The following is a 144,179-nucleotide window of genomic DNA, read 5'->3' on the forward strand; positions in this document are numbered from 1 at the left end:
CACCGCGCCCGGCCGGGGCTGCCTCTTAACGCGAGAAATTCCATAATTTCTACGGAAATGCAAACGTTTCTGGGCTGTGCTGGGTTGACCTTTTCCTTTGCACGAGTAATGATTCTTAAAAACGTCCGTTCCTTGGCCAGGCGCGGTGGCCCATGCCTATAATCCCAGCACTTTGGGAGGCCGAGGCAGGCGGATCACGAGGTCAAGAAATCGAGACCATCCTGGCCAACACGGTGAAACCCCCTCCCTACTAACAATTCAAAAATTAGCTGGGCGTGGTGGCGCGTGCCTGTAGTCCCAGCTACTCAGGAGGCTGAGGCAGGAGAATCACTTGAACCCAGGAGGTGGAGGTTGCAGTGAGCCTAGATCGCGCCACTGCACTCCAGCCTGGGGACAGAGCGAGACTCCATCTCAAAACAAAACAAAACAAAAATCCATTCCTCTATTGAGACAAAAAAAAAAAAAAAAATCACAAGATTCACGTGAAACGGAAAAGCCTCTGCCTTTCAGAACCTTGGCAAAGTCGAACCCCCTCCCCTTTCTGGTTGGGTTGGGCTGGAGAAGCCAGCCCCTGGCACCTGCGCCGCCCCTACCTTCCCACCCCGCGATGGGGGTAGTTGTGCCTCTGAGCCTGAGCACCTCTTCAGCTGTTTTACTCCCTCCCCTCCCTTGAGTTTCCCATCTCTGCCCCCGCCCAACCCCCCGATTTTTAATCTTGGGGTTTGGAAGGAGGGAGGGGGCAAAAACGGGAGCCAGATGTGTACGAGTCCTCCGCTCCCGCCTCCTCCCTCCTCTCGGGCTTCCTAAAACCCGGAGCCCTAATCAAGGAGGATTCGGAGCCAGACGGTCGCGGCGCAAGCAAACAACTCGGCTCCGCGGCTCCCCCGGGAGTGGAAGCCAGGAGGGAGGGGGAGAGGAAGCGGGGTGTGCTCAGTAGGCGGGACAAAGTTTTTTTTTTTCTTCTCCCTTTTTTTTTCGGTCGCAAGTAGGAAGCTTTTTGCACTCCACCACCTCTGGCCGCTGGGAAGACGTCATCGCTTCCGCCCTACTTCCTCCTCCTGTTGGCGGCGGTGAGAATCCAATATGGAGTAAATCGGTGGAGTCGAGAGATGGGGCTCGGACGGGGCGCCCTGCACCGCCTCCCAGGCGCACCTCCCCCGGCCGCCGACCGCTCCCCGGAACCGTGATTGGCCCGGCCCCCCGGGGGCGACCCCGGACTGAGCCCCCCCACCCGCGGCCGGCGCTCTTCTCCTCGCAGCAGTCCCCGCCGCTCCGAGGCGCGCTTGTTTTTCTCCTGCTCTCCCCCACCGCCGTCCCCTTCCCAAATCTCGCCCCCTCTGCCCGCTCCCGAGCCCCCGGAGCCTCCGCCCGCCTCTCCCCACGGCGCTGCGGCGTTCACTCCCCGCGCAGCCTGCCTTTGCACCCCTTCCCCCAAACCTTACCCCGCGCCCTGCTTCCCCTTCTGCTGCGGCGCCCCCTTCATCTCTAGCCGCCCCCCCTCCCCAAATCAGGCGATCTCCGGAGATGTGAAGAAGGGGGGCGAGCGGACAGGAAGATGAAGGGAGCAAAGCTGCCCGCCGCGGGACAGGCGTCTAGGTGAACAAGAAAATGACCGAAGAAACACACCCGGACGAGTAAGTTTGGTCGTGGGGTGGGACGAGGGTGCCCCGCGGGGGCAGCGTGGGGGCCGGGGCTGAGGATGCGGGCGGGGACGCTTATTGGGTGAACTTGGCGTGGGGTGCAGCGACTCGCTGACCTGTCGGGGTTGGGACGCAAGGCTTCCCTGCTTGTTGAAGTGAGGAGGGGGCAAAAACTGCTGCGGGCTGGCGGGCGCACGCCTAGGGTCGGCGGGCTGGTGGCAGCTCCGGGGGCCAAGGGCGTGCGGGTGACCTCCGGGCGGTCTCCGCTCCCTCTCCGAGGACTTACAGCTCCCCCGCCCCCGAAATCCTCGGCGGCTGGAGCGGAAGACCTGACACCCCCACTCCGACTTCCCGGGGCCGGTGGGTTTTTGCACAGTGACTTTGTGACTCCCGCCGCCCCGCGAGCCCTGCAGTCAGCTCCGGAGCCCACTGGGGCCTAGGCTCCGCCATTTCGTTTTCTTGAATCGCTCTCATTTGCATACCACATTTTCATTCATAAAAAACACGGCGGAGCGAGAGGAGGACGGGCGCGGGCTGCGCGGGGGTCTGGTGCGCCAGGGTCCCCGCGCGGGCCGGCGTGCTGGAGCCGCCCGAGGGGCCCCGCGGCGCGTGAGTGCCTGTGCACGCGCTTGTGGCCGGCACACGAGTCCTGCGGGGTCGGGCTGCTCGGGGCTGACCGAGGCGTGTGCGGCGGGGGCGTGCGGGGCATCGCGCTGGGGGCGCATGTGTGTGTGTATATGTGAGTGTCCTCGCGGGTGCGCGTGCACGGGCTTGTGCCTGGCCCGCGGGCCCAAGGGGAACAATGCTCGGGGCGCTCCGCCGGAGGGATCCTGGGCCGCCCCGCGCGGGACCCGTGACTGTCGCCAGCCCGGGGCGGAGGTGCAGCTGCCTCCTGCCTCGCGGTCCAGGGGTCCAGTTTGGCGTTTCCCCTCCCTGGTCTGAGGCGTTTTCAGTCTAGGGTGCGACGGGGGCGGGGCCGCGGGGCCCGACGCCTCAGGTCTTCTGCCTGGGGTTTGAGCGGTCACCGCGCGGCGGCCGCCGCTGCTGCTCAGTGGCTGTGCCCGCCACCAGCCACTTTTTTTTTTTTTTGTGAATAAGACGCGCTCCTTTATTGTCACATGATATCCCTCCCCTCCTCCCCTGCACATTCATAAATCCGGAGCCTGTATCGGTTCCTTTCATTCAGTGCTGCCATTAGCCAAGGTAGCGGCGCCGCGGGCTTGGGCGCAAAGAGCCGGTTGGCAGCCGCGGGGACGCGCCCTGGAGGGAGGCCCCGCGCGCGTCTTTGCAGGGGAGTGCGGGCTGCGGGAGGCGTGCTCCAGAGGCCCCAGGTCTTTTGCCCCCCGCAGGCATTGAGCCTCAAGAGTACTGGGAGGGGAAGTGACTCAGGGCTGGGCAACTGGGAGGCTTGTCTCTTGCAGCAGGTGACAGTGCTGTGCCCTACTCTAGGAAATCTACTCACTTTATTAAATATACCCCCTTTATCCTTTGGCGTTTGCTGTTGCCAGTCCGGGCTAGAGTGGGGCTGGTGTTTGGGAAAGGGAATTTCAATTTCCTTCCTGTGAGTCCCCAGGGTACTTTGACTGCAGTAACCCCTGATCTTCCAGACAGCCGTCACAGGAGAGGATCCCTGCTGGTGTGCCTGTCGCAGACGTCCCACCGCATCTGCTGGTGTTTCTATTTCAGACGTTTTGCTTTGTCTTCGTATATAGCATCTTAAAATGGTAAAATGAAAAAAAGTTGCGCTTTTAGGGCTGAAATACAGAGAAGGAATATGCTGCTGGGCCTTGCTGCCTTTTGAACGTGGCCAATAAATCAGTATTTTTATGGGCCCTCGATTGTACCTGCACACAGAGTAGTAGTAGCAGTGAGGCTGGTTGCTGTGCTGTGGCCTTGCAGATTCTTGGAAAGGTTTGACCACTCTACCTTGGCTCCACCCCTTGAGAATACAGGCCTGACCTGGCCCTTTTTGTGGCAGCTTGTCCGCCTTGCATCTTTCTCCATCTGCTATCCAAAGCAGAAGGATTTCGAGTGGGATCACCAGCGAGGAAAGAATAGCTCCATTTTAGGCTCTCAGAGCAAGTTCAGCATGAAGCCGCAGCCTCCACTGCTGTCACAAGTCCAGTTGAGAGGATAGATATTTGAGGAGTTCTAGTTTCACTTAGAGACTGAGAAAGCCTTGGCACCTCAGCCACTGAAGAAATGGGTTTATAGGGGTTATTTTTAATGTGATGACCTTGGCACAAAACTTAAAATGCCTGAGAAGAAAGCGACTTCGTGGGCTTTAAACTGCCATGGTAGCCACTGTCCATTATTTTGTTCAACGTACCTGTGTAATGACGCATCTGAAAAATTCCTTTTAAATGTTAGTGACAGTAAGATTTCTCTCTCTGAATTACAGAGCTTGCTGTGATTGCTTTTTTGTTATTTTGTTGTTTGCTGCCACTGTCTTTAAGTCTAGAGCTAAAATTATTGTTTGATTAAGGTAGCCATATTTGCTTAGATTTTTGCTAGATTCCTACTTTGGGTGAATTTGATCTATTTTTTTCTTGTAGTGATTTTATGTTTGAGGTCTCTCAGATACCTTTGGAACCAGGCAGGGGTTGCTACTTAAGAGAACTGGTGGCATCAAACTGGAGACCTAGGAAAGATATATTTGTACTTTAGGTAAAATAGACTTGATAGTCTACATGTAGTAAACGTTTTGTTGAATGGTCCAGATAATATCTGTTTCATTTAGCATCAGAATGCAGTAAATCAGAATCTTGCAAATAGTAAAACTGTGCTTAATTTAAAAAAATAATGTTTTGTTTTCTAATGTTGTTTTCCATGTCAATTTAAAATTCTTCTAATATATGGTAATTCAGGAAAGTTTCTTTGCTCTTGTTGATAATGGTCCCAAAAGATATCTTCCATATAGAAAATACACTGACCATTCTCTCTTTCGTCCCCCCGCCATAGAAATGCATGTTAAAATTTACAATTATACAGACTTTTAAGAATATAATTTAAGAAGTGAAGAGCATCAGCAAACTATTGTAAGTCGTCCTCTGTGCATAGGGTTGGAAAATTTTTTAAAATCCATACCTATTTTGTCACTATCTTTAAAGCATTTGATCATTGAATGGCTTGGAAATTTGCAGACAAGATAAACCTTACTGAACCAAGCTCTAACCCTGGAGACATCGAGCTGCCATTCAGCTTTCTCTTTTGTTCCTTTCATGAACTCTTCTCTGTAACCCACTTCTTGCTGGGAATGGATTTGCAGCTTCCCTTTCAGTCATAGTTTTCCTAACCGTCGAAAGGTTTCCCATTAATAAAACAGGCGTAAGTATTTTTGCTGAACCATTTCAAAGACATTGCAGACATTGGGACTCTTATACCTAAATATTTGAGCTTACTTCTCAGGAGATAAAAATACTGTTCTGTGAAACCACAATACTATTATCACATTTTACAAAATTAATAATTCCCTGATGTCTTTAACACTCTGTCTGAATTGTCTGCAAAAATGTCTTTTATAACTGGTTATTCAGCCAGAGACCAATCGAAGACCCCGAGTTAAATGCATTTGTAACATGTATTTAAGGCTTAAGGCTTAGCCATTTGCTTACTTTATGATCTAAGGCAGTTTGCTTTCGTATGTCATGTCAGTTTTATATGGAGTGGACAAAATGGGAATAGATACTACCTATTTTGTGGAGCTGCTGTGAGAATTAAATGAGATAGCCTATGTAAAGCTTATAGTACAGGACTAGGCATAAAACAGGTGCCCTGTGTGGCTCTTTGCAGGGCACTGAGATAGATTTCTTTCAGGCTCAGCTTCGTTTTCAGATAACCCTGTGAAGAAGGTATTACCCCCATTTAACTGATGAGAAAGCCGATGTCAAGTTAGTTGCCCGAGACAGCAAACATTTTTTTAAAGCACTTTATTCATTTAGTCTTCTTAAAAATCCTGCGAGGTAGATGGTATTATTATCCCTATTAAATGGGAGAAGTGAGGCACAGAGAGGTGAAGTCCTTTCCTCAAGGTCATCCTATGAGTAACTGAAGGAGCTGGGAATTGAGCACTCCAGTAGCCTGGTTCAGGAAGGGCTCTGGGCTCTTAACTAACCACTGCAAACCAGTTGGGGGGTCCAGCCTCAGTCGTTCTGACTCAGAGCTCGGAGCCTTTCTGCCAATCATGCTTGTTTATTATTCTTCTGAACTGGTGACAATCTGTCATTGCCATCATTTTTCTCACTTCACTTATCTTCCCAGAAAATGCTGTGAAGCATGAGGGGCATACTGAATTAAAATGGATTTAAATAAATTTGGGCTTGAGAATTCTGTGATACACCTTAAAGATAATGGGAGTAGTGCAAATTCAGAGTTGGTTATTATTGGAATGTTAGATCTACGTTAACTGAAATAACAGTTGTGGAAATTAAACTGATACAGTGAGTATTGATCCATTTTCTTTGTGTTTGCCTTAAAAAGGCAGGTATGTTTCTACCAGGGGGTATGGTTCTACTGTACATGAGTAGAACCCTTAAATGTTAAAAATATGGAGTTGACTGTGCAGAATTAGAATCTTGATTTATTCCTCAGAAAATCCCCACACTTCCGGAGACCCAGGCCCGGAGGATGGCTTGAGGCCAGGAAAACCAGCCTGGGCAACACAGTGAGACCCTGTCTCTACCAAAAAAATAAAAAATAAAAATTAGCCGGGTGTGGTAGCACACACCTGTAGTCCCAGCTACTCAGGAGGCTGAGGGGAGAGGATGGCTTCAGGCCAGGAGGTCGAGGCTGCAATGAGCTGTGATTGTGCCACTGCACTCTAGCCTGGGCAACAGAGTGACACCATGTCTCAAGAAAAAAAAATCTTAAAAGTAAGAAAAAACAAAAAAAACCTGGAAGGACCTTAAGGAGCTTGTAAGCTAGGACCTGTCATAGTATAAAGTTAAGTGCCTAGTGCAAGGCTGAACAGCTAGTGAGGTGATAGACCTGGAGTGGACTAAGCTCCATCAGCTGGTTGTGGTCTGGGTTTGTTTCCATGGGAATATTAGCAAATGCAACCTCCTTTCTGACTAAAGCTGGCCCCCTCTGCTTTCCTGTCCTTTTAACCAGTACAATATATAAAAAGTGGATCAGTAGCAATACCCAAAACTATTTTGCCTTAGCAATTTGCTTACTCTTGCTTTTATTCTGAAATTCTCTTCTTTCTTCCTTCACTTCTCCAGTAGGTGACATTCTGCTCATGCCCCCAGCCATCTCTGAGCCATTGCATTTGGGTGGTCCTTTTTGACTTTCCCACCATAACCCCCTCCTCCCAGTCAAAATCAAGTCAAAGTCAAAATCCAAGGCAAAATCAATGTCTGTGTGTATTATATTTTTCCCCTACACTATATGGCAATTATTATTTCAAGTTAGGCTTATACCCAGCTAGATTCTGCATCCGAATATGAGCTTTTTGGATTCAAGGTTACTTCTCAAATGCCTAGTTTTCTAGTTGTTGGCCCAACACCATTGGGCACACTGTGGTTGCTTAATGTCTATTGAATAAAATAATGGATTTAATTATTTTAAAGTACTGTTTCATCTCTACTGACTAATGCAGTAATTACAATTGTTGTATTTGGTTAACTTAGGGTATATATATAAGCCTCCTGAGAAACTCAACCATGTTCACATTGAGCCTCTGGTATTTTGTGGAAATTCCATGCAGAACTGTCTGGTGGTAGTGATCTGTCATTTGTAACTCAAAACTGATTTTGATTCCATTCATTGTTGCGAGAACTGACAAGTAAAAAATCTTGACCACAATAAGACAGGGCCTGTTTCTATGCCTCTGCAGGAGAATCTCTGCAGAAATCACAGTATTAACAATTTGCAATAGCTGCAGGGTTCTGTTGGAGTCTTAACACTTGAGGGTGGATACAGCTGTGCCGATGAACTCTAATATTGGCATCATTCCTGTATTGCCAGCTGAACACAAATACAGTCTAACAGCAAAATTTTCAGAAATTGAACAAGTGATAATAGAGGCAGACCAGAAAGTTTTGGTGTATGTGATTATTTGTTTGGGCTTGTTTTTACTAAGGTAAATTAGGCTGAGTTTTTTAAAAAGACCCCGTCATCTCAATAAACTTGATAACTTATTCTTAGAAATATTTAAAAATTACTATTTAAGTCTAGAACATTGATGGTGCTTTTAAGGCATTTTCTAGGGCTTTTAGTGACTTTGAAGTAGAAGAAATATTTTGTATGGATGTTCCAGTGCCCCCGTGGAACAAAATATATTTTTTATATGCTTGCCCTGGATAGACATGAAGGATTGTTACATCTTGACATATGTCCCATGTCATGGAAGGAAAGTTAGGCCAGGATCATGGGAGTTTGCTAAATTAAGTAACAATTGTTTCATAACTACCCATTTCCCTTTCTCAGGTAACGTTTATCAACATTATGTTCACATGTGGCATATTGCACACATATTATCAAATTGTGCTTATGTTCTTCCTGCTACTCTCAAAGGGTAGTTGAATATTTATTTAAAAACAAACTTTCTGTGTTTACTTGCACTTAGAGGGTAAAGGTAAAGAAACAGATTTTGACTTCACCCTTAGCATTTAACATTTGTGATTGAAGAGATTAGAACAAATATTGGGAGCTTCTAAAATGTATGGTTTTGGCTCCTCTGTGTCCTGAAATAATGATTTTTCAGATCTGGTTGTTTTTGTTCTTCGATATATTTCCTGTGGTCCATTTATAAATGCTTAAAACTTAATTATCAGTTAAGTTTTTAATTGACTTTCATTTGTTCATCTGGTAATGACATCTTTGTCTTTCCATTTTCATTATTTATTCCTCTTGTTTCTTTTTCTTATTGCTTTGCTTTGGCTCTGGCCTCCAGTACTGACTTTTCAGATACGCACTGTTTATTTTGTATTTGCATCCATACTAACTGAGAATGCACAGAGAAGCTTGACCCATCTGTCTTTCTAGGTGTGGGAATAGGTTTGTTTTGTTTTGGTTTTGGGTTTTTTTTTTTGAAACAGAGAGTCTTGCTCTGTTGTCCAGGCTGGAGTATTCAAAGTGATCCTTCTGCCTTGGCCTCCTGAGTAGCTGGAATTGTAGGTGTGCGCCACCACACCTGGCTAATTTTTAAATTTTTAGTAGAGGTGAGGTCTTGTTGCATTGCCCAGGATGGCCTTCAGCTCCTAGCCTTAAGCAGTCCTCCTGTCTCAACCTTCCAGAGAGCTGGGATTATAGGCATGAGCCACCTGCACCTGGCATGGGAATAGCTTTATTTTTTATTTTTATTACTTTTTTTTAGAGATGGAATCTTGCTCTGTTGCCCAGGCTGGAGTGCAGGGGTGCAATCATGGCTTACTGGAGCCTTGAACTCCTGGGCTCAAGCAGTGCTCCCATCTCAGCCTCCCAAGTAGCTGGGACCACAGGTGTACACCACCATGCCCTTTGAGAATAATTTATTAACCCTCATACCCATGGCCTGGCAGAACACTGAGCACATAGTAGGCTTTCTGTAAACAGTTATCAATTGGTTGAAGTAAATATTCATTAATTGAAAAAAATAATTGTACCGTGTATAAAAATTTGACAATTTTTCACAATTTAAAGATAATTTAACAATTATCTTTTTTGGATACCTATATCCAAAAAAGACTTTGAGTTGCTTTTTCAAAACTACTAAAGGAGAGGCTGCCATAATGGTAGTGGAAGAATCATGGGCTTTGGATTGAGACCGTACCTCTTCCCCTGCCACTAAGGGACCCTGCTAAGTATCCTAAGCCACCAGCCCTGGGTTAATGTAAATGAGGTTCATTCTGCTGTATACCTAATAGGCTGTTAAAAAGTAGAAATGGACCGGGCATGGTGGTTCATGCCTGTAATTCCATCACTTTGGGAGGCCGAGGTGGGCCGACCACCTGAGGTCGGGAGTTCGAGACCAGCCCAACCAAGATGGAGAAACCCCATCTCTACTAAATATACAAAATTAGCTGGGCATGGTGGCACATGCCTGTAATCCCAGCTACTCGGGAGGCTGGGGCAGGAGAATCGCTTGAACCTGGGAGGCAGAGGGTGTGCCGAGCAGAGATCACACCATTGCACTCCAGCCTGGTCAACAAGAGCGAAACTCCATCTCAAAAAAAAAAAGTATAAATGAGGTAGCCTAGGTAAAACATTTAGCACAGCACCTGAGAAACTGAGATTCAGTGGCATCCATCTACCCCAGGTCTGTCCCCCGTCATGTAATAAGGTGTTCTTTCTTTTCAGAATTTACAAGGCAGAGGAGATCCATGAACTTTACAAGGCAGGAAACGATATTTTCACTTTATACCTTAGAGAGCTGAAATGACTTGCTCAAGGCTCCTCAGGGAGCTTGTGGAAGGATAATTAGGATTTAGAAGTCATGTTCTAAGACTGACTGTTTCTTTTGGCTTTCTAATGGTGTCCTGGTAGTTTTTCTACTGTGATAATCAATAATGCCCAGCTGACCATTGGCCCCTTTACTCAGTAATCCCAGTTGGCTGTGCTTTTTGAGATTCTGAGTTTTATAGCTTGTCTGTTCTCTTAGGGTAAGAGTACCTACCTGTAATAGCATCCTTGGCTCCCCTGCCGTCCCTATGCCATTCCTGATATGTGGTCTAGATACCTTATTACCAACAGCATTCAAATTATCTCTAAAACAAAAGTCAGTAGGCTTGGTGGGGATGGGTGGGACTGACCATCCTCTTAGGAGTCACTTGGCTTATGACATGTTTTGTCTGCTTGAATGCCATGTTTGGCGTTTCATTTTATTTTTCCAGCCAAGGAATAAAGTGGACGATGGAGTGGGTATACAGATGTAGTGCTAGACTAAAGGTTTAATTTATCAACATCCCAGTAATTTTACTCATTTTTATAGATCTTTTAAAGCAGCATAAGTGTCACTATAGTCTTAATATAGTTATTACATTTCTCCCCTTTGCTTAAAGGTTAAGTCAAGTTTGATTTTTTCTTAGGCTCAGACTCGCAAAGCAAATCTGCCTTGCTAGAATGATGTGCCTGGGCTCAACAGCTCACCTCTGGCCTTGAAGGCCTAATAATGATTGCCTTCTCATTGGTCTGTGTGTGAGCACATTTCAGAACAGTACTCTGCTGTTTGTTAAAACAAAAAACAACAACAAAAAACCTTTGAAGACCTTACCGTCCATTCTAAGATGTCTTTTGTACTAAGGAAAATTGGGGATGCTAGATTATAGGTGTTGATTTGGAGTGTGATATACTGTGAATCTGAATAACTTGAATTTGGAATGTACTTAGGCCCCAATTGCAAATTATGTATAAATTATTGTATTGGATAAAATAAATGAGTGGAAGTACAGCCAGAGGAGAGGGAGCCACTAGCCATTGAATGCCTACCACGTGACATTCACTTACTGCAAATATAGAGCACCTAGCCTGCCATACAATACCAGAGCTGTGGCTCAGGAAGTCCCTGCCCTCGGGGCACTTACATTCTAGGATGCTAGACAGTTTCTTCTGCTTTAAGGTGTGAGGACAGCCCTCTTGATGACTGACTAACTGATTACTAACTAGAGTTGTTTTCCTTTTTCTTCCCCTCCCTGCTGGGTTCCTCCTGGAACTGCAGACTAGAAATGTGACGTGTTGGGGTTCTCATATTTGGGGTAGGGGAACTCTTCATGCACAGCATTGAAGGACCTACAGGCCCTTGCTGGAATCTTTGAACAAGCAAGCTTTTCAAGTCGTTTTTAGGTATGAGAGAAAGAATGAGTGAGGGTAAGAGAGAGAGAGTGTGTGTGTGTGTTGTACATACAAGCACGTACACATTCACACATGGATGGAATATGTCCAACCGTCAAGCGTCCACATACCACAGGTGAGGAAAAGATTCTGAGAGGGCACTATCTTGCCTGAGGTCTCACACACACACAGCAGGATTTGTTATTTTTAACCCAGGTCCTTTGACTTCAAATCTTAACATCTGTAGAACAACAATCTGTGTTACAACCTCACAGGGCCTCAGTTTTCTCGTATAAAAAATTGTGTTGTCTGAAAAGCTTGGTTTATATTACTGTTGAGCAAATGAAATTAGAACTCATTTAGAATCCTGTAAACACCTCAGAACTATGCAGTGACATTTCTTCCTTGCATTCCTGTTCAGCTCTATGCAGTAGGGAGCCAGTGCCCATCCAGGTGGCCTTTTCTGTACTGAGATACAAACAGCAACTCTACAAATACTTGTTTTGGAAAGAGTAAGCCAACTTACCCCTGATGGAAAGCTTGTGAGAGCAATATGGCTAACACAGCATGGTGTTCACCTGCATCTGTATTGTATGTAGCCTTGCTGTTTTGTGGGGAGGATCCTGTAGCAGTGCTTCTCAAACCTGAGCTTACATAGGGATTCCCTGGGGAAATCTGGTAAAATGAGGATTCTGATCCTGAGATACTGCATTCTTAACAAACTCCCCAGGAATGATGCCACTGAGGGTTCATGGGCTTATCCATGGCTGTGATGGTTTTATCTTCATTGTCCAGACCCTAATAAAAAGATGACTTCACATCTTTGGCATTTTGAATGTTTGCTGAAGAGGCTCATTTGATAAGAAGGTGGTGCTCATACACTGAGAGGTATCATCAGGTGCCTGTCCTTCCCCATTCTTGGCAGGACTTACAACTTTGAGGTACAGCTTGATTTTAGATGGAAATGTACTAGAAGAATTTTTTCTTTTCTTATGGCTGAAAGAAAGTTCTTGGTGAATGCCAGGAGGCCCATGAGATCCATCACTTAAAAAGAAATGTGATGTCCCAAACTGTATGTGTAATGTCTGACTGTCAGACAAATCAGTCATGTATGCACGGAAAGGCTGCCGCCCTGGGAAGCTTGGGCGCTCAGCCCTAGAAGAAATCACAGGAAGTAATTAAACAGAGAAGGTCAGAGAAAGAGGAAGTGGTTGTGTTGTTTCTGATGCAAAGAGCATTGTTGTTACTGGGAATCAAGATGATGATGTTTAAATCTCTTGGAATGTGACTGCTTGGGGATTTGATTGTATTGTGGTCCTTTTAGTTTATTCTTTTAGACAGCAATGTAGTTAGGAAATGAATTGCTTTTAGGTCTTATCAGGAATCCCCACGTGCCTAAGTAGAAGTCTTAAGCGGGAGTTGCTTGTAGCTTGGCAAATTGCACTTAAATGAAATGAATGTTAAGACTATTAGAGGTTAATTTTAGGTGTCTGGAGTTCTCCCTAATTCTCCTGATTAAACACTTTAACATAATAGTTTCCTTAATTGGAATAATGATGGAATATTAGCATGCATATTAAACCATTTACCCAAATTTGAATAGGGTTAAAATGCAAATTATCCATCACTTGTCAGTGCTTACTCTTTAGAGATAATTCTGGTGAGAAATCGGGAAGAGACTGGAATATGAATTGGAATAGGGCTTTCTACTTGAGGCAGCTTTGCTGGGAAAGACAAGAATAAACTAGAGGACTGAAATAAGTGAGAGGCCCCTTTGTTTTCCCCCAAAAGAGGTACTAAAAATATGAAGGCCTGTGCTGTCAATAACTCCAACACGGAGGTGGGTGCAATGGGAAATCTGAAATAAACTGTAGACCCTCTGGTTGTATCTTCATTAGGTTGTCATATTTTTCCTTTTTTTGTTGTTTTTTGTTTTTTGTTTTTGAGACAGAGTCTTACTCTATTGCCCAGGCTGGAGTGCAGTGGTGCAGTCTTGGCTCACTGCAACTGCCGCCTCCTGGCTTCAAGCCATCCTCCCACCTCTGCCTCCCAAGTAGCTGGGACTACAGGCAAGCGCCACCACGCCCAGCTAATTTTTGTATTTTTAGTAGAGAAGGGGTTTCACCATGTTGTCCAGGCTGGTCTTGAACTCCTGACCTCAAGTGATCTGCCCACCTCAGCCTCCCAAAGTGCTGGGATTACAGGTGTGAGCCACCACGCCTGGCCTGGCTGTCACATTTTTCTTTCAGAAGAAGGTGAATAAAACTTAAGGTCTCTCCCCAGCATTTAGATATGTCATCTGCAAGTGTTGAACTGATGCTACCACCCAGTGGTTCCCAAACAAGTGTCTGGGAAACTATATGCACTCCATGCATTGTTTGTGAACCAAATACGTAATGTCTCCCAAGTATATGTATTGCTGTCTTTCAGTGTATGTAGCTACATTTGTAGAATAATAAAATACAACCTTATTACAATACTACTGAATTCACAGTGGATGTTTGGCATATATTTTTCTTTGCTCACAGTTAATAAACACACACACACACACACACACACACACACACAACTATAATCCCTGTGAAGGGAAGCGCTCCCGGAATTTTTTCCCTTTGAGTCCTTGTGCTTGGGAAGTTGGGAATTATTGTTATGAACTGCATTCTGGATATAAGAATGTAAGTGTGGGCACTCTTTGGGGGTGAGGGATGAATACACAGAAGGTGCCTTGGTACTCTGGAGTGGATTTAGTGGAAGGTCTGAAGGAAAGCAAAGGACATGTTTAGTTGGAGTTGGATGGGGGGAGTTACAAGTGAGTCTAACCTACAGACTAGGTATAAAGTTGGGTCTTCTGATTAAAGGAGGAAGAGTTAGGGGAGTGAATCTTCTGTCTGCCAGCTCTGTCCCGTTTCTACTCTTGGAGTTAGCATTTGTGTGAACACCTTGTCTGTGTGGTGCACAAGTGGAAAAGGGGATACACTCAACACTGAAAGCTCTTGAATGTGGATACTAAGTCTAAAGAAGATAGGTACCTGGTTGCTAAGTGTGGTAAGTTCTGGGATGGGAGTCAGAAAACTTAGGTCTGCCACTGACCTGCTGTGTGGCCTTGAGCAAGATTGTCAGCATCCCCAGACTCAGTTTTCTCATCTCTAAAATAAAGAGATTGAATAATAAAGTAATATTTAAGGACTCTTTTCATTCTGAATATTGCAAGCAGAATTTATATTTTAAAAACACAGACTTTTATTCTTACTTATAAGCATAATAGTCTTGTTTAAAATAAGAAAAAATTGATAAGAAATTAAAGGCCAGGTACGGTGGCTCATACCTGTAATCCCAGCACTTTGGGAGGCCGAGGCGGGCAGATCACTTCAGGTCAGGAGTTTGAGACCAGCCTGGCCAATATGGTGAAATCCCATCTCTACTAAAAATACAAAAACTTAGCTGGGCGTGGTGGTGTGCACCTGTAGTCCCAGCTACTTGGGAGGCTGAGACAATGAGAATCACTTGAACCCAGGAGACGGAGGTTGCAGTGAGCCAAGGTCGTGCCAGTATGCTCCAGCCTGGGAAACAGTGAGACCCTGTCAAAAAAAGAAAAAAGAAAGAAAAAGAAAAGAAAGAAAGAAATATTTATCACTGCACCAGCCAGGGGAGAGTTCACTTCCGACAAGGTGAGTCTTGAGTCTTTGAGGACTCAGAAAAGGATGATGGTAGTATTTAGGGGAGGAGACAGGTCAGCAAGATGGAGAGGAGATATCTCATGTCCAAAGGTTTCTTCCACAGATAGGGACACTCCATGTCTGAGTTTATGCTGGGGGAGCTCAAAGAAAGCCAGTCAAGTCAGCTGAAGCTAAATTTCGGAGGATATTGAGTACCAGCCAGGCTGACAAAGTATGTATTTGGACTTTTGTTCTTTGAGTAGAACAGAGCTGGTTGAGGCTTTGAAACAAAGAGACGAAGAAGTGATATGTTGGTAGAATCAAACAGATTAGTTAGAGAGTGCAGGCTAGGCTGGAGTCAGGGAGACCACTAATAATTCTGTCTGACATCTCACTGGATTTTTCTCTCTGACTTTAGTTAAATGCAGTGAGCTTGGATATAGAAACCTATATTCTGAAGAGATGGTTGTTGGGGAAGATGGTCAAGGGGGCTGTGAAATTCCGAACAAAATTAGCCAACTTATTTTGTAAATCAGACATACAGCCTAGAATTACCCAAGTGAAGTTTTGTTTTTGTTTGGTTTCAGTACTGTTACTTCTCACAGCACTCGTCGGTGAAGTGGTTAATGCTTTGCCCTTTCTCGCTGAAGTAAAATGGTTTCCATCTGACCATAACCTTTTAGAACTAGAGAGGATCTTAGGAAAATACGAGCTCAGCTCCCTGTTTTTTACACATAATTTGCAATCTGGAGAGGCTGAGTGACTAACTCAGCGTCACAAAGCTAGTTAGTTTGGGCTACATCAGTGAGATATCATCTGGTTCCAGGCCTGTTTTGGGTACTGTGTTAAACATTCATGACAACTGCTTTGAGTTATTCAACCATCAGGAGACAGAAGAAAGATGGTGGAAATTAATTGAGATAAAGTTGGCCCAGGTAGATGTTGAACCACCAGCATTGAACAGATGGCTAGCCTTGGTCACACCCTGCATGAGGTGGAGGTAGATGAGCTTCCCAGATGCTGTTCTTGTGTAGCTCTCCTGAACATGGTAGGTAGGGGTCTTAAGCTTTGGTTTCCGCATGTCTGTGTTCCAGGTACAGGAGCACTGGGAGTGGAGGCAGGGAAGGGCCTCCAGCTCACTATCCTGGGAGAGAGAAGGTGGGTCCTTAGATGATCAGTTGAAATACATGTGAAGTTCCAAGGTTTTTGCACCTGGGCACCAGAAAAATGTTCATGAAACATTACCTATGCTTGTTCTTCCTCCCCTGCTCTAGCGCCTTCTGTTCTCCCCATGTGTTTGCTTTTGATGTTAACTGCCAAGGCAGTGTGGTCATAGACAGCAGGAAGTAATATCTGATATGCAGGTCTCCTGGGGTGGGGGGAGGTGGGTGCCAGGATGGCAAGGGTGGCGGTTTTGGCACGTTATTGTGAGAACTCTGTGAACTTAGAAGCCAACAGGTGCTGTTGTAGCAAAGAGAGAGAAGAAGGAGGAGTTGACCGTCTGGTCATACATATAACCAGCATTTTTTATGGTAGTTTTTTACTCTTCAGTTTTTCTAAGGCCACTGCACCATAGGTTAACTCCGAATAAAGTGGGGCTCGTCCTCTGTACTGAATCACACAGCTAGTAAGTATCATGGCCAAGGGCATCTACAAACCTAGGCTTGAGACAGAATGAAAATAGTCCCCAAACCAAGACACAGTATCCGGAGAGCCCAAGGTCCCACAGACGCCTAGGAGGTTCCACCCAGCTTTGCCATGGTAAGGCTTGATCCATTTCCCAATCCTACTTTGAAACTAGATTTTACCGTCAGGACTCCCGTTGGGATAACAAGATTCATACTGCTTGTGTAGGACAGGAAACTTGTTTGTTTGTTTTTTTTTTTTTGAGATGGAGTCTCCCTTTGTCGCCCAGGCTGGAGTGCGGTGGTGCGATCTCAGCTCACTGCAAGCTCTGCCTCCCAGGTTCACCCCATTCTCCTGCCTCAGCCTCCCGAGTTGCTGGGACTACAGGCGCCCACCGCTACGCCCGGCTAATTTTTTGTATTTTTCAGTAGAGACGTGGTGTCACTGTGTTAGCCAGGATAGTCTCAATTGCCTGACCTCGTGATCCGCCCGCCTCAGCCTCCCAGAGTGCTGGCATTACAGGCGTGAGCCACCGCACCCGGCCGGAAACTTGTATTTTTTTAAAAATTTCCTTCTCTTGGGCTTCCAGCGACCCCCTCCCCTCTGTTTTTCTTGTTAATCCCCATCAGCTGGGCATTCTTCTTAGCATAAAGGATCCCTTGTGAGGCTAAACAGTGAGGGTAGTTTGGTTGTAATGGCTTACCTGTAAACCCACTCTTCCACACTGTCTTGTTCAGTATGGAGCAGTACAACAGTGACCTGGAGAACTAGATGTGTGTGGTTCATTTCCCATCCCGTCCCTGGGCAGTGTGTTGGTTGGCATTCAGCCTGAAATAGACAACCCCCCCAGCTGTCTTAACAAGGACAATTTAGCAACAAAACCAGAGGCCCCAAGGAAGAGCATATCTGAGGTTGCTTGGGGATGTCACCAAGCAGAAACAACACTCTTCATCTCTCCCATCTTAACCTTTCTCATCCGTAGACCAACTGAATCTGAATGTCACCCCCATCCTCCCATCCTCCCGAGTTGGTATTTTAAAAATCCAAGAGATTCTAACATGCTTTAGCTAATCGGGATTTAGAAGGGGCAACACCCAAATCAAACCTAGAAGGTTGCAACCAACCTAGGCAGTATTGACCAGGGAGCATTTAGTCTTTTTAAAGATCCTCCTCTCTCTCTTCTGCCCATTAATTCATTCCGATTAATTTGTCATACTGGGTGGTATTTAAAAGGTGACACACATTCATATTAGTGAGCTGAGGAGAGGAATGTTGCTCCTTTTCTTTCGCCCTTTGTTCTTTCTCATTTCAAATTAGATGACCGATAACCTCTCAGGGAGGCATATACCAAATGGATATTACAAGTGAAGCGAATTGCAAGAGCCAATAAAAAATAAATTCTAATTGTTGATCCAAAGAGTCTCTTTGAATAAAAAAAATAAAAAAATAAAAATAAATCACCTCCAGCGGTCCAAAATTATAACTGGTTTTTATTTTTATTTTTAAAGGTTTGGCTGAAATTTTAGAAGGTCTATTAATGTTTTCAGAAATTTTCCTTGGTGATGTAACACAGATGTCTTTAGGATATGAATTTAGCAATTTTAATGGTTAAAGCAGTAAATATAGAGGTGTTTTATGATGTTGCCCCTTTTTGGTGAAGTGGGGGCCAGTTACTTTACAGGGAACAGGAATAATTCCTTGTATTTGAATTTTTTTTTTTTTTAACAAAACTGTTAACATAGGATTGGTATTTGCTTGAATTTAAAGGAAAGCAGAGCTATAAAATCATATGCTTTTACCTAGAAATGAAAATACATTGACTTAAAACAGATGTCTCTAACAAAGACTGATGCCAGGTTTTAAGATTGTATCTTGTCACCCACAAGTGTGGCACTGCGTGCAAATGTGGGGAAAGCCCAAAAGTTGTTTGATGTCTTAGGAGAAAATGTGAAGGGCATACATAAAAATGAGACAGAGTCTTACACAACAGCGTGAATGTACTTAATGCCACTGAATTGTATAAAAATGGTTAAAGTGGTAAGTTTTATGTTATGTATATTTTAGTGTGATTAAAACATTTTGTTTAGGCTAGTTGTGATGGCTCATGCCTGTAATCCCAACAGTTGGGGAAGCTAAGACAGGAGAACAGGAATTCAAGACCAGCCTGGGCAACATAGCAAGATTCTGTGTCTACCAAAACAAAAAAATTTTTTTAAATAGGATGGAGTCAACTAATGACTCAGAGAAACACTTCCCTCCTGAAAAATGGAATCCTGGACACAACTATCTGGCTCATACTCCCCAGAGGCTGACTCTCCTATTTACATCCTTATTTATAGATTTCTAGCTCCCAATCAATTCCTGCCTAGTCACTTCTGCAACTCTGTTCTCCCTGTCCCGCCCCAAAAGCTCCCTTCACAGAAATTTAAAGATCAACTTTGAGATTACTCCAGTAATGGCCAAAGTCTTGCATCTCCTTAAGGTTCCTGCAGTTCACCAAGCATATACATTATTTTCTATAGTACTAATGCATCTTGACAAGGGGTTGGAACCTCTGAGAACGCTGTAGAAGTCTGAATGACCTGGCAGTAGAGCAAACAGCAGAGCTGGGTCTTAGTTGTGGAGGGGGGCGGTGGGGATGATGGCCCCTTCCCAGACATTCAGGGGACCAAGGTTGAAGAAAGACTCCTCCATGACAACTGATAGGCCCTTGGGCAAGCACTTCACATCCACAGCCTCCGTGTTCTCAAAGGCAGCAGGAATATTAGCTTCAGAGGTTATACTGATCATAGGCGATGATAATGTGAAAAATGTAGTACTCAAACACGTGTAAAAACCAAGCAAGGCAGCCCTTGCTTGGAGAAGGGACAATTTCCCCTATTTGGAGAAGGGACAATTCAGCATTTAGCAGATGAAATTAAGAATCACTTAATTTAAATAAACATGTTTGAGAATGAGTATGTGCTGTCACACATGCCTGTGAAAAAACAAATTGTTCTTTGAAAATGCTCAGCCCCCCACCTTTTTTATTTTTTTAAAACAATGTTTCTCTCTTTAAGTAGTTTTACTAGTAGCATGTTGGTGTAAATTGGATTGTTAGCATTTTCTGGGACGGTGTATCCCTAGAGTGGGAATGTTAACAACTTAGAGTTTTTTGTGACTTTTTCAATAAAACTACACACACTAACTCTTACCAACAACTACTCATTCTTGACTGTTGAAAATTTATACTCATTCATAAACTGTTTATAGATTTGACGCTTTCTGGCCTTGGGAATACTTAAGTCACCAAATTTGGCAGTCTGTATGTTCAGTAGAAAAAACAAATGTCGTGATGAACCACTCTAATAAGCTTTGGAGTTAGGGCTATTTGTGATGGAAGCACTCAGACCCCCCAGGGACTGAAACATGGGATCAGAAAATATGCAAATCAAGGGAGCTGAGAAGGATGCCCTGTCCTACCACACTGGCTGGCCCTGCAGCTTATGCTTAGATGTGTGCTTGATGTGGGATGCCTGGGTCCCACTTGCATGGTGACTTGGGTATGCAGCTCTAATCGTCAGCGAGTTCTTCTGTGGAACCAGTGCCCTCTGCAGCAGCGATAACCAATTCTCTGTTGTTTTGACCGCCCCGCAGACAACACAACACAGAGGGTTTCCTCTCTTCTCTTCTGTTGGCCAAACATTATCCTGGTCTCCTGATCAGTGGACAGATACAACCACATCTCTTCATAACATGGGAACCCAGAAATGAGATGCTTTTCCAGAGGCCTCAGCCTCTTACACACTGTGGGTATTGGCCTCCCTGTGCAGTCTAGGGTGGCTTTGAGGCCACTGTCAAGGTAAAGGCTCCAGGCTGCTGGCATGGAAAATGCATGCTGTCCTTATGGAGCCTGCACCACTGGTTTTCTCTTGAAAGTATGTTGGTCACCATCAGCACCTGTCCTTATGGAGCCTGCACCACTGGTTTTCTCTTGAAAGTATGTTGGTCACCATCAGCACCTGGGCCTTAGAGGAAAAACATCTCTCCCCTTGAGAGGGGTAGGCAAAAAAGGTCCTCTTGGTGTCAGTATGGTCACTTGCTGGACAATTTATTGGTTCCGAGGCAAGGATGGGGAAAGGAGTTCCCTCCTGTTCCAAGGATCAGCCCACTTCTAGGTGAAGGACTGTGGTCTTTGAATTCCTGGGTGGTATTCTTTGGTAGGGAAGAAGGTGAATGATCTGCTTATAGTGCCAAAATTGTAACCATAATAGGTCAGTTGCTGATGTGCACGCAAGTCAATGCAACGAGACACAGGGTTGCAGCAGAGAAAAGTTTAACTGTAGGACTGCCAAATGAGGACATGGGGGGAAACTTCAAATCCATCTTCCTGTGGAGTGTGAGGCTAGGATTTTTAAGGGTTTTGGAGTGGGCCAAAATGTGAAGATCATTGATTGATTAAAGAGTGCAGCATAAAGTCTCAGGGCAAGGAGATGAAGAAGCTGTATTCTCATACTGATCTCATTTCTCTTGGGGAGGGGGGTCTTCAAACTGGTTGCTGAAAAACAAAGGATCATTAAACAAAAGCCTCTGACTAATGTCAGAGATCCAGTCTATAGGAACAACAGGGATGCAGATCCACTCTTAAACAGTCATATGACCCTGTTACCAGAAATCTACCTCTAGGAACAATGGGATTGCAAATAGTCAGTATCTAGTGCTAGGTGACTTCTAGCAACAAGGAAATGGGCTAGAGTGCAGCCCGATTAGTGCTTAATTACAACTGTATTTCTATCCAGAATCTGGCATGCAATTCTTGTCAGCCCTGTAGGGATGGTTTCAAAATCATTTTTCTTGAAGCTGGTCCTAGGCCACCTACTCAGAGTCAGTACTCCAGAGGGCTTGTTAAAATACAGGAGGCCTGCTGCCCACCCAGGCCTCCTGAATCTGCCTCAATGGGTATGGGGTCTAGGGAATCTGCGTTTTTGAAATTATCTCCAGGTGATTCCTCTGCCTACATCCACAGTTTGAGACTCACCTCCTAAATTGTCATTACATCCTTGCTGTTCATTTTCTATTTTTTTTTTCTTTTTTGAGACAGTCTCACTGTGTCGCCCAGGCTGGAGTGCAGTGGCGCATGTCGGCTCACTGCAAGCTCTGCCTCCTAGGTTCATGCCATTCTCCTGCCTCAGCCTCCCAAGTAGCTGGGACTACAGGCACCCACCACCACGCCCGGCTAATTTTTTTGTATTTTTAGTAGAGATGAAGTTTCACTGTGTTGGCCAGTATGGTCTCCATCTCTTGACCTTGTGATCCGCCCACCTCGGCCTCCCAGAGTGCTGGGATTACAGGCGTGAGCCACCGCGCCTGGTCTTGCTGTTCATTTTCTTAAATGTTGAACTACGGAGTACTCAATCCTAAAGGCCACCTCTGTGCCTTACTCCAGCCACCCAGTGCTTTTTAATAGTTCCTGAGTATGTGTTTACACAATCTGAATTTTATGAAGTCCATAAAGACATATTTACCCAACAAGTCACCAGCGTTCCAAAGGTCAGCTTTCCTTGATTTGTATGAAAGCCACTTAACTCAAAGTCAATTAACACTAAGATAGAAGCCAATTAAAGCAAGGAAGTGAGCTGTTCAGGCCAACATTCCATCCCTCACTTTTGTCCCCTGTTGTAGCTTAATTTCACAAGTCCCTTCAAGCCATTTACTTCACACAACCTATGCATGTGTGGCCCGTTTCAGCATATAGGAATAAGTACCATTTGTCATGTCATCATGTGGGGGTGCTGTTTAAAAGCATGTAATTTAAGTAACTATTAAACGATGCCATATTAGCACTTTTGCAACCAATTCAATCGCCCTCCCACAGCAAGCAGCAGGGATATCACAGCAATGTTAGGAAAGAAGGAAAGAGAGGCTTGGTGTCCGTCAATGTTGCTATCAGAGCCTGCTGTTGAATCTGAGTCTTGCCTGGGTCCAGAAAGTACAGAAAGTAATTCCTCAAAAGATTGCTGGAGGATTAAATGAGATAATGTGGGTCAAGTGCTCAGCACAGCACCTGGTACGTGGAAAGCAAACTTTTTTTCTTTTAAAGGTAGCTGCGGCAGCAGATGATGATTATAATATAAAAATGGAAAACCCTGAAAGAGAACTAAACATTAGAGTTAGCAATTGCAGTAGGTCAAGTGCATCCTCTGATAGGTTTTCCACAGTGAAGGCACCTCAAGCAAACAGTCTGAGGTCCTTCTGTGCAGACCGTGACCCCTGTCCCGATGGCAGTTGGTTGCCCTGCACTGAGAACCACTCTCCAAAGGAAGAGTCTGGAAGTACAATAGGCTCCTTCCTGTCTCACGACAGACCCTCTGCATTACATCTTTCAAGCTAACTGATTATCTATAAAAGCCTCATCCTTTAGGTTCTTTTTTGATTGGGAACCAAGGTTTTTTTTTTTTTTTTTTTGAGACGGTGTCTCGCTCTGTTACCCAGGCTGGAGGGCAGTGGCGCCATCTCGGCTCACCGCAAGCTCCGCCTCCCGGGTTCACACCATTCTCCTGCCTCAGCCTCCTGAGTAGCTGGGACTACAGGCGCCCGCCACCACGCCCGGCTAATTTTTTGTATTTTTAGTAGAGACACGATCTCACCGTGTTAGCCAGGATGGTCTCGATCTCCTGACCTCGTGATCCGCCTGCCTCGGCCTCCCAGAGTGCTGGGATTACAGGCCTGAGCCACTGTGCCGGGCCAGTTGGGAACCATTTTTACCTAGTGAGTTTAAGAACTGGGATGATGAGTATAAATAGTGATTTTAAAAGGAGATTCGCCTGAGAGGTATAATCAGATGCCATGAACGATGCTAAAGAACCCAGCGTGGGCAGGAGAGAGACAGAGAGAGCGAGAGAGACACCCCTGTGTAGGCTGCTTGCAGATCATTTGACACCTGCACATGAAGGATTTTTGTTTGTTTGTTTTCTTCTCAATTAAGAGACAAGGTCTCACTGCATCACCCAGGCTGCAGTGCAGTGGCATGATCAAAGCTCACTGCAGCCTGGAACTCCTGGGCTTAAGTGATCCTCCTGCCTCAGCCTCCCAAAGCATAGGTATTACAGGCGTGAGCCATTACGCCTGGCCTTGCACAAGGTTATACTTTTTTTTTTTTTGCATTTAAAATTCTTTTTTTTTTTTTTTTTCCCCTGAGGCAGAGTCTCACTCTGTCACCAAGCTGGAGAGCAGTGGTGCAATCTTGGCTCACTGCAGCATCCGCCTCCCTGGTTCAAGCGATTCTCCTGCCTCAGCCTCCCGAGTAGTTGGGACTACAGGCACACGCCACCACACCTGGCTAATTTTTGTATTTTTAGTAGAGACAGGGTTTCACCATATTGGCCAGGATGGTCTTGATCTCCTGACCTCGTGATCCGCCCGCCTCAGCCTCCCAAAGTGCTAGGATTACAGGCGTGAGCCACCACACCCAGCCTAAAATTTCTCTTGAAAGTCTTCATCAGAAAACAAAATCCTTTTTTTTTTTTGCAGGAGACTGGAGTCTTATTATCACTCAAATCAGTCTCACCAGGAAACAAAATTCTTGTTACTAGAAGTGAGGATGTCAAGGTGGCTTTATTCATTTTTAAATAGTGTATGAGATGTAAATTGCTAAAAGCTGTGTTATTATAGGGAAGCAGTAGAACTTCTTGGTAAAATCATAGGATTTACACTAGTGCTGTCCAATAGAAATACAACATAGGCCACATATGTAATTTCAAATGTTCTGATAGGGGTGTTAAAAAAGTAAATAGAAACAGGCGAAATTAATTTTAGTCTATTATTTAGTGTATCTAAAAATTATCATTTCAACAGTTAATGTTTTAAATTGCTAATGAAGTATTTCACATTCTTTTTTTGTACTACACCTGCAAAATGCCGCTTGTATGTTATACTTGGAGCACATCTCCATTTTCATGTGCTCAGTGCCACTTGTGGATGCTGGCTGCTACTGTGTTAGACAGTACCTCTAGACTAGGACAGACCTGGGTGTGAATTTCCCTTTGCAGCTTATTAGCTGTGTGCCCAGTGTTAAATTACCTGAACCTTTCAAAAACCTCAGTGTCCTTCAATATAGAAAAAGGGCTCATAATACTTCCTTTTCTGGGCTGTTGTATTAAGTCAGTTGATTTATGTGCATAAAGGTCTGGGGTCGATGAAGAGGTGATGTGTAAATGACATCTGTGACTTTTGAGATATCTACAGGTAATTGTGGTCTCACACAGGCTAAGGACTATAGGATATAAGGGTTATGATGAAAGGCAGAATTAGGGCAATATTTATGGGCTATTAAGAACTTCAGGGCCAGGTGCAGTGGCTCACGCTTGTAATCCCAGCACTTTGAGAGGCTGAGGCGGGCGGATCACAAAGTCAGGAGTTCCAGACCAGCCTGGCCAATATGGTGGAACCCCATCTCTACTAAAAATACAAAAATTAGCCGGACGTGGTGGCGTGTGCCTGTAGTTCCAGCTACTCGGGAGGCTGAGGCAGAAGAATTGCATGATCCCAGAAGGCAGAGGTTGCAGATTGCGCCACTGCACTCCAGCCTAGGCGACAGAGTGAGACTCCGTCTCAAAAAAAAAAAAAAGAACTTCGAAAGTCCCCTTATGTAACTGACTAATTCCTGTGGCTGGCAACTGGGATTGTACATACAGGCATTGGAAGGGGGCTCTGGTTCTGGTCCGAGCAATTTGCCTGGAGCTCTGTGATCAATTCAGAGAAGAAGGGATACAGGGAATTCCTACAGGAATCTGTGGCGTCATAGAAACAGCTTCTGCCTCAAAGGCAGGGGAGCTGATTTTGAATTCTGACTCTACCTTATACTGCATATTTATCTTCCCAAACTTTAGCTTTCTTGTCTGTCAAATAGGACTCATAGTATGAGGCTTGTGAGGATTAAATTACATGTAGCACATGAAAGTGTCCGCAGTGGTGTCTGACATGTTTGAGGTACCTAATACATGCCGGGTGATCATTACTGGTGTCTGGAAAGAAGTTTCAGCCTAAAGCTTTGTTGAAAGGAGCCAGGGTCTGGGCAGAAGGGAAGGATCTTGCTCCTCTGATAAGATCTTAAGAAGATGGAACCAGCAGGCAAGGAGAGAAGCTCAAGAGACTGGTTTTGTGAGGAGCTGAAATCAGACTGATAAAAGGAAGATAGCCTGGGTTGGTGGCCTATTAGGGAATGCCTCTTTACACAGGGACCATGTCATAATCGTTTTGATAACATTCTTTCTTCCTGTCCCTTTAGACCTCTGGCTTCCTTGCCCAGCTTTTGATATTTTGTTGTTGTTTGTTCTGAGAAGTAAAAATATAGCTAGAGCTTTGTACTCTGTCATGTTAGTATTTTAAGACACTCCCAAGAGTGTAAGAGATAACTGTCCTCCAGTTGGAGTTATGGGGAGGTTCCCTGTGCTCCACCTTCCCCACCCTTTTCTGTCTACCTGTGTGCATGGAGGCATGAGTGGATACAGCGTCTCCACGGGTGAAAGGACAAGTGATCCAGTTGGAGAGAGTTGATCTTTTGGTTTAACCAAACCAGACACCCAAACCTAGATTTCCAAGGCATGTGAACAGGGGTGTGCATGACAGTCATTGACATGAAGACTCAGAATGAGATAAGCTTTAAGTTGGCAGCACCTCCCACCCCCTGCAGAGAGGAAGTTTGCATGCCATGCCCCTACCTTCTTGATTTACCTGCAGCTCTCATGGCTACACAGCAATAGAACCCCCTCGTGCTGAATCTTGACTTGATAAAGACAATCAAAATGCCCCCCAAAATTGTCACTTGATGGGTTTTCACTGCATATGTTGTTTTCCTTCAATTCAGGCATAGGTATTAATCATCCTTCCCAGCAACACACAACACACACACACACATGCACACACACACCTGCAGCCACCTCAGTTTCCTGTTAAGTTATTGTGGTTTGGGAGACTTCATTGTCAGTTCACATTAGCTGTGAAGTCAGAATCCTTCTGTCATGGGACTTTTAGCCAAAAAAAAAAAAAAAAGGGAGCCAGCGCCCCATTTGAGAAAGAGACTGTGGTTCACGCCTGTAATCCCAGCACTTTGGGAGGCCGAGGCGGGCAGATCATGGGGTCAGGAGATCGAGACCATCCTGGCTAACACGGTGAAACCTCATCTCTACTAAAAATACAAAAAATTAGCTGGGCATGGTGGTGGGCGCCTGTAGTCCCAGCTACTCAGGAAGCTGAGGCAGGAGAATGGCGTGAACCCAGGAGGTGGAGCTTGCAGTGAGCCGAGATGGCGCCACTGCACTCCAGCCTGGGCGACAGAGCGAGACACCGTCTCAAAAAAAAAAAGAGACTAAACTTTCCACTGTCCAGTAACTTGGACCAGAGCCCTGCCTGAGCCTCCAGGGCAGGCAGCTTGGAGGGTCCTGCCTCACTCTCAAGGCTGAGCTCTCAGGAAAGGTGGATTTTATCTCTAAGGAAGTGCGGCTCCCTTTATCAGGCCATTCTGGTGGAACAGGTTAGCTCCCTGCAAGGGTGGAAAGGAAAATGATGTTACTATTTTTAGCCTGCCTCTTGTGTACAGCAAGGTGGGCTGATGTGCCAAGCAGAAGGAAAGTGAAGTGTGAGTTGCTTTCTGTCCCCAACCTTCCATTTCCACCCCTACTTCCCAAAACCTCCCCCAGAGGTGGAATGTCAGGACATCTCAGATGTGGTGCACGAAGAGTATAATGACCAACTTTATTTCTACAACTAGTGAGGCTCCTTGTCACTGCCTTTCTAAAAGCTTGCAGTCTTACAAACAAACTTGTGTGCACAGACATGAGTGGATAAAATATTGGGTCCTGCCTAGCAAAACCAGGATCTTTGATTTGGGGGGAAGGATTGGTGTTGCTCTCTGTTAACATTTCCATTTATTCTTGACCTCTATAAAGAGTGAGTTATAAGAATGGGGTGGGAGGATTGGAAAGTTGGTGGATGGTAAGTTTGGGTGTCAAGTATTAAGAAATCCTGGCTTCTCGGCATTTTCTTTGCAGGGCACATGCAGCAGAATTTTCTGCCTCCAGCAGGGTCTTTGTGGCTCTGAAGGACCTGCCACCATGGGGTGGTTCACTTTTATAATCTCATGGTAGCACTATCAGCCCAAAGAGGTGTCATCACCAACATAGAGGCCAGGAGCACCATTTAACAGATGAGGACTCTGAGGCCTGGGGAGTTAAACCCAGGTCACACAGTTGGATAGTGGGAGAGTCTGATTGCCTGGTTGTTTTTCTACAGGGCTCCTCCAAATGAGTGCCAGGAAGAAAGTGTGGGGGTGTTCTGCCTGTTGCAAGAGGGTCAGCTTGGAGAAATAGGTTTGAATTATGGAGTGCCTGACAGAAAGTGGGAACAGTCACTTAGCAAAGAAGTCCGGGTCTTCTCAAATAGGAGTGCTCTGGGTGGGAGGAGAAGGGCGGGTAAGCCTGAGGACTTGTGGAGGAGCTCAGATGTAGCTGCTTAAATTAGTTCAAAGTGAGAAATGTAATTACTATACTTGCTCAAACCAAATGTCTGAACATTGTTATAAAATGAGGTGTAATCACAGAAAAGAGGATTGCAGTGCAGCATCACTCCCACAAAATAGCCTTTGTGTTCTCAGGAGCCCCATGGTGCTGATTAATCTTCTGGAGGCGTTGAAGCCCCATTAAGTTCAGGTGTGTGTATTGGACTTAATTGGGGGAGTTTTGTCCTGCACATTTGGACAGTCATTCACAGTTATTTGCATTTGTAATGAGTGCGTGATGAGAGGGGGAAAAGACTCAGCCTTAAACATTTTAGCTAGAAATATTTGGGATCAGAATAAAATAAGATCCAAGCAAGAGGGAAAATTGAGGATGATTTACGGCAATTGGTCCTTGTTAACTGCTATTTGAATGATAAAAAGAAGGTTGAAAAGGACATTTCAGTAACTCCCTGGGTAACGACTTCCTCTATCACTATCACTATATATCACCTCAATGACTATGTCATCTTCATGCTCTTCTCCACCAAGGTGGAAAGTACCATAAGAAGGTCATTAAGTCCTGATTCTGCCATTTGTTGGTCGTGAGACGTAGGGTAGTGACAAAAACACTAAGCCTTAATTTTCTCTCCTGGAAAATGGGCTGATGTATATACATTTAGATGAGCTAATGCTTGGCACATAAGAAAGCACACGGTAAATATTAGCAAGTTGTCATCATTGTCATAATTATTGTTTATAGTATCTCTACAACGTGTTTATAACCTGTGACAGAAGAAAAACACCTTGCCAGATGTAGTCACAAGGCAGGGAAAGTGAGGAATGAAAGGCCTGTTAGGGAGCAGGTGCCTGGAGCTAAGTGAGGTTAGATCATAAAAGGGCCCAGGGGTGTGCTGTTGTCGGGGGCGGGGCGGGTGTTTGTTTGGCAGAAGGGAAAGGTGGTCTGTTCATGCTGGGGAGGTAGTACATGGATAACTGGGCTGTGCCCTCATTTGTAAGAAACAGGCACGTGTTTTTTATAGACCTACAGCCAGTCCTGTTTGCTCACTAGGTGGCTTCTCTTTGATCTTGTGTCCCAAAGTCGGGGGTCTATTGACACTCCAGCTCCTGGGGACCCCAGGTCCCCTCTCTCTGCACAGGAGGCATGGTGTCTGCCTGTTTTATTCATTGCTGTCTTCAGTGCCTGGCATAATAGAGGCTCAAGAAGTATCTGCTGAATGAATGAATAGGGTATAGTATGAATGAATATCTGCATTAAATTATGTGCTCCTAGAGAAAACTCCCTGAGAAACTCATTACTGAGACTGTTTAGCCATCCAATAAAGAGATGAGAGGAGATTTTGAAACAACTTGGTTTGGCATAGACAAGTAGTATATACTTGCGCTTATACCTACTTTCCATGCAGTTCACTAATACATGTAATATATATGGTTAACTTTGTGAGTATATTTGATTACAGACTCCCTTTATTTAACATGGTTGCCTGCCTACACATAATTCTTAAAACAATTAAGGAGAACATAACTAGCACAAATGTTTCTTCTTTATCTTTCTTTCTTTTTTTTTTTTTTTTTTTTTTTTTTGAGACGGAGTCTCACTCTGTTGCCCAGGCTGGAGTGCAGTGGCATGATCTCGGCTCACTGCAATCTCTATCTCCTGGGGGTTCAAGAGTTCTCCTGCCTCAGCCTCCTGAGTAGCTGGGACTACAGGCATCCGCCACCATGCCCAGCTAATTTTTGTATTTTTAGTAGAGACGGAGTTTCACCATGTTAGCCAGGCTGGTCTCTAACTCCTGACCTCAGGTGATCCACCTGCCTCGGCCTCCCAAGGTACTGGGATTACAGGAGTGAGCCACTACGCCTGGCCATAAATGTTCCTTTTTAGGAAACTGATTCTCCTGCTGCTTCTGGAGTAGAGTGTTGTATATGGAATTTTGAGCATGATATTCACCTGATTATGGCTCAGAACAGGCAGTACCAAGCACCTGAGGTCTAGGCCTTTCGGACCAGTGCTTTGATATGCATGTGAATCACGTGGGGGTCTTCCTGCTAAGCTGCAAGTTCCCATTCAGCAGGCCTGGGGTGGGGCCTGAGATGGTGCTTTTTTCTTCAGCTTTTGGGTGCTGCCCATGATGCTACTCCTTGGACTACATTTCCACTAATGCAATTTCAATTAGTCTTTAGTATTTTGAGGATTTCTTTGTGTCCTAAAAATGTCTATCCCAGATGGGCGCAGTGGCTGACGCATGTAATCCCAGCACTTTTAGGAGGCCAAGGTGGGAGGATTGCTTGAGCCCAGGAGTTCAAGACCAGCCTGGGAAACTCCACCTCTACAAAAAGTTTTAAAAAAAATTATCCAGGTGCAGTGGCACACGCCTGTAGTCCCAGCTACTCAGGAGGCTGAGGCAGGAGGATCACTTGAGCTCTAGAGTTCGAGGCTGCAGTGAGCTTTGATGCATGCACCACTGCACTCCAGCCTGGGCATCAGAGTGAGACCCTGTCTCTTAAAGGAAATGGATGTCTATCTGATCTTATTCTAAATGTTGACTTTACTATCCGTAACCCCTTCTGGAAATATTTAATAGTTGTCTCCTTAGGAGGCTGTTGTTTGGTTTGCACATGGTTAATGTAGTACTGCCGAGTTTATAGCCGCTCCTGAGCTTGGACATTTCAGCATTCACTGTGGACCTTTAGTGAAGTCTGAAGCTTTGTATTTGGCTGGCTTTTGGGAATGTATTTTGGCTTCTGGATGTAAATCAAATGTTATTAGTTCAGTGTTGGCTGAAAGATTGTGCCGATAAATTCTTTGGCAGAAGTGTAAAATGCCCCAAACATAGATTAATTTATATTTCTCAGTTCAACCAAATGTGCTCATCATTGTGTAACCCTTTTTTGGTTAATAATGAAGCAAATCTTCTGTAGTCTTGCAAAATTAAAACCCTAATTATGATTCTCTGTGTGTCTGTACCATGCCTATTGATTTTAAAAATTTCTGAATTATCAGAGGATTTCTTCAGATGCAGCTCTTTATGGAATTATATTAATCCAATTCAGGCAATTACATAGGTGTGAGTTTAACTTCTAGTTTGTTTTGAGATGCTGTGATTCCATATGAGCTCTGATAGGAATTCCTATGCCTTCACTATGCCTGCTTTAGGCTCTGGAGCACCCCAGGGGCTCAATCCTACCCCCTTCTCCTTTCCCTCTGCAGGCCTGCCTGGATGGAATCTAGTCCTGTGACTTCACATCCCATCTGTGTGCAGATGACTCTCAGATTGATTTCTCCAGCCTGGCCATTCTGAGAACTCCAGAGTTATATCAGTATCTCCATATGGTTGTCTAACAGGCATCTAAACTTAAATATCCAAAAGAGAACTTCTCATCCCCTACAGTGGGTAGCCCGCTTACCCGGCCTTTCCTGACTTGACAGATGGCACCACCCTTCACTCAGTGATCCAGATCCCCAATAGCATGACTTTGTTTTTGTTTTTTGTTTTTTTTTTTGAGACAGAGTCTCACTTTGTCTCCCAGGCTAGAGTGCAGTGGCCCGATCTCAGCTCAATGAAACCTTTGCCTCCCAGGCTCAAGTGATTCTCGTGCCTCAGGCTCCCAAGTAGCTGTGATTACAGGTGCATGCCACCACGCCCAGCTAATTTTTTGTGTTTTTAGTAGAGATGGGGTTTCGCCATGTTGCCCAGGCTGCTTTCAAACTCCTGGCCTCCCTGCACAGACAAGCCTGTATGAAATGCCTGATCCTCCTGGTAATGAAACCTGTGTTCCTTTAGAGTTACCTAAGACAAATTAACGGGTGTGTGTGTGTGTGTGTGTGTGAATATTCTGATCATTTTACAATTTATAATCTGAGTAGTGTAGATATTAGCATGTAGTTAACTAAAATATTGACCAACTGTAAGTAGTAAATACTTCCTTCTTTCTTTCTTTCTTTCTTTCTTTCTTTATTTTTGAGACGGAGTCTGGCTCTCTCGCCCAGGCTGGAGTGCAGTGGCGCGATCTCGGCTCACTGCAAGCTCCGCCTCCCGGGTTCACGCCATTCTCCTGCCTCAGCCTCCCAAGTAGCTGGGACTACAGGCACGCCTGCCACCACGCCCGGCTAATTTTTTTGTATTTTTTTAGTAGAGACAGGGTTTCACCGTGTTAGCCAAGATGGTCTCAATCTCCTGGCCTCGTGATCTGCCCGCCTCAGCCTCCCAAAGTGCTGGGATTACAGGTGTGAGCCACCGCGCCTGGCCAATACCTTCTTGAGCTCTCACTATTTATAAGTCTTTGTACTTGATGCTACCAGGAAAAAAAAATGGTATGAGGCATGGCAACTAACTGTAATTCTGTTTGTAAACATTTGATATGCATGCGAGTCACCTGGGGGGTCTTCTTGCTAAGCTGCAAGTTCCCATTCAGCAGGCTTCTGGTAAACTGAACAAGTGTATATATCTCTGCTTCCTCCCAAAACTGTAAAATGAAAATAAGGGGCTGGGCGCGGTGGCTCACGCCTGTAATCCCAGCACTTTGGGAGGCTGAGGCAGGTGGATCACTTGAGGTCAGGAGTTCAAGACCAGCCTGCCAACGTGGTGAAACTACATCTCTACTAAGAAATAAATTTAAAAAATTGCCAGGCATGGTGGTACACCTGTAGTTCCAGCTATTCAGGAGGTAGAGGCAGGAGAATCACTTGAACCTGGGAGGCAGAGGTTGCAGTGAACCAAGATCACACCACTGCACACCAGCCTAGGTGACAGAGTGAGACTCTGTCTCAAAAAAACTAACAAAAATTTAAAAATGATGATAAGGAATAAAAACAGTATAAACGCAGAAACTTCCCAGAGAAATACCAACCAAATTTTGTAAGATGGAAGGCCAGCGTGTGAATTTAGCAGAGCAGAGACCGCTAGAACTGAAGTGCCTTCCAGGGTGGGTGGTGCAAAGCTGAAGGTGGGATAGCTGGAGTTTTTGCTGCAGAATCTTGAATTCTGGATTCCAGATTCAGGACCAGAAACAGGACGTGAAAGGACATTCCATCAGAGCAAGAAAGAAAAAGGAGAGAGAGAACACCAAAGAATCTAGGAAATAGGGATGAACACAGAACAGAAGGGAAGGGAAGGGAAGAACCCTCATACCCCAGCCCACACACTGAGGTCCTGAGCGCAGTCGGCCTAGATGGAACATGGGGCCACCACTAAAGACCTTACTCATGTAACCAAATGCCACCTGTACCCCAATAACCTATGGGGATAAAAAAGATGGGGGTTGGAGGGCCAATGGTCCCAGAAGGGATGGCATCAAGCAAAAATGCTTTTGATCCTATTGAGAGAATAGTTTTTCAGTTTCTCTGACAACTCGTTTTTTTCTGGCCCTATTTGTGGATGAAACAATAATTCACACTTAGAAAACTAAGCAAAAGTAAACAGGGAGGCAATATTTAATATAGGAATAAAACAGAAAGTTATTACAAGAAAGAAAATATAACCATAGACTATTCCAAGGTTGGCCCTGAATATTTATATAATCATAAGTTTTATCACCAAATCTTGACTTAGTTAAAAGTGTCATATAACTATTTAAGAAGGATTGAGGGGGAGGATTGTGGAGGGACCAGAATAATATAAGAGCTAAACCTCGGAAAGCTAATAGGTAATCACTGAATTTGATGTCAGAAGGATTGAGTATCAGTAGCTTCATTGGAGAAGAGTTTACACCTGTGTATACCCTGCAGTGCTGAGACTAGCTCAGGTACTTTGTTGGGGGTTTTTGTTTTTTGTTTTTTAATTTTTATATTTCAATAGGTTTTGGGGGAACAGGTGGTGTTTGGTTACATGAAAAAGTTCTTTAGTGGTATTTTCTGAGATTTTGGTACACCTATCACCTGAGCAATGTGCAGTGTACCCAATGTGTAATCTTTTATCCTTTGCCATCCCCACCCTTTCCCCCAAGTCCCCAAAGTCCAATGTATGATTCTTATGCCTTTGCGTCCTCACAGCTTAGCTCCCACGTATGAGTGAGAATATATGATGTTTGGTTTTCCATTCCTGAGTTATTTCACTTAGAATAATAGTTTCCAGTTAAGGCCAGGCGCAGTGGCTCACACCTGTAATCCCAGCACTTTGGGAGGCCGAGGCATGCAGATCACAAAGTCAGGGTTTAGTGAAACCCCGTCTCTACTAAACATACAAAAATTAGCCAGGCATAGTGGCCTGCGCCTGTAGTTCCAGCTACTCGGGAGGCTGAGGCAGAAGAATCACTTGAACCCAGGAGGCAGAGGTTGCAGTGAGCTGAGATCGCACCACTGAACTCCAGCCTGGGTGACAGAGAGATTCCGTCTCAAAAAAATAATAATAATAATAGTTTCCAGTTCCATCCAGGTTGCTGCAAATGCCATTATTTTGTTCGTTTTTATGGCTGAGTAGTATTCCATGGTGTATATATATACACCTTTTTTTTTTTTTTTTTTTTTGAGACAGATTTTCGCTCTTGTTGACTGGGCTGGAGTGCAATGGCGTGATCTCGGCTCACCGCAACCTCCGCCTCCAGGTTCAAGCGATTTTCCTACCTCAGCCTCCCGAGTATGTGGGACTACAGGCGCCCGCCACCACACCCGGCTTATTTTTTAGGAGAGACAGGGTTTCACCGTGTTAGCCAGGATGGTCTCGATCTCCTGACCTCGTGATCCGCCCACCTTGGCCTCCTAAAGAGCTGGGATTACAGGCATGAGCCACCACGCCCAGCTATACCACATTTTCTCTATCCACTTGTCGGCTGATAGGCATTTGGGGTGGTTCCATATTTTTGCAGTTGCACATTGTGCTTCTGTAAACATGCATGTGAAAGTATCTTCTTCGTATAATGACTTCTTTTCCCAGTAGTGGGATTGCTGGACCAAATGGTAGATCTGCTTTTAGTTCTTTAAGGAATCTCCACACTGTTTTCCATAGTGGTTGTACTAGTTTACATTCCCACCAACAGTGTAAAAGTGTTCCCTTTTCAGCACATCCACACCAACATCTATTATTTTTGGATCTTTTGATTATGGCCATTCTTGCAGGAGTGAGGTGGTATCTCATTGTGGTTTTGATTTGCATTGCCTGATAATTAGTGATGTTGAGCATTTTTCCATATGCTTGTTGGCCATTTGTATATCTTCTTTTGAGAATTGTTCATTCACATCCTTAGCCCACTTTTTGATGGGATTTTTTTTTTTCTCACTGAGTTCTTATAGATTCTGGATATTAGTCCTCTGTTGGATGTACAGATTGTGAAGATTTTCTCCCACTCTGCGGGTTGTCTGCTAACTGTGCTGATTATTTCTTTTGCTGTGCAGAAGCTTTTTAAGTTTAAGTCCTATATATCTTTGTTTTTGTTGCATTTGCTTTGGGGTTCTTGGTCATGAAGTCTTTGCCTAAGCCAATGTCTGGAAGGGTTTTTCCAATGTTATCTTCTAAAATCTTTATGGTTTCAAGCCTTAGATTTAAGTCTTTGGTCCATCTTGAGTTGATTTTTGTATAAGATGAGAGATGAGGATCCAGTTTCATTCTCTACATGTGGCTTGCCAATTATCCCAGTACCATTTGTTGAATAGGGTGTTCTTTTTCTGCTTTAAGTTTTTGTTTGCTTTGTCAAAGATCAGTTGTCTGCAAGTATTTGGTTTTATTTCTTGGTTCTCTATTCCGTTCCATTGGTCTATGTACCTGTTTTTATACCAGTACCATGCTGTTTGGGTGACTATGGCCTTATAGTATAGTTTGGAGTCAGGTAATAGGATGCCTCCAGATTTGTTCTTTTTGCTTAATCTTGCTTTAGGCTATGCAGGCTCTTTTTGGATTGCATGTGAATTTTACGATTTGTTTTTTCTAGTTCTGTGAAGAATGACGGTGGTATTTTGATGGGAATTGCATTGAATTTGTAGATTGCTTTTGGCAGTATGGTCATTTTCACAATATCTACTCATCCATGTAGCTCAAGTACTTTGGAGTAGGGGATATGTCTAAAGGAGTCTAGCTAAGATGAGGCTCCTGTCTTCAGGAAGTGGGCAATCTATTTAGAAAGGCCTGGGTCTGTGGATTATACATATGTTACTTTGTATTGTGAGTAAAGGACAAAAAAAAAAAAAAAAAAGTGATGCCAGAAACAGATTGTAGAAATTTGAAGGGTCAGGTTGGGACATTCTGCCCACAGCTGGGCAGGGCTGGACCTAGTGATGGACCAAGAAATTATCTTGGTTTAGGTTGTTGTGAAAAGCTTGACAGAAGAGAAAGGAATTGAGCGTTGCTTCGAGTGATTAGCAGGGTTTAGGTAAAAAGGAAAAAGAGAGACATGTCATAAGCCACAACCCATTCTGGTTGCCAGTGAGAAAAGTTAACCCTGCTCATTTGTTCAGGATGGGGGCAGTGAGGGCTGGGTTTATTACTTGGCGCTGTCTGTGGCTAATTTCTGACAGACCTGAGTCATTTTCAGGGTACTCAGGAGTAAATACTGTGATAGGGGTCTCAGAGGCCAGGCCATGCAGATACGTAAGCCTGGTGCCAAGATGTAGTGTGTATCTGTTTCTCTATCAAAATTTTTCTACTTTGGTATTTCATTCAAAACAAGGAGAGAAAAGTCAAATCTTTTTCCTTTTCCCTTTTCTGGTGGCTATGACTGAATTTTTATTTTTTTTCATGAACGATTCTTGTGTTCTTATTTAAAAGAAGAATTTGGCATATGGCAGACCTCCTCAAGCTATCTTTAGTTGGTTGTGGGGTGTAAGTGATTAAGAATGCAGCTGTACTTGCTACCAGCACATGCTTTTAAGGAGTGAATTGCTAAGCAGACAGGCCTGGTTAGAAGTTTAGAATAGCCTCTTGGAAACAAAGATCTAATTTTTCAAGTGCATGGTATACAAGAGTCCCTCCCTTCAGGACTGAAGCACTGAGGGCTGTTTGCATCAGAGCAGGGTGACTTATTTGTTTAAAATGGCAGCCATCCTTGGCTCTGGGGAGGCGGCCATGCTTCACTTGGAGGAGACAGGGGAAGCTGACTTCACTTCACTTTGTATAGTTTGGCTTCACTGCTCCTTTGGAATAAAAAAATTCTTTACTTCTCTAGTATGTCCCAGGACAAACCCATCTCTGTCCTGTTGCTCAGTTATACTACAGTGCTGGTTCCGTAGTCTTCAAAGCTTGGAACTCCCTCTTGCCTTTGCTCCAAAAATTTGTTCTTTCACTCAGCAAATATTTACCAAGTTTCTGCTATATGCAGGACCATGTGGAGAACTCAAAGATGAATCAGACGTGGGGCCTTTCCACAAATGTTGTCAGTCAAGTATAGGACATAGGGCAAGCACATGGGAGCTTTTGCTGTTGTGTCCAAGAATAGCATGATGCGCCGTAGGTATTTGGTGGGGGAAGGAAATTAGTGGGTGGGTTTCAACTAAACCCACGTGGAGAAGGTGACATTTGAGTTGAGCCTTGAAGGACAGGCTTATCTGTGCAGAGAGGGAAGTTTTGGGCAGAGATAATAGCACAAAAGTTAGAAAACAAAAGAGGTGGAAAAGAGGAAGAGTTATCAACCTTTAACTGCGTTGCCATGCCCTTGACTGAGGCCTCACCCACATTATCCCATCTAATCCTCCTCATAAGAAAACTTTTTTCCTCGTAAGAAAACTAAGGCCTGCAGCATTAAAATAACTTGCCCGAGAGTGCTCATAAGTGGTTAGAGTGGAGATTTGAACCCAAGACCAATTCCAGATTTGAACTGAGCAGGCTTTAGCCAGAGCAAAAGATATTTGAAGAGAAAAAGGAGTAATTTGAAGAGGTAAAGTTTAGGAAAAAAAAGTGACTTGAGGCAGATGGAAAAAAGGACCCTGAGTCCTGAGCTAATTACTCTGTAAGCAGCAGGGAGCAATTGAAGGTTTTTAATGGAGTATGACATGGCCACAGCAGGACTTCCAGCAGTTAACTGCAAAAATATTTGATATTTGAGTTCATTACTGTGTGCTGGACACTATCCCAGGTGCCCGATACCCCTAACCTGTTTTAATTCTCATAACAGCACTATGAGATAGGTGCTGTTGATACCCACTTCTACCCGTAAGGAAACCGAGTACACATTTAGAGACCTTAAATGACTTTTTACAGGTGGATCGAATATGATGTGCAAGATGAATTGAGGTCAGTGGCAGAGGTAAGTCAAGACACTGCAGGAAGCCATGAGAGACAGGTGATGCGGGATGTGGTAGAAAGGAATGGATGAGTGTGAGGGAGTTGGGGTTCAGCTGAATGGATGAGTGTGAGGGAGCTGGGGTTCAGTTGGGGCAGAGGCTTCTAACTTCCACTGCGTAGGGTACTGCTGTGGTGAGAACCCTGGAGAGAAGGGGAAGGGGGAAAGTCCTCTTCCTTTTCAACCCCACACACAGACTTGAAGGTCAGGTTGGGACATTCTGCCCATTCAGCTGGGGCTGAAGGCAGGTGTCAGGGCTGGACCTAGTGATAGACAAAATCCGTGGAGGGTTAATGTTGGTAAGGGAAGAGTGTGTGGAGGCCAGAAGCTGGGGCCACGGAGCGAGAAGTGCTGGAGATCGTGGAACACTTAGATCCGAGGCCCAGTGGAATGACAGGGGTCAGGCAGGGACACGGGGATGAACAGTCAGTGGGCTGGATACCTCGGGAGGAGTTACCTTGGATGATGGAGAGGAATGACTGGGGATGGCAAATCCTGGCCACCGGACATCTCTTGTACCCTTGCTACTAGAATCAACCCCAACCCACAGCAGTCTCCTATTTTCCTCAGTCAGAAAATAGATAAAAATCACTACAATTAGCATACATTTGCCTAAGAAAAAGAAGTAGCATAATGTGAAAATGCAGTTGTTGTTGTTTTATTTTCTCTTCATATAAAAACAAAAAAGCCTTTTAGCCAGCACTTGAATATCTAGTCCTTTGCATTCAACCCTCCCTGTGCCTCACTGTGATCGGAAGCGGACTTTGGTGTCCCGGGAAGTAGAAATAGTAAGCAAAACCCCTCATGGCTCCTAGCATTCCTAGTACTGTAGCAGAAAAGCAAGGAAGCCTGGGACTGAGGTGCACACAGGGGACAAAGCCCTGTCCTGATGGGTGTTTGTAAGCACCAGGGAGGGGGCAGGGCATGTGTTTGTTCTTCTCTAAGTTCCAGTGGGTCCGATGAATGTTGGATCTAGCGTCTGTGAAACCTGTTGTCATAAAGTATGTGTTCCTCAGTTAGATTTGACCCAGAGGCCTTTCTCATTCTCAGTTTTTGTGTTCATTGAGGCTGCTTTTAAATGGAGGGTCCATTAAGCCCTTGTTCCTGTCCATTCACAGCTGCCTCTATCCGAGTGGTCTGTGCAGGGTGCCAGCAGCCACCCTGATGGAGGGCAGGTCTCTAAAAGCAGCATCCTTTGCCAGGCACCTGAGAATTTTAAAAGTGAGGATGCATCTGTGGCATCATCTTCCTAAACCAAATGATGTGTAATTGCATAGTTGTTGAACTGTGTGGTTGGTCTCTTTCTAGCAGATTAGCTACCTGAGAGGAAATGAGAATTTAAATTGTTTGCTGGACTTTTAAAAATTTACATATGAGGGAGACATCTCATCCAGACATGCATTGGGCACAGGGAAAGCTTTTTTTTTCAAGTAGCAGCCGCTATTCATTGACATGTTAAAATTTTCCTGCCTTAGTATTTCACACATCCTTAGTACTCCTCATAACATTTTTTGCTTGTGTAATTTTAGCCCCATTTCAGAAATGAGGAACCCAGGTTCAGAAGGTTCAGGAGCTTGCTCAAGACCCCAGCTAGTAGGTGCCAGAGCTGCAACTGGAATGCAGCTTTGACTCCATTGTGGGTTTCTGTTCCATTATCAAGAGTAGCCTGACAGTTGGCAATAACAATTACTGAATGAATGAATAAATGAATTCTCCAAAGAAAATAGTTCATGTTTCCCTAGTATGAGGGAATACTTGAGATAGTTGTTTTGAGAAGGGGGCCACAGACCAGGAGACACCAATAAGTCTTTCTCATTTCTGGTAAATCACTTTATAATGACCGTTATTACAAAGTGTAAAAACAACAACAACAACAAAAAATAATAGGCGCGGTGGTTCACACCTATAATCCTAGCACTTTGGGAGGCAGAGGTGGGCGGATCATTTGAGGTCAGGAGTTCGAGACCAGCCTGGCCAACATGATGAAACCCTGTCTCTACTAAAAACACAAAAATTAGCTGGGCGGTAGTGGCATGCGCCTGTAGTCACAGCTACTTGGGAGGCTGAGGCAGGAGAATCACTTGAACCCGAGAGGTGAAGGTTGCAGTGAGCCGAGATTGCGCCACTGCACTCCAGCCTGGGAGACAGAGCCAGACTCCATCTCAAAAAAAAGGAAAAAAAAAAAAGCCTTACGATTAATCAATAAACGGATATTGCATAAAATAGCAATTTTCAGCTCTGGATTTTGGGGAAGGGAGTAGAGGTTGGAAATGTAGGTGGAGGGTCAGGCTGGGGAGAGATGCCACATTTGCAACATTGGGTTTTTTACAATAGTACTGCATCTATCTCTGTGCAGGAGTCTAAAAGTGGTTGAAAGCTACATTTAGGATTATTTAAAATAACATACTGCTTTATTTTTATCTCTGTAGCAACAACTTTTTATAAGAAAAATAGCTAGTTCCATGATCTTTTGCCTTTTGAAAAGGAGAGATCTATTTTAAACTCTTCACAGGCTCCTCGAAGTTCCTTTTCTCGCTATTGAGTAGCAGGTAGAATCTCTAGTTCATGGAGGTCTGACGGATCCATGGTCCCGTGCTGGTCCATGTGCTGCCCTATGCTTCCGTCCCTCATCCTTGCCACTCTCAATAGTCTTCCCTGACAACCCTTAGGAAGACAAGGGCTTGGAGGAGGGGGAGGACTGAGTGTCCCTGGCACGTTCTGATTAATCCTATTCATTGTCAAGTACAGCTTTTTAATGAGCTGATTCATTACTGAGAGTAGGTCTCATGCAAATCCCTAATTTGTATCCTACGGATTTAATTTCTAACAATTTCCACATTTCAACACAACTCCATTGTACCATGGGCTTTATGATTTTGTTCTAATGTAGAGCTTGACCTCACATTTTAAGACTATAAGATGAATACTAAAAAAACGAAATCCTTAAAATAAAAAATAAACTAGAAGAACATGTAGGTGGATATTCAACTCATCTCTAAAGGAAGAAGGGTTGTCCACACATAAAAGTTTTGGAAGAGACTGGGTTTAGTGGCTTACGCCTGTAATCTTAGCACTTTGGGAGGCTGAGGTGGGAGGATCACTTGAGCCCAGGAGTTCAAGACCAGCCTGGGCAACATAATGATACCCTGTGTCTACAAAAATTTTAAAATTAGCCAGCCATGGTAGCGCACACCTGTGGTCACCTGTGGTTGGGAGGCTGAGTGGGAGGATCGCTTGAGTCCAGAAGGTTGAGGCTTCAGGGAGCCATGATTGCACCACTGCACTCCAGTGTAGGTGACAGAGCAAGACCCTGTCTCCGAAAAAAAAAATAAAAAAGAAAAAAGAAAATCTGGAAGAAATGACAGAGGAAATCACTGATAAATTTCGAAACATAAGTTTGTGCAATATCAGAGACAAATTTAACAAATATGTAAAATTTGCCTCCATTATGAGTTAATATAAAACTATGAAGAGTTCAGGAGATTATAAAAAGAGACAAAGACAACCAGGAGAAAACAGATAACTTAATACTTCTTAAAAAACACCAGGCTAACAAAAAAGAAATATATAGTTGACTAAATAAATATAGTACAATATATTTAACCCTACAAATTTAAACTAATGCAATGAAAACATAATAGCATCTTTTCAACTGTTATTATTACCAAAAAGAAAAATATTTTAAAATGCTGTTGTGGTTTTGGTGAGGGAACATTTTTCACGCACTGTTGTTTGAGAATAGAATTTAGTGCACCCTTTCTGGAAAGCAGTTTGGTAACCTGTAATACTTCTTTTAAAAAAAAATTCATCCTCTTGTCTAAAAATTTCTCCTCTAGAAACTTAAATAGTCAAGTGAAAACACATTTATGGGCAGTGTTTAAAGTTTTGTGAGTGAAACTGTTGATAAGAACCTATTAAAATGGTTAAGCCACCTGGAACATTCTATTGATGTATTATGCAGCCTTGGAAAATAGTACTTTTAAGGAATGTTAATAAGATGGGCAATACAAAACTGAATGAAAACCCGATACAGAATTCTGCCTACATAACATGATCCAAATTTTGCCTAAAATTTGCCTGAAACATGCATAGCAAAAGGATTTCGGGAACCACACCAGAATGTTATCATGGGTCCATCATTTCTGAGCTGTGGTGTTACTGGCATGACTCTTGGTTTTTCTTCTTTATTCTTTTATGTTATATTAAGGTGACCACCTGTTCCCGTTGGCCTGGTACTGCCCTGGTTTTAGCACTGGAAGTCCTACTCTGGACAATTAATGACTTTTGTGTGTGTGTGTGTGTGTGTGTGTGTGTGTACACATTAAGATGAGGTTGTGCCCATTTGAAAGGAAGGGCCAAAGATAAAGTGACAAGCTCATGGGGCCTGTGTGGTAGTCAGGCAGTAGATTTTTTTTTTTTTTTTTTTGAGATGGAGTCTCGCTCTGTCACCCAGGCTGGAGTGCAGTGGCATGAACCTGGCTCACTGCAGCCTCTGCCTCCCAGGTTCAAGCGATTCTCCCACCTCACCCGCCCAAGTAGCTGGGACTACAGGCATGCACCGCCACACCCAGCTAATTTTATTTTGCATTTTTTGTAGAGACGAGGTTTTACATGTTGCCTATGCTGGTCTCAAACTCCTGAGCTCAAGTAATCCACTGCCTTGGCCTCCCAAAGTGCTGGGATTACAGGCATGAGTCACTGTGCTTGGCCCAGGGAGTAGATTTTCTGATGATAAAATTAATGTGACTTGTTCTAGAAAATACAGGAAAAGAATAAATATGCAAAGACTTAAATAGCGTTTACATGTAGCCCATAGTGCTCTAAATGCTTTTGGTGGTTCACACTCTAATCATCATAACCCTATGAAGTAGATACTGTTGTTGCATCCCCATTTACAGAGGCATAGAGAGATGGAGTAATTCACCCATAGCCACACAGCCCTTGACAGAATCTGGATTTGAACTCAGGAAGTTCGGATCCAGAGTCTGGGCCATTGACCACCTCCTGCATCTCTGTAGATCCCCGACTCCAGCCTCTCCTCTTGCTGCCTCTCTCAACAGTAACGATGCTGTTACTCCCCACGCCAAACCTCTGGGCTGGCCAGGCTCACTCCAGCCCTACGGTCATTGCCAGGACTGCCTTTGACCTTACACAGAGGAAACATCTTTCACCTATCAGGAGGGAGCCGGGGCGGGGATTTCCATGGCAGAGTTACTGTTCTCTGGTGATAGAATTCTTTCAGTTTTGCTACATGGTCTTGTGGCAAAGGACTGGGTCCAGGTGCAGCCTTGGTTATTTCTGGAAACACTTCTCCTTTTCTTATATTTTGCCAGGTCTGGCTCATCAGTCACCTTCCTCTCAGAAAGGTGATTTTGGCTCCTCTGCCCAGAGCATCAAACATTTCTGTAGGTGTCACAAGCTTCCGTGAGGGTTCTGGTCTCTGCGAATTTCAGGAAGAATCCAAACATAGGAAGGGGGTGATGTGTATCAGAGTGTCCATCCTCAGCTTTGCTCGACAAAGACCCTCACACTTGTACATTGTTTTGTTAACAGTATTATCTCTGGGTAGTGGGTTTATTGTTTTTGCTTAACAGTTTTAAACACTTCTTCAACAAACTTGCTTTACTTTCCATTTTTTAAAAACATATTTCAATTTTTTTAATAATGCCATTTTACTCCTGCAAAATTTCTCACTCCTTCAAAGTCTGTGTATGGCAAAGATCTTCCTAACCATCATTCAAGTTAGAGCAACTCCATTTCTGTATCAAAAAGAAATACCTTTAGTTATTGTCTGAACTTGTCAGAATTTCTGAGAATGATGCCAGAAATTCTGGTTAATTGTTTGTTTTGTCACATTAATTGAACAATGAGAGGGCACCAGCATTGCTCACTCATAAGGTAGAAGCACCACATCTACATTTCTTTTTAGCTATGGGTGATGTTTTTGCTTTTAAATCTTAGAAATCTGTTAACAAATAACACAACAAAGTTTGAGGTACTTCCTTGTGGGGACTGGGATGCTTAAGCTAAAACAAAGTTTAAATTTGGACTGTGTGTGTTATGTTTCACAGAATCTATATGTTTCTCAAAAGTGGGTGTCACCCTCCTTCCTCCCCCAACACACCCTTCAGGGGTAAGAGGAGAAGTAATGTAGAAAAATTAACTGTTTCTCCACTGTAAAAGTAGGGTGTCTTTAGAATGTTTCATGTTCAAAGGAAAGATTGTGCTTCTCCCAAGGGAAGGTGTTCCCTTAAAAAAAAAAAAAAAAAGGTCGCGCATATCTTTGTATTGCTCTCTCTGGAAGAGGAAATGAGGCATCTCTTGGGGTGAGAACAAGGGAGAATTGAACACTCTGGCCTGGCCAGATGGGTTCCTCACACTGGCACAGAGCTGTGAAGGGAAGGGCCTTTCATCCTCCAGAGGAAAGAGGGCTGGGGTCTGAGCGGCCATAGCATGGGGACAGGCAGGAGTCCTGCAGCCCTGATGCCTGCCCCTCCCAATACAGAGTCTCTGCCCTGACCCCCACCTGTTGAACCTTTCAAATCCCAGTGACTCGCCAGCTTTCTCTGTGGATATTGGCTGAATTGGTGGCTTGTGTGGCTGCCTGGGAGAGCAATTTACCCCTGAGCCAAGGAGGGGATGGGCTACAGTGAGATGGAGAAAGACCATTTTAATTAAAGAATAGGGCCTTTATAATACGAAACCACATGCTCAGGGTTTGGGTTTTGCTTTGGGTACCTAGGAAACATCCGTGAACACAACAGTAGTGTTTTTAGTTGGGGGGGGGTGGGGTGTGTGCCTGTTTTGGGGAAAAATTGCTTTTCACCACCCCCCTCCTGCTTTTGGTCCTTTGTCTGCCCTGGAAGAATCACTGGAGGGGACTGAGGGACTTCCTGCCCAATTGATAACAGCCCCTAAGAGCACATGGTGAACCCTGCAGTAGGAGACCAGGACATCTCCCAGCCGCCCTCACTGTACTCACTATACTCTTATGGACTCAAGAAGTCACTGAAAATGGAGGCTTAAGCCCATGGGCCTTGGCTAATTTTTCAAGGCCCAGGATCAAGTAGGAGCAGGTACTTTAGCTGGGAGCCAGGCACTAGGCAGGCAAGGCGGCCCTGCCCACATGCCGCCTAGGGCTGGCATGACCTCACCGTCATTTGTTGGGCACTGATAATGTCTTTGGCCCGGCCCCTAATAGGAGACACGCGATCTTTACCTTGAGGGCTCATATTCAGAGTTTCATAAGCACTGGATTCACTCAGGTTGAACTTTCTTTTCCCCATGCACGCTTTATTAAAATAAGTGACTGAACACAGCGTGTGGGTGAGGCGCTGGCCCAGCTCTGTGTGGCTGTGTGATGTACTGAAGCTGAAGACGCGAGCTGCATGGCTGCATTGTGGTGGCTTTTAGAAATTCGTTCTCCGCTGGGCGTGGTGGCTCATGCCTGTAATCCCAGCACTTTGGGAGGCCGAGGCGGATCACTTGAGGTCAGGAGTTCAAGACCAACCTGGCCAACATGGTGAAACCCTGTCTCTACTGAAAATACAAAAATTAGCCGGACATGGTGGTGCACATCTGTAATCCCAGCTACTTGGGAGGCTGAGGCAGGAGAATCGCTTGAACGTGTGAGGCGGAGATTGCAGTGAACTGAGATCATGCCACTGCACTCCAGCCTGGGCAACAGAGCGAAACTCTCAAAAAATAAAAATAAAAAGAAAAGAATTTGTTTTCCCTAGGTTTTCGGTGTGTATACATTTCCTTTCATATACATGTATATATATTATATGTTTATGGTAAATTGGCATTTTTAGTTTCATAGTCTTTAGATCTAAATTAGAAACGCATTTATATATTTAAATTTTTAAATTTGTTTTAACCAAACTCTATAGTATCTTCACTCTGGAGTTAGTATGCACACAAATACCTGCCCTTTCCAATGTAGGCCCTAGTTACTTCCAAAATAATTTAGAAGTGTTTGCAGATATGTTTTGACTATTTTGCTATGATTTTTCATTTATTGGTGTCAGAATTGAATATATTTAGCTGTTGCTCTCTGCTAAGTAAACTGAGACCTAGGTGTGCTTACCATTGTTTTCTGTGAAAGCCAGCTGATCCATGTTACAAATGACTGTTTTAGCTATGGAAACAAGACACCTCTGTGAATAGGATTCCTTGTGTGGTGGGCATCACTAGAGAGCAATGACTGTATTCCTTAAAGAGGAAGTGCGAGAGCGGCAGTACAGACCAAGGCAGAGGTCGCTGAGGAGATTGTTACGGTCAGCAATGTAGAATTCCTGCCCCTGTGTTCTGTGACCCCAACAGAGGGAGCCAGCACTCACTGCGCACCTCCCACACAGCCCACACCGCACAAGGCATTTAGACAGTGCCTTAAATTCACTCCGTCAATACTGTGAGAGCCCCACCGGCTTCCCCTTTGGGGTTTTAGTCGTTTAGGGTATTCACTGAATACTTTACGTTGAAGTGTTTTTCTGTAACATTAGAACCAGCTTCAACTTAAAAAAAAAAACAGCTCTTAGCCATATGTAGAAAACTGTTCATCCATGTGAGTTCTGGGTGAAGTGTGGTGGGAAAGCTGGGTCTCTAAAGTAGACATTCTTATTTTTTGTTTTGTTTTGTTTTTTGTTTTGTTTTTTATTATTATACTTTAAGTTTTAGGGTACATGTGCACAACGTGCAGGTTTGTTACAAAAGTAGACATTATTTTTAAAAGATGCTTTTATGCCCAAGTCTTCTGAATATACAGAAGGACAGCTGAAGAGCCCAAACCTGAAATTTCCTTCCTTATATAGATAGTCCGAGCTTTACCTGATGTCTCTTCCTCTATAAAAATGGAAGCCATACTGTAAGGATGAAGATGATGTATATTTGTCAAATTCATGATTGCATTATGAGTTTACTAAGTTTGCAGCACTGTTCTGGGTCTTGGATAATCAGAAGTGACCTTACATTCTTAAGTGGGAGATACACAATATGCATAGAAGCATGTAAACAAAAAGAGTACAGATGGTACCAATGCCATGACAGGTACGATAGAAAGGACGTGACCTGGCTCTTATCTAGTGAATACTTGTTTCCATAATTGTTAGCTGCTGCTACTACTATTGTGGTTGCTGAATGCCCTGCTGGGGTAAGAAGGTCCCTTGATTAAATCTGGTGAAGACCTTCTGATACCAGTGCTTTTTTTTTTTTTTTTTTTTTTTTTGAGACAGAGTCTCACTCTTGTCGCCCAGGCTGGAGTGCAATGGCGCGATCTCGGCTCACTGCAACCTCCATCTCCCCGGTTCAAGCGATTCTCCTGCCTCAGCCTCCCAAGTAGCTGGGATTATAGGTACCCGCTACCACGCCCGGCTAATTTTTGCAGTTTTAGTAGAGATGAGGTTTCACCCTGTTGGCCAGGCTGGTCTCAAACTCCTGACCTCAGGCGATCCTCCCGCCCCCGCTTCCCAAAGTGCTGGGATTACAGGCGTGAGCCACCGCACCCGGCCAGTCCTGTGCTTTCTGATACAATATCATCCCCCCTCTTTGCTTCACCATCTCCCATGGGCATGATCAGTTAACAATTGCTGGAAAAATCAACTTTACCTGAATATTTAGGAAGCTATTTGGGATGTCCAGTGTTTTTCTTCCTCTTGAAAAACACTAAAGCAGGTCTGCATTTATTAGGGGGAGTGATCATCGTCTGTCGCTTCTGCCGCTTTGCTCTAAAGGAACTTAAGAGCCCACAGCATTTTCCCTGAAAAGGTCATCATTTCCGAAGAAATGAGAGCTCATTTAAAGTTTCTAGGTACGAAAATCCTAGGTTCTTGCCCTTCTCCTTCCACTTCTTGGTGGCAGTGGGTAGGGAATCAAACATCAGGTGACCTTCCTCTCTGGTTTCTCCCCACCGCTGTATCAGACCAGGAAGGTGAAAGAGCGTCATGCTGACTCTCCTAACTCCCATCCCTCCGCCACGCCTCCCCTCCACCACTGCACTGGCATGGTTACCTGTGAAGCAACTGCCAAAGACAACATGGGCAGCCTTTGTGTCTGGGTAGCCCGGTTCACAATGGCGGTTAATGGAAGTTCCTGTTCAGACGTCCTCCAACTCCCCAGAGGGCGTGGGCATCTCCTCTTATGTAAAGGGGAAATCTTAGGAAATTTTTAATTTTTCCTTTAATCAGTCAGCAAGGTCATGAGAGGCTTTGTTAAGTATTCATTAGAAGTGGAAAGCAGGCCAGGCGTGGTGGCTCACACCTGCAATCCCAGCATTTTGGGAGACCAAGGCAGGCAGATCACCTGAGGTCAGGAGTTTGGGACCAGTCTGGCAAACATGGTGAAACCCCATCTCTACTAAAAATACAAAAATTAGCCAGGTGTGGTGGTGCTCCTGTAATCCCAGCTACTCGGGGAGGCTGAGACAGGAGAATTTCTTGAACCCAGGAAGCAGAGGTTGCAGTGAGCCGAGATGGCGCCACTGCACTCCAGCCTGGGTGACAGAGCGAGTCCGTCTCAAAAAAAAAAAAAAGAAGTGGAAAGCAAAATTTCTAGTGAACATGCCATAGAAATTTATAGCAGATCTACTGTGTGTCAAGTTTTGTTCTGAACAGGTGGAGAGGAGGGCACAGAAATGAACAGGCAATGAACAAGGAGCCTGGAACTCTTGGTGAATTGAGGTGTGCATGAGAGACAGGCAAATGAATAAGCATACTGTAAATCAGGGCCAGAGAGTGCCTCTGAATGGGGACCTGACAGGGTGGAAACCGATCTTCTTGTCTTGAAGTCTTCCTTGAGGGAAAGGATGAGTTTCACTGCAGTGAGGAAGAGGTAAGGAGGGCTTTTCTCCGTGGGAGTAGCATCTGCCTTCTGGGGTCGGTCTAAGGGAGGTGTGGGGAAGGGGCCGTCTTCACCGGCCTGCAGCCTATGCTACCACACCAGCTTGCTCTCAGAAGGGCCCCACACTTGGTTTAATGCTCTGCTGTTGCTGCCTTGAAATTCTTACTAAGTTTTGAACTAATTATTATTTAGTTAATAAATAACAAATTATTTTCATTTTGTACCAGGCCCTGCAAATCATGCAGCTGGTCCTGCCTATGGAGATGGGACTGTAAAAGTAGATTTGGCTGGATTGTGAAGAGCTTTGCCCGTCAAGCTTGGGAACATCTGACTTTATTCCATAAGCAGTAGGGAGCCATGGAAAGTATGCTGACAGGGTTGGGAGAAAGGGGCACTGGAGGCTGTGAGACCAGGGAGGCCGGCAGTCCACCGAGGGAGGCTGATAACACCACGTTGGGACAGACACCGAGAGCTGCAGTTCCCACACCTGGTGGAGATAGGCCAGCTCTGGGCACTGGGAAGGAGGCCGAGAGGGGCCGTTGCAGGTGGCTGAGGCTTCTAGCTGAGCTGCAGATCCCGCACATCATGAATGCAGGAGAAAGAAGTCCCTCAGCCAGTGGCAGCGAGGCAGATGTTTTGCAGGAGTGGGGCAAGGCTCTTTCCAGAAAGACCCGGAAATCTCTGGTGGGACAGCTTGTAGAAACATGCACTGCAGCTGCTCAGCTACAGCAAATGACCTGCAGATCAAGGTTTTTGTCAGTATCGAGAGCTTCACTAGAACAAATATTCATCCAAAAATAAACTTCCCGTTCTTCCTGTTTTTATAACTTGCCTATTTCCTCTGAGTTTGAGGCTGGGCTCCAGTTCCATGGGTTATTAATCTTCAGAGGATCAAGACCTCTATAGAAGTATTTCCTGTACATGTTTATCTACCCAGCCCTAAATTATATTCTCCAAATGATAAGAGAACTTTTCCATACTGGTGTGTCAGACTCCTCCTTAGGGAGATTTCGATTAGGCACCACAGCAAGTAAGGCTAAACCAGAAAGCCTTATCCCAGAACATAGGGAACCCATGTAACGGTGGGGAGTGGCCTTTGGTGGGTTTTGATGGGCCCTCAGCCTCCCTCCTCCATGTGAAAGGTAGCTTCTTTCTGGCCAGAGTTCTAAGGACATAAAGTAATAGCTGAAGAGGGCCCTATTTGAGGATATTTTAAATTCCCTGTTGAATACCACAGGGGATATTAGCTAAAAAAAATTCTGCTCCTTTGAAGAGCTCAAAATACCCCTCATTGGACCATCACTTGTTCTTACAGCATCTTCCAACTAGAAACAGGGCCCCGGCCCTCATAGACAAGGGAACTAGAGTGAACTTGGTGCTCATGACAGCACAGAGCAAGAGGGAAAAGCTCTGTTGAAGCTTCGGCCGAGTTCAGACCTGATAGACAAGTGTGGTTAAGCAAGCGTAGGCGCTTTACTCATCGGCCCCGTCCACCTGCCTCTGGAGCCCTTCCTTGCTCTCCTACTTTTTGTGCTTACGAACGCCAAGCTAGCATGCCGGTGGTATTTTTAAAACGTAAGCCTTCTTGTATGACTCTTGCAGAGAGGCAGTGGTGACCGGGCTGCGTGGGTGGCGGCTTGTGCCGCAGCGGAACTTGGAGAAAGGCCAGCTGCCTTTTACCGAGGCCTTCCGAGGTGGGGCTGGGATGCCACATTTTTCAAACACACCACCGCAAGGCAGCACCCCTCCCCCTTAGAGAGCCAGGTGACTCCACTGAGAATTACTGCGCCACACCGTGGCTTCTAGACCCACACTGTCAAGTATGTAGTCCTCGCCACCTGGGCTGTTGAACCTCGAAATGAGGCTAGTACGAACTGACTAAAAGTGCAAAATACACATTGGATTTTGAAGCCTTATTACAAAAAAAAAAAAGAATGTGAAGTATCTCATTAATGATTATTTTGTTTTGGTTACTGTGGAAACAAAAATATTTTAGATATCTTGGTTTATGTCAACTATGTTATAATTAATGACACTTGCTTTTTAATTACTCTTTAAATGTGACTACTAGAAAATTTTAAACTGTGTATGTCACTCAGTTTCCATTTCTATAGGACAGTGCCGCTAGTCTGTGCTGTGAGTTCAGCTGCCATTTGTGGCTTTGAAACCAGTACATTCCCAGAGGCTCCTCTCCTTAGTGGCCTGGCTGAGGGGGTGACCCAGCCCTAACTCTAGACTGCCTAGGGTAGTGGGTGGGACAGCATGCTTCCAAGCAAAAAGTTAATAATTTAGTAAGCAGCAGCAAGAATTTCTAAAAATCCCTTCCAAAGCACCCCGCCTGGCTTTTTTTCTTCTTCTTAGCCTTCTTCCTGGACCAGCCTTCTTCCTGGAAATCTTTTTTTAAATGCAGAACTCTTCCCTTCTGTCCCACATGGGACCTGTGGAGGTGATGGTGTCCAGAGGGGCTATTGTTTTATTTTATTTTCTTGTTTAAATTGTTCTTTTGCCCACAGGTCAGGCTGCTCCAGTAGCTGCCTTTTAACCCTTCCTCTGCAGGACCATCTCAGAAACCACCCAGCAAAGACTGAGAAGCCACTCTTTTAGACCAGTTCCCCCTCCCTTCTCCCTTTGGAGTGGTTACTCAAGCGCAGACATATATTGGGAAAACACAAGGTGGATGTGAAACCAAGGAAACTCCTGCTTTGAGAAGTACAGAAGTGCAGACCCACAACCAACCTCCTAATGTCAAGCTGGCATTTTAGGGAAAAAGGTGTGTGTGGTGGGGGGAATTCCACTGGTGTCTGAAAGCCCCCAAGTAATTCCCTGTTGCAAGGAGGAGTCTCATGTTGACTTCAGAGGTCCAGGCAGAACCTGTTGAATTGCAGAGTTCCCATTTGCTAGAGGATATTACACAGTGGGATCTCTCTGCTCAGGGACCGGGGCTGAGGGCTTCTGTCATCAGCCAGTGGAGCGGCCCTGCACTGAGGCACCTCCCTGCTTTTGCCACATTTTGCCCACCCTGCTGTGTGTCATGTACTGAACCTCTGCTGGAATAATTGCCATAGGTGTCAACATGTATTAAGGGCCTGCTGTATGAAGGTACTATGCAAAGTGCCTTTTGCCATGTGCAGCTAACTAGCATAACAAACCCCAAGTTGCCCCAGAGGAGATACTCTTGTTTCCCTGTTTTGCAGATAGAGAAACTGCAGGTTAGAAAGATGAAATAAGTTGGCCAAGCTAGAAATTGGTGGGCAGGGAACACAACTTGGGCTGTGCTGCTTTAGGGCCGCCGAGTGTTTAACTATTAAGGTGTCATTCTGCACTGCCTAGACCAGCCCATGTATGTTACCATTCCATTCTGCATGAGCATTTGTCTGTTATCAAAACATCTGCTCCTGCAGGCTGGGACACAACACCAAGGGAGGGTTAAATTCTGGGTTGCCAAACCAGCTGAGCTTCGAGTTGAGCACTGAGCGCCTCTGAGCTTTGCTGGGCTAACTTGGTGAGGTTTGGAAATGAGCAAAGGGGTAAGAAAGAGCCATGTGTCTGGAGTCAGACTGCCTATTTGGTTTGACCTCTCAATGGCTTCATAGGTTGGGCTACTCCTTCTCTGGGCAGCAGTTTCCCCAGCTCTAAAATGGGGATCCTTAGAGCACCTACCTCAGAGAACTGCAATGAGAATTAAAGAGGACACATAAAGGCAAAGTGTACTTGGCACGTCCATGTCATTAATATCATTAATGCCATTTAATGTTCTTTGATGGGGCATAATCCTATATAACATGTAATAGAAGATATAATCATGTGGCTTGAATTTTTTGTTGTTTTAAGGCAAACACATCAGAGCATGTACCTTTGCATCTGAACACATACATTTGTATTTGAATGTTGTATCTTTCAAAGCCATGACCTCACCTCAGGAGACTCCTCTCTCAACTTGATCTCACAGCCATTTGCTGGAAACATTTTCAGAAGCCTTTGTGGAACTCTTTTCAGAAGAAAAAAAGAGAGAAAGTGGGGGCCATACTTGGCACTAGTAAGTATTTATCTTGTAAAGGTAGATTTTTAAGTTTATTAGAGCTAAGTTTGGTAAATAAGTCCAGAACAAGCTTTGATCCACTGAAATGTAAAAAATGTTGCTTAATTAACAGTAAGGATGGAATTTTTTTTAATGGCTGACTCATTCATGATTGACTAGCCTCGAAGGCAGTTCCAGAAGAAAGGTTCCAGGCAGCTTTTGATTTCTGACAGCATCTCTGGAACACCAGTAGAGTCTCCTGGGGCAAAAGCTTTAATGACAGGGGTTTGGGGATGAGTACGCAGCCTTGACTAAGATCTATAAGGTTGAGTCTAGAGAGTAAAAATTTGTATTATTTACACCTACGGTATTAAGTGACAGTGGCACCTGAGTTGACCTTGTCTTTGGGGCTTGCATAGCTACGAATGGGGCCAGTAACAGAGAAGGTTCTCTGCATCCAAGGAGTAGAGTCCAAAACCTGACTTTTGACCTAAGTTGACTTGCACACCAGGTCTCTCTCTACCTTATGATATACAGAATTCAAACCTGAATATGTGAGTGCAGGTCAAGGGAAGGACCCTCAGGTTGGTATCCTCAGCAAGGACTTTAGAGTTGGGTGTGTGAGAAGCACTCGGCCTCCTTGTATAGTGCCACGGACAGAGCAGCCAGGGCAGCTGGAAAGCAACACCCAGCTGGGGTGGGTGGAGGAAGAATGCATGTCCCCATGGAACACGATAAAGCAAAGTTCAAGGCTCATGATGACTAATAGGTTCATCTAGGAGGATGGGTGAGCAAGCAACCTTTGTATTATTTCCTACAGGTTGAAATGAGAGGTGCCATGTTCATTCTATCCTAAAGTATCTCTTAGAGGACATTGCTATGGAGAAAGTGTAGTGCCTTGGAGTTTGGCTGGGTCAGATTCCATCCCTGCTCTCTATTGCAGTGTTGACTCAAGCATAGTAACTAAGGTTTCATGAGCCTCATTACGCTCATCTGTAAAATGGAAACATGATTACACTTCAGGGTTGTCATAGGAGGGAAGGTCATAGGTGTTACACAGATGAGGGGACTCAACAGAGCAAGTGTTCCACCTCTCCCAGGCTCTGAGAATGACACCAGAATCTATCTTTTTGCCACAAGAAAGTAGGCAGAGGCTCATCGTTGCTCGTCAGAGTATGTATGCCACCTGCCACAGGAAAATGGCCCCAGTCTCTTTGTGAGGAGAGGCTTGCACTCCTAAGAGAATTCTACTTCCTCTTTGCTTGAATAAGACCAGCTGTTAGGGCCCCAGTACTCAACAGCTATGACAAATTTCACTGCTTAAGACCCCTCAGCCTCTTAAAACAGGAGTTTTTTCTGTAGCTAACATAAGCTGCTCTCAGCAAGATGCACATTAGCACTTAATGCTCAGGTGGGTGAGGGGGAACAGTCAATGGAACACTTGGTGTATCCACTGCAATCCTGATATTGGTAAAAAGTCACTTCTCATCTGGCTTTAAAGTAGGTCCAGCTTCTCATTTTAACCTGTTTGCCAAGTCCCTAGTTTTTACTATAGCTCTTGTGTCATCTTTGATTGCACCAGTAATGTAGGGATGCTCAGCCTGGACCCCAGACTTGGGGGCCCTAGAGAGACAGATAATCAGGCCAAGGGAGTCCCAGGAAAGGCTTGAGCAGAGAGCATCCAGCTGCCCCTGTCCTTTCTCACTCGCTTACCCTTGATGTCTTCCTGAACTAGTATGTTAGGTTCTCAGAGTACTAACTCTTAAACTTCATTGTACATTAGAATTACTGGGGAACTTTTTAAAATCCAGAAATTCAGGCTATACCCCAAACAATTAAATTAGGCATGAATTAAAACAACAAAAATAAACCTCCCAGGTGATTCCACATTTGAGAACCAATGTGTTAGTTGATGGAATGAAAAATCGAGTGCAGTTACTTACTGGGTTGACTTTTGTGCGGTCACCAACTCTTATCATCTGAGGATCACACAGGACAGAAGTGTCACCCCTGTGGGGCCACACTGCTATTCTGGTCGCTAGTGAGGTCTCAGTGGCATATAGCCATTATAACAGCTCTTTTTCCTTTTTACCATGAAACATTGACAGAGATAGAGTAGTATATGCCGCCACCCCATGTACTCATCACCCAGCTGTCATTCATGTCTCCTCCGCCCCACCACACACACTTTTTCTTGTATGGAGGGGGTGGACTGCAGTATTTTAAAGCAAATCCCTGACATATAATTTCATCTATAGATACTTCAGTATGTATTTCTGAGAGATAAGGACTTTAAAACAAGAACCACAATACCATGATCACACCTAAGAAAATTAACAGTAGTTCTTTAATCTCATCTAATACAAAATCCATGTTCTGTTTTCTCCAATTTGTCTGAAAAATACTTTTATACATTTGGTTTATTCCAATTAAAGCCCAAAAAAGTGTTACTCATTTTTAGTAGTTTGACTTTAACCCCAGGGTAATTAAACTGTCATTGTGTACACAGGTAATGATGCATATGCACTTCTGAAAAGAGGTGTAAATGGAATTTGGCTCAGCTGATGTTTACTGGATGGGCTCTCTCCTCCTTCCTTCCTTAGCCCTTCTGGTGGGATCTTGACATGTTACAGAGGAAATGCTAATTGAAGCCCCAGCCACAACCACTTCTGTGCTCTGCTTCTGCCTGAAGGCATGTTCCCTTTGGTAAACTTAGAATAGAACCTTCAGGATGCCTGTGGAAAGAGAGTATGAGTCAGCTCCGTGGATAGCCTAGAATTTCCTGCCCCTTTGCTGGAGGCTGTGTCTGAGAAGCGCTGGGACTGCCTCCCGGGCTCCTCTTTGGTCTCTGCTGAGGACCGCGGCTTTGACAGTTACTTAGGGAGTTGCCCAGGACTTGTGCCTGTGTTCTGATGGAAGGACCAGCCAACACCCACACGGCCTTGCTTTCCTTGGTGTGCAGATGGCTCTGTGCAGGCTTATCTCCAGCTGGGCATCTGGGTTCAGGTCAGACGATGACCAGGAAAGGAGGGGGTGAGTTTCTGCCCTCTGAGGTAACACCTACCACCTCATCAGTCATTGCTTTGCCACAGTGTTCCCCCTCTACGAGATCGAACGCTGTTAGAATTTCTTAGAGTCAGATGCTGCAGCTTGAATGGGTGATGAGGCTTTGGGGGGTCGGCAAGAGGAGGATAAGGATGGAGAATGGGCAGCCTAAATAATCAAACTGTATCACTCCTTCCACAAATACCAATCCAGTGCTACCACGTATGCATCATTCATTATCCTGACCCAACAAATCTAAATTTTGTTTTATTTTTCTGTAGCTTTTTTCTTCTTTAGAATGGCTTTGTCTTGATTTCAGATGGGTTTGCAGTTGCAAGATTTTCTTCTGTCTTTGTATCATGGTCAGATGGTTACAGAGCAGTAAACAAGCATCTTAATATGTAAAGGCAACTCTAATATAAGGTTATTTGTCACAGGGTTATTTTTAACAGCAAAAAGTTTGGAAAACACTAAATGTTCATTAATAAGAAACTAGTTAAATAAATCATGGTACATCCTTATAGTGGAATATTGTGCAGATATAAAAAGGAAATGAATTAGTTGTGTTTCAATATGGAAAGATTGTGGCCAGGCATGGTGGCCCACGCCTGTAATCTCAGCACTTTGGGAGGCTGAGGCAGGCGGATCATGAGGTCAGGAGATCGAGACCATCCTGGCTAACACGGTGAAATCCCGTCTCTACTAAAAATACAAAAAATTAGCCAGGCGTGGTGGCAGGCGCCTGTAGTCCCAGCTACTCGGGAGGCTGAGGCAGGAGAATGGCGTGAACCCGGGAGGCGGAGCTTGCAGTGAGCCGAGATTGCGCCACTGCACTCCAGACTGGGCAATAGAGTGAGACTCCATCTCAAAAAAAAAATATGGAAAGATTGTGAAGAGATAAACAGCAAGGTCTAGAACGTGAATAACGTGCTTGCTACCTTTTTTGTGAGATGAGGTTGGGAGAGAATACATATTTATATTTGCATAAACCCTAGAAGGATATACAAAGCAACCTTTAAGAAATGGGTACCACTGGCATGTTGGGTAGGAGAAGGAATGGGGCAGATGGAATGGTGGGAGTACACCTTTGTATTTTGATTTATGAATCAAATCAATGTGTTACCTATACAGAACAATTAATAAAATTAAAAAGAAAAATGCATCTATTTTTACATTGTACAGATAAATTAATGGCTTCATTATGTCCCAGTTAATCTGTTTTGTAAGCTTCTGGCCACTGCTTATCCACATTTAAACAGTCCAGAATCTGCTCTGAAACGGACCCATGTAGCCAGCCCATGGAATGCCGTGCCCTGTTCTTCCCATGATGCTTTCCTCAAGAACAGATTATAAATACATGGTTGGCTCCTGGAGCCCATGGGCGTTTCCCCTTCTTCACCCTGAAATATAAACTGAGCTGACAGCCTCTAAAGTTTAACTGTAGGGAACAGGGAAGGCAGGTGCCTATGTCCCACAGCATAGTGGGCTGCTGTCTTCTGTCTCCGGAGGAGGTGTGGTGGGAGGATAGGGAGCAAGGGCATGGCCTCCTCTCCCACCCCAGTCTCTCAGTGCACTCTTGCTTACCTGTTGGCATTCTGTGCACCATATTGTCTGTATGTTTGTGTTTATTTCCAGCTTGTCGTGAGTGGTAGCAAAATCTCTCTCAGCTGAACTGGTCCCACCCTGGTAGCTTTGGAATGTTCAAATGTTAAGACTTGCTCTTCACACTCGGCACATTCTTAGCATTGGGGGCAATTCCTCCAGGGCTCATGGGAAACAGACAAATGAAATCCATGGAACTCCTTTCTCCATCTTGAGTGGAGAGGCAGAGAAGATCTTTGGGGAGACTTGAAACAAAGAACCGTGAGAATGAACCTTGTTTAAAAGTGTTCTGAAAAATGAAATTCAAGGACACTTGGGATCTGTTCTCGGCTCTGCCACAAATGTACCTTTTCTATTTTATTCCGGTTTGTGCATTACTATTAGGTTTTTACCTACAAAATAGGTAGATCCCACATTGATTGTCCATTTCCCCTACAGTTTCGTCTTAGCCAGCTGACACTTACTTTAATGAAACTTGAGAGCTGTCCTTTTAATGGCAGCTAAATGAAGAGTGGGTAAGCCCTCCTCCTTTGGCCCTTTTCTTCCTTGAATGAGGACTACCGTGAGTACTGTTCTGAGGATGAGTGCTGGTCAGTTGAGATTTGATCAGGGACTTGTTATCTCTCCTACAGATCTCTGTCCCTTTTGAATAGAGCTGTACACACAGTGGAAATCACATGTGGTCACAGCTACCTGAGACCGGCATACAAGCCTTCGCCTCTTCCTCCAGTGCTGGGAAGAGTTAATGTTCCTGTGATAGAGTGCCAGTTGAAGTCATTGGCTAGCATTTAAGAGCCATGTTGACAAATGAGTATGTGCTGCAACTTTAAATGCTCGAGGCACATCAGGGGTGGCAAGGCACGTGGACAGGGGCCCCCAAATCTCAGCCAACTCCAGGGTATGTGTTCTTCAGAGGAAGGGCCTCTACTCTCTAAATGTTCTCAGGCTCTTGCTGAGTGTGCGTTGTTCAATTGGGAAGGGTAACTGTGCACCTATGAGACTCCCCTGTAAAACACTCATCTGCCAGACACAGCAAGCTTCTTTTCTTGGTGAGGTGCTTTGGATACCTGCTTCTCTCCCCTCTCCCAGCAAGCTGTATTAGGCTCACTCTTGGGGATACCTGAGAGGAGGAGATACTAGAAACAAGTTGGGTGCTTTCCACACATGCCTCCCCTATGCAGAATGCAGGTAAGCCATGGGCAGGAAGTTGGGCCCCAAGTCAGTCGTCTGTAAGCTTTATCTGATAGTTTCCCATCTATTAACCAGTGAGCCCTGACTCACCTTCACTGGCCTATTTTTAAAATTTCTGATAGAGCTAAAATGTTTGTGGCAGAGCCAGAAAGAATTTTCAAGTATTTAGTAACTTTGGCTGCCCTGCTGGTGATTTATTTAACCTGCCACCTGAGAATTCTCATCCAGGTAAATATCCTAGATGTGATCATCTACTTTTCTTATTCTGGAATCATGAGAAACCACAAAGTTAACTGTGACAGAATTTTGGGATTGGTTTTAGTTAGGTACCTAATTCTTAGTAAGGAACAATGAGTTTAGAATCTGAATTTAGAATCTTAGTAATGAACAGTGAATTTAGAATTTAGAACAATGAATTTAGACCAGGCCCAGTTCTGGCTCCTGCAATTAAATTTGTACAAGGAACTTGATCAACAGCTGTAATTTTCTTTTCCATCAAGTGTGCTTGGTCTGGACCTAGGTATTTCTGAAGTCCAGTTTAGAATTCCAGGCAGCTCTTCTAGTTCTGTAGTTAATGTCTAAGGTTCATAAGGTGTGAACCCCATAAATTATTTATTTGCCCCTCTGGGAAGCTGAGCGAAAGCAGAAGAAAATAAAATCTTGCTAAGCCCTGTGCACAATCTCTTTTGTTTTTATCAGGAATGAATAAATAGAAAAACAGGGGAATGTTATTTTCCAGTAATTTTTTAAATGGATCTCAGTGGCGAAAAGTACGTTAAGTTAGCAAACGTGCCTCACATACTGTGGATGCCTGTAAGACTCTTACATTCCTCTGCCTGGATGTATTTCAGGTGAATGTTTTTCTTTGCATTTGCTAAATTTTCTGTAGTGAATTTATCACTTTGTAATGAAGAAAAAATACACATCACAGAAGTTTGCTATTGTCATTTCCTCCCCTCATGTAATCCTTATCTCTACCCCCTGTAGAAGCCAATGAAAGATAATCTGTGTTTGTTGAATGAATGAAGAAACCCAGTCTACCGTGGGTTTACCATGTGCCAAATGCGGCGCTACAAAAGGAAAAATGAAAAAGAAAAGACCTAGAGAATCTCAAGTCCAGTGGCAAAGATGACATGCAAGTCATAACAAAATGCTGTAATTGTGGCACCAGTTGCCATGAAGACAGAAGAGGTTGTGCTATAGACTCTGTCTCCCCATCTTGGGTCTTTGTTTGGGATAAAAGTCCAGTGTAATTCTAAAACTCAGTGTTTGCATATTATATAACCATAGCTAATATTGACATTAGCTGCTGCTGTTGACTAATGTTTGTTTGTAAGGAAAAGTGAGTTCTAGCTTTGGGGTAAGATCCACATCCTTTTGGACTGGTGTGTGAGTTTGGTGTGGTCTCTTAGATCCAGCATCAGGGACATAGCTTTCCTCCCAATCCATTGGTCTTGATCCACCAACAGTGCCCAGCTTTCTTTCCACTCCTCTCTTCTTTATGGGGTGCTTGTATTATTAGGCAGTTTTCTCATTTCGCTATGTTGCAGCTTCAAGTACTAAACTAGTTTAAACCCTGCATTTTCTAGACAAGGAATTTGAAGCACAAAGAAGTTAAGTGACTCTACCTCAGGTTGTATAACTAGTGGCAAAGCCAGGCCAAAGCTACTGCATCTCAATAGAATAAACTTGCAAGATTTCTAACTCCATTAATTATGGGCTGTTTACCTAGGAGAATGATTAAAAAGTATTGTTGAAAGTTCTTAGAAGACATTTCCATGTCCACAGCTGTATAGGCATCTGACAAACAGCTTCCATGTGAAAGGTTTACTTAGCTAGGAAGCTGTCTTGGATAAGTTTTTTGTGGCCAGCATCAAGGTGAGTAATAGATTTCTCCACTTAAGACTATTCTTAGAATTATACAGAGCAGCTTCAGGTCTAATTCTGGCTTAGAGGTAGGGAAACAGCAGAATGGGTTGAGTTGGCCTGAGTGGCAGATTTGGGTCTAGCATGCTTAGTCCGGTTAATGATCCTCTTGGTGCAAGTGCACCTTAAGGAATAGGTCATTCAACTTTAAGCTGATCTCAAGCTCAGACCTCATTGTTCAGCCTGTCAAGTGCTAAATACATTAAATGGTCACTCCTTAACTACGTTTATCTCATTTCCAGGACTTGAGTTAACCCAATCCCTTGAACTTCAAATTCCACCTCTAGATCTAGACTTGGTCTGTTTGCAACCAGGTCTGAAGCCAGGCCTTGTCCTGGTTGGTCCTCAACACTCTTTTGCCAGGCTTGAAGGGGAAACTGGTCTCCTCTCATAGACACTTGGCCTCACATCAGCCACATAATCAGCACCCTGAATGCCGCAACCATTCCCTTTTCATTGCTAATCAAGCCCCCGGCTCTTCCCATACTTTCCCAGAGTGACTTTCCCATATTTCTAATGTATTTTGGATTCTTCCTCTCTCGTCAGTCCTGCTGCATTTGTGTAACATACTGTGCAGGAGAAACTCAGACTATCTAGACAAAGCCTGCCAACTAATCCAGCCCCTATTTTCCCTCCACACAGTCCAGGAACAGAATTTATCGGTGTGATAATAGAACCCTATGGAGCACCCCACACAGAGTGGGCTTTGGGAGAATGTGAGTTCCCTTTGCCTTTGCCTAAAGAAATCTGGGCTGAAACCACAGTCCTAGCTCTGAAAGATCCTTACATTATAGAGCCTTTTTTTTTTTTTTTTCTTTTTTGAGACAGAGTCTTGCTCTGTCTTCCAGGCAGGAGTGCAGTGGTGCGATCTCTGTTCACTGCAACCTCTGCTTCCCGGGCTCAAACGATTCTCCTGCCTCAGCCTCCCAAGTAGCTGGGATTACAGGTGTCCACCACACCCGGATAATTTTTGTATTTTTAGTAGAGATGGACTTTCACCATGTTAGCCAAGCTGGTTTCAAACTCCTGAACTCAAATGATCTGCCTGCCCTGGCCTCCCAAAGTGCTGGGATTACCGGCGTGAGCCACCACGCCCGGTTGAGCCTCCTACTTTTTTTTTTCAATCTACTTGGCATAATAGCCCATATGCATTTCATCTGCTAGAGCCAGGTCTTCTGGCTCTGGCCAAGCTGAACATCCCCAAATTAACCCTGAGCTTTGGAGAGAGCTTTATTTTACCCCCCTGCCAGCCCGTTACACTTTAAGAAACATAGCTGAAAACTGACTTAGCTTCAAGTAAGATTTGTCACTGTGTGTACTGAAGGCCCAGCTCTACTAGGTAACAATAGAAATCATCTGCCTCCCCTGCCTCCTTGACCGGCCCTCATCATTCTCGTCGGTATTTAACATAGGCATTTCTCTATTGGATTGACTTCTCAAAGATGTTGATATTTTCCAGTAAGGCAGCAAGTGACCACCAGAAAGACACTGAGTATAACTAAATACACCCCAGTTTAATCTGTTCAAACAGCTGGCTGAGATTTCTTTTTTCAAGAGAACATAACTAAAGGCAGTTAGAATGGTTTCTTTTGTGCAAATTTCCCCTCCCAGAGACCAGTCCCAGGAGTTCCTTCACCTGCATTATCCATTAACGCTGTGGATTCATTTCCCCCAAATAAACAAGTTTTCCTGCCAAAGAAAATATGCAGTATGATTGGATGCAGGGATATGTCTTGGGACCTGATTTTGAGGCATGTTCTTCATTTTTCTGTGTTGGCCCTCATTCTCCTTACTGAGCTCTTACGGGCAGCGACCGTGTGGCTGTAACCCTCATTTCTGAAGGCCCTCACTGCCTTGTTAATCCTGTGTGTGGCTATTCAGCCCCCTTGAAAGCATCCTTCATTTCTGTTTACTTAGTTTCCTGCCTGCCTCTTCCAGATCATCTTTCACCTCTTGCTTCAACCTCTGGGGACATGTGTGGTTTCTACATAATGCACAAATGTGACTTGGGGGGAGGGGAGGATGGCTGTGGACTCATACACTTCAGCTGGAGTCACTGGACTCTGAAATAGGGGAGGTCCTTCCTGAGTGGGCTGGTCAGGAAAGAGGGGAGGGAAATGGAAAGACCAACAGGCAACCTCAGGCACTGTAGATTTCCCCTCCTACCACAAGACAGAAAGCTGTATATGTGTTTTGCATTATAAGGAAAGTGTGAACTACAGCTCCTGTGGACCAAATCACCATAAATAACACTCTTGTATCTGATTCTAAATTGGGACATTGAGGAGAATACGGGACCAGCAACCAACATTTCTATAGGAAAAAGATCTGGTTCTTTATTCACCCAAATGTTGATCACCGGGGGTCAACGAACTTTCTCTATGAAAGTTAGATGGTAAATATTTTCAGCTTTGGGGACCGTATGGTTTCTGTCACAGCTGCTCAGGCCTGCCTTTGTAGCTCTCAAGCAGCCATAGACAGCATATAAACACTCGAATGTGTGGCTTGCCATAATTTGCCCACCTCTGAGAGAGTCTAAATTCATAAAATTTACTAATATCATTGTCATTGTTGTTCATATAAATTGATGAGTGTTCTATATGTGGCCAGGCTCTATGCTAAGTACTTGTTGCTAATGGTCGCATTTATACCATTCAAAACAATTCTGTAAGATTATTAATAGTATTGTACCCATTTTACAGGTAAGGAAGCAGAGGCTTAGAGAAGTTAAATAACATTAAGTGTGGGCAAGGCTGAATTTTGAACCAAGAAAATTTCACTCCAAACTCATTCTTTATACCACTACACAATACAGTCAGCCTACAGTACCTGCATCATTGATATCTGCATTTGCTTTTAGATCCTGACATTAGCCAGTATTTGGACTTAAGTTGTATACATATATAGCTAAAGTTTTGCTGTATAGTTAGAGCTAATTTTGCTTCTCACCTGCCAAGGATCAGTGCTAGGAAATGAATACATGAAGTCCTGGAGAGCTCAGAGGCAGAAGACATATATGTCCAGGCTGGTTTCCAGGTTCTAAGACCCTGTGCTCTGAAAATAGTGAGGTGGAGCCAGGCCTGCAGCAAGCTATACTACTCCTTGGAATGGCCTCACCCAGGCCCAGCACTGGCATGAGCTGCCAAGCCATTGCACACAGGTGCGGGCTCCTCAAGCTGCTGGTGGCACAGACCACACTAGTATGGTCAGGAGAGACTAGAAATTGCATAATTACGTTTTTTTCTAAATAGTGGTGTCATTAGCATGCAAGTCGACCAAACAGAAATGTCTGTTAAAGACGGCAGGAACCATGTTTTGATGCCTTTGTTGTTACAACGAGTAAAATGTGTTCTGAAGAAAACTTAGAGTAAAAGTAAAAGATCAGGGGAAAAGTATCGCATATGCTATCACCACCAAAGTTCTTTCTTCAGGCTCATTGGGATGGTAGTGGGGGTTGGGGGTGGGGATTCTGTGGTCAAATAAGTTTGGAAAGTGCAAGCCTAGAAAAACTTGAACAATATTCTCAAGGATATAGTATGATGTTTTCCCAAAATGTGTGTGTGTGTGTATATGTGTATGTATGTGTCTCCCCTTATAAAAATGTTTATAAGGAATATCCTTTGAGAAATCCAAACCCAGAGGCATTTCCCAGTGTCAACACTTTGGTAAATTTCTTTATGGTCCAAGATTTTTCAAATGGGTGGGCATGTCAGCAACAGTAACTGTGGTGATTATTAAATACTTAAAAAATCCTTTTTTTTTTTGAGACATGGTCTTTTGCTCCATCACCCAGGCTGGAGTGCAGTGGCGCAAACATAGCTTACTGCAGCTTCAGCCTCCCAGGTTCAGGCTATCCTCCTGCCTCAGCTTTCTGTGTAGCTGGGACCACAGGCATGCACCACCATGCCCAGCTACTTTTTGTATTTTTTGTAGAGACAGGGTCTCACTTTGTTGCCCAGGCTGGTCTCCAGCCTCAAGCAGTCCTCCCACCTCAGCCTGCCAAAGTGTTGGGATTATGGGCATGAGCCACTGCACCCAATAATCTCTTTTTTTATTTTTTAGGAATAGGGGTTATATATATTCATTCCTGTGTGTTTGTGAATGTTTAAGTTTATTTTGAAACAGTTCGTAATTACAGAAATGTTGCAAGAACAGTATGAAGGACTCCCCTATTCTCATTTCCCCATTTGTTAGCATTTTACTATCTTTGCCTTATTCTCATTGTTTGTGCGTGTATGCACACATTATTATTGCTATTATTTTTGTATTTTTCATTACTGAAATCTGAATTATAAAATTCTTCAATGAACTGTGAACTTATTTCTCTAAAATACTATAGAAACTCAAATTAGACTAGAAGTTTATTAATTTCCCCCATTTCCACCTGTTGCATTAAGGTAAATTATGCTTTTCAAATGTGTGAAAGGTTATAAAATTTCAAGGAAACATTTTGATAAGGCGGCAGCCTGCAGTCCTCATGAGGAAAGAATTGTCAAAGCCAAGGAAGTCTTCAGTTCAGGCCCACGCACAATCCTAATCAGTCTGGATTAGTGAGGTTGTAATTTGACGTTGGATGGGACTGTCCCAACCATTTGGAGCCAGTTTGAAGTCCTATTAGACAGGGTCCTTTAAGAATTAGAATCAGCTGTTTGCTGAGGTGGGAACCTCAGCCTGAAACGTGCTTCCATTTTTAGGTTTCAGGACTAAGGGGGCCATTCAGGAGCTCTGGGCTTTAGTGACCCCTCTATTTTGTTTCCTGTGGTGACTTGTCATGTTTTCACAGCGCATCAATGTGGATAGTTTTTAAAGTGACAGCCAGTTTCAACAGTGGTTTTATTTCACATACATTGGAGCTTCCATATCTGGATTTTTTTTTTTTGTCAGCCACTAAATCAAAGCTCTTCCTCCTCCAGATGGTTTAAGACACCCAATTTGAACATTAAGTGAGTCAAGCAAACCCTGTGCCACATTACCAAAGGACCTGCTGGTTTAAGAGACTATGGATGTGACTTACATAACCTCTCATGGAGCATTTCCAAAACCTTATAAGGAAGCTGGATATAGTCACCTCTCCTTCATAACGTTAACACTGAGCCACGAAGCCAGGGCTTGTGTCCTCAGAGAATGCATAAGGAAACGATCACCAGATCGCCCTGGGAGGAGAAGGCACTAGGCATTTGTTCAGGAGGTTGATGCAATACTCACAACAGCCGCAGGATACATGTATCATACCTCCCAGCTGGAAGGCAGAAACAACTTCAAGTTCAGCTCCCACACCCACAGGGCCGCACTGTGTAAATGGTTCCCTCCACTCACATGTGTGGTAGCTCTATACCTAACTAGAAAAGTGCCTTGTTTAGGTATAAATTAGATTGTAGGGACTGAAAAAAATTTTTTTTTAATTTTTAAAAACATTTTATTATGAAAATTTTCAAAGATACTTCAAAGAAGAGAAATAGCCTGCATATACGCACTACACAGATGCAACCATTTATCAAGATTTTGCCACATTTCTTTACCCCCCCCTTGTTTATTTATTTTTTGCTAAAATATTCACAACAAACCCCAGATATCATATCATTTTACCCCTAACATACTTCAACATGCCTCTCTAAAAAAGTAGACATCTTATAAACACAATGCCACTATCCCACCTATAAAATTAATCCAGGACCAAAATTTTGATGTGTACTTTTTACATAGCTTCTGCAGCTGGGTAACCTCACAGCACAAGAATCAACAAGTCCATGCCTACATGAATTCAGCTGATAACTTTAAAGAGAGGGATCCTTGCTCTCAACTTTGGACGAAATTCTTTGGTTTGGGGCTGGGGGCAGGTGAAGAATTTGCACTTGTGGTTCTCCAGAATGTAATCTCTGGTACTGAACTGTGCCGTTTGCTTCCTGGGCATTTCATCCTCTCATCAATGATTGATAATCATAACTTACAGGAATTTTTTAAACAATATTTTAATTGGAAAACGCATCTGTCAGCTGTCAGGCTTCCAGTTTCCACTTTTGAGAAGCAGGATGTTGAATGTGAGTAATGACACAACAGGCCTATAAAATGCGGACTAACCCTCGGATGACTCATCTGGTACAATGCAGTATATTTGTCAAGGAGACTGAATCATATATGGGGGAAACCACTTCTCAGGCAGCCAGCTGGTTCTCAGGTCAGCAAGAGACGATCCATTTTTATCGGAAGCTTTATAGTAGCAATAATGCTAATACCCAGCACTCGGGCTCCACAATGTAGAGGAAATGGCATCGCCTGGCAGGTACGTGGTTACTGTTTATATGAACTTTATTTTTTCATTGTTCTCTTATGCTTAACCTTTCTGGTGCCTGCTTTTAGCATTTTTTTAAAGGAGAAAATTTATCCTAGTTGTAGAGGACCACAGTGTGTATGTGTTTGTATTTGTGTGTGCCCACGTGCAAGGACAGATAGGTAACCTCTGGTCTGTTGATAGACACAGAGCTCTTAGCCTCTCATTCCTCTTTCTTAAAACAAATTTCTCCTTAGATATTCTGATAGAAATGTTTTGTTGTTGTTGTTGTTGTTTATTAAGTCCTGAATCTAAAAGATGCTGCCTAGGAAACAGCTTGCAGAGATGGTATACCTCTTGGGTGGGTAGTGTAGAGCTTTAAAAAAAATGAATAAGCAGAGGTGAGCTGAAGGAGGTGGTCTAACAATTACTATTGTGTTACGTTGGATTTCTTTCAGTACTGTGCTTTTTTCCTACCCCCAAGATGCGTGACTTAATGCAAGAAAGCTTTATTCCCCTACGGAGTGAATAGGGTGGGTTTTTTGTTTGTTTGTTTGTTTGTTTTTATAAATCACAATTTGCTCATACTAAATTCATGCATTAACTTTTTCTAGGTAGGAGAAAGGGTAGTGGGGATTTGGTAGCAACATTTAATTATAGCGTTCACATGATCTGAAGGATCATTCTGCATAATTGGGAGGCTGTGTCTGCCTGTCTGACCCTCTCTCTTTCTTCACCCACTAAATTTAAACAATGTCTGACTAGTTAAAGCACATATCTTATTTATTTGAGTGTATTAAACATTCCTATGTGTGTTGACAGTCTATTCAGTGTCTCCTCATATTTTAAAAAAATAGTTTGTGAGTCTTGCTTGTTAGGGACAGATGCTATAGTTAGTTTATAGCAGTACTATTTATGCTTTCCTGGTCTGTCTGTCCAGAATGGCTAGGTCAGGACCTATAACACAACTGCCCACAAATTTGCCTAAGATTTAGCATTTGTGGAACAGCCCAGTGTATAGCAGTAAATCCTGTTATCACTCAGAGAGCATTAAACAGATCTGGGGTTACCAAGCTGGAAAAATAGGCAATCTTTGTTTCTCTTCCCCTTTCTTATAAAGCCCATAATAATGACTTGTTTTCCTTGAAGTGTATGAATTTTAAGCTGTCAGTAAATGCATTCAATTTACTTACTTAACTACATTCAGAAATTCCTATAATTTGGAAAGCCAGCATGAAGGGAGTTTGTTTCTGTTTGTTTTATAGATTAAGGGGTATACTTTTTATAGAATGGCCAATTTGTTTTTGGAGACAAGACCATCTCTAAATTTCATTAATTTTGCATTCTATAAATGAAAGCCACCTGTTATGCTGTAACGTGCTAATTATGGTAGAGGACAATAATGAGGAAGAACAGTATTTGAAATATGTGGGGGTTTTGCTAAGAATTTTCCTGCCCACATCTGTAGTGCTTATTTTTATGTGTGTATACATGCATATATAGTACACATTTAATAATAGCACTTGGTGACATTAAAAAATACTTCAGATTCAAAGTGAGGGACATTTTTTATTAACAACATTTTTTTAAGTTGTGAAAGAAAGGCTACTTTAAAAGTGTTAGCTTGAACTAAGACCCATATTTTGCCATCTTATAGTAAACAAGGTTTTTTCTTATAGTTTTGGTGAATGCCACACTCAACTTAGGGTTCACTTTATCAAATTCATTAGAAAAATATACATTAATTTTGTTTTATTTTAAAGACAGAATAGCTAATTTCCTGTGCTTTCATGGAAACATTAGGTTTCATGGTAGCATTTTTTTTTTCCCTTGAGGCCTATGGTAAATTATTATAGTCAGGGATTAAAAAAAACATTTATTTTAAAGTTCTTGATTTAGTGACACTTTCTGTGAAAATGTCTTGTTTTTCTGTGATTTGTATAGTTGGGACTCGCTCAGGTCCTGTCCACATTCTTTCCAGAGCACCATATTCTGTTAGCTTTGGTTACAGTACACAGAGGGGTATACTGACCATTGAAACAGGACAGTGATAATCACTCCTAGGGTTGTGGCTGCCACGCCTCAGAGGCCCCTTTGCTGTTAAGCACTGTGAGCCATCAGTCCAAAGGAACCACGTGGTTTTTAGATGCCTTCTTTCCCTTTTGAGGGAAAAGGAATACAGAGCCATGGCCAGTTCCAAAGGTCTCATATCATTCAACTTGGAAGCAATCAATAGATATTGAGTGAGACGCTGCCTATGTTCAGAGCAATGTGCTGGGGAGAGTTACATTTAAAAGTGCTTCAGATCTCAGCCCAGTCTGGTTCTTCTCTTAATTCCCGCCCTAGTGGGGATTCATTGTTATTGGAGATAAATTCCTCCCTGGATTTTCTTTTATTCATAGATTTACTGGAGTCTACAATCCAGAGCCACTCATTGCTATTGTGTATAAGCAGCTTTGAGCTATTCCTTTTTGGTTCTTCAAAACCTAACTCTGCTTGGATGGAAATCAAGAAAGAACTGCTCTACTCAAAAATCCATTTGATAGTTTTGGTGGCCATGTCTTCTGAGCCAAGTAGAGTGACATAACCTTGGAAAAAGGATTTTTGTTTTTCCTTTTTCTTGGGGAGAGTGAGAGTCAGGGAGAGCATTTGAATCCTGAAAGGTTAAGAGTGTCCCAGATATTTTAGTGCAACAGTTTTTCCCAATCTTTGCTGGCTTGCAGATTTTTAGCACTTACTAAAATTATATTCTAAAGACTCAAAGCTATTATGAATTCAATAAACATTTTATAAAAACAGGTTTATGTAAAATTAGTATAGATCACCTACCAACATTTAAACATCCTTATTTGTATTTAGAGGGAGACCTGTTTGTTACAGAGTCTGCAGTCTGTCCTTGCTGTCCGGATGTGTGGTTTATGGATGCGTGGTCATGATGATCACTGCCTCAGGAGGCTTGGCCTGTCTATCGCCTGCTATCCATTGCTCACTGTCTGCTGTGATATTGTCCTCCCCACATCTGTAGTTTATGGTCATCCTGCCATACTGAGTGGGATTAATAACACTTGTAGGTAAATCTTATATCATTATCTAGAAATAGCAACATTCCTGTGTAGCTCAGAAAAGCCAGAGACAAGTGTGGATCAGCCTTCTAACGACATAAACTCCTAAATGTATAAATGGGATGAATGATCACCCTCTTATCAAACCAGCATGGACTTCTGTGAACCGTGAACATTCTTCCGGGCATGTGTTTGCTGACAGCTTGTTGCGTCAACTGCACCTGGATTGTCTTGAGCTATATGTGGCATAGTTGTGGAAACCATGCGCATTCCCAGTTGGAATTTTTTTTTTTTTTTTTTTTTTGAGACGGAGTTTTGCTCTTATTGCCCAGGGTGGAGTGCAGTGGCACAATCTCTCAGCTCACTGCAACCTACGCCTCCCAAGTTCAAGTGATTCTCCTGCCTCAGCCTCTGAGTAGCTGGGATTACAGGCATGTGCTACCACATCCGGCTAATTTTGTATTTTTAGTAGAGACGGGTTTTCTCCACGTTGGTCAGGCTGGTCTCAAACCTTTCAAAAAAAAAAAAAAAAAAAAAACATGATTACCATAGAGAAAGCAAGTGCTGCAGAAGCAGGCTGGCCTGCTCGCCCGCCTCGGCCTCCCAGAGTGCTGGGTTTACAGGCATGAGCCACAGCACCCGGCCTCCCTTTTTTTTCCTTTTCTTTTCTTTTCTTTCTTTTTTTTTTTTTTTAATGGAGTTTCACTCTTGTTGCCCAGGCTGGAGTGCAATGGCACGATCTTGGCTCACTGCAACCTCCACCTCCCTGGTTCAAGCGATTCTCCTGCCTCAGCCTCCCAAGTAGCTAGGATTACAGACATGCACCACCATGCCTGGCTAATTTTGAATTTTTGGTAGAGATGGGGTTTCACCATGATGGCCAGGCTGGTCTCGAACCCCTGACCTCAGGTTATCCACCCACCTTGGCCTCCCAACCCAGTTGGATTCTTATTTGCCAAGGTTTCTTCATAACAGGTGATGGCCGGGCGCGGTGGGTCACGCCTGTAATCCCAGCACTTTGGGAGGCCGAGGTAGGTGGATCACGAGGTCAGGAGATCGAGACCATCCTGGCTAACACAGTGAAATCCCATCTCTACTAAAAATACAAAACAATTAGCTGGGCATGGTGTCGGGCGCCTGTAGTCGCAGCTACTGGGGAGGCTGAGGCAGGAGAATGGCGTGAACCCGGGAGGCGGAGCTTGCAGTGAGCCCAGATCGCGCCACTGCACTCCAGCCTGGGCGACAGACCGAGACTCCATCTCAAAACAAACAAACAAACAAACAAAAAAAAACAGATGATGACCATAGAGAAAGCAAGTGCTACAGAAGCAGGCAGGCACTTCAGCCCTCTTAGAAAGAGCTTTTGGCTTGGGATGAGAGTGATACCTTCTTTGCTGCACATCTGAGAGCAGCTCAGTTAGCTGCATCATCTTCATAGAGTTCAGTGTATAAGTACAGCAAGATTACTATCTCTTCCTGATTTCAATCGAAGAGATGACTTCATTCATTCATTTGTAAAGATTCTTCAGATTGGAGATGTCCAAGCTAGATTTGGCTTTTGTTGTTGTTGTTTTCTTTTAAACACATGTTCCCTGTACCCATCCAGTGGAGGAGATGGGTTGCCTGTTGTTGCCCTGGCCCTGTGGGGCTCTGCTGTTTGACTGGGCCTCTTGAATTCCATTAAATGAAGCACAGACAGCATGTGTCATAAAGGCTGCTTGGGAAGGGTGAAGAGCAAAATTAGTGTCTGTGGGTGGGCATGTGTTCTCATCACGTCGCCAGAGAACTGCAATGTGCAAAATCTGGCTGGAACCTGTTCCAAAGAAAAATAAAACAGCCCCTTTTTCCCTGCTTTGAGTAATATTAAAAAACATCACTTAACCCCCCATGTAGAAGAAATGGAACTGTCAGGAAATTCTTGTGATTGTGTGTGTTTAATAATCTGTGTGTTTAATCTTTACAACTGAGGTTAGAATAGAAGAGATGAAAAGGGACTAATCATGAAAAATATTTTGGTGTATTCTGTTGCTGGTGTTGTAGACATTGTAAGTGTTCTATTAGAGTAGAACTGCCTAAGGATTAGAGGAATTTGTCAGAGCTAACAATTCAGGGAAAACCTATTTTGTTTAACTTTCTTCTGTTCTTCTTTGAAATGATTTTGTAAGAAAAGCCATTTTTGTCTCAGTAAAACCAGTACCAAAGGAAATGTTTGTGTTTTTCTTATATATGATTCGCCTGGTACCCCAAGGAACAAAGCAAAGCCAACATTTACACTTACATTTGAAGCATAAGATCTTCCTTTTATAGTTTCCTTGAGAAGGTCTTGCATATTTGTTAATTGCTCCTCATAGTATAGAAGAATGTTTTTTAAGGGAGGGTTGTGATGTATGTAGTTTGCATAATGGGGACATGTGTTACTTTTGTAATTAGGGGAAAGTTAACTTTTTAAATAGTGTTAATGTTTACTCCTTTTTTCTTTTAAAAGAATTTTTGAATAAAAATAGAGATGAGGTCTCACATTATTGCACAGGCTGGTCTCAAACTCCTGGGCTTAAGCAATCCTCCTGCCTTGGCCTCCCAAAGTGAATGTTTACTTCTTAGGGACTGCAGAAATTTTCCTAAGCTAAACCCAACATTTCTAAATTTGGGGTTCTTTACCTATTTCAAGTAGCCTCTCTTTGTTTCACAGATTATCTTTTTATTGTGGTAAAAAACACATAACATAGCATATATCATCTTAACCATTTGTAAGTGTACAGTACAGTAGTGTTAACTATATCCAAGTTTGTATAACAGATCTCTAGAACATTTTCATCATCCAAAACTGAAACTCTTTCCCAATTAAACAACAACTCACTCCCCTCCCCAGCCCCCTGCTTCTGGCAACCACTGTTCTCCTTTCTGTTTCTAGGACTTTGACTAGTCACATTTAGATAGCGGGTATAAGCGGAACAAATCATGCAGTATTTCTTTTTGTGACTGACGTTTCACTTAGCACAGTATTCTCAAGATTTATCCATGTTATAGCATATGACAATGTTTCCTTCTTTGTTAAGGCTGAATAATTCCATTGTATGTATGGACCACAAGTGTTAAGGTTAATTCCCTATATGCAAATACACAAGAAAAAGTTAACACAAGAGCTTCCATATATACCAGCAACTCACTGCTGGGTGTGCAGCAGTTTTCAGGGGATGGCATATCCAGGATGCTTTCAGTCACTGTGACTTTCCCGGAGAATAAAACTGTGTGAAGTTAGTCCTGGGAAGAAGCACACCAGTGAGTGAAATGAGCCGAGAGTTGTTCCTTTTGACCGACATTAAGTCGAGAGCCCTTCCACCTGTCAGTAAAGCTCTCTAGTGGAAGAAGTTGGCAGTAGCCACTTGGTTGTCCTGTCTTGGGCAGTGGTCTTTTGGTCTTTGTTTTTTTGTTTTTTTTTTTTTTTTGAGACGGAGTCTCGCTCTGTCGCCCAGGCTGGAGTGCAGTGACGCGACCTCGGCTCACTGCAACCTCCGCCTCCGGGGTTCAGCGATTCTCCTGCCCCAGGCTCCCCAGTAGCTGGGACTACAGGCACACAGCACCACACCTGGCGGATTTTTGTATTTTTAGCAGAGACGGGGTTTCACCATGTTTGCCAGGCTGGTCTCAAACTCCTGACCTCAGGTGATCCACCCGCCTCGGCCTCCCAAAGTGCTGGGATTACAGGCGTGAGCCACCGCACCCGGCCCAATTTTTTGCATTTTTGGTAGAGACAGGGCTTCACCGTGTTAGCCAGGATGGTCTGGATCTCCTGACCTCATGATCCACCCGCCTCAGCCTCCCACAGTGCTGGGATTACAAGCGTGAGTCACCGCGCCCAGCCGGCAGTGGTCTTTAATCACCACAGACTGCATGACTTAAAGCTTGGTTGGGCTCCCTGCTGCAAACATGTTGGTGATGGCCAGGAAAGCCCAACTTCAGCAGCTTAGCCACGCAGGGTTTCAGTTATCTGTGAAAATCATGAGTCTTGAAATAAAATGCCTTCTAGTGCCTCCACAAGCTAGTTGACTTTGGGAGGTGGAGATAGCTCTAGTATTTCCTGGAGGTTCTTTCTGAATCAAGTACTTCAAACTACTACTCCCTTATAAATGAAAAAATATTTTAAGACTAACGTGTTAAAACTGTGAGGCAGCTTGGTAGCTAGTTGGCCTTTACATTATCCTTGCTGCCTAGTTCTTTTATGTCAGGAAAGTAACATGGGAAATATGTGTACTGAGTGGATAGCTCTGTCTTGTTATAACTCGGAAGGAAATTGAGCTTGTAGGACAAATCCTGTCCCTCTGTGTAGTCAACTAGTCAAGAATCCACTGCATCATGATTATATCCTATGAGCCTGACACTTGACTTAATTGCTCACCAACAGTCATTGTGACCCTAAAAGGAAAGAATTTCCCCAGTAACACTTAAGTTGGGATTTGTAAAATAACATCAGTACGGATCCTTTTAGAGCCATTCAAGATTCAGTGGTGCCACATTCTGAGGATCCCCAAAATGAAGCCTAAATCAGAAGTTTAAGAAGAATTCCTCCTCTTTACCTTTTCTCCCTCACCCCACCCCCAGATAGGAAAGCCCTTGGCCAAAACCCAGCAAGAGCTGAGAGGAACTGGCCTTTCCTGCTGGCAGTGGGGAAGAGGCTTCTTGTCAAGGAGACTGTCAGTAAGCAGTTGAAACATTTGGAAATATTTTTCCATGTTGATTAGGCTTTCGTGGGCTGGATTGGGAACCCAGTTGCCCACCATTTTATGTTTTTTTCTGTAGGGAAGATACATTCCAATTTCAAACAACTGACTTACTTTTGGACCAGAAATTATTTGTCACATTGAAGCAACTTAAACCTAAGTTGCAACTTGATGTGCACTGAGCTGCTTTAGCAGAGGTCTATAAGAAATGTCTTTCCCTATTTTTAAGCTAAACTTAAATTGCTTTGTTACCTTTTCCTAACATTTTCTCCTTTTCACTCTGAATGTAGTAAAGATTGGGGCTGGGGAGTTCATGTTGAGTCAACTGATAAGGCAGATAGAATCAACTGTTTGGGAGAAAAAGGGCAGATCTCTCTTCTCTTCTTGGCCTGCATTTGTTCCATAAATATGTCATGGGGTTTTTCTTCCATGTGGCTAAAGATAATCTCACATTTGTGGATGCGTAAACCCAGCTAGATGACCAGGTTGTACCTTTTATTTTCCCCCAGAGGATCTTATTAAACTTATTAAAACTCAATTTTCATCATTTTCTTGCTTTTTCAAAATACTTGGATAAACCAGTTTCGCTCCTGGTAACTTCATAATTGTGTCATAACACTGGCACTGAGAGAACATATTTGTTAGTCTGTCATGGTTTCAGGTCTTTGTGGTTTCAAGTTTTTTTTCTGCTCAAAATACACTCTCAGTTGCATTTTACTGCTGAAAGTTTTCTGATCTGCTTTTGTAGGATATTTTAGTGGCTTAAGCTTGCTAAGCCCTCTGCCACAACTAAAGGACTTTAAGGCCATTTTTTTTAAAACACAAAGCGTGAAAAGGGACCAAAGTTGAAAGGGTCTCAAAAGTCATTTGTGGTCTCTAACCCTCATTTTACACATAAGGAAACTGAAGCTTAGTAATAGAGTTTGGGGTGCCTCACCCAGTTGTGAGAAGATGTGTAATGGAGGTTAGGTCAGGTTAGGTCACCTGTCCTGACTTATGGCACTCATTACAACAGATCCAAAAAGGAATTACCTCTGTTGGTGTGAAACTTTAGCAGGATAAGTAGGATCACCCTCTAGATCTGTGATTTTTTCATGTAGCTGTGTTGCCAGTGTTACCTCTTCATTTCTCCTTAGAATTCCTTTCACAATCAGTTGCCTATCCAGTAAATTCAAGGGACCAAGATAAGGAATAACTTATCCTCCAGAGCACCTAACTCGAATATGGGCACTTCTGCCACCACACGAGGTCCTTTCAAAAGTGTGATCAGGGGGTTGTCACAGAGACTGATCTTAGTCCTTTATCTGTCCCTAATGTCAATGACCTTGAACAAGTCCCTTCTGCAGTCTGGATTTTAATTTTTCCACATGAGAGAGGAGTCTAGCATAGATGGTTTCCACAGTTCTTTGTATTAATAGCTTAAGAGGTGGAACTAATGTGAAGACCTGAACTCTGCCTTCGGGCTGACCTCTATTCCACTCTCCAGGAGGGAAGTGAAGCCGTCCAGCATGCTTCAGGGAGAACAGGTGCCTTGACTGTGTGTTGTTTGTTTATCTGTGTGTTTAGCTTTCCATCTCTAACGAGGGAGGTGGCAGAAACCTAGAAAAAAAAGGAACTAAATGCATTAGTAATTCTTGCCGTCTGAGAGGGCATCCATTTCCAGTGGACCTGTGGGAATATAAACAGGCTCTTAAAAATCCTGTCAGCTTATTGCTAGCATGATCTGCTGATTTTCCTCCCTCCTCTGTAGGTTAAATTATCACCTTCTTTTGTTTGAGAGCAGGTTTTTTGTTTTGTTTTGTTTTTTGAGACAGACTCATTCTGTTGCCCAGGCTGGAGTGCAGTAGCGTGATCTTAGCTCACTTCTAACTCCGCCTCTTGGGTTCAAGCGATTCTTCTGCCTCAGCCTCCCGAGTAGCTGGGATTACAGGTGCCCGCCATCACACCCAGCTAATTTTTGTGTTTTTTTAGTAGAGATGGGGTTTCACCATGTTGGCCAGGTTGGTCTGGAACTCCTGACCTCAGGTGATCTGCCCTCCTCGACCTCCCAAAGTGCTGGGATAACAGGCGTGAGCCACCGCGCCCAACCAGAGAACAGGTCTTATTAAGGGCTGGCTTGTAAAGGATTTTGTAGGTTTAGAATTTGGTATTAACATGGTTTGGTAGAGTCCTTTCCTGACCTTCTTATTAGGTTTTCTTTGGGGTGGAGGACAGGTGGTAGATAACAGGTACACACACACACACAAAAAAAAAGAAGAAGAAGAGGGAACTGCACTCTAAATAGCAGAAAGAAAAGTAATCAGATTCTGTTTAGCACCATCATCAGCATCTTATAGATTTAGTGTTGATTTCCATTTAGAAATCAACCATAACACTACAAATCTCTCACTCTCCCGACATTTATGATTTTCAAGTGTTCAGAAAAGTTGAAAGAAGTGTATGTTCAACATCCATATGCCTACCACCTCAAGTCTGCAATTAGCATTTTGCTATTATTGTTTTATCATACACATATCTATCCATCTATCTCCATCCATGATTCCATGTTTTTTTAAATGCATTTCAAAGTAGGTTGCAAATATCATGGCATTTCTTCCTAGACATTTCAACGGGTGGGTTATTAAGTACTCCCTTCCTTTGTTTTCTCCAATAATGTGAAAGAAAGCAAAAATATTCTGAGAAAGTCAGGCACAGGAGTTCAAGGGCTGCAATTTAAAGCCCTAAATTGGAGATTATTAACTTTAAACAACTCCTCTTTGCCATTTGCTTTTTGAAGTACCAATTTTTCTATTACATATACACTTTAATGTGGTGAGAGTTAATTTTGTTTAGTAATCTGACATTTCCATTAGCTGGCCTTTGGGGTTTAAATGTGGATCACAAATACCATTTTTGGAAGGGTGTGTAAAACAGAGGGAAAGTCAGAAAATTACTGCTTCTGGAATAAAAAGTAGGAGAAACGGTTCTTCAGGGGTGGGTTATTTTGTTTGCTTTAAGATGGTAATCTTTTGATCTTGATTAATTATGAACTCCAGAAGTTCAGGCTCAGTAAAGCAGACAGACAATAAAAGCAAAATCATAAACCTAGATTCAGACTTTGGCCTCTCACCTCCCAGTACTCCCTCAGCCCCACTTCATGCCATGTAATCACCCTGAAATTCAGACCTTTAGGACAGACCATTTCATTCATTCTTTTTTGGTTGAAGTGAAGTACCTTTTTTTTTTTTTTTTTTTTTTTTTGAGACGGAGTTTCACTTTTTTGCCCAGGCTGGAGTCAAGTGGCGTGATCTCAGCTCACTGCAACCTCTGCACCCTAGGTTCAAGCGATCCTCCTGCCTCAGCCTCCTGAGTAGCTGAGTTTACAGGTGTCCACCACCATGCCCAGCTACTTTTTTGTATTTTTGATGGAGACGAGCTTTCTCCATGTTGGCCAGGCTAGTCTCAAACTCCTGACCTCGGGTGATCCACCCGCCTTGTCCCCGCAAAGTGCTAGGATTACAAACATGAGCCACCACACCTGGCCATAAATTTTATTTTTTAAAGTAGTTTACTCATGTCAGAGCCATTCGTGTTTTCGTGGTTTTTGAAAAAAACTCAGAACTACCTCCGACACATGCTTTGAATGTCAACAGTCTTTCACAGTAAAATCTTCCCATAATTTCCTAAATTAACTGTAGAGCCTTCTTTAAGGTGATTTATCTGCTGCACAGATACCTGACTGATACAGAGGCCCCTAACTGGTTAACTAGGAAACCCACCAAGGATTTAAGAGGCATATGCCCAAGAGTCTCCAGTTCTCTGGTCCCCCAGGATGAGAAAATTAGGATTTCTGCTATTAGTAAGGATTAGAGCAAAGAGTTTTCAAACTTCAAGAAAAAGTTGTTCCATTCTTTGCTGATTATAATCTAATTACTAAACTACCATGCCTGTCCTGCCAGTCTCCCCAGGCCTGACCTCAGCCCTCTGCTGGGTTTTCCTTCTCCTGGGCCAGGTGCATTACTCACCTCAAGAGGTACTTGCACAAGAAGACCATATTGACAAGAGAAAATTGCCCAGGAGCCATTTTTTAAAAATCTGTCTTAGACATTACTTCTAACATTGGCTGCCTATGTGCTGAAGCTAAGATTTACTTCAGCGAACACTTCGTTGCCCATGTTTAAAACTGTCCCATGTTAGGGTTTTAGGTTGAACAACCTTAACCTTTATCTTTATTGTGTCCCAATTACACGTGGTCTTTCATCTTGTATATAATTAGTATTCTTGTGGCTTATAAATTTGAGTACTGAATTAAAATGCTGGAAAGATTTTTTTTTAAAAAAAACCAACAAATATAGTGGTATCCTTAAGACATTTTTGATAGATTAAATAAGTATTGATAAAATCAAAAAGTTTTTATTCAGATTTTTTTTTTTTTTTTTTTTTTCCATGAGAGCACTGTAGATAGAATCCAGCCAAGTCACTCTTTTCCTGTGCAGGATTTATATGTGTTCAAGCTACAGGAGATAAACACTTAGAGGTGAAATTTAAAATTGCGTTTAAACACAGTACAATGGAGTGAGTCTAATGTAACTTTGTCAACCTTGCTGAAATGGAAACCAGAAAACCAGCATTTTATGAGGTAACTTCCAGTGTGCCTGGGCATTGCTAATGCCATGGGTATCACCATCTTCTATTTACAGTCCATGTAGATTTGCCCCTAAAATTGGGGCTTTCTCTGAGAAGGTGATGGGGGCACTAGAAGCTCCAACTTCCATCTGCCACAGTAGGTTTTTCAAGCTTACCTGAACTGTCACTCAGGGCTCCCAGGCTCGGGGGATGTCAGAGGATCCCTAATTGCCTGCCGGTATTTTCCCAACTACTTCCTCAAAGGCTCCTAAGCCTCTGTAAAACTTACGTGTTTAACTTCCAGCCGTGATCTTTGTTCCTTTGTGTCTTTGCTTCATTTCCTTTTTTTTGGCCCTTGTGGGTCACAGGACACAGCAGGAAAGAAAGGAGGCCAGACTGGTGCATGGCACACTGCCTTGTACCCTTGACTAGGGACAGCTGGGCAGAGCATCCATTCCACTCCCAAGGATGTCTGCAAGGCAGGTGCAAGATAATGTGCCAGAATGTGCAGTGTACATGCTGCTCTGGCTCTGGTGACCTGGAGGTGTAAGGTAGCACTCAGAGATGGGGAAATATTTATATTTAAATTAGGATTTAACGTCAGTGATAAGTTAAATCTGTATTACCTAAATATTAAATCTATAATATTTTCCTTTAAACTGAGGTTTAAAGGAAAGTATAGAGGCACATAGAATGCTAAATCAGCACTGTATGTTAAACAAGGTATGGGCATATATTTTGAACCAAAATTGCTCACTTATAAAAATAGGGATTCACAGCTTATTTTTAAAGGAGTATTTCTGCATTAAAATTTCAATAGGAAAACTAAAATACTAGAGGTCCAAGTCTATCAAACTTTGACTTGTTAATACTTGTTCTGAAGAATGACTGATAAATTATTAAGTTTAATAATCATTTATATGCTGACCAGTGTCTTCCATGATAATGGAGGAAACGACCTCTTTTAATATGTGCACTGGAAAATAGTGTGTGGGTGAGAGGTTTATTTATATGCTTCAGTGTAGCTAGGTAGCATGAACAACAAAGATGCTCGGCTTATCCAAGGCATGAGGAGGGACATGCCCCTTACCTCCCTTTTTGGGAGAGGGTAGAACTTGGACACAGAGGGCGCTAGTGACCTTGCAGGACAGCAGTACTTACTGGCTTTACTCATAGATTCTGAGCCCAACAGAGTGAAGGAAAACCTATTTATATCCCCTCTGAGGCTCCTGCACATAAGCAGGACCCCTGGCTTTTAGCCTAATTGGTTCCTGGATGAAGGTTATATCCCTAGTCATTGTAAAACAAAGACTACCACCGCCACCTCCTACACACACCTTTTAGGTACCGTGTTTTGTAAAAGGGTTCCATTCCCAAAACTCATTCCATACCATTTAAAAAATACATAAATTGATAATGAAGATAACACATTTTTAAAAATCAAAGCTGGCTGGGCCTGGTGGCTCACGCCTGTAATCCCAGCACTTTGGGATGCTGAGGCAGGTGGATCATTTGAGGCCAGGAGTTTGAGACCAGCCTGGTCAACATGCTGAAACCCCGTCTCAACTAAAAATACAAAAATTAGCTGGGCGTGGTGGAGCACGCCTGTAATCCCAGCTACTCGAGAGGCTGAGGCAGGAGAATCGCTCAAATCTGGGAGGCAGAGGTTGCAGTGAGCTGAGATCGCGCCACTGCACTCCAACCTGGGCGACAAGGGCGAAACACCATCTCAAAAACAAAACAAAAAACCAAAGCTATGTTGTAGTCCTCTAAGGGTAGGGGTTACTCTGCACGAGCAAGATTAGCTACAGCACCTCAGAAAAACAGGGACACAGTGAAGGCTGGACGAAGAGGCTGTTTTCTCCTCTTGATAAACATAGTCAGAGCATAGTGCCCTGGCACTGTGAGCTCACAGGAAAGTGTTAGTCCCTGTTTAAGTACATGGGTTCTTTTACTAGCAGATACTGGAATAGGGCAGTTTCAAAGGTACTCTCCATTGAGTGTATTTGTTGGCTGATTTCACTGATGTTAAATAACTGTGGAGAAGCCTTTTGTTAAGTGATCTTAGCCCACTTTTCACCTTCCCTAATTCTTACATCATGCAAACTGGTTCTCTTTATGAAACAAACGTTTAATGATCAAAAAATCTCTTCTCTGCCTCACAGTGCCTGCTCATCCATGTTTGAGAGAAGAGCTGATGGCCTTTGCCAGAATTAGCTACTGCCAGATCTGGCATCTTTGCGATCGAGTCTTTCTACTGTGGGCATTAATGAGCTTTCGTTAACACTGTTTTCTGTAATGGCCTAACCTAACCACACAAACAGTACATATTTTTGTGGTTAACAGAAAGGCCTTATTTTCTGGGACATTATAGCATGTAGAGCAAGTGTTCTACCTTCAGGGGCTTGTACAGAGCAGAAAATCATGTTACCACCGTGCATAAAATTACGTTATGTTAACTTTCCTTGCCCATAAAGTTCAGAATATATAAACTTCCAAAACCAGGGCAGTCCGCTTTTAAAAATTTCTTGAGTAGTTGATACTTAAGACGAACACCCACAAAACCACCACCTGACTTAACAAATAGAAAGTATGACCAGTACCCTCAGCTTCTCAACACATTTGATTCTACTGAAGCATTTTGTTGATTCTTTTTAAAAAGATCACTAGTCATATGTATTTTATATTCACATATACTTCATACACACATATGTAATATTTTAAACATATAATTCGATGAAATCAAAGAGCCTTTATAAATCTATAAGCACGAGGAAGACCGGGGGCGGGGGATGTGATTAAAATAAAGTGAGTGTGCCTGGCTCCCTGCAAGAAGTTGGTGTTATATTTGGCTCAGCTGGCGTCTGGGAGTTGGGCTGGAGAGGCTGGGATCTTGGCTAATCCCTCTCAAGGTCTGGTGAAGTGGAGAAGAGGCTGGGAGGAAGTGAATCTAATGTTGAGCATAATGGAGAGATAAAGGAGCCGTGTAATCAGATAAGGGCTGGCTGTGGGAAGTATTTATGGGGGAGGTAAAAGTCCCAGTCTCCATCCCTGAAAGAAACCGATGGGGAGGGGCAGGAGCAGAGGGCCAGCTCACAGATGGCGGATGGCATTATTTTCCTCTACAGGTATGCCTGCAGCGGACAACTAAACCTGGTCTTTATAAACCTAACTTCTCTTGACAATTGCTGGAGGTCCATGTCAAATTTCCTCCTACTGTCAAGAGCCTGACAGCTTCCCTGCCCCTCTACTCTCTGATAGCTGGAAAGGGCAGGCAGTCGAAACCCACTCCTCAGTGGCCAGGGAAGCTGGTGTTTCAAGGACCTCTTTTTGTCTCTGAGGTAGCCTTTCAGCATAAATGATGATGGTTACAACTTACCAAACTTCTGGATCTGACACGACCTGTAACACTACTTTCAGCCAGCAAGGTAGATCCCCTATTCATTTTGCAAAGGAGGAAACTGAAGCTCAAAAAGAGGTTTCTTCAGCTCCTGAGAGAGCTGGGGACTTCGGGGCCGCCTGGCCCTGAAGCACACATTCTTTGTGAGACACAGTGCTGCCTCGCGGTCATCTCCTACGCTTCCTTGGTTTATGTCTGTAACGTGGCCCAGACAGGACCTGCTTTGAAACTGGAGAACACTTAGAACATAAAGGCTGAGGTCTAAAACTTTTCTGTGGAGATGCTAATCCAGTTTTGAAAGTGTTTTTTTCTCTGCCTTCCTATCCTGCTTACAATGTCACCTGCCTCTTTTGCATATTGAGTGATCCCGGGACAGGAAGCCCTGTTTTTACAAAAAGTCCACATGTTGGGAACACAAAGCTTTTTCCTTAAAGAAACCACATTTAAATGGCAGATCCTCAGTCCAGCCAATTTTGCTCATAACACACCTAAAGAATACGGTATTGAGGGCTGGTCATCCAACACATTTGTAATAACATTGTTGGGGCTGTTCAGCTCAAGTTCAGACGCCCGGGCTCCATTCAGTTGGGGTTTGGACCCTTGGCTGGAGCTTCACTAGATCCACACCATTACAGCGTTGTTAATTTCAGAAGCATTCTTTTAAAATGCTGTTATTTTTGACAAAGATAGCATGTTTTGACATTTTTTTCTAAGGCATACCAGCAGCAGTCTCCTTGTGCAAATTTTTAAAACTAATCTGCCCTTGCCCTTCCTGCCCCATCCCCCCCACTAACAAACCTTACATCTGTTTTAAACAGATGTTGTTTAATTCTTTCCAGAAAGAGGGGGAGGGAAGGTGGGAAGAGAGTTTTCCTCCTTTATACCTTTTTGGTAGTGGAGTTCATTGTCATTTCTATGCTGGGTGGGGTGAAGTGCCTGAGTAACGTAAATACACCATGGATAGGAAGCAGTTGGCATGCAGCCATGCAGCTGGATTATCCAGACATCCTTCACAGCTTTTAGTCCAGCACTTTATCCCCCTGCCTTGTTTTAAATAGCCAGATGCCTCAGTTAATGCTGGCTGTCGGTGCTGTTGCCGGAGGAGACAAAGGGGGCTTCTGCCCCTGAGCCTCCCCTTCCCCCAATCCCATCACAGAGAAGTCTATACCCTGGAGAAGGCACTTGATAGGAGACATTGAGGCAGGAAGGAGGAGGCCTCAGAGTGCAAGCAAAGGCCAGAGTTAACAGCCTTGTAGTCTGGACACAGAAGGGTATGGTATTTTTAAATTCTCTAATAAATGGGTACTTTTTGGAAATGTTTATGGCACTAACATAAGTAATGCAAACTTCTCTTTTTCATGTTTACTTAATCCCCCCAAAGAAACAGAACAGCACACAGCTGCAACACAAAAAAAGTAAAAGCACGTTTTAACAAGAGGTGCACAGAGTTTCAATTCTTCACCTTAGCCATCTCCTGTTGAGATGAACCCATAGTATACTCATAGAAGATTTGAGAAAGCTGTGTTGCACACTAGAGAATTAAAAGTCGTAGGACCCTTAGGTTTTTTGTTTGTTTGTTTGTTTTTAAATAAATGGGGTTGGAGTGGGGGAAAGGATATTCTCCAAAGTTGTATGCAGTTAATCTAAATAAATGTTACAGAAGATTTTTTTTTTTTTTTTTTTGAGACAGAGACTTGCTCTGTCGCCAGGCTGATCTCGGCTCACTGCAGTCTCTGCTCACTACAACCTCCACCTCCCGGGTTCAAGCAATTCTCCTGCCTCAGCCTCCTGAGTAGCTGGGATTACAGGCAAAAGCACCGCCACACCCAGCTAATTTTTGTACTTTTAGTAGAGACAGGGTTTCACCATGTTGGCCAGAATGGTCTCAATCTCTTGACCTCATGATCTGCCCGCCTTGGCCTCCAAAAGTGCTGGGATTACAGGCGTGAGCCATTGTGCCCAGCCCAGAAGGTTCTTAATCTAAGGGAATATGCATGTTGAATCCTGAAATAGTTGGATTAGTTGTGTATGTACATGTATGTCCTATGACTTTTATATGTACTTCTACATGATTTTTCAATTTTTAGGAATAGAAAGTACTGTGATCCCAATTTAGTAATTGTGGTTCATAAGTAAATAAGTATTGAACACTATATGTTTTTATAGGGATTCTGTTACCCATAGATATTTTTTTTAGATGGAATTTTGCTCTTGTTGCCCAGGGTGGAATGCAGTGGTGCGATCTCAGCTCTGCCTCTGGGGTTCAAGCTATTCTCCTGCCTCATCCTCCCGAGTAACTGGGATTACAGGCGCCCACCATCAAGCCCAGCTAATTTTTTGTACTTTTAATAGAGACAGGGTTTCACCATGTTGGCCAGGCTGGTCTCGAACTCCTGACCTCAGGTTGTCCACCCACTTCAGCCTCCCAAAGTGCTGGGATTACAGGCATGAGCCACCGCGTCCAGCCTGCTATAGATAATTTTTTTTAAACCTGTTTATATTGTGAATTTAACCCCATTCATTCCGCAATCTATTACATATAAGATACCATTCTAGGCTCTAGGGATATAGCAGTGAACAAAAAAGGCAAAGTTTCTGCTCCTGTGGAATTTATATTCTGGTAGGCAAGCAGATATTTTATTGAGCAAGCATTGATTTAGTAGCATATAGAAAGCCAAAGCAGGGGGAGAAGATTTAAGAGGGGTGGAGGGTGCTATGCTGCTTTATATAGAGTGGGCAGGGAAGTCCTCTCTGAAATAACCTTGGACAGAGACTTAAGTGAAATAAGAGAATGAACTCAGTTGGTATGTGAGGAGTAGGATTTGAACAGAAGAAATAGCAAATGCAAAGGCCCTGAGGTAGAAGGATGCTTAATATGGAGGCCAGTGGGACCAAAGTGGAATGAGCAAGGAGAGTAGTAGGGTAAGGTCCAGATTTTGACTTCTTCTTGGCGAACCACTGGAGGGTTTGTTTGAGTAGGGTGATCTGACTTACCTTTCTATTTTCTGGGTTAAGTTGGGCAAACGTGGAAGCAAGGATGCCAGTTAGAAGGCTACTGCAGCAATCTCAATGGAAGGTGATGGCAGCTGGATCAGGTCAGTGTCAGTAGAAGTGGAAAAAGTGGATCCTGGATATATTTTGAAGAAAGAACTAGAAGGATGAGGAGGTGTCAGGAGCCAAGAGTTCAACCTGAAACATGTTGATTGTGATACGTATTAGATGCCTATGTAGAGACCTCACATAGGCCCTTGGTTCTACTGGCCTGAATCTCACAGAAGAGACCTGGATGGAAAGGTGAATTTGGGCACTGTTGGTATGTAGAAGGTGTTGAAGTGGAAGAAGTTGGCCCTAGCTTGGATCATGGATGGCTTCACCACAGCTACAGGAGGAAGGGCGGAGAGAGTGCTGGTACAAAGCGTAGGCATGGTGGTGGGCACAGGCGAAAGGTCTCCTGTGATTTTGTCTATTTTCTCAGTGAAACTAAAGCAACTTCATCCATCATCTGAGAGTGAGGGGGTAGGAGGCCGTGTGAAGTTGTCTTTGGGGGACAGATCAGGGATATGTAGCAGGATGCCAGGTGGCACTTAAGGACTCACTTGAGAGTAGTGTTTATGGCTTTAAAACTAGTCCTATGAGCATAGTAGAGTGGGGTTTTTCCCTCTCACTATGTTCAGCAGCCTGGGTGGGGTTACGGAGTAGGTAGATGGTAGGATTTAACTCCACTGGGGTCATGCCAGGCAATGGCAACAAGCAAGGGGAGGGGTAGAGAATCAGTTGAGGACATGGGGTTTGGGGGAGGGCAAAAGTGGTCAGAACAATAGACTGTTGGCCCCAACAGGGTAAAGAATTATTGGGGTCTGGAGGGAGAGAGCTGCAAAGTTACAAGGTGGTCGGAGAGCAGGATGCTTACAATTGAGTTATGGAGGTGGTGCAGATATTGGTAATGACAAGATTCACGATTGACCTGGGCATGAATGGCTAAAGTTGGTTGTAAGACAAGGGCATTGGAAGGAAAGAGGCCCAGAAACTGAGAGGCCAGGGAATTGGAGGGATCCTCCATGTCGATAATGAAATTATCAAGAATCGGGCCAGGGATCATGGTGGAGAGATGGAGAGTCAGTGAGCCTGGTTGCTGAAGTCTTCAAGGAATGAAGGGAAGTGAGGTCTGTAGAAGACTGAAGAAGGGTTGTGAGAGGGGTCAGGGTGTGAGCTTCAGAAGCACTGGAGGGAGGCTGAATAGTCTGCAGCAGTGGCAAGCACCATACCCACATCTAGGCCCAGCAGGGTGCAGTGGGGAGATAGAAAGTAGCCCTGGGAGAATGGGCCACAGAGGCCCAGCCAAGAGTGCATTTTAATTTAGGTTAGGAAAGGGAAAGGAACTTATATGAGGTACCTAGAGTATCAGATTCATAGAGACAAGACAGTAGAATGGTGGGTGCCAGGGGCTGAGGGGTCGGGGAAGTGGAGAAGGGGGATAGTGTTTTTCATGGGTACAGTTTCAGTTTGGGATGACGAAAAGTTCTAGAGGTAGAAGGGGGTGATGGTTGCCCAACAATGTGGGTGTAATTAATGCCACTGAACTTGTGTACTTAAAAATGGTTAAAACGGGAAATTTTATGCCATTCACATTTTACCACAATGAAAAAAAAAAATGAATGATCAGAGGAGGGGATGAGGAAGTAAAGGGAATGGTAGACCTTGGGTTTGGGGTGCCAAGGGAGGTCAGTTGGGTGGCAGTGGAGGGTGAGCCATAAGGGGTCATGGAAAATCTGGTGGCTTTGCCTTTAGCGATGAGTGAGGTGAGCAGGGCTATGGGGCACAGGGACTGCCTCCACGTCTCTGGCCAATTGTGGGGGCCAGGTTCTGAGTGCCCAGGGTGAGGGCGTCTTCCCTGAGGCCCAGGGAATGATGGGGGTTCTTTGTTACTCTGCAACTTTGTTTCCTGAGAATCTGTTATAACGCCTGGCATATACAACACGCAAATATATGTTTGAATGAGTAAAAATGAATTCTATCCAAAGAAAGAAAACAGCAAGTGAGAATGTAATGGCCTTGCCAAAAATCCAAATAAATTTCCCCCAAAAGTGATGAAGAATGAAAAGAAGCTAGAGTTGGTCTCTGGGGGAGAAAGAGGATGTTTGGCAAATGTGCAGAAGAACTTATTGTGAAATTGAGGTTTTAGACTGGAAGAAATAAAATCATAAACAGAAGGCTACAAATGTGTAAAGGGTTATTGGAATTGAAATATTTTCCTACCTAGATACGTGATTTCATGGTGAATTTATGATTTGCAAGTAGATTATCCTATTTTATGCTAAATGAGATTCTTGGCTTTATAAAATGTTAAAACTTGGTCGTTCGTTTTCAACTAATTTTAAAGGGTTGAAACCATAATACCCTCTTAATAGGTTTGTAGTCTGGGCATGGTGGCTCCCGCCTGTAATCCCAGCGCTTTGGGATGCCAACATGGGTAGATCACCTGACGTCAGGAGTTCCAGACCAGCCTGCCAACATGGTGAAACCCCATCTCTACTAAAAATACAAAAAACTAGCCAGGCATGGTGGCAGGTGCCTATAATCCCAGCTACTTGGGAGGCTGAATCAGGAGAATCCCTTGAACCCGGGAGGCGGAGGTTGCAGTGAGCCGACATCGCGCCATTACACTCCAGCCTGGGCAACAAGAGCGAAACTCCGTCTCAAAAAAAAAAAAAAAACAAAAACAAAAAAAACAACAAAAAAATAGGTGTGTGTCTTTCCAACCTAAAGATACTAAATTACAGAAATCAATTCATTTATCAGTACTTATACCTAGAAACTGGAGAATATTGTGCCTGTATACATCTTTCGATCACAAGTAATTTTTAATTACTTAGGTATCTTTTTAAAAATGTACTTTTATATTGAGTTTAAGTGTTTTGTTTTTTCCCTAAAAGTTGAGATGGACCACTTTTTAAGGTTGCCGCCAGGCATAGATTTCTTTCGATAAATCCAAAAAAGTGCTGGCTGGTGGTCATCTTGCATTTTGAAACGTGTTCTGCAACTACCAGACCATTGTCATGCCCCGTTCTTCTTCTTGTCGTTTTAGTGACAGCTATATTGTGCGTGTCAAGGCTGTGGTTATGACCAGAGATGACTCCAGCGGGGGATGGTTCCCACAGGAAGGAGGCGGGATCAGTCGCGTCGGGGTCTGTAAGGTCATGCACCCCGAAGGCAATGGACGAAGCGGCTTTCTCATCCATGGTGAACGACAGAAAGACAAACTGGTAATGGCAGACATACAACTCATGGGTTAAATTAGTGACAACTGCTTTCTTTACGTTAAATCATAGTCCTCTTTCCTTAACATATTTTTTTCTTTCTTTCTCTGACTTCAAACTCTTGCAAAAGCTTCAAAAGTTAGAACCCCGGAGCTGGTGCCAAATTGTAAAACGTGACTGTCCTTTCCAGCAAAGTCTCTTTTGACCACACGCTTTATCTGAGATGCTTAGAAGTATATTTGGCTGTTTTATTTGTGTCTTTGATTAAGATGTCTATCATTGTAAAAAGGTATTCAAAACAAAAGTGTACTTTTTTATTATTATGAATCACATTGTACTGAGCTGTGAAGTCAGTGTTTTAAAAATGTAGAGTTTATTCATGGAGCATGCCATTGAGGTTTGGATGGTGGCAGGTAAAATACAAAGGCAAGATGTCATCTGACATTAGGCTACTTATAAATAAATGTTTATCTAGCTTTTATTTCATGCCCTAATGAATAAAACATGCTTGGAAAAAGAAAATAACAAGAAGTAGTGGTGTCATACTTTGTTTTTTGTTTGTTTGTTTTTTTGTTTGTTTTTTTTTTTTGAGATGGAGTCTCGCTCTGTCACCCAGGCTGGAGTGCAGTGGCATGATGTTGGCTCCCTGCAACCTCCGCCTCCCAGGTTCAAGCAATTCTCCTGCTGAGTAGCTGGGACTACAGGTGCGCGCCACTACACCCAGCTAGTTTTTGTATCTGTAATAGAGACAGAGTTTCACCATATTGGCCAGGTTGGTCTCGAACTCCTGACCTCAGGTGATCCACCCACCTCGGCCTCCCCAAAGTGCTGGGATTACAGGCGTGAGCCACAGCGCCTGGCCCATACTTCTATAAATTATTATCCATGCTTATAGATAAATACTTTGGAGAGTAATCATCACCTCCCAAGGGTGGGGAATTGATACTTCATAATATACGGTCTTATGGAGGAACTCAAATGTTCAGTTCTGTGTTATGAAGGAATCTATGATAGGAAGGAAAATGGAATGTCCAAAATCTGTTTTAAATTCTTGGCCCTAAACATGGAAGAACACTACTTCTATCTGTATTTGATCATGGAGTGTGTACTCAGAAGCCAACAGATGATTCAGAATGTGCAGGATCCCACAGAGAAAATGCAAAGACACCACAAGAATATGTCAGTGTTACATTTGAGACCCTTTACAGCAGCATCTGTTGGGTTTTATGTGTTAAGTGTACAAATTTAACCTTCTTTTGCAAGCACTTCTTATATTTAAAAAATTTACAAAATAGATAAGACAGAACAATTTGCAAATGTTACATATGGGTTAACAGAAATGTTATTTTCACATTTGATTTCATTTCTGAAAATTTAAAGGGAGAAGACAGCAAATTTTAAGAAGTATTTGTTGAGGAAATACCCTATATAATAGTCAAATAATGAAAACATTCTTGTTTATAACATTTTTGCAATAAAAAGCAATGTAACTACATTACCAATAAAAAGTAAAATGACTACCATTTATCTAGCATTTACCATGTACTAAGTATAATCCAGCCCTTCGGTTAGATCTCTCATTGTATCCTTACAGCAGCCTCTATAATTGTAATTGAAGAAATTATGATTCAGAAAGATTCCTTGTTCTTAGTGGCCTGTTCTGGGGGCCTGGAACCAGTGTTTGATTCTCTTGTCACTCTGACCCCAAAACTGAACAACCACCCTTAGCCCTTTGATGCAATTTTCCCACTTTGTACTTTTTTTAAAAAAGACAGGATCTCACTTTGTTGACCAGGCTGGCCTCCAACTCCTGGGCTTCAGATGGTCCTCCCACCTCATCCTCCAGAGTAGCTGGGACTACAGACACATGCCACTGTGCCCAGCCATATTTTTAAACAGTTGTGTATCTCATTTATTTTGCCTTAAACATTCTCTTTCAAGACTATCATGAAACAACATTGCCCTAACATTCTCATATGAAATTTTCCATGTTGCTGATATCAGTTTGATGTTTCATTATTTGACCACCTCCTTAGTGTCAAGTATTAAGGTTCTCCCCTTCACCTCAGTGTTAGGAATACACCTATGGGAATTTTCCATGTTTATTATGGTTTTGGAATAATTTAGGAGGTCATATTTTTATGACTTTTGATACATGTGCAAGAAGCTGCTACCGGTATTAGAATTTCCTTTAACAGATTGAGGGATATAAAATATGCATATATATAATATATGTATATAAAAATGCATATATAATATATGCATATAAAATATGCACATATATGTATATAAAATATGCATATATAATATGTGTATAAAATATGCATATATAATATATGTATATAAAATATACATATAAAATCTTATTGCTTGCTAATGAGATAAAATGTTTTTCTGTTTGTTAAACAGTTGTAACTGTGAATTAATTATTTGTTGATGTCCTTTGTATATTTACTTATCGGGGCCTTATTTTTCTCCTTGATGTGTATGCCCTCTTGCATAATAAAGATATGAATCTCCATCTGTCATATTTGCTGCAAGTATATTTTTATAATCTGTTGCTTGCCCTTTTAGTTCTTATTTTTATATATATAGAAATTTTTTTCCACTTCTTTGGTCTTTTTGTTTTAGGGTTATTCTGTGTTTTACCAGATTATCTTGTCTGAAGGGTTATGTTTTTAGAGCTACTTTTTCCTGGTATTTCTGTGGTTTGTCATAGAGTACTTCAACCTAAAGTGGCCCTTTAGCTTGTCTAATCTAGTCACTGGTAAGACATTACTAGTGTATAGTAAACTTTTACCATTTGTTCCAGGTCCTTTAAGTAAATAACCTCAGTTAAATTCCTGCAACATTTTGAAGGAGGAAGACATTACTATTTCCGCATTGTAGTGGGGAAACTCAATGCTCTAAGAAGTGAGCCACGTCCTCGGCATGGGGTGGGCAGCGTCACCAGCAGAGCCAGCGTTTGAGCTCATTTCTTTGCAAAATCAAAGCCTGTCCCTTCACACTAACTTGGCATACTATTAGGGCAGTCCAGTCCTCTGTCCACCCCCGCTGATTCGTGGACCAACTTCTGTTGTTTGTTGCTAGTGTACACAGATTGCGCTATCCTAAAAGTGTGCCTCATCCCCTCCCCCATCATGTTTCTCCATTTCCCCACCCCTTTTCCTGTCCCCTTTACATTCCTTGACTCCACACTTGTGGACTTTTATATTCACTAGTACCTAAATCACACACCCATATGTCCTGTTGTACTTCTCTGTCTCTCCATCCCTCACCTTGCCTGTTTCACACTCTGGGAAATTCTGGATTTCTGTACTGAGTGGTACTTAACCCCTCCCCTCACACCCATACCCAGCACACTCATGCACGTGCACGCGCGCACACACACACACACACACACACACACACACACCCGTACCCAGTCTCCCTTCCTCTCTCCCTCTCACTGCCCTCCCCACCCCCGCCCCCTTCTCTCTCCTTAGAGATATGATAACTCTTCCTTTGGCCTCTCAAGCTTCTCTAATGCAATGCTAGTGCCCACTGGAGACCATGCGCACACATGGGAGCTCTGCAAATGTGGTGAGTTATTGAGGAACCCCCCTCTAAAAGGTGGAATGGCAAAGAAAAGATGAAGATTATTTTTAGGATATATTGGATGGATTGTATCAGAGTTCCCAGTATTCCAACTAGGGCATGAAGCTCTCTTTCAGATAGAAACAGTGTTGTCAGTTTTTACAATGTAGTGCACGTCTAGAATTCAGCAGATTGTGGGAGTTTGTTTCGTTACATATTGAGGGCTGTTAACTTAACTACCATTGTTTCTATGGGAAAAGTCTCTGTTCCAGACGCCCATTCACAAGTAGTCAGATAATTTTTTGGTAAGCTGGGGACAGTCAAGCCTGAGAAATTATATGTAAATGAAAATTTTCTGAGTTGAATCTTATTTTTAGATGGATTAGAGGAGTTTACTCCTGAAACAAATCTTGTGAGAAACCTCTTTATGGAGACTAATCACAAAATCTAAGAGTTTGATCATTCCAGTCGTTGCCCATGTGTAGGTCAGTGAGCATTCTCACATAACATTTGGTGGGAATTTGAGCTGGCAAAGCTCTTTGAAAAGCAATTTGGCAGGATTTTAATTTTAAATGTGCATATCTTTTTACCTAGCAGTTCACATCTAGAACACTATCCTTTAAAAAAGACTTAAACACACAGAGATTTATGGACAGCAACAGTTCTTAAACTTTTTTGGTCTCAGGATCCCTTTACACTCCAAAATTTTATTCAGGACCTCAGAGAGCTTTTGGTTTGGTGAGTTACAGCTATTTATAACTTACCATATTAAAAATTAAAATGGAAAAAATTTAAAATTTTTAATTAAACAGTATTGTTAATATAAATGACGTTTTTATGGCAAATAACTGTATAACTTTTCCAGAACAAAAGTAATTATGAGAAGAGTGGCATTGCTTTATGTTTTTGAAGATCTCATTAATATCTAGCTTACCAGAAAATAGCTGGATTCTGGTATCTGCTCCTGCTTTTAATCTGTAATATATTATTTTGGTTGAAGTATATAAAGAAAATACAGCTACTCACAGAGAAGGGGAGTTAGTAAGGGGAGAAATATTTTAATAGCCTTTTCAGACAATTGTAGATACTCTTCTTTGATACTACACTAAAACTCAACCATTTGGAATCTGAAATCTATCAATGAACATTTCATACTCTGTTACATTACCACCCACTGGTTTATCTTTCACTTTCAATAGATCTTTTACTCATCCCTGATTTTGTAACATCATGCACTGGTCACCTGAAAAATAATGCTCCACTGAGTTAAGCAGATCTTCCAAATGTTGATACATTTTATTCTATAATATCAAAATACTACGTTTCTTAGTATTGCCACTAACTCATTAATATAAAAAAAACTACATTTCTTAATATTGCCACTGACTCGTTAATATTAAAAAAAACTACATTTTTTAATATTTCCACTGACTCATTGGAAAAGTCTGTAAGTACCAGGAAGCTGTCTAGAATTCTAATTTATACTTGAAATATAGATAAGGATGTAAATTGCAGCATTGTCTTCAAGGTGACCAATTCTTACTGACATAAATGCCTGTTAGTATGGAGAATGGCTGAATAAATCTAATACATCCATACAGAGGAATTAAACAATTATTTTTACCTTCCTATATCTCTATGACACATTTTTAAGGAAAATAAAAAGCAAGTTAAAAACAACTTATAGGTGTGGCTACATTTAAACACAGTTACCCTTACACAGAAACTTAAGTGTGTATATATAAAGAAGCCACAAAATGGAAACTGGGATTGTGCCCGCCCTACTGACAGTGGGGAACTCGATAGAGAGGGATGTTGACGGTGGAGGGGAGAGACGAGTAGGAATGGAGTCCTCATGTCTTCAGCTAATACTTAAATCTCCCACAACATGTATTTCTTGTGTAGCTTTTTTTTTTTTAGTCTCCAACAAGAACAAAATCACTTTTTTTCTCCTTATGCATCTTATTTAAACGGGTATTTTTTAAAGCCTTTCTCAAGTTTTAAGTTAGTGTCTAATTGTGTGTGTGCCAAAACTTCACCAGAGAGTTTATATCTGTTGGGAAGATGAAAGCATCTAAACCTTTTCATTTTTGTCTTTAAACTTAGATACATATGATACTATTTTGCTTTAGAGGACATAAAGAGATGGTATCTGATTTCCCCCCTCACTTAATTTAGGTGGCTGAACTTATTTTACTCAAACTTTTTTTTTTTTTTTTTTTTTGAGACAGAGTCTTGCTCTTTAGCCCAGGCTGGAGTGCAGTGGCGCGATATCTGCTCACTGCAAGCTCCGCCTCCCGGGTTCACGCCATTCTCCTGCCTCAGCCTCCTGAGTAGCTGGGAAAACAGGCGCCCACCACCACGCCCGGCTGATTTTTTGTATTTTTAGTAGAGATGGGGCTTCACCGTGTTAGCCAGGACGGTCTCGATCTCCTGCCCTCATGATCTGCCCACCTCGGCCTCCCAAAGTGCTGGTATTACAGGCATGAGCCACAGCGCCCGGCCATTTTACTTAAACTTTTCTAAGAAAATGTACCTTTGGAATAATTTCAAAGTTGGAAAATATCAACCAAAAACTAATTTTTTCACCCCCAAAATATGGAGAAAGTAGGAGTCTTTGTTTTTAGAATACAAAAAGTTTATTTTGAGACTTTGAATTGAGACTATTAAATTCTAAAATAGATAACATTTGTTAGTTAAATTCTTGATTATTTGGATTTCCCCAATGTCGAATAGGGCTGGGCTGACATTTAATCATTGTGCTATTCTTAGGGGGAAATGGCTATAATAAGCAATTTAATCATAAATAGAATTATGGGAGGGGACTGTTGTCCGATCTCAATACAATGTAATAAAGTTAACTGCTTGGGACTACTATTTGATATACCAATTTGAATATTATTCTCCTTTTTTATTAAGTTAGGGAACATTCATTAGACAACTCTTAATTTATTTCTCGTTTGTTCTTTCCTTTTGTTGAGACAGAGTCTCACTCTGTCACCTGGGCTGGAGTGTAGTGGTGCACCTTCTCAGCTCACTGCAGCCTCAACCTCCCAGGCTCAAGCGATCCTCCCACCTCAATCTCCTGAGCAGCTGGGACTACAGATGTGTGCCACCACACCCAGCTTATTTTTGTATTTTAGTTAGAGACAGGGTCCTGCCATGTTGCCCAGGCTGGTCTCAAACTCCTGGGGTCAAGTGATCCTCTTGCCTCAGCCCCCAAAAGTGCTGGGATTACAGGCATGAGCCACTGGACTGGCCTCCTTCTTTTTGCTTTGATCTATTCTTAGAATTTATACTTATTTAAAGATATTCTCTAATTTACATGTATACTAATTTAGACAGGTCTTTACTCTTGTCCTTCATTTAGTCTAAATTAATAAGATCACATTGTGGTAAATGCAGATCTTTGCCAGAACAAGATTGGGCTATTAAAACTTAGCAAAATCATTATGGTGTTTGTAATGAAGCCATAGGAATAAATATTGTAAGTAGTTTGAGTTTTTTAATGAATAAAGAATGAAGTTTACATTCAAATTACTGCAATGTTTCTTTTCTATAATATTAAATAAATTCTAGTATCTCTATCAACTGTGCTAGACACAGAGGGAGTTATTTTATAATCTTGACTTTTTGTAGTCTAGTTAGGGGAACAAGACTAATATACATGAAACTGTTAAAGAATAGTTTGAAATCAGGTACTAAATTGTGAAGATGACAAGAAGGAGAACTGGAGTACATATAAGAGTAAAACTTGACAGAGAAGATATACTGGACAATGAATGTGAATTAGGTTTCTCATTTATTCAGTGTTTTCAGAGCATGTTCTTGTTCTCATTGATAACATCGGTGTTCTTTCCATCTTAGAGATGAAAAGATCAATCTACTCATTATAACTCAGTAAAAGCCAGTTCTGAGACTAAATTGCTAGAAACTTGAAGATTGTTCTATTAATCCAAACATAAAGTTAATAGAGACCCAGATCAGGGTGGCGGCAACTGAAATGGGGTTGATACAAAAGCTGTTGAAGGAAAAATGAAATGGACCTGGTGATTAATAATACAGGAGATAGGCAGAGGAGGCAAAGATGACCACAGAGATGATGAGCCAGAGAAAAAGAGTGGAGAGGGATTGGTATTGCCAGAAGTTGGGAGAGGAGAAATTTTAGAGTAAAGTTATTTTTCAACTTTTGGAATTTGGAGCCTCAGGGGAGGGAAGCTAGATGACCATCAATATAAAAACCCCAACATGAAAGCAGCAATCTGAAATACAGCAAAGACCCAAGACCTGGGCATCAGCTTAGTGCCCTGCAGCCAGCAGGAAGAGGAATGAGTGTGATGAAGAGAGTGTGGTGAAGGGGTACAGCCAGGACAGTGGGGAGCAGCGAAGATCAGATGGTCAGCAGCCAAGCAAAGCCAAAGCCTCCTTTCCAATTGGAGAGACTCACAGATATGTGAAGGCAGGGGTTAGAGGGGTTTTGGTAGTTGCCACCAGTGATGGTTCCTAATTAGACTTCTGTAACGAGACATCATCATGGCTGTTCCACTAGTAACCAGCCTGTGTGTTTCCATCCTTCAGGTGGTATTGGAATGCTATGTGAGAAAGGACTTGGTCTACACCAAAGCCAATCCAACGTTTCATCATTGGAAGGTCGATAATAGGAAGTTTGGACTTACTTTCCAAAGCCCTGCTGATGCCCGAGCCTTTGACAGGGGAGTAAGGAAAGCAATCGAAGACCTTATAGAAGGTATTGAACTTGTCACTGCATTCTTAGTGGGACTATGGAAATGTTCCAAATTCTTTTTAATTCCAATAGTCTGCCATCATATATTTGTGGTTTATTTGCGGGAGGGTTTGGGACCAGGTCAGTAGATGCTGAAACTTTTGGAATAGCCAAGGAGAGTAATTAAAGTGACAATGCAGGGAAAAGGAGATGGGTTTCAGAGTAAGGAGTAATCCCAATTGATTTTTAGACTCTGCTGTGAAAAAAACAGGCAGGTTCTGGATTTCCATGTGCATGTATTTTTGACTGCTTTCACCTTGTCCTGACTATTGAAACGGCTTTGGTCTGGTCTGTCTTGGCTCAGAAGTAGAGAATGGATTCTGGCGGGCCCAGAAGGCTCCTGGCCTACCCACTGTCCTCCTGTAATCAGAGGCCCAGGGTGTACGGCTGCCACTGAAAAGGAAAGGGATCTGTGACCTCTGGAGCCCTGGTTCGGTTTAGGCCTTGGTCTATGGGTAAGTGAGTAGTAGGCATTGTGTTACATCTGATCATGGCCTGGAGGGCCCTTGGGCAGTCAGTTCTCATGGTGGGCTTGGCTAGAGTCCACAGATGCAAACACAAAAATTCTCCACTGCAGCACATCCAGGTATCAAATCAGAGGGTTAAAGAAGCCATAGACAGGGCCCTGTGAAGAAAGAAATATCAAGCAAGGCATGTTAATACCAAATTCAGATCTTGGGGAAATTAATCACAAAAGGATGTATGTTTCATTTGCTTAAGAAATAAAAGTGTTCTGAAGTCATTTTCTTCATTGTGGATTTGGGGAAAGAGGAAAAAAGCAAGTCTTAAAAGACAAATTACTTAACGTTATAATCAGTAGTAAGACAAGACTAGCTAGAACATGAATCCATAAACAACTATGAGATAGCCAAAAAGAGATGATAAAAACCAGTGTTCAAATCATAGGTCTGACATAAGTGGCAAATATTTAAAATGTTATTAAACATAGCTTTTTCATGTTTAGAGAAAAAGCAGCTCCTATATTATTGATAGACGTTCGCATTGTGTCCATGTACTTAATTGCACAACATTTCATTCTCCTACTTGTAATTTTTTTCTCTATATACATACTATCTAGCTTTTTTTTCCACCAGTTTTCCTAGAACATTGGTTGATTGGAGTAATTCAGAGTAGAGAGAACTCCTGAAAGACCAATAGGAGTTGCACAGAACATACTATGGGACTGTTGTTTTTTCTCCTGCAGTCTCTTGTTGGAAATTTAAGTATTTCTCATCCTTTCTGAGCAATTCTTTTAATTTCAATTTCATGTAATAGCAAAATATTTTCTTTTTCTTTTTTTTTTTTTTTGAGATGGAGTCTCCAGCCCAGGCTGGAGTACAGTGGTGCGATCTCGGCTCACTGCAACCTCTGTCTCCCGGGTTCAAGCAATTCTCATGCCTCAGCCTCCCCAGTAGCTAGGATTACAGGCGCCCGCCATCACACCGAGCTAATTTTTGTATTTTTAGTAGAGACAGGGTTTCACTATGTTGGCCAGGCTGTTCTTGAACTTTGACCTCGTGATCTGCCGGCCTCAGCCTCCCAAAGTGCTCGGATTACAGGCGTGAGCCACTGCGTCTGGCCAGCAAAATATTTTCTAAATGCATATTTTAAAAGATCTAACCAAGAAAAGGAAAAGATAGAGAATAAATTTCCCTTTTGGTATATCTGTCACTGATGCAATTTTAAATATGTCTTTCTTTTAGCCAATTAAGTTGATCCATGCATTACTGTCTGCTATTCAGGGTGGTGGGGGGAAGTAGGGCAGTTGTACCTGATTCGCATACCAGAATGAAGAAAAAGGTGAACAAGTAATTACATTGAACTCTAAAATCCAATTGGTTCCATGATGGAATAAGGAGGGTTTTCTAACAAGAGCTGTAATTTTGACTTGGAAAAACAAAGCAAACTCACTGATGCCTTGGTATTGCAAGAGGAAACCCCCTTGCACAGGTGTCCCCTTAGAAGGGAGCCCACAATTTGGGATTTAGAAATAGAATATCTGAATTCAGAACTGGACACAACTATATAAGCTATTGAGCTAAAATGCCTTCATTGGTAGATGAAAAGACCAGAGGAGCTAAGTCCAGTTTACACAGTGAGATTGTGGCAGGTCTCACTTAGGGGTTCCCCGTCCAGTGCTTTTCCCACTACACAGCTGGGACCTCAAGCTCACTACAGAGGCTGGGCTTGATGCATGTCCCTCAGAGGAGCAGGCAGCCTCTCCCCTCACCTCCTCCACAGTGCCTTTCTGTGTGCTTATTCTCTAGCAGCCAGTGCAGAAGTTTGAGAGATTAATTGGGAACAACAGCAGGCAAAGTTAATTTAGGGAGCATCCTGGCAAGAATCAATTAAAGAAGAGTAAATTAAAAGCACTCAATTCCCAGGTAACTTGTTTCTGTTGGTAATTCACATGCAAAAAGAATGGAATGTGGTTTTATTAAAATATACTTTTTTAAACGGTTGGATTTGATGTATCCTCTTGGGAAACACTTTTTATTACATTTTTGTCTTTTTAGGTTCAACAACATCATCTTCCACCATCCATAATGAAGCTGAGCTTGGCGATGATGACGTTTTTACAGTAAGTTTCCTTTGTCCTTTGCTTTCCAGATTAGTTGTTGAATAATCAGAGAAAGCTTTTGTTTAAGGGCATGAGACACACTTTGCAATGCAGCATTTGCTGTTGCTGTTTGGATGGCATCAGAGCGATCTCTGGCTACAATTTTTCTCGGGCTGGGTTTGTCCCTTTTGCTAACGCTGCAGTGGTGTCATCTGCCACACAGCACAGCAGTGTCAGCTCTCCCAGGTCTGTCCAAAGTTGTCTTAAAGTCTTTGCTCAGATTTAGGATGACCAGCTGCCCTGGTTTGCCCAAGTCTGTCCTGGTTTTAGCACAAAATGTCCCTAGTCCTGGGAAATACCTCAATCCCAGGCAAACCAGGACAATCGCTTGCCCTATTTGGAGTCTTCTGTGAACACACTTTCCTCCCTGGCATCAAGGGGGAAAGCCAGCAGTATCTTTCCTGATGAGTAATTAAACATCTGATAAGAAAGGCCTGCAGGCTGACTTAAGGTTAGGCCCAAGTGTGCTAACGCAGGAAAGGGCTTAGCTGTTTTGACACAGCTTGAGTTAATGGGATGTAACTGGAAACAAAATGATTTCTCAGCTTGCTGCTTCAGTTAAATCCTGTGCTTCTAGAAGTTAATTAACAAATAGTTCATTGCCTGCCTGCTGTGTGCTTAGAGCAGCAAGTTACACAGGACAGCATTTTCTTTCTTTCCTTTTTATTTATTTATTTATTTATTTTCAAAGATGGCGTTTTGCTGTATTGCCTAGGCTGGTCTTGAACTCCTGGGCTCAAGCAGTCCTCCAACTTCAGCCTTTCAAAGTGCTGGGATTATAGGTTTATAGGCTTTAGCCACCACACCCAGCCTGGACAGCATTTTCAAATTCTGGGCCTTGACCCACAATAAGAAATATATGTATGTTGTGACCCAGGACACATATGTCAATAGATACCTAAACCAAATCATATTTCATCCTCTGCATTCTGATTTTTTTGTTTCATTTTCTTCCATTTTTTATTATAAAACTTTTCAAGCACACAGAAAAATGTAAAGAATAGTACAGTGAATGCCTGCATACCCTACACCTAACATTCAGCTTTTGTAACATTTGGGCACATTTGCTCGATCTGTGCAAGCGTGTGTGCTTATACATACACAAATATTTTTGTTGTTGATCCATTTGAAAGTAAGTCACCTCTCATACTTTAGCATGTGTCCCCTGAAGTTCACAAAGGAATTTAAGGGCAGTGAAACTACTCTGTATGTCACTGTAATGGCAGATGCATGTCATTATACATTTGTCCAAACCTGTAGCATGTATAACACCTGAATCCTAATGTAAACCGTAGCCTTTGGGTGATAGTGATATGTCAGTGTACTTCATCGATTATCACAAATGTACCACCATGGTGGGGATGTTGATAATGGGGGACTTTGCATGTGTGGGGACAGGGGAAATCTCTACTTTCCACTTAGTTTTGCTGTGAAACTAAAACTGCTCCAAAAAAAAAGTGTAATAAAAATAATTTTTAAAAGAAATAAGGCATTTTCCTGTGTAAACACACCACCATTACTATCCCTTAGAAAATTAATAAGAATTTCATAATGTCATCTAATATCTACTTCATAGTTCCCCAGTTGTCCCAGGAGTGTCTTTTGTAAGCTGGTTTTTATTTTATATTTTAATATATTGGGTGCAACCCATTAAACTTGTCTCCCATTGTACTCATGGTTTGCAACTGGTGATTTGAAAAACCATTACCTTGGGAATACAAAGGTATGTGAGCCATGGCTCCAACCCTCAAAGAGATCACAAGATGGTTTGCAGAAATGAGACTGACCCATGAGAGGCTTACAGACTGTGAAAAGTAGTCTGGTTGAGAGATGAGGGAGGGGCATGGGATCAAAAAAGTCCTCGCTGAGGGTGAGGCTGGACTGAACCTCTCAGTTGCATTTGAACGGATGCAACGGATGCAAAGGTGGAAGCAGGGGTTTGCGTGGTGCGTAGTGCCGACCCAACCTGACTTGAACTGAGTGTGCAGAGGGGGTTTCAGGAAATGAACTCAGTTGTCCTTCCTTGGATTGGCTGGTGTGATGTGGCTCCCAACAGGCTTCCTATAGTGCTCCGAGCAGAGCCTCTCAACAGTTGGCATGTTGCTTACATCTGTTCCTTTGTCACGTTTTGAGAGACAAACAACAGCAGGCGGGTTAAAAGGTGGCTTCCTGTGCTCCAGAGCAAACCTGTCATTCGCAGCTGCTTCCCAGCTACCTGCCAGAAGTGATTTATAGAATCAGAAGAGGGTGAGAGGGAAAGGGATGATGGAAGCCAGAATCCCTCCTGGTTTTGCCCTTTAATCCACAGGGGATCCATGTGCTACTCTAGGCTAACACCAAATGCCTGGAAGAAAGTTTAGAAGCAGCCCTGCTGTTTCCAGGCACTTGCAGACTCACTGCAGAAAGAGCACCACTTAATTTCTTGTATTCTGTATAGACCCTGGTGTCTGTGATCACTTGCTTTCATTCTATTTGTTTACAAACAAGGACCTATTAACAATAGTACCTCCTTTCCCTAGAAAAGCCCAGTCATTAGGCCATTGACTCTTAGGAACACACTCCATCAGGGCTTACAAACCAGGTCCCCCTTCGTTTATGAGCTCCCTGTCATTAGATTTTCTGTCCTGAGATAATGAAATGTCTGGAACCTAGAGCCAGGGATATGAGCACTGCTTTAGCTCACATGTAGTCTACAGCTTCCCAAAGTGTGGTTGTGTTCTAAAACTTACTGGTAAGACAGATATTTAGAACTTGGAACTCAGCGCAGTTGTGTCTAATGACATCCCAGCCCCCTCCCATCCACCTCAGGTGTTGTCTAAGGCATGGATAGAGCACATAGTTAAAACCAAAGCACCGAGACAATGTTGGGTTTTTCCTAGATGGGCTTTTGGGTATTTGCAAGTTGAGTTTCTTTTCATTCTTAAGTGGAAAAATGAATTGGTTGAATTTTGTACTTATCAAGGTTTCATTTACAGAAGTAAAAGGGCACAGAATACAACATCTTCCTTTTCTTGAAGAGTTTTTTTCTACCTACTCTATCCCCAACAAACATTAAAGCTGAGGGCAGATCTACCAGTTTTGTAATGAATGGAGTTCATTGACTGGCTTTCTAAGTGTTTTCTTAAAGGTGAGGTGGCATGTGATCCCTGTGTTTGGAGTCTGAAGAGAGGCCTCCATTCTAAACTGGATTCTGCTTTTAGTTAGCTGTGCTTTGGACTCAAAACCTTCTTGGGATGGACATATTTCCTTTGAGTCTCCATTCACTGGCCCAAGGGGAGGGGAAGGAAAGGGACAGTGATGTGGAACCATTACTGCCCCTGGCATTTTGCACTGCACTCCTGCATACGTGACTGCATTTGGTCCTCACAGCTACCCTGTGAGTACAGATCGACACTTCCATTTTTGCACATAAAGCCACCACAGCTCAGCGAGATGAAGTGACTTGTTCTCAGTTCCACACTCTGCTCTCCCAGAATGCAAGCCCATAAACTGCTTGCTGCCTTTCAGAGAAGCTTAAGAAAAGGAAATAGTTATCCAACTAAGTTTCAGTACATTTTACATGGTCGGTATACCAGATTCCTTTTATTGCAGAAAAGCTGCCTAAATGATGTCCATTTAAACTGGTACATTGGCTTAAGACCTCAGCCATCTCTTTGCTGGAGGTCTGAGGTTCCCCTGTCCCTGCTTGAAAGCCCCAGTCTCATTTTAGAAGATCAGTTGATCAAAAATATTTTCTGGTGTCATTATCTTTAGCATTAAGGGATTGGGGCAGAGGAAGGAAGGGGTGACAAGTAAAAGAGAAAATAGTTTGAAAATATAAATTACTTCTACAAAGTTTAGTGAAACTGATCTATGGTGGATAAGAAAAGCAAAAATGGGCCGGGCACAGCGGCTCATGCCTGTAATCCCAGCACTTTGGGAGGCCAAGGTGGGCGGATCACGAGGTCAGCAGTTCAAGACCAGAGTGGCCAATATGGTGAAACCCCATCTCTACTAAAAATACAAAAATTAGCCAGGCATGGTGGCGGGCCCCTGTAATCCCAGCTACTCTGGAGGCTGAGGCAGGAGAATCGCTTGAACCTGGAAGGTGGAGGTTGCAGTGAGCTGAGACCGCGCCATTGCACTCCAGCCTGGGCTACAGAGTAAGACTCCGTCTCAAAAAAAAAAAAAAAAGAAAGAAAAGAAAAGATGTTTTGGGAGGGCAGCCCTCCACGTTTTGGTTGACCCCAGGGAGCAGTGCATCCCATAACTACTGCTGATTGAGACCCAACACAGGGTGGGGTGTCAGAAGAAGATCTCAGAAGATGGATGGGGACTCCTTTATCTTCTAAATGACAATAACTCCCAAGCTCACATTACGCTATAAGAGGAGGATCTTTTTATCAACATGTAATATCTATAGTGGCTAAATTAATTAAATGTCTAAGGATCTAAATAAAAGCTTTGGAATGCTCTCAGTTTCAGGAAGCCCCAAGGCGTTTTGCAAGCCCTACCACTTGTGACTTTCTTCATTTACATATATATCATCTCATCTTTTTAAGCTGTGGACAGTGAGACACTTTTATTTCCATTTTATTAATTCATACAGAGTATTTATTCAAGGTTACCTGAAACCTAGCCTTCCTGCTCCCATCCCCTCAGTCCCTCCAGTGAAGCTAAACTGTGGGTTTATCAGAGTCCTTTTCTTTCATATCAACATATCATCTAACTTTAAAATTTAGAGGCCGAGCATGGTGGCTCACAACTCTAATCCCAGCACCTTGGGAGGCCAAGCGAGGCAGGAGGATCGCTTGAGGCCAGGAGTTTGAGACCAGCCTGGGCAACATACAGAGACCCTGTCCTGTCTCTACATAAAATTTTTTCAAAAAAATTAGCCAGGCATGGTGATGTGCTCCTGTGCTCCCAGCTACTTAGGAGGCTGAGGTGGGAGGATCTCTTGAGCCTGAGAGGTCAAGGCTGCAGTGAGCTGTGATTGTACCACTGTACTCCAGCCTGGGCAATAGAGCAAGACCCTAACTCAAAAAAAAAATTGTTTTTTTAAGAAACAAAACTTTTTTACAAAATTGTTTTTGTTAACCTGGCCTGGTGGCTCACACCTTTAATCTCAACACTTTGGGAGGCCGAGGCGGGAAGATCACTTGAGCCCAGGAGTTTGAGACCAGCCAGGGCTATAGCCCTGGCTATAGCTAGTGAGACCCCATTTCTTTTTCTTGGTTGGTTGGTTTTTGTTGTTGTTAATTTCACAATGAAAGAATCCTCTAGGTCCTAGAGAGAGGATAATGTCCTAGAGTCCAGGACAGAGTCAGAGTCATCTCTCCCCCAAAGCCCCACCAGCAGCTGCCTCAAACCGCCTGCTGACTGGGATTGGGAAAGAATACAGGTCTGGCCTACTTCCTGATCTGCTGCCTCTTTGAAAGAGGACACCTAGAACCAACGTAGGCCCTCAGGACAGATGAGCCGGAGCTACCTGTTCCCAAAGACCTGTTGACAAAATGGCAGACAACTTCCTGTTTGCCAAAGGAGAAAGGACTGATCATAGGTTTCTCAGCCGTAGTAGACATTGCAGGGAAAATCTTGCAACTCATCCAGTCTGAGCCAGTAGCCTTCTGAGACACTCTCAGGCTGAGGTTAAGAAAGGAACGAATATATTTATATACGGGGCGGGGGGAGTTGTAAATACTTATATATAAAATGAGAATCCCTTGCAAAAGGAAGAATATTGCCTTAGTTATATCAGCTATTGAGATATATTTTGGTGGTAGATTGCAGCAAAAATAATGCAAATGTAGTCCATAACTACTAGTTAGCTACCTTTAAAAATTCAAAATAGCAGCATCTGCAGACAAGGCAGAAATTCTATTTAATCAATCTAAATTAATCCTGTAACTTTTTTTTTTTTTTTTTTTTTGAGACAGTCTTGCTCTGTCACCTAGGCTGGAGTGCAGTGGCACGATCTCAGCTCAATGTAACCTCTGCCTCCCAGGTTCAAGTGATTCTCCTGCCTCAGCCTCCTGAGTAGCTGGGATTACAGGCACCTGCCACCACACCCAGCTAATTTTTGTATTTTTACAAAGGTATTTTGTATTTTGTATACAAAATACTTTGTATTTTACAAAGATGGGGTTTCACCATGTTGACCAGGCTGGGTTCTTGAACTCCTGACCTCAGGTGATCCATCCCCCTTGGCCTCCCAAAGTGCTGGGTTTACAGGCATGAGCCACTGCACCTGTCCTAATCCCGTGGTTCTTGAATCAACTAAGCAATGGGCTTAGTCAAACTCCTCTAACCTGTAATGTTCTTAGGAGCAGGTGAGAAGCATTGCACATGAAATTGTTAGGGCTCAAACAGACCTTGGAAATCATCTAGTTCAACCCCCTCATTTTACACATGAGAAAACTGAGGCCCCCAAAAGTTAAACAATTTGTCCAAGATATCTGGCCTGGCCTGAAATTGAGGTTTTCAAATTTCCCTGTATAGTGCTATTTTTGCTTAGCAGTGCTACATGATTCCTGAATGATGTGGTCTAGCTCCTTAAGCAGTTTCTTTAACATTGTTTTCTATGGCCCTATTCAAAACACGTAGGCCCATTGATCTCCCAAACGGGCTGGTCAGAGAGGGCTTGGCTCTTTGCACATTGTGATTTCTGCAGTCAGCCCTTGTGTTCTGGGAACATGAGGATGATGAAGTGGCTGTACTTGTTTCCTTGCGTCTCTAGAGGATGAGTTTGTCCCTTTTATCTCCCTCCCTAAGAAGAAGGAAGAAATTACACATTGCCAGCCCTCTAATAGTCTCACCCATGTACTGGATGGGAGCATCCTACTTGAGAAGGCTGTGAACCAGGTGCCCCTTGATAATAATTCCAAGTGTCCTTGAGAAAACAGCCCAGGCACACCTTTTCTTTCCCATAGCTATTTTTGCCAACTGCTGCCTCCTTGTCCTCTACCCCTACCCTCTTTTAGAAAGCAAAGGTTTAGCAGGAAAACCTAGAGGACTTGAAGGGATGCGCATAGTACTGAAAAGACCTGCGAAATGTGGACTTTGAAATCTGTCCGGCTCATCCTGAAGACACAGAAAGTGCCCCCAAAAAGTCCTGGGTCAGCAGCCAGGATTCCATCCCAGAATGTACAATTTAAGCAACCTGTCTCCTTAGCTGGTCTGGCCTGGTGGTTCCTTCTCTCCCTCCTTGAGCTTCCCTTGGTCAGAGAGGTGGCCTTCTACATGAAGAAGGTTCATTCTTGGACCCAGGGCATGTGAGCTGCTGCACTTGCTTCTTCATGAATTTCCCAGTAGACTCAAGGTCCCTCCATAAGAGAGGGAAGAGTAGCCAAGCTTCCAAGAACAAGAGATCATATTGTACAAAAAAGGCTCATACAGCAGGAGGGAGCTGGCTCAGGTTTAACCTGAGGTGTTGCCCTGTTAGTCTCCTTTCTCCATTCAGGCTGATTCTCACCCAAACCAGACAGCATTGACCTTGGGGAAACTGCCAGTCCATTAGCCCAGGCAGCTTCAGCCCAGTGTCTTTTGCCCTCAGATTTTGATTGATTGTCAAGCCATCATAACATTAAGGTCCATTATTATTTTTAAAAATTCTGTCTCAAGTTTTGAAGCTCCATGGAGTTGCTCTCATTTGTCATCAAACTCTAGAGAGTTATGGGAAATATCTGAATTCTCAAAATAAGTACAGCCTGTGTCTGTAGAATCTGGCAACTGGAAGCCTGCTCTTTTTTGGAGATGTTGATCAGATGTTCACTGATAAACTTGAGCCCCCTTTTCTTCCTCTGGTCTACCCATCTAGAATGCTATGACCCATCTCAGACATACCCCTCTGGGAAGCCGCCTGACTCTGACCAGTGCTCTGAGGCCCATGCCCATTGGTGTGTGAGGACTGCCCACCTGGCCTTGCCTCTGCCCGTGCCACGTGGCATCTCCCCCAACAACATGGTCACTTTCTATGTCTGATCCCACATCCCACAAAGCACCCAACCCAAACCCAAAAACCCTTCTGGGAAGGGATGGATTTTTTTGAGATGGAGTCTTGCTCTGTCGCCCAGGCTGGAGTGCAGTGGCGTGATCTCGGCTCACTGCAACCTCTTCCTCCCACGTTCACGCCATTCTCCTGCCTCAGCCTCCCGAGTAGCTGGGACTACAGGCTCCTGCCACCACGCCCAGCTAATTTTTTGTATGTTTAGTAGAGATGGGGTCTCACCGTGTTAGCCAGGATGATCTCAATCTCCTGACCTCGTGATCCACCCGCCTCAGCCTCCCAAAGTGCTGAGATTACAGGCGTGAGTCACCATGCCTGGCCAGGGATGGATTTTTTTTTTTTTTACTACCATAGAGGATTTGGACAGGCCAGCCCTGTCCCTATTTCTTGTTTTTTTAAATGTTGGCAGTGCCCACTTTCATTTCTGTACCCTCTGACACCTGCTTTCACCCCCTTCCCTTCTCTTTTCTTACTCTCTCCTTTCTGGGTTCTTCCTCATCAAAGACTTGTCTCAGCTCACTGCCCTGTTAGAGGGCTTTAGAAACCAGGTCACACAGAGCTTGTTATTTGCTACTCAAAGTATGTGGGTTTTTATAGTAACCATAGAAAAATTTGACAGTGGGCCAGGTGCAGTGGCTCACGCCTGTAATCCCAGCACTTTGGGAGGCTGAGGCGGGCAGATCACCTGAGGTCAGGAGTTAGAGACCAGCCTGGCCAACATGGCGAAACCCTGTCTCTACTAAAAATATAAAAAATTAGCCAGGTGTGGTGGCACGTGCCTGTGGTCCAGCTACTCAGGATGCTGAGGCACAAGAATCGCTTGAACCCAGGAGGCGGAGATTGCGGTGAGCCAAAATCGCGCCACTGCACTCCAGCCTGGGTGACAGAGCGAGACTCTGTCTCAAAAAATAAATAAATAAATCACATCACATATTAGTAAGGCATATTTAATGAAAGACCAGTAGAATGTATCTGAGGAATGCAAAGAAGGTTTATGTTGGAAAAGCTGTTTAATTCACATATTAATAAAATAAAGGTGAAAGATTGTGTAATCATCTCAGTGGACAGAAAAATCATCTAATAACATCTAATATCTGGTGAAAATCCTTAGCGATCTAGAATAGAAGGAAACTTTTGGGACTTTATAATCACTCCAATTACCTAGAAATATTATATCTAATAGAAATTCATTAGAAGTAATTCTATCAGTCAGGTTCAAGACAAGCAGGGCACTGTCCCCTCTGTTTTTCCATGTCATGTTGGAAGCCCCGGCAAAAGATGCAATGAGATAAGAAGAAGATGGTATAAATATTGGAAAGAAGGCCGGGCACGATGGCTCACGCCTGTAATCCCAGCACTTTGGGAGGCCGAGGCAGGCGGATAACGAGGTCAGGAGATAGAGACCATCCTGGCTAACAAGGTGAAACCCCGTCTCTACTAAAAATACGAAATATTAGCCGGGTGTGGTGGCAAGTGCCTATAGTCCCAGCTACTTGGGAGGCTGAGGCAGGAGAATGGTGTGAACCCAGGAGGTGGAGCTTACAGTGAGCTGAGATCGTGCCACTGCACTCCAGCCTGGGCAACGGAGCGAGACTCTGTCTCAAAAAAATATATATATATTCTTTTTTTCCATATATATATATATATATATATTTATAGGAAAGGAGACCAAACTATCTTTTGTGAGCGAAATGATTTACTTAGAAAAATCTAGTTTCATAAGGGAGCTAAGCAAAACAACCAGATACAGGATCAACATACAGAATCAGTAACTTTCATATACCAGCAGTCACAGTTTAAAATAGAAATTTTTAGGCCAGGCATGGTGGCTCATCCCTGTAATCCTGGCACTTTAGGAGGACAAGGCGGGCGGATTGCCTGAGCTCAGGAGTTGGAGACCAGCCTGGGCAACCTGGTGAAACCCTATCTCTACTAAAAAAATCAAAAAATTAGCCAAGCATGTTGGCACGTGCTTGTAATCCCAGCCACTTGGGAGGCTGAGGCATGAGAATCGCTTGAACCCAGGAGGCGGAGGTTGCAGTGAGCTGAGATTGTGCCGCTGCACTCCAGCCTGGGTGACAGATCAAGACTCTGTCTCAAAAAAATATGTAACAAAATAGAAATTTTAAATCCCATTTTATTTTTGCCATAACCCCAAGGAAGATTTTGGCCCAATTTTACAGATGTGAAAACTGGAGTTAGAGATTAACTTGACCAAAATCATCTTATAATTAGCAGAGAATGATTCAAATCTAATCTGCCTGAGCTGAGACCCTGTTGTTTTTAGCATTGTAATACTCCCCAGCATTTCTGTTGTTTAGTGCCTCATATTAGGTTGCACACTTCTTAATTGGACATCTTTTTTTTTTTTTTAGACAGGGTCTTGATTTGTTGCCCAGGCTGGTCTCGAACTCTTGGCTTCAAGCGATCCTCCTACCTCAGCCTCCCAAAGCACTGGGATTACAGGCATGAGCAGCTGCACCCAGCTGGACATCTTTTTAGTAACAGGCATTGACACTGAGTCAGAGTCAAACTCAGAGGCAAGAGTGTTTTTAGAGGGTACATTTGCAGGTGGCAGGGTCTGTGCTCCCTGCATCATAGTGCACAAGACCTCCCAGTGTCAGCTGGGGCCAGATGGCAATGCCAGCCTCAGTGTCCACAGCAGGAGACATTAAACGCCCACTCTGACCTGCTCTCTCAGGATGCTGCAGTTATGCCTCCTAGGAGACTGAAGTCCCCGAGCACAGAGTAGTCACAGGGGACCTCTGCTTTTGTTCTTCAAAGCCCTAACAGTTCATAGACCCCCACTGGAGAGCAAGGGGAGTGTAGATACAGTTGGGAGCATGTGATTGCCAACTCTTTCATTGAAGATGACAGCTCTCAGATTGGTAGGTTGGTAGGTGTCAGTAGCTTGTGCATAAAAATAACAGAGAGGTGTTTAAGAATCTTGCTTGTGTATTAGGTATGTGCATACCTCAGGTGGGCTGTTTTTCTGCAGCCCAAGGAAACCAGGGCAGTTACAGGAGAGCCAGTTCAGAGGTGCATGAGGGTAAAAGGAGATTTTTTTTCCCTGTTGCCTTTCTTGGAGATGCCCTGGTAGTACATTCCTTTTGTTTGTAGGTCACACTAGCTGCTTTGTAAGATTTGTCTGTTAGTATCGATCTGAAATAAGCCTCGGCTTCCAATGGAACCTTCCCGGAGTTCAGACAGCCCTGAACAGCTGGGCCTGGAAGCCTGCAGGCTCGGCTAGAATGCAACCTCAGCTCTGCCCTCAGGAGGCAGTAGACTGTGGACGTGCCTCTCGAGGTCTTCTGGCCTTCTTGCTTCACTGTAGAAATTCCTCATCGGATAAGGCCTTTCTCAGTCTCACATCCTCTGACAAATGTCTGGGGAGCTTTGCACTGGACTGTGCAGGGAGACAGGGTTGGGGAGGTGGGATGGGAGTATCGGAAGGTAGCATTTCTGATCGACTAATGAGTCCTAGGAAAAGCCGGATGTGCCTCATTTGTCAGAAGGACTTTCTACACATTGTTAACCCAAACGTGGGTCACAGAAAATAGGCTGGGTTAGGGTGAACAGATGACTAACACAGTGGTGACCACGGTGTGTTAAATGGGCTTCTGAGAACTAAGTACTGAGAGCTTATTATAATGTTCAACACAAGGGTAATGTCTAACCTAATAGATGACTGTAACGTGGCTGTTGGATAAGAATTTAACTCTTGAGACTTGAATCACACTGAAAGGCCCTGATTACTCATTTGAGAGGTATTTATTGAGATCTGTAGTAACCCTTGTACTGTGAGACATCATCTCCTCATCTCCTGGGTTTGTATATAGCAGGGTGTACCTTGTGACTTGGAGAAGTTGTGTTTTGTGTTAATCTCCACAAAATACCTCTCAGCATAGGAGTTGGAAGTGGACTTATCTGGGTGTGAGAGGCAGCAGTGTGTGGGGCCTATCAGAAATTTCCCTGGACTTTGTGGTCAGGGAGGCTGCATTTCAGTCCCAGCTCTGCCAGTGACTGTGCTGCCATGGCCTGGATTCACCATCTCTCAGAGTCCCTTAGTGCCAGTGTGTGACATGGAGGTGGTATTTTGCCTGTGACCTGCTGGCCGTGCTGAGGAACCGTGTCCACGTGTAGCTCAGGGCCTGGCACACCATAAGCACTCACACATATGACACCAAGAAGAGTTGTTTGTGAGGAAGAGGAGGGAACCTGGGGAGGAGTAAGGGGTAGAGAGAAGCCACGAGTGTGGTACCTGTGGGACTGCTTTGGAAGGAATCCAAAGTGAAGGGAAAGTGCACCCAAGTGACAAACCCAGTGTATTCTGGTTTAAGTTACAAAAGAGAACTGGTGTCATCATTGGAACATCCTACAGTGGATCAGGATTCAGGCTTGGCTGGATCCAGCAGCTCAAAGGGTCTAAGGGTGGCTTCTCTTGCTCCCATCCTCAGACAAGTCCTTTTCCCCACACCCATGCCAGGATTCAAGGCTTATAGGGCCCTTAGATCTTGATTACAGAAATGGAGACAGCTGCTTTTCTGACCTCTGTCAAAAGTCTGTCTATATGGCTTCGGAGAACACCGTGTGTTCATATTGAAATTAGTCAGCATGGCTTGGGGGATCAGAAGCAGGCATCAGCCATGCATGGCATAGACCAAACCCAAGTAGAGAAACATCCAGGAGGGTTGGGTCCCCAGAGAGATGCTGCACATGTGGACCAAGGTTTAAAAACTAACAGTGCTTATGTTGTATAACGGAAATATGGGTGTGTTTTTCCTAAATTCTTGTAGTGCTATTTTTCTAAGTATGTACTACTTTATAAATGAGAGGAGGGTAAAAAGAACTTTTATAAGTCTATTTGTTTTGACCTTGTCCGTAAAATGATTTATGATAGCTAACAAAAACATGTAAAGTGATAGATAAGTCAGGGTATGGTGGCTCATGGCAGTAATCCCAGCACATTGGGAGGCCAAAGCAGGAGGATCACTTGAGCCCAGGAGTTCAAGACCAGCCTGGGCAACTTGTCAAGACCCCCATCTCTACAGACAATACAAAAATTAGCCAGGGGTGGTGGTGCACACCTATTCTCCCGACTACTCAGGAGGCTGAAGCAGGGGGATCACTTGAGCTGTGTTCATGCCACGGCACTCCAGCTTGAGTGACAAAGCCAGATCCTGTCCCAAATACATAAATAAATACATTTAAATATATATATATATAAGCAAATGAGATGAGGGGAATATACAAGTAAGAAACAGTAGCCAAAGGAAAGTTCCTATAGATTTGCCAGAAAGAGAACATCTAGAGATCAGAAAAAGCCTTTTCTTTTCATCTGTTTAGTTGGGGAATGGTAGAGGGTGGAGGGATATGTCACTCTAAGCAAGCAGAAGGAAGGGTAGGGATTCTGGGGGTCCTGGTTTTAAAGATGATTGCCAGCTGCATCTAACAAGGCCCCTGGATAGCCCCTGGGCCCAGAGGGTTGTGGAATATGACCACCACCTGGGGTCACCTGGCTCTGTCGTGTCTCAGGTGGGAGTATTAGTCTATTTTCTCGCTGCTGATAAAGACATACCGGAGACTGGGCAATTTACAAAAGAAAGAGGTTTAATTGGACTTACAGTTCCACATGGCTGGGGAGGCCTCACAATCATGGCGGAAGGCGAGAAGGAGCAAGTCACATCTTACGCGGATGGCAGCAAGCAAAAAAAGAGCTTATGCAGGGGAACACCTCTTTTTAAAACCATCAGATCTGAGACTTATTCACTATCACGAGGACAGGACAGCACGGGAAAGATTTGCCCCAGAGATTCACTTACCTCCCAGCAGGTCCCTCCCACAAATCCATGATGAGTTTTGGTTGGGTATACAGCCAAACCACATCAGGTGGCATACTGAGTGCCTGTGGGATCTGCTTGTACAGTGCGCACTGATAGCTAATCATCTTCCAAAGACATGGTTATGGAAACTCCAGTCTTAACTTGACATCTCTACTGGACAAAACAGCTCTGTACTCACAATTCACAGAGGTGGCCTCTGTTTTTCTATGCAGTCATCCATCTCACTTCCAGTTTAAAGTGACCTCCAAGTCTTGTTCCCAACCCCAAAGATACAAAATTTATTCTTGGAAATCCAGTACTCAAGATACCCCAGCGGTATCCTTACCTCTGAGACTCTCCCAGGTGGAGACTTCCCCCTCCTCCATATAAACACGTGGGTTTCATTTTTGCCTATGTGCATCTTCCCTGCTTTCCATAACACCTCACAACCAGGGCCACAGATGGGATAACCATTCTTCTATTTATGTTTTGTTTTTGTTGTTGTTGTTATTGTTGTTGTTGTTTGAGATGGAGTCTTGCTCTGTCACCCAGGCTGGAGTACAGTGGCTCAGTCTCGGCTCACTGCAGCCTCTGCTTCCCGGGTTCAAACAATTCTCCTGCCTCAGCCTCCCGCATAGCTGGGATTATAGGCGCCCGCCACCATGCCTGGCTAATTTTTGTATTTTTAGTAGAGACAGGGTTTTGCCATATTGGCCAGGCTGGTCTTGAACTCCTTACCTCAGGTGATCTGCCTGCCTTGGCCTCCCAAAGTGCTGGGATTACAGGCATGAGCCACCGCACCTGGCCAGGGTAACCATTCTTGATCAAACTAGAACACACCTTTGGGGAGCCTGGTATATCCAGCCTTTCCCCCTGCACCCAGTCACTATTCCCACATTTAAGAAAAACCCACCTTTCCAGGGTCTGGTGGCTGGGCTTCTCCGCCTGTTGAACCAGCCACATTGTGTTTAGACAATCTGGCCATTCAGGGGTCCTCCTGTTGTAGCCAAGACAAACTCAAGATTTTGGGAAGAGCAGCAAGATACCACAACAGGGGAATAGCTAGTATTTGAATAGTGCACGTCAGGGTTTGCTGCGTGGGGTTTTTGTTGTTGTTTTTAAATTGACTCTTGGTTACCTCCCTCTACACAGACAGCTACAGACAGTTCTTCTAATTCCTCTCAGAAGAGAGAGCAACCTACTCGGACAGTCTCCTCTCCCACATCCTGTGAGCACCGGAGGATTTATACCCTGGGCCACCTCCACGACTCATACCCCACGGACCACTATCACCTCGATCAGGTGAGCAGCAGCCCTGTTCCTCTGAGGGCATCAGGGTGGTGCCTCTGATTCTGGAATGGCCTCTTTCCCCTCCTATTCAGCCAAATTCCATGACCACAGGCCTCTCCTGCTCCTGCTTTTATCCCCACTTCATATTGAAAGTGGCATTGGTGGTGGCACCTCAGCTTCATCCAGTGTTTTCTATGTGCCAGACACCTTGCCAGACCCTTTATAAGCTTTATGTGGTTTAATCCTCAGAAACTGCCCCACAAGGCAAGTCTTCAGCCTCCCCAGGTTATGGATGAGGAAGCTGAGGCTTAGAGAGGTGGAGTACCTGATGGAACGAGATTCAAATCCAAGCCTGTTCTCACCCAGGGGGCTACACTGCCTCCTGCATTCCTCTGTCCAAAGGGCCTCCCGGCTTTGTGTGGAAGCCCAGAGCCGCAATCAGGACTAAGGAATGCTGCACACTTGGCTCGAGCCCCCAGCCTTACAGGCTACAGGCCCAGTCTCGCTCGGGCGGATGTAGCTGGAGCTCAGAATTCAGTAGTTCAACAAATATTTACCAAGTGGCTGCTTTGCAGAGCAAGTTCCCAGATCATGCGGCATGGACTGGTGCCTGTGTGGGGTGCTGTGGCCACTAGGCTGCTTTGAAATGAGAAAAAAGGGCAGTGAGTTGTTTTGTTTTTAAACATAAAACTAGATTTATTTGACTCTTTTTAAAAAAATTATTTTAGATTGTGCTTCCTAATATTTGGGGATTAAAATGTCCTATTTAAAAATCACATTATTGGCCAGGTGCAGTAGCTCATGCCTGTGATCCCAGCCCTTTGGGAGGCCAAGGCAGGCAGATCACAAGGTCAGGAGATCGAGTCCATCCTGGTTAACACGGTAAAACCCTGTGTCTACTAAAGATACAAAAAATTAGCTGGGTGTGGTGGCGGGTGCCTGTAGTCCCAGCTACTCGGGAGGCTGAAGCAGGAGAATGGCGTGAACCCAGGAGGTGGAGCTTGCAGTGAGCCGAGATTGCGCCATTGCATTCCAGCCTGGGCGACAGAGCGAGACTCCATCTCAAAAAATAAATAAATAAATATCACATTATGGTAGCAGTAGATGGAAATTAACTTTTTTACTTTCCTTACTGTCCAAAATAAAGAATTGGTAAAGCCTGTGTCAGTTTCCGAGATTTGTTTTGAAATCCTTCTGAATCATGATTTTCAAAAATCTAGGCAACTCTGATACCAAGAATTTGACAGGAATTAAGGCAAAATGTATGGGACATGGCCCTGCCCTCTGGTAGGAAGTGATGGGTAAATCTAATAAGCACATGATCAAGTCTGTAACAATATGATAATGACTGTGACGGCGAGAGGTATCAAGTGCATCCTGTGAGCAAGGCTGTGAGCTGACACCCTCTGTAGATTATTTCTCTTCATTCTCGAAACAGTCCTATGCAGTCTGACGGAAAGGGAACCTGAGTCTTAGGTACTAGCTGGAAAATGTCAGCATTTGACTGCAGTGAGTCACTCCAGAGCCACGTTCCTCAACCCCTGAAAAACCTTCATGCCCAAAGTACTTCGAAAGCAAGAAGCCTCAGTTCTCTGCCTCCACTGAGAGGCCCTGGGTGAGCCAGGGTTATATGCATGTAATTAATAAATATTTATTCAGTGTCTGCTGCTCTGGACAAGGCAGGGTTGCAGCCTGTAGCAGGACTAACTGCAGAGAAAAGCCTCTTCCACCCTGCAGGAGAATGCAGCTTAGATTTGCAGGTTTCTAGAGGGTGTGGCTCTTGGTCTGGCCGCTCACTATTTGTGAGATCCTGGCAGGAGTGAAACTTCAGACAGTTTCCGGAGCCTTCACTCTATCCTTCTCCTGTCTGCATCTCACCAGATGACAAGGTGAGCCTTGTGTTTCCTAGTGTCCCCTGTCTCTTGAAGGAGAGACCCACAGGGAGAAATGCATCTTCTATTGTGATCCTTTGTGGACATTCTGTGCACATACAGATAATGAAGTTTCGTGAAACAGGACTTACCTTCTCACACGTATTGCACTCCAGTGTCCTTATTCTATTTCAGTTTTTAAAAAGCCAGCCTTACAAAAGAGAACATACTGTACAAACATAGGCAAAACTAATGCAAGCCTTTAGAAGTCAGTGTAGCCCTCACACTGGGGCTGGGAGGTCCCTGAGGGAGGCGGAAGATACTCTGGGGCACAGGTCCTGTTCTGCCTCTTGATCTGAGTGTGCCATGCTCCTGAGAACGCATCACACTGTGCCCTTGCCATGTGCACACTCCCCTGCCTGTATGGCAGTGCGTCACCAGAAAGGGAAAATACTGCTGGTCTCAACCCACGAAATTGATTTCCTGGCCCAGTAATGGATTGAGACTCTATTTGAAATACATCTGTGACTGGGCGACAGGATATTCAGTAATTTCAGGAGGGGTCTGTTTCTTCACGGAACATCGTGATGGAGTTATCGAGAAAGGTGCATTTTGGACGGCTAGGGAGAGAGAAGGTGGGGTGTTTTTTTGTTTGGTTGGTTTTTGGCCGCTGCTGTAAAATAATGTCTCCTCTCTTACGGGACAGCCGATGCCAAGGCCCTACCGCCAGGTGAGCTTCCCGGACGACGACGAGGAGATCGTGCGCATCAACCCCCGGGAGAAGATCTGGATGACGGGGTACGAGGATTACCGGCACGCACCCGTCAGGGGCAAGTACCCGGACCCCTCGGAGGACGCGGACTCCTCCTACGTGCGCTTCGCCAAGGGCGAGGTCCCCAAGCATGACTACAATTACCCCTACGTGGACTCCTCAGACTTTGGCCTAGGCGAGGACCCCAAAGGCCGCGGGGGCAGCGTGATCAAGACGCAGCCCTCCCGGGGCAAGTCGCGGCGGCGGAAGGAGGACGGAGAGCGCTCGCGGTGCGTGTACTGCAGGGACATGTTCAACCACGAGGAGAACCGCAGGGGCCACTGCCAGGACGCGCCCGACTCCGTGAGAACTTGCATCCGCCGGGTGAGCTGCATGTGGTGCGCGGACAGCATGCTCTATCACTGTATGTCGGACCCCGAGGGAGACTATACAGACCCTTGCTCGTGCGATACTAGCGACGAGAAGTTTTGCCTCCGGTGGATGGCTCTTATTGCCTTGTCTTTCCTGGCCCCCTGTATGTGCTGTTACCTGCCCCTTCGGGCCTGCTACCACTGCGGAGTGATGTGCAGGTGCTGTGGCGGGAAGCACAAAGCGGCCGCGTGACTCAGTTTCCCTCCCTTCTCCCTCCATCCACAGCCACAGGGGAACTCGTCTCTTACATACTCTCATCTTCTCCCCCGCTCCCTTCCACTTCAAGGAGCGAGGAGGGCAAGCGGCCTCCCAGCTCCCTGGTACCTTGAGGCACCATTCCAGCCAGGGACGCTGCCGGGTAGACTCTCCACTCCCCCCGCCGCCCACACTGCAGCAGCCACATCCATACACACACGCTCGCACAGTGTTCTGAGGAAGGAACCTTCGCCACAGACTCCTGTACTAGTAACAATCTGTAACCAAGCTAACTGTCTCATCCATGTGTTGATTTCCTGTTTCCTCCTCCCCCGCCTCTTCCAGTTCAAAGGAGTCTGCAGTTGGAACTGCTGATTTTCAGTGGGTTTTGTAGTTGATTTTTCCAAGAGCGTCGAAGACTCTCTTTCTCTTGGTTCACCTTGCCTGTCGCTAGCAAGCATCTGGTTCTGCGGAAATGGGATGTGAGAATGATGAAACCCGACAGAAGTATCTCAGCCTGCAGTCAGTTATTATGTATAGGAGGTGAGCTAGTTAACAAACTTGTACCACAAAACAATATCGCTTTAACTTTTCTAAAGCCAAATTTCCCATATAAGCTGCAGTTTCTATCTTTAGCCCATCATCATTTTCTGCCCCCCCAAAATCTGTTGAAATGATTCACTGATGCAAAACATTCACCCGTAATAGACTGAGAATTGAGCCTTAACTTCAGATTAACTTGTGAGAACCAGGAAAATTCCTTCAACTGCATTGCATCCTCTTGGACCAGGGCTAGAATGGGGATTTCAGGTTTCTATGAGCCTCCCCATTACCCCTAAAGTAGAACATTTTTTAAATTGTGTTGCCACCACTTTTAAAAATTTAGCAATATTAGAATAGGATACCAGTGAAGTAAGAAATTTTGCTTGTTGTTTTGCAAACCAAATAGTTTCCTCAAACACAAATCAGTGTTCCCACAAACAAGTTCCAATTGAGAAACACTAAGGTTACAGTGAATAAAACCATAGGGAGCTTCCCCCCAACCCCTGGCTATTTTATATTAATGGGGAGAGGGGATTTTTAAATGTCATAAATTTGAAGAGTGGTGGGTTGCGTTTTCTTCATGGGTTTATGTTTTCGTTTTCATTTTGGACTCAATTTCACATCACCAAATTCCTCATTTATACTTGGGGAAAAAAACAAGGCCATATGTAAAAACCCTTCCAATGCCTAAGTGTCTTTCTCCTGCAACTCCAAACCCAGACTCGCCACTTTGGGTGCACAGGTGGTTAGGTCAGCCAACTGGTTCTGCCCGTCGCCTTGCCACGGAGGAGGTTTCTAATTAGCTGGAAAAGAGTATTTTTCTAATACGTTGCAAGGATTAGCCAAATCTTATTATTGAAGAAAGAAGAAAAGTGAAGAGTGGTTACCTATACCTAGCATAGTACAATCAGAACCTCGTGGAGACCACCGGGGACGGGCTTGTGGACGCCGGCTGTTCTTCCCGCCACGGTCTTTCTGTGGTAACGGCCAGCAGAAGACATGGCCTGCTCCCCACTCCCTTTCCCCACTCCTTCTTTATTGCACACAGGACACCAGTCTTCAAGGAAAGGGACTTTTTTCCAGTCTGCCAATCATATTGGGAAAGTGCTAGCTGTGCTCACCTTCATGGGGCTGTTTCCAGCTCGTCCACAAGTTCATTGCGTTTCTTTAGTAGATTACCGGTGTAAATACCCAGTGTGCTTATGAGTCAGTTAGTAGACGTCTTCATTCATTGGAGTAACTGGTTTAGGCTTTCCAGTTTGGAAAAGGAGCAGAGAGCTGTCCATCTGGATTGATGGAAGAAAAAGAGAACCTCATCCATGCCTGGAGAACATCTAGAAAATCTTCAGCCAGCCTCCAGTGCTGTCGAGAGACCACCTTCCCCCGACCCGGAGGCACCTTCTTGGGGTCTTTCTCTAGGGTCTCTTCTCTACAAAGCACAACACTAATGTTCGTTTCCTTAGACCTCAGTTTGAGTGCCCCTATTTATTTCAATAAGAACGCACATATCCCAGCTGTTTTTTGTTTGTCACCTCTATTTAGTTGTTACCTGTTTCTCTCTTCTTTCACCCCCTTGTCCTTTTCCACCCTTTTAAGAGTTATGCTAGCAGATCTTACTCCACGTATACTTTTTGGTTTTTGAAGGCATCGGTTAAGGGCACAAAGACAGCCATGGGGACATTTATGTAAATACGTCTCTAATTGCCACACTGCAGCTGAACAGTGTGTAGTATTTTCCCAGTCAGCTTTGCCATACTGACGTCAATCATTTGAGAGAAATTATTCAGATTTTATTTTTGTATCTGTGGTAACAAAACATTAACCAAAAGATTTTCTGTCCAGAAGCCTCCCCGACCCCCCAAGCTATTTGCTCACATTAACAAATTAAAGTGCCTGAAGCATAATTCATTCTTTACCTGTATACTAAAAACCCTGTTGTATTGATTTTTTTATAATAAGCCTTTTTACCTCTGTGTAAAAAATATATATACAAGTGTATGATGTACATTTTAGTTCTTAACTTTTTTTTATGGTTTCTAATATGTATGACCAATGTAGCTATTGCTTTAAAATGTACCGTGTAAATATAAACACATCCTATCAGATCGCTGGCTTTGGGGTATTTGTCTGGCAGGAGACGAGGTGATGCTAGAGCGTTGGCAGATCTTGGAGTTCCTGCATACAGGATGGGACAGGGCTTCCTGTGCCGAAGGACATGCGGACACTGGTCTGTTTTTTCAAGGCCCTTTCCTCCTATGGTTATGTCGTATTCCCAAGGGGAGACTGCAGCTCCTTGGGCTCGGATGCCTCAGTGAAAGGAAGGCTGCAGGCCACCGCCCAGGAACACCCCCTCTTCCTAGGCCTGGCTTCCCCAGTGAGCGCTCCTCAGAGGGAACAGCTGTACTTCCTCTAAGTTGTTTTCCACTGATCCCTGCTGAACCTCAGGGATGTGTGTGTGTGTGTGTGTGTGTGTGTGTAGTTTGGAGGACAATTTCTCGCAGAAAACAATTGTTAACACTGCAAGATGCTTGGTCTCCTCCAAGCAGCTCTCTTTGGCCCACTTTCCTTTCCAAATGGACACTTTGGATGCTCCAGAGCTACAGTGACAATCCCCAGGAGGAAATAAAGTATGAGGTCTTTTGAGGGTCACAGAGAAAAGTTTCTCTAGAGAAAGGAGTAGGGCCCTTAAAAGGAGATATATAGGAGGGGCCCTGCATCTTAGTGTTAACGTTTCAGTTTTAACTCTTCCTAAAGGGGGTGATTTTCGCAAGCCACTGGCAAAGGTGAGAAGCATGGAGAAATGTTGGAAGTTAGGAAGGGAGAGGAGGACTTGGAGGAGTGAGGAAAGAGTCCTGTGAGCTCATTTGCCCTCATGCTCCCTGCAAGACAGGGCCCTCCTGTCATCCCTGTGTCACAGTTGAGCAACTGAAGCTTAGAAAGGGTGAGTAACAGGTAACCTGCGGTGCCAGGAGGCAAGGACTGAACCAGGCTGAGCTGGGCTAGCCAACTGCAGAGCCCAGTCCTTACCAGGCCTCAGTCTGATGCCTCTGTTCCTTCCTTCCCTGCTGGTGGCCTTGACAGTGGTCAAGAGCCTTATCCTGTCCGTCTGGTTCTCTGGGGCGCCCTCAGGCTGTCTCAGGTATAGTTTGTCTTTGGTGTCCTATGTGCTAGGCCAGGAACTGGGCATATCACCAACATCATGTTTAACTTTCTGCGGAATGCAGGATTCTTTTCCACCTTACAAGTGAGGAAGCACACATGTAAAGAAACAACAGTAACCCTCAGTATCCATGGGGGATTGGTTCCAGGATCCCCTGCAGATAGAAAATCTACAGATGCTCAAGTCCCTGATATATTTGCATATAACCTATATGCATCCTCCCTCTTGTATCCTTTTTTTTTTTTTGAGACAGGGTCTCACTCTTGCCTAGGCTGGAGTAGTGGTGTGACACTGCTCACTGCAGCCTCGACCTCCCACTTCCTGTATACTTTAAATCATACTTATGATACCTAATACAATGTGAATGGTTGTTATACTGTATTGTTTAGGGAATAATGACAACAACAAAAAGTCTGTACATGCTCAACCATCCCTTTTTTTTTTTTTTTTTTTTGAGACAGGGTCTCACTCTGTCACCCTTGCTAGAATGCAGTGGCACAATCATGGCTCACTGTAGCCTTGACCTCCTGGACTCAAGCTATTCTCCCACCTCATCCCCTCGAGTAGCTAGGACTACAGCTGCACATCACCATGCCCAGCTAACTGTTTTTAAATTTTTTTCGTAGAGATGGAGGTCTCACTATGTTGCCCAGACTGGTCCTGGCCTCCTGGGCTCAAGAGATCCTCCCACCTCAGCCTCCCAAAGTGCTGGGATTACAGTCATGAACCACCATGCCTGGCCCTTTCTTTGTTTTGTTTTTTTCTTAACCTCTATTAAAACACTTTAATGATTTTTTTTTTTTTTTTTTTTTTTTTGAGACTAAGTTTCGCTCTTGTTGCCCAGGCTGGAGTGCAGTGTTACGATCTTGGCTCACTGCACCCTTCGCCTCCCGGGTTCTAGTGATTCTCCTGCCTCAGCCTCCCGAGTAGCTGTAATTACAAGCACCCACCACCACACCTGGCTAATTTTGTATTTTTAGTAGAGACAGGGTTTCACCATGTTGGTCAGGCTGGTTTCAAACTGCTGACCTCAGCTGATCCACCCACCTTGGCCTCCCAAAGTGTTGGGATTACAGGCGTGAACCACCATGCCTGGCCTAAATGAATATATTTTCGATGTGAGTTTGGTTGAATCCACAGATGCAGAAAACATGGATACAGAGAACTGACTACACCTAACTCCATCAAGGTCGCTGGACAGCCTTTCTGCCATTACTAGCCATTAGCTCTTGGGCAAGCGACTTCACCTTTCTGAGTTTTCTCAGATTTAACAAGTGGGATAATACCTACCCTCAGCTGGCGTGAAGGTTAAATGATATGATTTAGTTACAGTGGGATATGCAGCAGGTGCTCCAAAAATGCTAGTTCCTTTCTCAGTCCCTTTTTTATTCTGAGACCCTGAGGAAACATCAGGAACTCGAGAGAACAACCTCTTTCAAGGCACAGAAGGCTGAAGCTCATTATCAATATTTTGTGAGTATTTAGATCTACATCCTGTGTGTTGATATTTCTATTTCTTAACTTCTATTTGATCTGAATTTGATTTCAGTTTCTTGCTGACCCCTCCAGGTATGTTCACGGCTCCAAGGACGGCTGCAGAAGTGCACTAGGCTGGCTGGGTTTCTGGGAGTCAATGCATGCAACTGGGAAAAAGTCGGTTGCCGAGAGGGCAGGGTCCTGCTCAGCGGCACTTGCCCTGGGTCAGAGCACTGTCTCCAGAGTACTGCCTGCCTCAACCTCCCACCCCGCTTCTCTGGCCTTTGGGGTCGTCTCCAGCAAGTCACGCCTCTGCTCTTCCTCCCTGCTGCTGCTTCCCTGATGCTGGTCCACTACCCACTCCCCTGAATGGTGGACACCCCCCAGAAAATCAGGACACTTCCCAGGGGAAAAAGTATTGTTAGAGGAGCTCTGTTTTACGGGACTCACAGGCTGGGTTTTCTTAGTTATATATCGTGGCATTGGAGCAGGCAATCACAGGGCCATCTGTGTGAATGGCGGGGGGCGGGGGGTGTGGGGAGGACGCTTGTGAAAGTGCCCACCAATGTGGGCGTCCTCACTGGAAGCCCGTTGGTCTTTCCGATTCGTGGGGTGAGATGGTTAGAAAAACCACTCTTCCTTTGTTTAGAACTGAACTAGGTGCATGGAATGAAGGGAGATGACCCTGTTAACATCTTGTAGAACCAGATACCAGTTGTAACTGTGCAAATCAGTGCCTGCCCCATCTCCTCAGCTGGAGCAGCCACTGGTGCTATTGGTGCCGTGGTGGCAAGCTGAGCTCCTAAAGGGCACTGTTGGGGTCAGGGAAAGCATATATATTTATAAAGGAGGAAAAAGACAGTTATTGTGTGATAATCATACCTGATACCCTTTCCCCCTTATTATGTCTTTTTTTTTTTTTTTTTTGAGAAGGGGTTGTGATTATAGAAGTAACATATGTAGTTATTAAAATGTCATACAGGCCAGGTGCAGTGGCTCACACCTGTAATCCCAACACTTTGGGAGGCCGAAGAGGGTGGATCACTTGAGGTCAGGAGTTCAAGACCAGCCTGGCCAACATGGTGACACCTCGTCTCTACTAAAAATACAAAAATTAGCCAGGCGTGGTGGCGCACGCCTGTAATCGCAACTACTCAGAAAGCTGACGCACAAGAAATGCTTGAACCTGGGAGGCAAAGGCTGCAGTGAGCTGAGATCGAGCCACTGCACTCCAGCCTGGGGAACAGCGCAAGACTGTCTCTAAATAAATAAAATAAATAAAATGTCATACAATATAAAAATACCAGTCTCCTTGTTGTTTTGCCAGGGCTGCCATAACAAAGTACCACAAACTGGGTGGCTTAAACAATAGAAATTTGTGGTCCTGCAGTCTGGAGGCTGGAAGTCCAAAGTAGGGTGTCACAGGGCTACCAGGGCAGGATGTGCTCCAGGCCTCTCTCCTTGGATTGCACATCTTCTCCATCTTCTCCAGGCCTGTTCTCATCGTCTTCCCTCTGTGCATGTCTCTGTGTCCAAATGTCCCCTTCTTAGAAGGATAGCAGTCATACTGGATTAGGGCCCACTCTGATGACCTGATTTTAACTTGATTATCTCCAAATAGATATGTTATCTCCAAATAGTCACATTACGAGGTTTTGGAGCTTAGAATTCCAACATTTGAATTTTATTGGGGAGTAGAGGGGGGAACACAATTCAACTCCTGACATTCCTCTGTCACACAAAAGGTAACCACTCTGTGTCCTTCTGGACTTTTTTCTATGCATTTATACACAGATGTATGTGTGTGTATATTTGTGTGTGTGTACACATGTGTGTTTTCCCTTTGGAGGGGAACTAAAATAGGGTCATGTATTCTACCTATATTTATTGCTCTGAAACCTGTTTCTTTTGTTTTAATTAAAAATATATCCTGGACATCTTTGCATGTGAATACATACAGATTTACCTTATCCTTCTTAACAGTTTCACGTGAAAAAACTTTTTTATCCAGTTAGAAAAAGGTAAGATAACAGTCCAACCATTCAGTTAAATGGATATATGTCTCATCCATTTCCTTGAGTTCTCCAATGAATTCAGAGTAAATTCCTTGAGTGTTCTCTCCTTTTAAGGTTGTAAGCATTCCCATTAATGTCCAAAGTCAGCAGTGAACTCAGCATTTTTAACCTTCTCAATGAATATGAGTTGACTGGAAGGGCAAGAGGATTTTGTACCCAGGAAGAATACAAAAGTGATTTTTATTTTCTGAGTTTTGCATAATCCAGAATGTCTTGTTGCATGCACACACACCCAGTGGCTTGGTGGAGTACAGAATCCTTGGCCAACATTTCCCTCTGAACGTCCTATATAGATAACCTTTGTTTCTTGGCATTTACTGTTGTGAAAAAGACCTGTGTAAGTGTTGACCAATTTTTGTTCATCAGTAATGGTTTTTTAAACCTGGATCTTGTCATTAAACCCTTTGGCTTGTGTATGGCATTAATTTTTCCTGAAGCTCAGTGAGCCCTTTCATGTACAGTATCAGATTTTTAACTCAGAATTTTTTTCTAGTATGTCTTTGATGACTTCTTCTTTTTTTAATTTTTTTAAAAATTATTTTTGTAGAGACAGGGTTGCACTATGTTGCCCAGGCTGGTCTCAAACTCCTCGGCTCAAGCGATCCTCCTACCTTGGCCTCTCAAAGTGCTGGGATTACAGACGTGAGCCACCATGCCCGGCCTTCAATGATTGCTCCTGCTCCTTACAGTTCAAGTTTCTTCCTTTGGGTTATGTAATTAATAGACTGACTCTCCAGCCTTCCATATCTATTGTATTTGCTCATCATTTGCATCTTGCCCTTTTATTAAATTACACTCTTAACTTTGTCCTCTTTAAAATGATTTTTTTCCTTTTTTTTTTTTTTTTTTTTTTTTGCTATAGTACTCTTTTTCAAAGAGTGGTCTGCAGAGAGACACCTGAGAATCCCTGAGGTTAAAATCATCTTAATAAGATAGTGTTTGATTTTTCCACTGTGTTGACGTTTACATTGATGGTGCAGAAACAAAAGGGTAAAACTTAGCACTAGTCAAAGCGGACTTCCAAATTGTGCTAGTCTGATCACTGCATGTTCTTAGAAAAAAATGCCAGTTTCACTTAAGAATGTACTCGATGAAGCAGGCCCGGCGCAGTGGCTCACACCTGTAATCCCCACACTTTGGGAGGCCACGGCGGGCAAATTGCCTGAGGTTGAGAGTTCGAGACCAGCCTGACCAACGTGGAGAAACCCCATCTCTACTAAAAATACAAAATTAGCCGGGCATGGTGGTGCACACCTGTAATCCCAGCTACTCCGGAGGCTGAGGCAGGAGAATTGCTTGAACCTGGGAGGTGGAGGTTGCAGTGAGCTGAGATTGCGCCACTGCACTCCAGCCTGGGCAATAAGAGCGAAACTCCGTCTCAAAAAAAAAAAAAGCGTGTACTTGATGAAGCAATAAATATGATTACTTTTAATACATATTGACCCTTGAGTTCACATCTTAATATTTTGTGTGACAAAATGGAATATATATGTAAAGCACTTCTGTTGCACAGTTAAGTATTGTTGTCTTGAAGTAAAGCTTTTGTGCAACTGTTTTGAGTTGCAAGCTGAAGTAGCTGCTTTTGTCATGGGACACCACTTTTACTTGAAAGAGTGACAGACTGTCATTATGGTTGTATGGTTATTCAGGAAGGGGTATTTGGCATACACTTTCTCAAAAAAAATGAGCAAAATGAGCCTATTACTTCAAAGAGACAACAGATAGTTTTGTTGTCAGTGACAAAATCTGAGCTTTCACGCAAAGATTGGAATTTTGTGAAATATGTATCTGCTACTGTTGGCTTGACAGTTTCCCAATAGACTTTTTTTTTTTCCGTGAAATTGGTGGTGATATTAAGAAATGCAATTTTGGCCAGGCACAGTGCCTCACGCCTATAATCCCAGCACTTTGGGAAGCCAAGGTGGGCGGATCACAAAGTCAGGAGTTCAAGACCAGCCTGGCCAACATAGCAAAACCCCGTCTCTACTAAAATTACAAAAGTTAATCAGGCGTGGTGGCGGGTGCCTGTAATCCCAGCTACTCGGGAGGCTGAGGCAGGAGAATCGCTTGACTCCAGGAGGCGGAGGTTACCGTGAGCCAAGATCATGCCATTGCACTCCAGCCTAGGAGACAAGAGCAAAGGAAATGTGATTTTAAAATATATATTGTATAATGAAAATGATATGTGTCAACTTTCAGATCTGCAATAGAGTCAATATCTTCCAAATGACCAATGTATTGCTGTTAAAAAATCAGGCATGGGTAAAAGATCCATTCAGAGTGAAAGGCCCATAATGAATGTTGGGTTTTTGTTTTAGTATTTTTTGTTTGTTTTGTTTTGTTTTGCTTTGTTTTGTTTTTTCGAGATAGCGTCACTCTGCCTCCCAGGCTGTGGAATGCAGTGGTGTGATCTTGGATCACTGCAGCCTCTGACTCCCGGGTTGAAGCGATTCTCGTGCCTGAGCATCCCAAGTAGTTGGGACTATAGGCACACACCACCATGCCTGGCTAATCTTTGTATTTTTAGTAGAAACAGCGTTTCCCCCATGTTGCCCAGGCTGGTCTCAAACTCCTGACCTGAAGTGATCCTCCCGCCTTGGCCTCCCAAAGTGCTGGGATTACAGGCGTGAGCCACTGCGCCCAGCCCCCATAATGAATTTTGGTGTAACCAAGTGATGTGGTTTTAGATTCCACGACTAACCTTTCTTTATCCTGGAGACGGAGTTTCGCTCTTGTCTCCCAGGCTGGAGTGCAATGATGCGATCTCAGCTCACTGCACCTTCCACCTTCCGGATTCAAGCAATTCTCATGCCTCAGACTCCCGAGTAGCTGGGATTACAGGCACCTGCCACCACGCCCAGCTAATTTTTGTATTTTTAGTAGAGAAGGGGTTTTGCCATGTTGGCCAGGCTGGTCTTGAACTTCTGACCTTAGGTTATCTGCTCGCCTCGGCCTCCCAAAGTGCTAGGATTACAGGCATGAGCCACCGCACCCAACCTCCCACGACTAACCTTTAAGAAACTATCACCTATGAGTTTTGGCAGAGTATCAAAGAAGACTACCTACAAGGATCTCTCAAAAGGCTATTAAACTCTCTTCCCTTTTCCAACAACATATCTATCTAAGGTCAGGTTTTCTTCATATACTTCAACCAAAACAACATATTACAACAGGTTGAACTCAGAAGCAGATATGAGAATCCAGCTGTCTTCCATTAATTAAAGGTTTTCAAAATATAAGCCAGTAATTCTGTTCTCTAAAATATTTTTTATTTGGAAAATGTAGTTATTTCTTTCTCTTTTTTTGAAGCAAGGTCTCCCTCTGTCTCCCCAACTGGAGTGTAGTGGTGCAATCATAGCACACTAACCTCAAACTCCTGGGCTCAAGCAACCCTCCCACCTTGGCCTCCCAAAGTACTGGGATTATAGGCGTGAGCCACTGTGCCCGGCCTCCTTAGTAATTTTTAAGAGTGTACAGAGATCCTGAGAACAAAGTGTGTGGCCTCTTCCTCTCTTTGGTTAACAGGCTGTTTTGTAGTCAATTCTGCTCTCATTCTCTTCAAATGCAGCTTTGACTCTGGTCTTCTATTTTTGGTTACTTTGTATTGCCTTCTTATTTTAGACAGCTCCCTTTGTGTCTCTTGTCTTAGACTGTTTTGTCATTCCCCTTCCTTCTTAGGCCAGTTCCGTTGAAGCCATATCTTCTTGTGTCTTTCAGAGGACCCTGAATTGCAGTTATCTAAGATGAGCCTCTGTTTCTTGCAGAGTAGTAATGTTCAGAGAGATGTGCTACCTCTGGCCCTGGAGGGCAGTTTTCTCCCCTTCAGTCTCTACTGTCTTTTCTCTGGCCCCTTGTTGGTATTTTTTCCATTGCGTGGAGAGCCCTCTATCCAGGCTTGGCCTTGGCCATCAGACAAGACAGATGCCTTGTCCTAAGCCTCCCACTTGGGTGCTGGCAGCTTCCGCTTGTGGATCTACGCCCGTCTAGCTCAGATGTTCATGCCTGGTGAGCATTATCTGGGGTATTTCTGAGCCGGCCTACAGTTGGATCTTCTGCTCAGCTCTTAAAATCTCTGATTAAACCAGAGAATCAAATGTAGTTTACATAGCTTCTTTGAGCGGCCACTCTTAGCACCCTCCCCTTTCTACCACTGTTGAAGATACCTTCTCTAGCAATTAAACACCTGAAAAAGATGATGTGTGTCTTCAGCTAGTGCTTGCTCGCTCGCTCTCTCTTTCTCTCCCTCTGTCTCTCTCCCTCTCTCTCTCTCTCTCTCTCTTTGTTGTATGCTGGAAATTGCAGTCTTTGTTGCTTTGGAGAGAGGAGGAAAGAGAAGATGAAACTGGGTTCTGTCTAACCTAGACGATAATTCCTGCCCAAGTGGAAGACTATCCACTGACAGAGATTGAGTGAAACAAAACTATTTCCTTCCTTCCTGGGTCTGTCTGCCCCATTCTGGCTCAGAGGGGGCAACATGAATGGTGTGAAATCCAAGAATGTTCTAAATGCATCCCCAGGACAATGTGGTTAGTGAACATTCTGCCTGGCTCGTGGTCTCATCTTGGTCAGGGAGCTGATGCCAGGTTTCATGTTTCTGTGAGACTTCCCGGGAATCTGAAGGGGATGCCGCGAGGGGTGTCAGGTGTGCCTGCTCTGCTTCTACACTCATCCTCGGGTCCTTGGAATTAGTATTTGGGGCTTGATGCAAAATCCATCCCACGTTTTTTCCTCTTTTGTCGAGCCTGGGTAATAGCTGCCTCTGTCTCATGCTTGCCATGCTCCATCAGTAACTATGGTTGCCTTTTGAGTGTCTCCCAAAAAAGCCTTTTCCCTGCCAAAGGAGAGAAAATCGATCCTGTCTGCCTATCCCTAAAAGCTGACATTGTCGGCTGTCACAGAACCATCCTGTGCAACGTGCAGCGAAGGAGAAAGGTTGAAACACAGGCCTCAGGGCTGTGGTCCCTTTCGAGTCTACCCTCTGGGGCCAGGAGGTTGTGGTGTGGCTCCTGCATGATGTTTTTGAATGAATGCCTTTGCTTCCTTGCCGGCTTGATGCGACAAACAGAAAAGCCACTTTCAGGCTTGATGCGACAAACAGAAAAGCCACTTTCAGAATGCCTCGCCTAACCCGGGGCCCAGATATTTACATAGTGGCCTTTCATTCTGCGAACAGTGTGTGCCTCTGCAAATATTTTAGGCCTCCCTGCATGCTTGCGGGCCCCTACGTCCCATTCACCAGCTTTTAAGTTTGTTTTGCAGGCAGGGAGCCACTGAGAGGGAGGCCTGACTCAGAGCACAGGGGGCCCTGCTGTCTGCTGCCGCCGCCTCCTGCCACTGCAGACTTGGCGGGGAAGGAAGCAGTGGGTTTTACAGCTGGTGTTTTTGGTTTAGCAAAAAAAAAAAAAAGGAGTGAAAGAGAAAAGAATTTTTTAAAAAAATACCTCGCACATGTAAAATGACACTAAATGTAAGTATATGTGCAGTATTTTGGGATGATAGAAATTGCGTGTTTTGCATGATTCATCCTCCCTCTTGATGAGAGCAAAGGAGGTTTGCACTCAGCCTCTGGTATTTTGGGAGTTTGTTCCAAATGCTCTGAAAAGAGAGAGTGAGAAGGCCCAAGCTCCTCGTCCCTTCCTCAGAAGGAGGGTTGTGTCTGGGCTAAATTAGGGCAGCGTGGCATTTGCTTCCTTTCCTCTCATCTGACTGGTAAAGATTTTCATTTTTCTACCAAAAACTGGGTCAGCTGCTCCATGGGTGCAGGGGGAGCAGGATGTGGAGCCAGGAGAGGGCCATGCTTTCCCAAGTCTGACTTGAGCCTAGAAATATGTGCTGGCAGAGCTGGCTGGAAGGCCCGGCCCGGTGCTGACTCCCAGCAGGTGCATCGGGCTTCCGGGGCAGGGGCGAGCATCACCAAGGCCAGCGTCCAGCGGCCAGGAACACGCGGTCTTTCTAGTATTCAGCCTCTGCAAGTTACCAAAACATTGTGTGCTGCCTTGAGGCTGACACATACCTTGGCAGGGGCGACGAGGCTTCTGCCCAGAGTTGGGAGTCCCCGAGGGTCAGGCTGACCTCCAGGCTGCAGCTTGGCCTGGAGGAGGGGCCACACGGTGGGTGTGGTGGCCTCTTAGGGCCAACTCAATGTTCTCTTGGAGCACCAGGGCCTAAGAAGCAGGATGATCCAGAAACCAAGTCCACAGTTGGGGAAAACGGGGAGAGGCTCTCAGCTGCTTCCCAGGCCACTGGCTGGCCGGCCCCAGGAACCCCACCTTCCAACCTAACATTTACTGTGAGAGGGGAGGACTTCCTCACCCCTTGGTCACAGGCAGACTGCAAGTTCGCTGTCGAGGTTAGACAGCCCTCTGTTTAAAAGTGGAATATTATACCTCTGAAATTCAAAACTTCACTTTTCCAAAGCTATGTTAGAAATGCTATGGCAAAATACAGCACTGAGTCCAAAAACTAAAACGATTAACTCTTTCTTGCCTTCGGAGGCATTTATTTACTCAGCTTAAACTCTACATTTGTTTTGTGAGGCTTTCTGTGTATGTGTGTTTTATTCTACAGTAAGATGGTTAGGAAAAATAAGCGACCCCTGCAGATGAATTAGCAATTGGGTAGCACCTAAAAGCTAATATCGGTCCCCAAATCTACTGTTAACAACCTCCCCACAGACCTGTGGTCATTCCCCTGCTTAAAGCAGCCCATAATTGCCAACCCCACCAGCCTAGGAGCTTGGCAGAGACACATACTGCTCAAGACTATCCAGGAGACCCCTCCCTGCCATTCCAAGTCCCTTGCAGTTAGGCGTGGCCACTTGACTAATTCTGGCCAGTGGGCTGTAAGTGACCTGGGTGAGACATTTGCGGGTCAGTGTGTGATCTGCCTGCATCCTCCATACCCTGTCCCAGTGATGTGCCCCTCCCCTGGGGCAGTTCTAGAGGCCACACATTGAGGTGGCAAGCCACAAGATGAAAGCAGATTGGGTCACTGAGTCACCATAGAGAGGACAGCTGACAGGGGAGTGCCCTGAGTCGGGGGTGAATGAGTAAGTGAAAAATAAATTTTGGTAATAAGCCAGTACAATTTCAGGTTTGTTTGTTACCACCATATACTATCCTGACTAATAAAAAAAATAGTGGGAATTTATATAATAGTGATGAGGCCGGTTACAGTGGCTCACGCCTGTAATCCCAGCACTTTGGGAGGCCAAGGCAGGCAGACCATTTGAGGTTAGGAGTTTGAGACCAGCCTGGCCAACATGGTGAAACCCCATCTCTACTAAAAATACAAAAATTAGCCAGGCATGGTGGCAGACGCCTGTAATCCCAGCTACTCAAGAGGCTGAGGCAGGAGAATCGCTTGAACCCAAGAGGTGGAGGTGGCAGTGAGCTAAGATCGTGCCACTGCACTCCAGCCTGGGCAACAGGCAAAAACTCCTTCTCAAAAAAAGAAAAAGAAATAGTGACAATGACACTAACCACTGCCTGCTACCGGCAGGGGAAGCATCACTCATTGGTACTGTACCCACTCCCCTGGGCCTAGAGAAGGCATCAGGATCTCCTTGAGCCTTAATAACAACCAGAGACGAGACAAACCTCTGCTGAGCAGGCCTGCTAGAGCCAAGGTCCTCCCCACCTTCTGTGTGACCTTGGGCAAGCTACTTCAACTCTCTGGACTTTGGTCCATGCCTCCTTTGGTGATCCAGGCATGAAGGTCCCCATCTGCCCAGGCAGCAGTCTTCACAGACAACCTTTACAGTTCCTGGCTGCCCTAACGGTGCTGTGATGAAATGGCGGCTGGAAAGAGGAACCCCTGCTATCCATATTCTTGTTTACATTCAGAAATGTCCCTGGGGTGCCCAGGTCTGTATCTGTCAAACCTGGAGGGTCATTCGTATGGAATATCCCAAAGCCAAGGGCCTGCATGGCCTTCTTGGTGCCATCCTCAATGCCTTGGCGATGCTACAAGTGCAATCTCTGAGCTAGTGACCTGGCCAGTGAACTCCCCTGTCCTGGGATATCATCTTGCTGTTGTTATTAAAAGCACAGTGTTGCTCACACACGTGTGCAGGGGCATTTCCCTGAAGATGCCCATTGCGGCATTATTGCTGATGGCAAAAATGTAGACATCCTAAATGTCCCTAAGGAGCGGACTGGTTAAGCGCCTCTATATCTATACTATGAACCATTATTCAGCCATATTAAAATCAGGCAGCTGTCTTTGTTAGGTTTTGCTAAAGCCTTCCAAGAAATTTTAAGCGCCAAAAGTAAGGTGCAGACAGTGTGGATAGTGCACACCCATTTTATATATATACACGTAGACACAATCGTGTACACTGTGTGAGTATTCTCTGTAGTCGGAAGGTAAACAAGGAAGCAGTAATGGTAGTTGCCTCTGGACTTGGGTCTGATGGGACAGAGAGTTAATTTTTATTGTAAGCTCTTGTACTTTTTTTTTAACCATATATGGATGTAGTCCGTTTTACTTTAGGTTATTTATTTATTTACTTATTTATTTGAGATGGGGTTTCTTTCTTGTTGCCCAGACTGGAGTGCAATGGCATGGTCTCAGCTCACTTCAAACACCACCTCCTGGGTTCAAACGATCCTCCTGCCTCAGCCTCCCAAGTAGCTGGGATTATAGGCACCCGCCACCATGGCCAGCTAATTTTTTGTATTTTTAGTAGAGACAGGGTTTCACCATGTTGGCCAGGCTGGTCTTGAACTGCCTGCCTCTGCATCCCAAAGTGTTGGGGTTACAGGCATGATCCACCGCGCCAGGCCACCTTTACGTTTTTTAATCAGAGAAGTAAAGAAGGAAAGCATTGGCTTTGGAATCTCAATCTTAGATTTCAAGCCAAGCTTTGCCACATCATAACTGTGTGATCTTGGGCAAGCCTCAGTTTTTGCATATGTGAAATGGGGATAACAATAGCGCCTCCCTCTTGGGTTGTTGTGAAGATGAAAGGAGACAATGTGTAAGTGTTTAGCACAGGACCTGGCACCCAGTAAGCTATTTTTGATGAGGCCCAAAAAGCTCACTGTCCATTTGACCACAGGACCCAGATATCTGACAGAATCATTAAGACCATTCCTTGAAGCGCAAGTGTTGGTAATGGTTTTAATATTTTATCACCTGGCAGCGTCTTGTGGAAAACACTCATTCGTAGCCTCTTCCTGTGCTTTGCCCAGCCTGCTATTAACAGTCCCCAAAGCCTTCATAAAAAGTATGCTTCTCCATATGATTTCCCAAAACTCGTAGTCAATAGACAGGATTGATGTATATCTGGGTGAACATCCTTTTCTCCTTGAGCTTTTATGGAGGATGTGAGGGAAAGGGCTCTTCTTATCAAATGAGGGAGAAAAGACTCTCGAAGCCATTATGTGTCTGACACCAATTCAATTACCCCACCCGTGCCCTTTTCAGCTAAGCACTTCCTAAACTTCATTAGTGCTGCAGCAATGCTGCCAGCTGACACCGTACCCTTTACTGAAAGAATGTTGTACACAGAAGAGGACAAATCTCCACTGCGGCAGGTCATTGCAGCATTCCTGCTTCCTGACTAAGGTGACCTGGGTCTTCCTCCCAGGTGGAGTGGAGGGTCCAGGTGAGGTTGCAGGGCTCAGTCGGAACTTGCCCCTGCCTGATTCCCATCACCCAGAGTTTCAAGTTATCTTTCTGAAAAATCTTAAGGCCGAGTACGGTGGCTGACACCTGTAATCCCAGCACTTTGGGAGGCTAAGGATGGCGAATCACTTGAGGTCAGGGGTTCGAGACCAGCCTGAGCAAAATGGTGAAACCCCGTGTCTACCAAAAATACAAAAAAAATTAGCCAGGCATGGTGGCACACGTCTGTAGTTCCAGCTACTTGAGAGGCTGAGGCAGGAGGATCACTTGATCCTGGGAAACAGAGGTTGCAGTAAGCCGAGATCACGCCACTGCACTCCAGCCGGGGTGACAGAGTGAGATTCCGTCTCAAAAAATAAAAAATAGGACCGGGTGCAGGGGCTCACGCCTGTAATCCCAGCATTTTGGGAGGCTGAGGCGGGTGGATCACGAGGTCAGGAGATCGAGACCATCCTGCCTAACACGGTGAAACCCCATCAGTACTAAAAATACAAAAATAAAATTAGCTGGGCGTGGTGGTGGGCGCCTGCAGTCCCAGCTACTGGAGAGGCTGAGTCAGGAGAATGGCGTGAACCCGGGAGGCGGAGCTTGCAGTGAGCCGAGATCGCGCCACTGCACTCCAGCCTGGGAACAGAGCGAGACTGTCTCAAAATAATAATAATAATAGTAATAATAAATAATAAAAAAATAAAAACACTTAAGACATGGAGTTGTGTATCCTACTTTGGCTTATTTCTCATAGGGAAAACAGCACTGTGTTCTATCCCACTGCCCCAGCACAGCCCAGCCTCCCCCACCATAAACGCTGGTGTACTTGTCTGTTGGACCAAAGATTATAAGAGGCTTGAGGAAAGGTGACGGTGCCTTACTCATGAATGCAGCATCCACCAATACCCAACTGCCAGTGGGTGGTGAGTAGATACCAGGAGACTGAGTTCTTAGAGCTATGGTCCTGGACCCAAGGGAAGGATCTTGGAAGCCCTGTTGGTTATGGAGGATAGAGCTGCTTGCCTTTGAAAAGACCAATGGACTTGGACCATGAGCATAAAGTTGCATTATCCATGATGGACTGGAGACCAGAGACCCTTCCCTTTCCAGGCACCTGTAAGTTGCTGGACTCATGTGTAGCCATGGGTGAAAAGAAGACCTGCCTCTTGAAATATGACTGAGATGAAATTCCTTGCCACCATGGCAGGTGGGAGCTTGGAGTACTGAATAAGTGTCTGTACAACGAATGGATGACCAGTCCCAAGGCCTTGCAAGATCCTTGACCATCAAATGAAGATTCAACTACTTTTCATGAGTTCCAAGGCAGAGGGTAGGCTCTCCCTATTTAGAAAACTGTTTATCCCTATTAGAAAGCGGAAATTCTTCCTTGTAACTCACATTATGCCCCTCCTCAACCCCTCCACGGGCTTCTCATCTCTGAATAAATATCCGAAGTTCTTACCTTGACCTTCCAGTCCTAGGAGACCTGGCCCCCACTCACTCTCTGACCTCATCTCCTAACATGCTCCCCCTCTTTTATTCCCTTGAGCCACAATGTTCCCCTCGTGTTCCTCCTCGTTCCTGCCTCAGGACGTTTGCCCTTGCTGTTTCTTCTGCCTGAGCGCTTGGCCCTGGGATCTCTGCATGGCTTTATCCCTCACTTCCTCCTAGTCTCTGCTCACAAGTCACCTCTTTAGAAAAGCCTTCCCAGATCACTTTATCTAACAGAGTATCCCTCTCTCAGCCTTGCCACCCCACACTTTTTGTTTACCATAGTTTATTTCTCTCCACAGTCCTTAGCTGACATATACATGATATAGTTATTACATTTGTCTGTAGTCTGTTTCCCCCAGATTTTATTTTACTGACTTTGGAATCCCCAGTGCCTAGAACAGTATCTGGCACATAGTAAGAATTCAAGAAATATTTGTTGAATTAAATAAGAGAATTTATCCAGCAAATACGACTGCCCCAGGCTGCCACACTCCATGGATATTCCCCCGAAGTGAGATTTGATTGGCATGAGCTGCAGAAACAGGATAGAGTGCTGGAGCTGGAAGAGACCTTGGGATCATTGACTTCTGCCCTTTCACAGGGCTGCTGGGGCACCCAGGGTGTAAACTTGCGGTGAGGCCTGGGGCTTTCCGGTGATCTTAAGGAGGCTGCCTTGTTGGGGGAGATGCCCAGCCCAGTGGCTCTGCGGTGTCTTCTCCAACATCACTGGGTGGGAGCACAAGGGAAATTCCTTAGGCAGTGAGAGCTACCCAAGAAAATAAAAGGGAAACCCAGGTTCTGCGGATCTCTTACTTCTCAGGGCTGCAGGTGAGTTTCTGTGTGTTGCAATTATGTGAGATGGAATGACTGTACATCTCACTTCTCAAACTTTTTTTTAAGCCTTTTTTGTGGTGAATCCTTTTATGGGATTTGTCTTTCCAGGCACACATTTGGGAAAATGCTGCTTTTTTGCCTTTTTACTGGCTGAAGTGCCTTCTGAACAGGCACAGGGAAGCGGCAGGGGTCAGTGGCTTTTGTTACCTAAAGAACCCAAAGATGGGATTTTCCTTTCCTTAAGGCCAGGGCTTGCCAGCTCCTCCCATCTTTTAGAGGAACCCCAAAGCATACCCTTTTCTACATTCTGCTACCCCCTGGAGCCCCCAGACCTGAAATGGCTCCCTTCAGTCTCTCTTTGCTTCAGCCCCCCAACACTTGTCTCACCAGGCCCAGCTTTTCCTTCTGGATGTCGCTTGCATCCTGCCTATCCTCCCACCTGCCTCCTGAGGCCTGGCTTGGAGGTTTTCCTCCTTCCAGGAGCCCAACGCTGCCTCCAGGGGAGAGAATCATCCTGGAAACGCCGCCTTCTCCCTGCCTGACAGCAGCCCCTGCTGAACTCCACAGCCGCAGCGGGGAGCCATTTAAATAGCTGATGCAGGGTGGGCTGGTGGCTACTGCCTGTAATCCCACATTTTGGGAGGCTGAGGTCGGGGCATTGCTTCAGCCTAGGAGTTCGAAACCAGCCTGGGCACCATAGCAAGAACCCTGTCTCTAAAAAAGAAAAAAAAAATAGTTGCTCTGCATCTGAAAGGATATAAGCAGTTTCCTGAGCGGTATACTGTGCAGTATCCAGCTTCATAAAATAAGGGCATACGCACTGTAGACATGTTCATGCATATCTGCACAAGGAAAGAAAACGCATGGAGGTGAGGGTGTTGATGGCTAACTCTGGGTGGTGGGATTTGGGGTGATTTTTTTCTCCTGCGTTGCTTAGCTGTGCTTTTAAATTTTATTTTTTCACATATGTTTGCGACAACAAAAACTCATGTTAAGTGTCAATAAATCCGCAGCTCTCGTTTGGTTCCTCACTAGCTGTGTAATCTCAAACAAAGTACTTAACCTCTCAGGCTCCTCATCTCAAAGACATCCCAGCTCCCTCCTCCTCTGAGATGCCGCGGGATTCATCTCTTTCCCACAGCTAGACTGCAAGCAGCTAGAGAACAGGCGGGCGAGTGTCTTCCCCACTACATACTCCCATTACCCCCTTATGCCCATGCGGTGCCTGGCGCTAGGCAGCATTGTGATTTTTTTATTATTGCAGGTGCTAAATAAATCCTCATTGACTGAGCCCGGAGCCAAACACATTTATCCTTGTCATCCATCCAATTCTGTGCAGCTGGGATGGAGCCCAAGGCGCTGAGGATGACATAAATCTGCTCTTTGGGCCCCACCCATTTCTTCTCCAAGCAGATGTGGTAGCTAGGAGCCAAGGCTTGGGGGCTCAGCGCTGGGCTGAGAAGGGGACGAGCTCCAGGCCCGGTGAGTTGGAAGTCTCGGAGAAGGGCTGACTGGCTTCACCTCGCCTCCCCCACCCAGGAGGTATGTGAGCAGGCTTTGGCAGCGATTTCTCCAGAAGGAAGGGATAAAGCCCTGACCAGATTCAGAGGCAGTGGGTCAGAGCCATGCCTGGGCTCAGTCGTGTCCTGGCTCCTTCGCTTCTCGCCACTGTGAGCCTGGGCAGCGGCTTCGCTGCTCTGGGCCCCACTTTCCTCACGCATTAGCGGGGCAGTGGCACTCTATTTTGGAATCTCATGAGAATAAACTGAGATGATGCATGGACAACCTGCACGTAGCAAGTGCTAATAATTACCATCTCTTAAGGTGGTTTGAAGGCCCAAAACTAGTCCCTAATTGAGTAGCCCCCAGGTAGCTCAAAGTACATGGCTGGATTAAGGCCTGGGACCCTTTCCCAGTGCTAACCGAGCTGCCATAAATGTAACTCATGGAAAGCAAGCTCCAGGTCTGACATGGGTGGGGCCCATCCTGCTGAGATACAGTACAGCCTCAAGTGGATTTATTAACCTGAAGAAACCAGCAGCACAACTTGTGTACTGACACCTGCTAGTCACTTCATACTTCATGATCCCCTTTTCACGGAACAGGACATCCATCTAGGCACAGAGAGGATAAGGTTCTGCCCAAAGCCACACAGCATGATAAATGGTGGAACCTGGGTCCAAATACTGCATCAGAAGAGAGTATCTCCGCTCACCCCTATTTTGTTTTGCAACCTCTGGAATTTTCCATTCCATTTGTTTAACGCCACTTGTAATGAAGGCCTCCTCATGCATCTTGAGAAGGCATGTGCTCAATGGTACGGTATACAAACTCGCTTCTCCCACATGCTGGCCACGCTAAGTGCCACACCTTGAAATAATTCTGAGACATTCTTCTCAGGATATTTGTGGCATGAGGAGGAAGCCCTTGGTGCCTTCGTGCAGCTGTGTTCCTCTAGGATAGCAATTGTGATAAAGACCCAGGGCCGGGTGGTGACTGAAACGGGAGTGGTTTCTACCAAATCCTGTGAGCAATTTAGACTCTCTTGGGTGTTCCCTAAACAGTCATCATCAGACTGGGAGGAGAGAGCAAATATTACCTGAAAGGAGGCCGCTTGGTGGAAGACATTGGAGAAACACAGCTGGAAAGATGGACGCTCTGAGGTTCAGAAACACTGGAGTTTCACATTTGACCTCTGGCTTTCATGTGAGCTGAAGGGACAGAACACTTTTCCAAAGTTATTTTCTCTTTACATGAGTTCAAGGGCTGTGATGAAAGTGAGGAATCCAAAGTCTACCCAGACTACTTCCTCTTATTTTGATTTATGCCAGTGGTTTATAACTTTTTATAATAAATATTTGTAAACTCCCTTTAACATCCCAGATGAAATTCATGGATTACATAACCTGTCTAAACACATTTCTTTTTTTGAGATGGAGTTTCAATCTTGCTGCCCAGACTGGAGTGCAGTGGGGTGAACTCAGCTCACCGGAACCTCCGCCTTCTGGGTTCAAGCGATTCTACTGCCTCAACCTCCTGAGTAGCTGGGATTACAGGCATGCGCCAGCACGCCCAGCTAATTTTGTATTTTTAGTAGAGATGGGGTTTCTTCATGTTGGTCAGTCTGGTCTCAAACTCCCAACCTCAGGTGATCTGCCTGCCTTGGCCTCCCAAAGTGCTGGGATTACAGGGGTGAGCCACCGTGCCGGGCCACACATTTTTAAAATTAGATGTAATACCCTAACCCTAACACAGGGTTTCTCAATCTCAACACTATTGAGATTTTGGGCCACTTTACTCTTGTGAGGGGGCTGTCCTGGGCATTGTGGGACGTTCAGCAGCATCCCAGGCCTCTCCCCACTAGATGCAAGGAGCACCGCACCCCCAGTTCTGGCAACCAAAAGTGAATGTCCCAGGGCAGGGTGGGACAAAATACCCCCAGCTGAGAATCCCTTCTTTAACATAAAGGATAGATTTAAAAAAATGTATAATAAAATAACATGTACTTTAAAATATAAATGCTCAGGCATGGCTGCACAGCAGGACACAATGAAGCCACCAGATGCCTGCACCTACTGATAATGAATGGGTTTGGATTTAAGGGAAATAAGAAGATCAGAAGCTATTTTTATAAGAAGAACAAAAAAATAAAAGAACATACGGGGCGTGGTGGCTCACGCCTGTAATCCCAGCACTTTGGGAGGCTTGAACCCGGGAGGCAGAGGTTGCAGTGAGCCGAGATCACGCCACTACACTCCAGCCTGGGCAACAGAGTGAGACTCTGTCTCAAAAAAAAAAACTAAAACAAAAAACAAAAAAAAGCAAAGGTATGAATGGACATTAGAATAAAAAATAAAAATTAGTGTTAGGCTAAGTAATAACAGAGAACACTTATCTGTATATAAAAGAAAGAATAAAATAACCTTATTTAAAATAGAGATACAGGTTGAGCATCCCTGGTCTGAAAATCCAAAACCCAAAATGCTCCAAAATCTGAATCTTTTTGAGTGCTGACATGATGCCACCATGGGAAATTCCACACCTGACCTCATGTAATGGGTCACAGTCAAAACACAGTCAAAATGTTGTTTTTCATGAACAAAATTATGTAAAATGTTATGTAAAATTACCTTCAGGCTATCTGTATAAGGTATATGTAAAACATTAATGAATTTCGTGTTTAGACTTGGGTCGCATTCCCCAAAACATCTTATTATATACATGCTAATATCCCAAAATTCAGAAACTCTGAAACATTTCTCATCCCAGGAATTTCAGAAAAGGGGTACTCAATCTGTAATCTACTAAAACAAGCTACAGACTCAAAGTCATGAATGAGCTGGGGCTTATTTACAAAATACAGCAGCACTGTGGTTCCTTGTTTTTATGACCTGGGATAAGGGTATGCTTTGGAGAGAGTCTCTAGGACTTCAAATCAACTTGGGGGCTGCATCCTGCGAGAAACAAAGGACAGTGAGGATGGATTTGAAAGAGGCCACATCATAGTCAATAGTAATTTTTTTTCTTTTTTTTTTTTTTTTTTGAGACAGAGTCTCGCTCTGTCACCAGGCTAGAGTGCAGCGGTGCAATCTCGGCTCACTGCAACCTCTGCCTCCCGGACTCAAGCGTTCAAGCGATTCTCCTGCCTCAGCCTCCCTGGTAGCTGTGACTACAAGCATGCACCACCACACCCAGGTGATTTTTTGTATTTTTAGTAGAGACAGGGTTTTACCGTGTTGGCCAGGCTGGTCTCGAACTCCTGACCTCAAGTGATCCACCCACCTCGGCCTCCCAAAATGCTGGGATTATAGGCATGAGCCACCATGCCCAGCCCACAGTCAATAATAAATTAATTGTACATTTTAAAATAACTTAAAGAGTATAACTGGATTGTTTGTAACTCAAAGGATGAATGCTTGAAGGGATGGATACCCCATTCTCTATGACGTGCTTATTTCACATTGCACGCCTGTGTCAAAACATCTCAGGCCAGGCGCCGTGGTTTACACCTGCAATCCTAGCACTTTGGGAGAGGCCAGGGTGGGCGGGTCACCACAGCTCAGGAGTTTGAGACCAGCCTGGCTAACATGGCAAAGCCCCATTTCCACAAAAAAAAATACAAAAAAAAAAAAAAATTAACCGGGCACAGTGGCATGAACCTGTTAATCTCAGCTACTCAGGAGACTGAGGCGGGAGAATCGCCTGAGCCCAGGAGGTGGAGGTTGCAGTGAGCCGAGATCGTGCCACTGCACTCCAGCCACTGCACCCAGTGACAGAGTGAGACCTTGCCTCAAATTAAAAAACAAAACAAAACAAAACAAAACAACCTGTGAGATCCTTGCATTTCATGAGTCTGCTATTTTATATTTGGCTCAAGATTTGTTTAAATAAATCTCAAATCTATTTCTTATTTTCAGTTGGTTTCATTGTACAGTAAACTCCCTACTGTATTGAAACTCTTTTCAGTAAAATTTGTAATTAGAAATGCTCAATACATAGAGCAGGCAACCAGCACAGCATGAGTAAATTAATCATTTCGAGACAAGATGTTTCTTCCATTTAAGTTTCTCTCCATGGGCCGGGCGCAGTGGCCCGCGCCTGTAATCCCAGCTCTTTGGGAGGCTGAAGGGGGTGGATCATTTGAGGTCAGGAGTTCAAGACCAGCCTGGCCAACATGGTGAAACCTCGTCTCTACTAAAAATTTAAAATTAGCAGGGTATGGTGGTGCGGGCCTGTATGTAATCCCAGCTACTAGGGAGGCTGAGGCAGGAGAATCGTTTGAACCTGGGAGGTGGAGGTTGAAATGAACTGGGATCACGCCACTGCACTCCAGCCTGGGCAACAGAATGAGAGTCCATTTCAAAAAAAAAACAAAAAAACAAAATAGTTTCTCTCTATGGAATGGTCTTCTAAATTACTGGGCTTTTCAAGTAACTTCTTTCAAGTCATTTTCAGGATCATTGTGTTCTAAGTATTGCTGATTTACATTTGTAGTGAGTTTAGGCTAGGGGAACATTTGAAAGTCATGTGGGGCATAAGACAGTTCTTTGTTGTCTGGGACTCTCCAACACATTGCAGGACATCTAGCTTCCTCCCCATCCCCAAATGCCAATGGCAGAGTCAACAAAAAAAGCACACCTGCCAATTTTCAAAACACCCTCTTTGGGCCACCACAGCTCTTGCTAAGTGCTTCAAGCTTACATGACCACACCCCAGATGTGGAGGCTTCCCCCCAAGACCACATTGCCAAGGTGCTCACTTTGGGTTGACACAGACACTTTGAGTGGATTCAGACTCGTTCCCTCCCAAGGGATGGCAAATGGGGCACAATATAGGTATTTCTATTATCTCCTCTACT

At 44.1% G+C, this 144,179-nt stretch overlaps 1 protein-coding gene across 7 annotated transcripts; it reads left to right on the forward strand.

The window, feature by feature from the left end:
• Positions 1-756: 756 nt before the first annotated feature.
• SPRED2 (sprouty related EVH1 domain containing 2) lies at positions 757-121,269 on the forward strand. Of its 7 annotated transcripts, none has more exons than XM_063713285.1 (8): positions 866-1,634; positions 51,719-51,975; positions 53,109-53,241; positions 89,126-89,303; positions 97,452-97,620; positions 100,173-100,237; positions 115,235-115,384; positions 117,950-121,269. In XM_063713285.1, the coding sequence occupies exons 4-8, from the start codon at positions 89,160-89,162 to the stop codon at positions 118,616-118,618; spliced, it is 1,197 nt and encodes a 398-aa protein (XP_063569355.1). In that variant the 5' UTR covers positions 866-1,634; positions 51,719-51,975; positions 53,109-53,241; positions 89,126-89,159; the 3' UTR covers positions 118,619-121,269.
• Positions 121,270-144,179: the final 22,910 nt, after the last annotated feature.

The sequence above is a fragment of the Pongo abelii genome, chromosome 12 (genome assembly GCF_028885655.2).
Source record: "Pongo abelii isolate AG06213 chromosome 12, NHGRI_mPonAbe1-v2.0_pri, whole genome shotgun sequence".
NCBI classification, from domain to species: Eukaryota; Metazoa; Chordata; class Mammalia; order Primates; family Hominidae; genus Pongo; species Pongo abelii.

What these genes read in the sequence shown, in the direction of transcription:
- SPRED2 (XM_054546648.2), top strand. Translation starts at nt 1,609, where the DNA reads ATGACCGAAGAAACACACCCGGACGA. An exon ending in GAAGAAACACACCCGGACGA is followed by an intron (nt 1,635 to 89,125) that starts GTAAGTTTGGTC and finishes TTGTCGTTTTAG; the next exon opens with TGACAGCTATATTGTGCGTG. An exon ending in AATCGAAGACCTTATAGAAG is followed by an intron (nt 97,621 to 100,172) that starts GTATTGAACTTG and finishes TTGTCTTTTTAG; the next exon opens with GTTCAACAACATCATCTTCC.